Raw genomic sequence first — 124,007 nt, forward strand, 5'->3', positions numbered from 1 at the left:
CTAACAAATGTACAATTCATCAAATTACCAAGTCGAACTGACATGCAGTGAGGGTGGGCCACTCGAGGTCAGCGTCCCTGCAGCAACTTGCCCACTTTGCCGGGCTGGCGAGCCAACCTTGCTCCCATCCCTCTGCAGCACGATATGTATGACACACAACAGCTTTGTGAGAGAAAGAAAAACTAAACAAACCACGGACAACGCTTTATAAATGTAACAACTAGGAAACGTTTCGAATACAACTTATTTAAGATCAATACGTTGCTTTTTTTTTCAAATGCGCTGAGACGCTGCAGCCCATTGAAAATAAGTTGGATGTGGTGTTTATGGTAATAAAGTAGAGATAACGAGGTGGCGTGTCAGTGCGACCCAGGACAGCGTGTGCTGACTCCCGCAGCATCTCCCACTGTGTGGGACCAGCATGTCACTGCGCTCGGCGGAGGGATACAATAACCAATGTCATCGTGGTGCTGAGGCTCTCGCAAAGCAAAAATGTCTGCCTAAGGGAAACTCGTAACTGATATATATAGAGGATATTTTCCCAGGTGTTACCGTTTAAACCCGCGCGTCGCTATTCTGAGGCGTATTGCAAGAAGAGCGAGCCGTCACCAGATCACCCTAGTCGGGATTTTAATCGGGAACAAAAGGTAAAATATCAGTGGGAGTTTGCCAAAAGCTTTCGGACCTGTGAAAGAAGTTGGGAGTTGAGAAAGACCATCATTGCGTTTTGTGTCCTGGAGCTGGGGATTGAGATTGTCATCTGCAGTATTTGTTTGGCTGTGTTACTTACCTTGAACCCGTGTGTGATTTATGTTTCTGTCGCTAGAACGGCACGGTCTTCTCTGTGGCTACTAATGTCTACATGGACGGAGACCGCTGCAGCTGGCTGCAGCCTGCTAGCTATTTACAGTCCGTATGAATCGGTAACTACAGCTAGCGTTAGCCAGCTTGCTAAGAGACGTTCGGCGCCTCCGCTCACACTAACCATCGTTATGTTCGGAGAAACCTGCCGCACAAATCACTGACATTCACAGGGCCAGCGATTCCTTATCCAGTGAGTTGTGTCAATGTCTCACCGGTAGCATGCGGTGTTATTACAGAGGAACATTGTTACTTCGATAACGCGATGCTGCAGGTTCGGGCTTTGACGAGCGGTGCCATCCACTCGGAGCTCCCCACCAACGATGTTATCTCCTTTTAATCAACGCAGTGTAGGGAAAAAGGAAAAAAGAAAAAAAAAAACAACAACACACAAATGTGCGCGAACGGGATCTTTCCACGATTTGATCAATTAGTATGTGGCGGCATTGACAGTGTCTCTATAGGATGCAACGCTAGAGCCAACTTAACTTCACAGCGATGGTCTTTATTCCCCCTCTGTAACGAATGCCTCTCCTGGCAGTCGTCTCCCGTGGCACTAGTCCCCGCCGTTAAATGCACCAGCCAAGATGTGACCTGATGCACTGTGTGTGTGTGTGTGTGTTTTTTTTCTCCTTTTCTCCAGGTTTCTAGATCGCCAGGATGAATCCTCAGCAGCGGATTGCCGCTCTCGGAACAGACAAGGAATTAAGTGACCTGCTGGATTTTAGTGCGGTAGGATTGCTTTTCAGTCTTTTTCTCCCACCTCTGAGGGCTTGGAGGTGTGAGGACCCCATAGGCTTAAAGCATGACTAATTAATCAGTGTTGACTAATATGATTTTACAAAGTGTACTTGATTTTTTTTTTTTTTTAATCATGAGCTGCTTTCAGGATAATTGTAATTGCTAGTATTGTTTTACACAGTTAAGTCTTTAATCTAATCGTAGGCTTTTGTCCATATTCCTCCTTTCAGATGTTCTCTCCACCTGTAAGCGGAGGGAAAAACAGGCCCACCACACTTGGAAGCAGTCAGTTCAGTGCGTCAGGTAGGATCCGTTCACTCAAACCTTTTTCAGTAAACCCTCTAATATGTAGTCTCTCTCTATTCTTGCGTGCATGACTCATAGATCTGCAGACCAAAATCAGTTGTTTACTGACTTCTACCTTTGTTTAAATGGTGTTTGGGTTTATTTATACATGGAGGCTGAAGGAAAATGGTCTTGGTTTCCAATCTTGCGTGTGATTCTTTCCCCATCTCTGTGTGACGCTTGTGTGCGCTGTTCACATCTGGTGTTTGAAACATGAGCTTTCCACCTGGAATTGTAGCGGAGCGCAGTAGGGTAGATGTGGAGGGAAGCACGATGTAGGCCGTAGACATGTAATTGTTTTATTGAGCTAATCACCATCGTGGTGTAACACAGCGAGTGTCACTCACGTTCACCTTAAAGTCAGATGCATAAATCAGGCACGTTTTGGCTGCTTTGTTCAAGACGTGTTGTTGTCAGTGCAGCAAGTGTTCACAGAATGTTTTTATCAGGATTTGCTGTGAGGTGTGCTGGAGGCAAATTTGGAATAAGATGAATTAATATGTATGAGTGAGATTCTTGTGAACACAATCAGAATTTGAACTGCTTTTGACTTGTTGTGTAGATTAGTGGGATTCATCCTCTCATTGAGTTTATCCATAGTGGGGGGGGGGTTTTCTTTGAAAAGTAGCAGTTTGATAATTTCTCAGTCCTGTTGACAGCCCTCATATACACATGCTGGATTGTCTTTTCCACAGCTCACTGGTCTTTTCTTTTTTTTTTTTTTTTCGATTATCTATGAGCACCTTTGTTGTTAAACAAGTTTGTAGATGGTTTGGTTGTGATAACAAGAGTTCAGATTCCTTGCTTCTGGATCGCTTCTTAGCTCTAAATGCGACAGGAGATTAATCCGAAGCACATCTATTGTCTGATGTGCTACTAGAGAAAGTCAACAATCAAGCATTATGTTTTCTGAAAGCATGTTTTGTGTGCATCTACAAAGCCTCGTTGTAGTCACTTATCTGTGAAATGAAAGACACACATTTAGTGGAAACTGAACAAAAAGACAAAGAAACAAGAACAGAGCTGTCACACATGAACTATGGAGTTGTGAGGATTAATTTTAAATACCTAATCACTGAGGAGGATGTTGTGTGTCTGCTCTCCTCAGTAAGACAAGTGACAAGAAACCTGAAGTCAAACTGAGGTGTTCAGTTTATGTATTAATCACACAAAGGTTTCAGACCATCATTGTTGTCATTTTTTTAGAATTATATTAGAGGTGTCTTGAATAACCTGCGGACAAAATATTGTGCACACATTTTTAATATAATGAAAGCCAGCACAACAACACCACTAACTGAAACATCTAAAATTGCTTTAGAGTTGAATCAGCTCCTTTCTGAGCCACTGTCAAAATTAAAGTGTCAAAGATAGGATGCGTTGCAGGGCTTTTCTACTGGATTGCATGAGATTTTATAGTTGTATCTAAGAAACTGGTTACTCAGTGTTTGTTTTCTCATTGTGGATAATGAAATGTTTTCAGAAGCCAGGTTGTTGTGTCATATCTAAAACACACCGATGATACATTGTGAAAATTTCTGATTGTTGAAGGTTCGCTAGTCTGCGAAAGAGAACGCATGATTTTTCAAAACCAGATTGCATCGACTATAAACAGACTGTATACTAGAACAACCGCCACGGGTGCGATCTCAAACACTGATGGCAGCCACGTGTTGTATAGAGAAGGCATTGCTATATGCTTTATGATTTAATGAAGTAAGATGTGACTTCATGTGGACATCCACCTTTAGGCTGGGCCTTGCACTCTGTGACTTCCAAAATAGACCAGCATCAGCATGGTGCTTTTTGTTTGGAACAGAAAAGAATTGGAGACTGTCATGAGAAATGTGTGTCACAGCCAAAGCTCATTGTCACTGCTGTTTGTTGTCTGGTGATGAGCTTTGTCCTTTAGAAACGTAACAAAGTCTAAATGTGGGCTGCTGTTTTTTACCACTTCCAGCAAAAATGATAAACAAATTTGGACACGACTGCAAACAAGATACTTAGCCTAATTTAAGTTAAGGGTTTTATTTATAAATTTTAATCATACTTTTAATATTATAATTTTTGTTAGAAACTTCCTATTGTCTTATGCTAAATGTTTCTTTGATTTTAAAAAAAACAAACTATCAACTATAAAATATTCTTGCATATATATTTGTCACAACTGTGTAATAACTACATCTTCCTTAAAAATCAATCATCAACCCATATATTATTTGTTATTTTTTCCAAATATAAACTCTCTCTAATGGTAAAAAAACAAACAAACAAAACAAAAAACATTAGACATTTCCTGCGTCCATATATGATGGTTTACATGATGTTGGATACATCTTGAACAAGATCTGAATGGCTGTTAATTCTTAGATATGATCAGTGTCCTTTTTGCTTCTTTTGTATTGACCAGAAAACAAAATGAAATGCTGTACTGTTATTCAACTCAAACACAATGACAGTTGAATGCTTTGCATTGTGGTTTTCAGAGCGTTTCAGCCTCAAATATCTGAATATACAGATTGTGGCAAATCAGATCCTAAGTATTACCCCTACTTAACGAAGACCATATTGAAACCCTGTTGTGGAAAAATTAATTGTCTCTAGTTTGGTGGTTATAAAATAAAAATGCACTGGTCATCAAAGTAATGTAGTTTTTAAAGCTTGAGTGTTTTTGTGGATGATCTTGATCTAGAGTGCCAATAACCTATAGAAACTGTACACCTACATAGCTTTGACTCTGACTCCTGGGGTGGATTATAATTTCAGGAAGCAAAATTTAGTCTGCTTCAATACATTTTAATGTAAATGTGCTGCTACTTAATCATGCTCACATTGACACCTCAGGTAATTGGCGACTGTTGATCCTTTATTTCCTGACAAATATTGCAAAACTCATCATACAAGAGATAAAGATGTCAAAATGAACCGATGTACCTTAAAATGTATCAGGCCTACAGCGAGTAAATCCCTCCTCCTTTCAGTCTGCAGTGTGTGCTCCTGTGTCTCTGATCCTCAGGGTAGAGGAGGATGCACCTACATAAGTGATTGTGAACATAAGGCAAGTGAGTGTGCAGGCACAAGTGTGGAAATTGCAGGGAATGAGTGTTTGGATTATTGTATCTCAGTTGGGTATTGCTGGATAATTGAGGCAGAGTGAGACCAGCAAGACCCTTCTAAAATGTGCTAGAGAGAGATGGATTTGAAAAAAAAGCAGAGTGGCTCTAACAGAGAATCATCATTTCTCCCATCCAGCTGTGTTGATGATGCATATTTGATGAGGCCATTGACTCTTCAGTGTAGTAGGGCAGTGGATGGCTGCTGTTAAATGGGTAATTTTCATTTAGTGGTATGTAGTGGTACATCTGTTAGCGGTGACCAGTAGCTAGAGCCGGTTGGTTTGTCAATCAGTTGGATCGCAAAAAAAAACAACAAAAAAAAGGGTTTAATTGCTGGGCGCAGCTACAAAGAGACTCACCGCTGCCTCACTTTGAGTTCAGTTTGGTCGGTGAAACCAAAGGCCTGTCACAACAGAACCTGAGCTGCAGTCCTATGTGATGTGAGTCAATGTTCACGCTGGTTAAAAATGATCCAATTATTCGTTAACAGATTTTTATCATTAAAATATTATGTATGATGATCTTTTGTATCAGATTCACCTTTTCTCTGTAAAATAAAGATAGGTATAATTGAATAAGTTAGTTAAATCAATTACAAGGAAGATAAATACAGTATGAAAACATGAGCTAGTTAGCATTGTTTTCCAGCACATTAAAAAAACAACATCTAATGGAGATTTCAGACACAATGTGACAACGGCACCACTGTGCTCTGAAACCCATTATTTCCATTGGCTTGCGCCACGCCGCAGCGGTTTGTTGCTGCCGCACTCTGCAAACGGTGCGCCGGACCCAGCGGCGACTGCAGCGCAAATTGCATTGTGTCTGAAAGCCCCATATGACTATCTCTTTGTAAAAATAGAAAAAACAGTTTAAAAAAATTGTGTTGACAACCCTTATTGTAAATTTGTTAAAATTTGGCATTTGAAAGCAAACAGACTTGGTGCAACTTAGCAGTTGATCAGTGTAACCCTCTGAGAGTGGCAGTTTCTTTGAACTGCTGAAGCTACCTTTACTAAAACACTCTTTGAACATCTGGATTGCATTTGTGTAGGGACCGTTTCAGGCTGTATGGACATGTACTGTACATTACAGTGGCTACAGAAACTAGAGATGGTGTATCTTGGCATGCATGGACATTTATGTTCTATCTTGGCAACTCCTTTTTGCTTCTTTGTATGTTTTTTTTGGTGTCGTTTCCTCATGTTTGTTATATAGTTGTTTAAAAAGTTCTAAATTAAAAAAAAAAAAAAAAAAAGTGTTGACTGTATGTGTGTTTATATTGGCCCATTGCTCATTCACCCTTGCCCATTTCCATAGTCAACAGTCTTCAACCAAATTAATGGGCTCTCTTTCTCTCTGAGCCTCTGTGAGTAGGAGTGTTACCTCTTTGTCCAGGAATTTAGGACCTGCATAAAAAGTCCGGCATAAACCTGATTTAGGTGCAATACATTATATTCTTTTCGGTGGATGATCTTAAACTAATTACGCTGCAGTAGAGATTGTTCAAAGACTAGTTACACATATATGTTCATATTATCATCAAACATATATAATAATCCACAATATTTTTTTGGGGGGGGTGTTGCAATCGTAGGGATAATTAATTTATTTTCGGTCATAATAAGAAATAATCTGTGCTGGGAATCAGGTTAACTAGTTTTTAAATGACTGACATTTCTCATTTCTCATTTCATTCAAGATGCCGCCCGGACCAGAAGGTTTTTTTTTTGTTTTTTTTTTTGCGTGACAGGAAGTATTCGAATCCGGGACGAATTGGATTTTATAGATTCCTCAATCAGATTCAGCTGTTGGTAGATGAAGCTGATCCTTGTGTCCGAAGGTATTCAATAATGTTTAAGAATTAATGTTGGAAGCACATTAAATCACTAGTTGGGCTTTTCTGTCTATTTGAAAGTTTTTGTTCATCTTCACTGTATGTCCTGGGTAAAATTGTTTGGCCAGTTTAAATTTTGATTTTATTGCAGTTGTTGTAAACATTTAATGCTTTGTATTGCCTGATTTTCATCTTGGATATTGTGAGCATGTTGTCTTTTTTGTTTTTTTGTTTTTTTTTAAGAATGCAAGTATCCAGCATTGTTGAGGCTTTTGATTATATTTTAGCCTCTGTTTTATAATAACTTTCAGTGTTATCCAGAGCTAATTTGGATTTATCTGTAATTTCTCTCTCTCTCTGTCCATACAATTCAACTTTTGAATAAATAAAACCAAACATCTTCTCAGGTATTTTGTGGCAAATCATAAACAGATCCTGTTTTCACTAATCAAAAAGCAAACAACAAAAAATCATCATTCTGCTTTCTATGTATATATTACTTGATATCAACAACAGTAAAAACACTGGTGGATAGATCATATAAAACATAGTGTGTGCTATGGTGATGTATTTAAGGGTGCTTTCATACCTGCAGTTTGGCTCATTTGTTCCACTTTGTTTCATCTACATTATTGGTTAGCATTATTGGTATTATTATTGATATTATTAGACTGCGTATCGACTGCATGTTATAAAGAAGTAGGTGTCTTGTACAGCAGTAAAACAGGGAGGATTACTTCACCAGAATTTGATTGACAACTTTCACACCAGCCCAAATGAGCCGTACTACAGTAAATGGGAAAACCCACCAGAGTTCGCTTTGACCAAACCGTTTAGGTTATGTGTGAAAGCGCCCTAAATGGAGAAAATAGACTGGCTCCTCAGTGTGAGACTACCTGTCCTTTTTTTAGTCATTGGATGCCGAGATGAGGCAGCTTTATGGGTTGCGAAATTGTAAATAAGCAAGCTGATATTTGGCCATTTTTTTCCTCCTGCTGTTTGCTAAGCTGACACTTTGCAACGCTTCAGCCTTGTTGCATGATCTTACACCAGGAGTGTTTCATTCAAGTCTCTGAAATCTCCCCATTTTCACAAAAAAGGCCTTAGTCTTTCTGTTGCAGGAGTTTTTGCTGAAGAGGGGCTTGGGATGGGTGTAGCTGTTTATGAATGACCCAGCAGAGACCGTAAGAAGGGAGCAGTCCGTTATGATAGCCAACATCTGTGCTTACATTGTCAACCCTCCAGATTCTCACCACAGGTTTACAGGAAATTTAAACCGTATAGATATTGATCATATCATTAAGACAGTTCAATTCATCTTGATTTTTTTTTTTTAATTAATCACATTATTTCCCAGACATATTTCTATTCATTGTCATATGCAGAGTGTATTTGGAGAATGCTGCATAGCAGAGGTCTTCTGAATTATGCCTGTGCACATAACATTAAAAATTAGTTATAGGAGACGCGCTTCACTCAGCAGACAAGTTTTATGTTGTGCCGAAGAGAAGCAAATTGATGTCAGGGCAGATTCTTTTACAGATCATTTGATCAGACTTAAAGCTCTTGTATGTGCCGAATCCTGACATATTATCTGCACAAATGACAGTTCAGCTCTGAAAATATTTGAGGGTCACCATACTTACAGGACATTCAAGGATACAAAGGGTATCCACAATATGGCCTGCAATAAAATTGCTGAATGTACTTTTTCTAGTTAATATTTTTTAATAGGCCTGCACTCTGCAAGTCCAGTAGTAAGTTCCATCACAAGTAAATGCATAATATTGAATCCTCGAGCAGCGTTGTGAGTAGCGACCGGGACTGAGCTTGACAGGACGAAAATTCTCAAGTGCCATCTTTTGTCTAAGGCTTTGTTATGTTCAGTAGTCCACTCTTTTCCTTTGGAACGGACCCAAAATGTAACCAGTTGTGCAAATATCACACCCAGTCTTCCAACAGTAAAATTCTGTGTTTAGATTCTACAAATCCATATTAGTTCACGATTATTTGTTTTATAAAAAATGAAAAAAACCCATCAGATGTTAACAATATTAACAATATTATATTTTTGTTTTTCTTGTAAATCTCTTATTAAATGTTACAGATTAACCACGACTGAGTGGTGTTTATGATCTTTAGTCTACCCTCATGGACTTAATTGGTAAGGAAACACCTCTCAGTGTAACAGTGTACACTTAAACAGCACCACAAACTACATCCTCCAAAATGACCCTAAAGTCAGCCTCTCTGAAACGGTTGCAACAAAAACTGAACATTATACCCCTCACCAAAGTGGGATTTATTACTGGACTGTTGTATTAAGCTGCTCTAGTTTTAGCTGAGTGTACCTAATAAACTGACAACTGAGTGTATATTCACCAGCTAGTCTCGAACTTTGTCTGCACACAGTTTGCTTGAGTTGTCAAAGCTTTTTTTTTTTTTTTTTGTGCTGAAAACAGCTGCCTGCTGCTGTTGGAAACACGGTCATTTGTGATTAAACCATACATTAAACGTGCGGCTCTAGCAAACAGTGAGCTTAAAGAGGCTTTTAAAAGCTGCAGAGTTGGTTTATAATTCATGGGTTCCTCACTGCAAGCCCCATGAGATTAATTTGATTCATTGTGAGAATAAAACAATGTTGATTATTGCAGCTTTAAACATACTGTGTGAGAAGGGCATGGCTCTCTTTACTGTTTTAGGATTTTGTATATCTTTGACAGAGAGTTCTCGACAGTAGAGCAGCGTTGGTTCTCCTAATTCATTATCTTTACATTAGAGCCAGTACATTTGTGTTTTTCCCTTTAGCCTCTTGTGTCAGTGAGTAATCTTAATGTGCATGCCGTCTGTGCAAGGAGAAGAGAGGGGACCCTTGAGCCCTAATAAGAGATGGTAATCAGACGAGATGTCAGCCAGTGGCCCGGAGAGCAAACACTGACTATTGTTGTGCTATAATATGTCACACTAGTTGTGTCACACTAAGATAATTTGGACCCATGTGCTACTAGTAACACATTTAGTAGTCACCAGTAGTAGTTCAGTTAGTAAGACAAGTATCACCGATGCTGTGAATGATAACACAGCCAAACGATGAAAATTAGCTATAGATTTTTTTTTCATAACGACACCATAGAAGAGGAAGTGAATCTACTGTTTGGTAGGAGCAAAACTTCATGTTTGTCAGGATGAAACTCGTCTAAAACTCTGCTCACTGGAGCATGATTTCTGGTCAGAGAGATGTCAGTGACTTTCTGCTTAAGTTTATAATTAGATTTACAAGAGTTTCTGACTGAGTATTTATGGGCAGCATGGCATTTGAAAATAACTGGAACTTCAAAATAAGCGCCTACAATTTCTACAGAAAGTGAAATTTAGAGTTTCTCAAATTGGCCATTGTCTTACTTTCAGGTACCTCAAAATATCATATCATACCACCTTTCCACCATGTCTCTGTAACACTGAAGGGCTCGGTTTGAAATTAACACCTTCAGTGATGCATAAAAAGTACCAGTTAAGCTAAGTTTAATTCATAGCTATACTCTTTATGTGTAACTTCCTACTGAGCTATACTTCAACTTTTTGATTCAGAGGACTAGTCCACATGTTTGGATCTTTGATTACAGGCTTGTTTTGTGCTGCGCAGATCCTGCTTCTGCTTTTATTGGAGTTGTTTATTTCAATCATTTAAATTCTGCTTCTTGAATTAATTGCCGAAACTTACTGCGTGGAAGCACCTTGGCGCATATCATTTGCTAAATTTTAAGGTTAAATGTATGTTTAATATAGAAAAGTTTTGTTTGTTACTTGCTATATTATTTTCCTGAGCATATACAGTTTCCTTCAATCTGATATTTTTTATTTGAAGTTGAAAATGAACAAATCGTATTGCATTTTACAGAGACAGATGAAATTACAACAGGGACAATCAATAACTTGGAGAATGTTGATGCTTTACCCGCTCTGCAATTATGTTTTGTTTGTGGGGACTTTGGCTGTTACTGCAACACAATATTGTCTCAAACAGCAGGAACAATTTAGGCATCAAATATTTTTTACTGACTGTATCACATAAATTAGATTGTAAAGATCAGATATTGTATTTTTCAACATATGCCAGATGGTCTAGCTTTGCAGTTTGGTTGGCGTTATTGATTTTATTTGTTCATCTGTTTGACTTTTTAAACACAGATGTTTTCTTTAACTTAAAAAATGTGAGTTATTAAGTTTCAGTGCTCAGCTGTTTGGAAGTAGCCTGGCATACATCAATGCCAAGTCATGAAGTTGTAATTTCCTGGGGTTTTTTTGTTTTTTTATGCTGAGGTATAGAAGGAAATGCTTATTTTTAGCAATGATTCATGTAAAGCAAAAATAAACCACCATTAAAAATACTTTTTTGTCATGAAGTGTAACCTTTGAAGATATGAATAAGTCACTTTTCATTTTCATTTCCAAATGGGGAAAAACATATTTAAGTATCATAAGTAGCATATTTAAAATCACACCCGACTATTACAGTATGTACTTGAGTGAGATGTTAATCGGACCTTAGACATAACATAGGCTTGCCCTTTTAATTATCTGTAGCATTGCCAACATTTATGAAGAATGCAAGTGAATTTCAGGATTTTGACTGTGGTTGTGAGGCCCACCCAGATTAATAATTAGCTTTAAGTAGTTTCCCAATAAAAGTTTTGTTTTAACTGAATTTTGAGAAATGTAATGTGCTAAGCTGCTGGGCAGACCTATTGTTTTGGCTGCCAATTAGGGCTGCAACTAACTATTATATTAAATCATTATTTTCAGCACTTAAATTTTTTTCTCTGATTAATCCTTTCTTCTGTAAAATGTCAGAAAATTAGAAAAAATGCCAATGTCCAATATTCACATAATTACATCTTGTTTTGTCCACCAAATACTCAAAAACCCAAACATATTTAGTTTACAATGACATACACTACTACTCCAAAGTGATAGAACCCCCTATTTTTGAAGCTTTGACTGACACTTAAGCAGTTCAAGTCCAGTGAATAACCTAAAATGTTACAAAGGGAAGTGGTAAACTGCCCAAGGTAAAAAAAAAAAAAAGCATCACCAAAAACTGAAAAACCATGTCAAGTTCATAGAAAACAGGCCCTTCTCAGGGATTAAGAAACTACTTAATTTTACAGCTTTCCTGTAGCAATGGAAACTGTCTGTCTGTAAAAAGGCAGTGTTGGGACAAACTGTTTTACTACACCCTCTGATGCATAATTAGGACAATACTGTACCGCAGGAAGTAGAACTGTATGTTGCTGTCAGAATGGTGAGAACAAGGCAAGTAACAAAGGAAGACAGACTGGTTGGTCAGGGTTTCGTCCTACAGCAAGATAATGACCCAAAACATTAGAGGAACAGAACTAGATGGTGGCTTCACATGATGGAAGAGCAGCACAGTCTCCAGACCTAAACCCCATGGAGCTGGTTTGGGATGAACTGGACAGAAGGTGAAAGCAAAGCAACCTGCAAGTGTAACACATTCGTGGGAACTTCTGCAACAGTGTTGGGACGAACTTTCTAAACAATGTAGAAAGAACGTCACAAGTGTGTTCGGCTGCTGAATGAGTCAGAAATTTAGATTAAATTTAATTCAACAAGAAGATTCCGTGATTCCTTGTTTTTTTTTTTAATCTCTAATTGTTTACTTTTTCTATGCTCTAATGTCAGGAACACATGTACATTCAACTATATGAGTAATCTCGACTTGGTGACTGAGTTGTGCATCTCTGTCTCTGACAGCTATGGATGAGCGGACCAACCAAGCATCTTGGGCCCCAGGTGGCGAGTCCAGTCCTTCCTATGAGTCCTCCCGGGTAAGACGGCCCACACCTTATCCCCTCTGAATGGCCTTTCTGCTCCACAGCACATCATTTAACAAACATTACATCAAAGTGGTGCATTCCCAATGCCATGTTGTATCACCTGTGATAGACACATTTCTCTGTGACAGAATGGACTGGTTAATATACTAATGGCTGGTGGAATTTTTTTATCCGTCTGAATTTGTCGTGCAGTTGGCAGGGAAAACCAGTTATTGGAATCTGATATAATTCTTGGATTGAGCTTCTGTTTGGTAATAGAGCTCTGTTAAAATATTTCAGTTCAAATTGTATGTTAATGCTGCACACCATGAATTTTCATGATGAAAGTATATACCCAAAGGCACATCACTGATAAGGGGGAAACTGTTCATTATCCCTGGATATTTTTTTTTTTTTCAAAGCAGTTAGTATGTGATCGGTTGTTGTGCCATTGAGGGCATAATCATAATGATCAATCACTTCTTGATCATTATGATGAAAAAAGGGGATCAGCATTATAATAAGGATCAATAATGGACAACACCCCATGTTTCACAGTGTTGATGTTTTGAAACCACATCAGCTGTGTTCAGTGTCAAAACACTGAGCGGGTAGGAAATATCATTGGGTGATAATTGGAATAGGGCTAAAACTAATGATTGTTTTCATTGTTGATTAATCTGCTAATTATTTTCTCAATTAATTGACTAATAGTTTAGTCTACGAAATGTCAAAAAATGGTGAAAAAATGCCCATCACAATTTCTCAGAGCACAAGGCAACATCTTGAATTGTCTTGTTTTGTACAACTTACAATCCAAAATCTAAAGATATTTAATTTACAGTGATATAAAATAGAGAAAAATATAAAATCCTCACATTTGACAAGCTGGAACCAGAGAATGCTCGATGTTGATGATCAAAATAGCTGGCAGGTAATTTTCTGTGGATCAACTGACTGATTAATCGACTTATCGTTTCAGCTCTAATCAGGAGTGTTTCTGTTGAGTGGTCAGCAACAGGATGTTGAGCCTTAGAATGAGTTGGTGCTTCTGGTTGTACACTTAAAAACTAACAGTGATGAAACAAGCCGATGTAGTGACGGTGCAGGTGATTCATGGTTTTAAACAGGGTTTGACTAGGATTCACCGACCTCGGTTTGCCAAACCTCCAAGCCTTTGGTTTGTTTTTCTACCTGCCTCACATTCTGTGAATGCTAGTGAAAGTAACCTGTCCCAAACTACAGTAAAAGACATGGCGGCTGAAAGCTCTGTGTTCAAATTGCATTCCTGTTCTTAGAAAGAGATTACACATGCTCAGGGTTTTTTGCGGACATTTCACTAGTGTATTATAGTCAATTTCAATTGTTACTGAAAGTGGCATCCAGCTACTATGTGATACTATGTCCTACCCCTTGCCGCTTCAGGGCAGGGGTAGGAGTCATGTTTCCCAGCATTCGACCAAAATTAAACAACCTATATTCCCTGTGCTGGAATTACACAATTTGAAACTTTTTTCTGTAGTACATCCTAGCACTCTATGACTGATATAAAGCTCGTTTGAAGAAAAAAACAGAACTTTTTGACTTGCAAGGAATGTCAGTCTTCTGTGCAGCTGAGCAGTTGGTTCAATACTTCAGACTGTATCATGACATTTTGTTTATGATCACAGATCTACACAGAAGTCAGAAAATGAGAATTTCATTTAAAAAATATCTTTAGTCCCTTTGAAGCAGTGGAAATTATTGCCATCATATTGGATATTCGGGTTAGATATTCACTATATTCACTACAGCCTGATATCAGTTTATTGCTTTTTTTTTTTTAAAGGGGAAGTCATCCTCAAAATATTTTCAAGTGTGATGCATTTGCATAATAATAACATATACTTGTAAAACTGTTACCTCTGTAAACCTCTGTTGCTTAGTGTAAGTGAGAACATATCACTGTGTGTGTGAGCAAGTGTGAACAGCTCTCTCCCTGTTTGTTTGTCCCTCACACATTGGTTTTTCTAGATGCCCTGTATGAATTTCATTTAATGTCAATCTCCTGTCACTTTCTATTAGAATTCAGTTAAATGTCAGAGCAACTCGGGCTGAGTTACCTTGTTTATTTCTCTGTGCCCTTCCCGAATGAACATCTACAGGCTATGGTAACATAGGCAGCTTGATTTGAATTATAAGACAGAGACGCTTGAGATATCTTTGCTCCAGGTGCATATAAATGAGTGTTTCTGACATTGCGAGGCGCAGCATCATCCAGCAGACAGCTGTTTGCACCTCTATAAGGCGTGGACACAAACACTCACATGCCACACTCTCCAGACTCACACACCGCTGCATACACACCTTATATTGATACAGACATGATTTATATAGTCTAAAGAATATTATATCCTATCTATTCGGCTTCAAGAAGTGAGTGAAATTCCTTAGGAACCTCAGTAATCTACAAACATCTGTTAAATTATTTTTGTTTTTTAAATGAAAAATTTCACAATTTACAACCGTATTATAATTCACGTCATAGTTATGACCGAGCTTTAGAGAAACAGTATACTTAACCATGTGAATGGTGGCAAAATTAGATTCAGAAAAAAAAGTAGCGAATTCCAGTTATGGATGTGAACCATTAATTGATGATCATTGAATCACACACAAAGCTGTGACAATTTATTAAAGTGAATCGTCTAATCAGAGAGAAATACAAAAACACTTGACTAGAGCAGTGTGCTGTTTAGGCAGTTTATGTCTGTTTTTGTAAACCATAAATTTGCCAGTACTTAAGGCCTGAAATTAACGCTATATAAGGAAAGACACCTGCACTTACTGACAAAAGGTAATTGCACCATAGACATGGTAACGTAAATGGGCTAACTGGCTGAATATTACCATTTGATTTGTTTTTCCCAAGTATTATCATGTGTTTTACCACCATATAAGAATACTCTCTAGGTTGTGAAATTAACATGTCTTGTGTTGCCAGTAATGCTTTTCCAAACAATGTTGTGCCTCTTTTTATAAAAAATGCAGATCGCCAATATTAACACACTATTGGACATTAATACTAACATTAAAGCTTAAGTCCAGTTTATTTAAACTTGCCGTATTTCCCATAAATGTGGGTATTGTGGTTCTGGGGGTCATTCTAACTTTGCACTTGCCACCTCCATTGTTGAGGTTTGGGGGAAACTCGTCCCAATATGTCACATTGTTTTTCTTTTTTCATATTTTTTTATAGTGGGTCCAGGAATATAACCAGATGCTAGTATTTGCTGTAATCGGTAGCAAAGCATTTTACTTGTTGGTTTTTGCTACTTTTCTGTTTACTCTTGTTTGGATACAGTTGACCACCACAGTGAAATGACTAGTCCTCAGAATATTGAACAGCATAATTTGCCATTGCATTTAGCTTTTTCAGTTTCCTCAGAAGACAGTATAACAGCAGTAAAAGTCACCCTCACACATGTAAACAAACATGCGTGTGCAGATGAATATGTAGGGTGATTAGGTCAGCCGGCAAGTTGCCCCTGATGTGGATTCCTATAAGTTAGCCACAATGGCTGTTCCTAGCAGCTCTATTCTGTGTTTAGATTCTGGGTCAAACTCAGAGACACACATCTGAAACATTGATTTGGAAAGCTTTAGGATGCTTGTGCTGTTTTCCCCAATATATGCTGTTTTGCGCGGGTCCTTGTTTCCCCGAATCATAACAATGGAGGTGGCGAGTGCAAAGTTAGAATGACCCCCAGAACCACAATACCCGCATTTATGGGAAATATACCTAGTTGAAATAAACTGAAATTATCCTTTAACACAAAATCAAGTTGTGCCATTAAAAGGCATTTTTGTGACTCCTAACTTTGTAATAACAAGCTATCTGGTAAAACGTATTGTGCACAGCCTTGGATTTTCCTATTGATATTTCAAATCCATCCATACATCGATTTTCTGAACCACCTATTTTGCTAAGGGTCACGGGGCCATACTGGGCATACATCTCCACCAACTGGCAATTTTGAGATGCTTTTTCACCAAGATAAGTTTTAAAGAAACAATTAAAGCGCCATTTCTATGTTTCTGCATGTCTGGGAAGATTCTCAGTCATCCAGTTCATGGTTATCCAAGAAGGGCTGAATCGAGGGCAACTAGACTTGGTTGTAGATACTTGAAGACATTTCACATCTCATCCAAGAGGCTTCTTCAGTTCTGACTGTGTTTCAACAGCCAGGAGCACTAATGAACCAAGAGATATCAATCGCCTTGATCACAACCCCACAGAGGTTAAATACCTGGGACCCCCCACCAGTAAGTCAGAACTAAAGAAACCTCTTGGTTGAGAGGTGAAATGTCTTCAAGTATCTACAACCAAGTCTAGTTGCCCTTGATTCAACCCTTGTTGGATATTTTTCTGCATGTTTGTGGAGATAATTGTGTTCCTGAGATTTTAAGATATCTGCTATGCTCCTTCTCTCCGCTTTTCCTTTGATTTTGATTTTGGTACTCTAGAACAGACTCAGGTGTCATTCATTTCTGAGGGAAAAATTTGTCCATTGAGATAGAATTTTTTTAGGAGCGGCTAGCTTCATTCCATTACTTTGTTAAACAAGAATTTGACAACTGATTGAAAAAACGAGAACTGTTTTCTGAAATTTCCCAGTTTATGCTGTATTCACAGTATCCGTCCAAAGTTCTTGGAAGATATCCCCAGTGCTTCATCTTTCAGTCTGTTACAAAGGGAATTCAGTCTTGTCCCTGAGCTTGTTTAAGCTGGTGCGCTACGAGTGTGTGATCAGTCGACTGTGAACAGTCCCGAGCCCTGCCGTGCTGACCTTGGCTCCCAGCCAGTCGCTGTATCCCGGGCAGCTGTAGCTGTAGGCTGGCGGTCTAACAGTCAAGGCTGTGCCCACCGCCACCACACAACAACCCCCCGCTTCCCCAGTGCCCTGCCCCAACTTGATACTCGACCCCACGCACATCCATCACGACTATATCATCACTCCCCAAGCTGCCACATACAGCCACATGTTCACCTGGGATGCCGCACAGAATGTGGATGAGATGACTTTATGAACGCTGTGGTGAGTGATTGGGGGACAAGGCGTGAGCTCAGGCCTGCATGCTGCCACGTTGATCTGACAGTTATCTAGCCAGTAGTGCTAACGTAGCCCTGTGGCAGCGATGACAGCGTGCGTTAGTGTCTTGGATAGATGTAGGCCACCAGTGTTTGGGAACGATGAGGGATCTGTGATTGACGATCTAACAGTCCCAGAGGATCAAACACAGTGTGGTTGCATTGACACACAAACACAAACAGTGAGCCTAGATTGACCATTATCCCCCTACCTCTTTTTCCTGCTCTGCTAACCTACCCGGCTAGCCTTTTCCTGCTTCACAGTGGTAGTTGTAATAATCAAAGAACACTTGAGGCATTCATTACCACCAATTGCTTTATAAGACTTGTTTTAAAGAAAATTGTTTGACATTGTGGGAAATACGTTTATTGACTTTCTGGCAATGACTTAGATGAAAAGATCAACACCACACTCATATCTGTCTGTTAAATATAATGCTACAGTCAGTGTTAAGGCTGAAAACTGGGAAACAGCGAGCTCTAAAGCTCTCTAACACGTTAATATTTGTTTTTTTAGCCATACACAAACTGAAGTTTAAAAACGACAAACACTACTATTTTACACAGGATTTTGTGTCAGACTATTTCTTATTATTTCTTTTTAGCTACGTAAACTAATCTAACATATTCATACATAATGGAAAATATGAGAGGGTATCAACCCTCTCATCTAACCGCTGCCAGAAGGTGAATAACTGTATTTCCCAAAATGTCGAGCTATTGTTCTAAGTGTTCAGTTTGAAGCATTTTCCTTGTTTTGCTGCAGAAGAGAGCAGAAATGTTTTTAACTTGCTTAGGTAAGCTGTGTATGCGAGAGTCTGTGGGTTTGTGTGTGTGTGTTAGTTTGCTACAGCTTCTCACGGGGCCGTTGTTGTTACTGAGTCTGTTCATGGTGTGATTAACAGTGTGTGCGGCCTGGCAGGAGCACAATAGGGAATCTCTGAGGATTCCCTCGACACAGCACAGCACTTCACTGCCTTTGAAATAACTCCATCACCATCCACTCACAAAAAAAAAAAGATGGATAATAAGATTTACTTTTTTTTATTGTATGTTGAATGCAAAGGGTATGAGTTGGTGAAAAGAGCTCTATAGAAATGCAAGCCCACTGCTGCTCGGTCCCTCTGGTGGGAGTTAATGTAGTTTGGGGAGATGTTTTTGACTGGAGCACAGGAGGATTTTCACAGGGCTTGGGATTAGCACTGTAACGGAATATCTTTTATTACATGGGACCCCGAGTTTTCAAAAACCATACTGTGACCGATATTTAGACCTAAGCCCTGGAAGCTGATAACTGTCATGAAAAGGCACTGGTAAGCTGCAGGAGAAAAAGGCAATTTTTTTAAGCTGCAGGTACCTGGGAATGACGTAGGATTGCATCTCTGTGTTTCTTCCCCTTCTAATAAAAGACATCTTCTTATGAACTACACGCAGGAAATGGCATATGAAGGAAAAAAAAGAGAAAACTTAAAAATAAATATATAGGGTTTAGATTTTTTTCTATAGATACATTGAGACAAAGATAAGGCAAGGGTTCCTACAGGTCCAGCTGTTTCCTATGAGCTAAGGAATAGACACAAACTTGCAAATGTTTAAAGCACTTGCACTACTTGTTGGTGATGATACGTTGGCAAAAAAAAAAGTTCATATGCTGAGGAATTTAGTGGCGTGTTAGTTTAATTTACAAACCTACCTAATGAAAATTGGAAGCCTGGTTTTGGAAAGGATGACCATAATGTAAACTTTGCATGAATTCACATCCTGTAAGAAAGCACTTAATAATGTATACAGAAGTGTTTTCATTCCAAGATCTGTCCCAAAAACGGTCTCACAATGGTAGAAAAATTATTGTAATGAGTAACATATAAAAAAATTATTTTACGGAATTAATACGGTTTAGGCACACTTAAGTCTGTTTGAGAGAATGATGTATGAAAGAAGGTCAAATAAATACTAAACTTTATTTATAATGCAGCACAAAGTGTTTGACAAGAAAAAAAGGGGGGGGGGGGGCAGAAAGTGTAAAGAGCAGTTAATATACAAATTCAAAAAGAGGAGGGAAGTATAATAAACAGTGAAACAATAATCAAATAAAAAACCACAAAATGTAAAATAAAATGATACAAAAATATAACAGTAATGAAAGCAGTTAGCATTATCATAAACACTTCCATCTCAATTGTAATCTTTAAAGACTGAGAAGAAGTGCACATAATCAATCATCAATCATTGATACAGTTATCCTCAGATTCAGGTAAAACCTATAGAGGGGCATTTAAGGCTCATAGTTTTTGCATCCACAAGGCGTGGCTGATATTTGATATGGTAAAAAAAAAACCTGTAAAACATACCATTGTTGTTTCCAACGCAAGTCCGCACTAGTAAATCCACTGTTAAAGTGCACCATCATTTAAAATGCCAGTTACAGACATAGGGATCTGTTTTTCTTTTGTTTCTCGTTAATTTTTTGGGGCAATTATGCAAAGAGAGAGTGGACAGTTCATTGGCATAACCGACCAGTTGTGCTCTCCTCTTACTAATTAGTGGTATGCCATAGCACTCAATTAGTGAAGTTTCCCAATAATGTGCTTAATATTCTGATCTGTTCCCCCAGGGTTTCGCAGACAGCCCTCATTACGGCGATCATTTGAGTGACAGTCGATTAGTGTCCCATGAAGGATTGTCTCCAACACCTTTTATGAACTCGAACATAATGGGTAAGTAAATGATTCTCTTCAACTCACCCGTCACATGCCCTTTGGTGGTGGAAAGACATCCTGTTAAAAAAATGGCCTGATTGAGATTAAGGCACATCATGCATCTGGAGGTAGCACTTCTGAAAGGCTTGGCAGGCTATAGGGCTATTTTTTTTCCGTCTCCTGCTGTCTTTATTTCCTCCCTTAATCCCCCTCCCCTTTCTGTATCTCCCTCTTCCGTCTCCTCCTGTGATGACCCTCCCCCAGGCTAGAAGTCACGCCATCAGTATAGCTTTCCGTCATAAGAAGCTGTCTCCTAGACATCAAAACTGCCCTCAGCAACTTCCGTTGGCAGCAGGGCTTTGTGTTTTTTGGGTGTGAGGTTAAACAGACAGTTGTATCAATGACCTTCTCACTGAAAAATCAAAAAGTTTGAAATTAATTTAGATTATTGAATGTTCATTCATTTATTTGGCAGTCTTTGTCTTTGGGTTTGTCAAATCATGCCAGTCCTAGTCATTTGATAGGTTTGCTGATATAAATAGGTCAATTTCTGTCTCTGCATGTTATATTTAATGTTCGGAACAGTAGTGATTCCCTTTTATTATACTGTTTTTATAGATCAGAGGTTCTTAGACTTTCTGGTTTGATGTACCCCCACATCCCTGGCAGATTAGCTCAAGTACCCCATTATCAACCCCACCTGTCATGTTCCAAATATGTTTTACTTTAAACTGGATGTTATTCAACAGCATCAATTATATCAAAGTGAATATTGTTACTATATTTTTTTCATAGGTGGTTTCTTTATTCAGTACTGTAGGTTTGGTCAAGTTTGCATTCATACCTGCAGCAGATGAGGTACTAAAGATTGGCCTCACGTGGGTTTGTATTTACTTATTTTTATTAATACATTTTATTTTCCACCTAAACCCAAATATGTGGATGTGTTTTTGGTTCCAAATCCTAATTTGTATTTTGATAATGATCACAAAAAAATACACCCTTTTGCAACTACATACTCTATTACTGGCTTGCAATATGTTCTCCCATTATAACAATTAAAAGCTGTGTGTTATACAGCTCTTTGGCCTGGCATTGTGATGTGTAACCACGCGACAGTTTTATGGCTAACTACATCTCAGCTCATTATGTAATGGCCCTGGAGACTGGTTTTCAAGCAAAGTGATTAGTTTACAAATGGGTGCTGCTGAAATGAAACAAAATGTTATCGTTCTTGTAATTGATCACATGACCGTTTCACATACACTGCGTATCTCTCCCCACTTCAGCTGCGTCTGTAATTATGCTTATGAGTTGCCGAATATGGGTGTGATCTTATGCAATGATATGTCAGATTTAGACAGTATGATTGTAAACTGGAATTAACTTCGCTTATCTCAGGCCTGGAATTCAAGATGAGTATGGTTTTATTGAATTGTCTTTCCATAGTAATATCTTGGCCTTATGTGGATTTATGGAGTTCTCAGCACCCTCATTAAATCATGTCTGGAGGGTTATTCCTCATCAATTAACAGGGTAGAACAACCACGCAACCATGAAATAGACATTTACGCTTGTAGTAGAAGTAGTGGTGGTTGAATCCAGTCAGTCTCTACAGTGACTGAACTGCTGAATGGGTAGTTTCAAGTCATGTAGCATCTCAACACCTCTGGTTGTTGTTACACAGCATACGGAGTGGTTTCTGAACTTCTAAGCTGGCCAACAGTCAAGTGTTTGAAATTCTTGAGCAGATGGTTAGCCCGAGAAAGTATTCAGACCATCAACACACTATGCTGGGCAATAAAATATGGCCAAGTACACATGTAAATGACTTTGTAATGTGAATGCCATTTATTGTACTGTTAATTCACAACCATAACTGTTTGCTTGCTGAAAGGAAAAATCAAGGCAGAGATTTGCTAAGCTGAAGAGACAGAGAGCTATGTCTCACTGATGTCCACCACCTTTAATTCTACCTGCTGAGTTGGCCAAACTGCTACTGTGAGGTCCGCCTAGAGTGAGGAAGCAAACTATGCTACACAAACTGTGTCAAAGAAGCAATGGACGATGAATGGCTGAAAACATTCAGAAACGACCCAGAGGTGGCCGGCAGTCAGCTTGGTATGTCAGGGCCCTCAGGACCTCTTTATGTTTCCTGCCTGTTATTTAATGTATTGTCCCTGATGGGAAGTGCCCAATTAATAACCCTAATGTCATACTTTCCATATTTACATGGATATGCTTAGGCTAGTTTATCAGCACAGTAGATCTAAACCATGCTTTTTATAAGAAAATGCAACGCTGATTACAAATTTTCCTCTGGAAAAATAAACGTTTTCTTTTGCTATAGCAAACAATATCAGACCTCATCATATTCAAGTCATTTCTCTCCTGTTGCCCAATAACTGAGTAGTCATACTGCAGTCGTACTACTTGGCCAAATAACTTCAAGATTTGATTTGATTTTCATTTAAAGATCTCTAGAGTTTGAACACAATGGAGAAAATCAATCTGGAGGAAAAGAACACTCCTCTGATTTGAAAAACAGACCAAGTCTGATCCTCTGCGACCTCAGTGGAATGCTGCTGCTGCCTCATGTGCCCGCCAAATGTCAACATAACAGTAATCATGTAGATCAAAGGCAAACAATAGCTAACTATGTATTACATTTTGTTCTGATCCTGCATATTATGATTTGCATGTGGCTGGAAATGGGTCTGCACGGGGTAGAGAGAGTGCTGGCATATACAGTATGTGGATTATGGTACATGCACAGTATCGCCTATGGTTGACGTGGACTGGATTTAGACATTAATATCAATCGGGAGGAAATCATATCACTCTTGCTTTACAACCGCCTACAGAGATGTAAACTTCTTCACTGGTGTATATCTGCCTTTATTACTGCGTCTTCTCTAACCAAACGGGAACAGATCTCTGTACTGGTAAAACATGAGCCACAAAAAATACTGTAACTATACCTGATTACAAAAACACTGGACACCATTGATACACTATTTAGCTTGGTGCTAATGCACAATGAATTATCGGCTAATGTGCTATATGGAATATAAGGCGCAGTGTATCATTGTGTATGCTCAATACTTCAAACGCTGTCAATATTTTTAGATGTACTCAGAGTAGCATGACAGGCAATGACCAGTAATTCCTTTTATGCAGCGAGATAACCGAAAAAAAAAAAATTCATGTCAGTTTGTATGTAGGTACCAAATAACCATTGTCTGTTAAGATACATTTTGATTAAAAAATGCCAGCTGTGGTTCTGTGCATCTGAAGGAGTCAGAGAGAGGTGAAGTTATAGTGACAGTGGGTATTAGATAGCTGTAGGGGGTGGCTTATTCTCATGTATTTGGTAAATGAATACATGTGAACTGAATATTGCAGCTTTGTTTTATATGTGAACTTGCAACAACTAAAAAATAAGCTGATTTACAGTTTTTTTGATATGTAAACAAAAGTCACCTTGTCTTTTTCCAGTAACAGAAAACATGCCTATAACAAGTGATTTTAAAACAGAAATAGAATAGACCTCTGAAATGGCATGGTCTTATCCCAGTATCACAAGAAAAGTGTGAGGGGGTTTGAAGCTGAAGAATGGGGGTTTTGGTTGAATGCTGGGAAGCGACTGACTGCCTAACAACGACTCTGCTCTCCCCGGGGGCCGGCTCCCATGTTGGGGCAGACTATGGATCAGCTGGTCTGGGCCTCACATGCATCTTAGCCCCGCCCTCTTGTGCCACAATCCTCTTACTAACGCGCACGTCATCCACTGCATGCTGCCTGACAGGTGGCAGCCACATTGTTCATGCTAGTGCGCTATAGACAAACATTTTCAGTTTCAACCATGTGAGTCCCTTTGACTCAACCACTCGTCACATGGGTTGAAAGAGACAACACTCGGACAGACCGCTGACATATCATTTTTAGAGATTTGGAGCCATGCATTGTGTGATTCCTGTGGCCTGACAGACAGTACTGATAGTATTGACCGGCACAAAGATATACTGCACATCTACTTAATAATTAATTACAATGTTTAGAAAAATGACATTGTATGATGGTTGGTTCGCTTACCATGGCACACGCAAGTATGTTTGCTTCAATTTGGTTACAAAAACACTGCGCTACTGGTAGGCCTGTTCCCGAATCAAAAATTTTCAAGTCACAAGTTTAGGCTGAATATTCGACTTTTGGGAAGCGGGGGTGTTCCTCGACCTCTGTATTTTCATTTGTCATGTGCTTGTGGTTCCTGCTTTTTCTTACCTGTAGATATATTTTGTTTTTATAAATACCCAGCATTGTTATTGGTGGTTTTTTCTTTTTCTTGAACATGTGAAGTATGATTATGAGGAATATATTGTTCACTCTTTCTCCCGTTTAAAGTAAAGTCCAGCTACAGCACAGCCACCTCACATTGAACTCCTGCGTGACTCCTGACAGCTACATTGGATGACACTTGCAGAGCTTGTACCATTGTCTAGTTTATAAAAGTTTCCATCCTGCCATGCTGTCATCCTGCATTGCTCCGTGTACAATGACGCAACTAAAAGAAAAAAAAAAATTCAACTCGGAGCTTCTTGACTGATGATTTGGGGGCAGTCATATGTGCTATAGAAGTTACACTCATCCAGTCATATACACTGTCTTACCTAGTCTTTCATCTGACCCCTGATAAAGTACTAGTGCCTTCCATTTATTTTGGGTTACTTGTAGAGTAAATGGGCATAGATAGTTTTGAGGTTTTTATGAATAATTCGGTATGTTCTGATGGCAATTCCTGTACACTGGTGCTTCACTGAGTAATGGTAGGACTTTGATTAGTTGGCAATTTGAATTCTCATTTTATTGTTCCTAAGGAAGCGATCCCTTATGACTTGAAACTATGATTTGGTTAGGCTCTAACACAAAAACATTTTATCCCCTAACCATTCTAGGATTACACATTTCTCTTTTAAATTTACACAGCTGTTATTCCCGATTGTCTCATGTACCTGTGCAGCTGATGAGTTCAATGGATGCAATTCACTGAACCTCACTTCCTCCTCCAGTCTTCTGCAGGTCTTGTAGTGGAGGGTTGGCTCTCATTCAGTTGTTCTGATTGTTTAGCCACAGTGATAGCCAACGGTTCACAGCCCTGTAAAGGGATGGTTAGATTTTTTCTCGTGGTGTCAGCTCGATGTGGGAAAGTCAGTGAGGGGGGTTGATTTCAAGCAATCTGGGGAATTACCACAGGCAATGAGCTACAACTGAAAGAGCAGCACTCTGCTCCTTTATTTCACGCTGTATCGTGATTCTGGACATGTGTGTGTGTGTATGTTGCTTTTTTGTCATTATTTACTTATTGTACTGCTATTGTTTTAAACTAAGTGTAGAAAGTCTTTTGATTCTCAGATAATGCTTTAAAGTTACTGTGCTAATTAGCAAGACAGGGTTTATGTAGCTATTCAGAGGGGTCAATGGTCACAGTTTGTCTGCCTTTATTGGAATAAAGAAAAATAGGGGACATGTCTTAAAGGGACATCAAACAACCTATGGAATCATTCTTAATATTATCTATCTCGCCAACATTTTCATTTTCTATTACAGTCACACACAGTAGACACTCAAACATACATGTTCTATGTCCTCAAAAAGTCCAGGACCAAGAGCTAAAGCCTTGTTCTTCTGTCTGTATCATGCAGTGTTATGCTCCTGTTTATTGTGGTGAATTATGACTAATTAAATATTACTCAATTCTTTCTAAACCTTTCAAAAGAGGGTTCTATTTTTTTTAACAGACAGAAGCACGTAACTTTTTCCTTTGGATATTTTTAAAACAAAGTTGGGTTTCATGCTGGCTGTAATTGCATAACTATAGTGATGACTGCCTCAGTTCTTTCCAGTCATGTGCCTGAGGACGTGATATCACAACTGCTGAATTGTAATTTTGCGCTCACGTTTCTCTGGTGTGGTTCATACATATTACTCATACAGCTTTAGCCCTGCATAAAAAGTAATCAGCTTAATGCTGTCATCAACAAACGCATACAGCCTCATGCATCCTGCTTCCAACCTGTTGACAGACACGTTACTTTAATGTGACTACCTGAGTGTGATCGAGCAATTGTGTAGCAGTCCTGTTTTGTCCCTATTACCAACTTTAAAGATTTCACATGCTACTTAGACAGAACATTAAAAGTAATTATGAGCTACTTTCTCTTATTTTTATATAAATTCTGCATTGCCTTGGTCTCCTTTTCTGTTAGTAGGGTGTATTTTTTTGTTACTATTGGAGTTAATTGTTCAAGAGCAATAAGAAAATGTCTGGAAAGCGCAGTACTGATGTTTAACACATACAACAGGTTTGTGCTTCCTAGAGACAAAGTTTTCCCAGAGCTGGTGAGACTGTAGTACTTAGCAGATTTCCTTTTGACAGCCACTTATTAAAAGGTTTTGTTGTTCTGTTAATTTGCTTGTTGTCAGGAACAAACAACTTGACAACAACAAAGAACAAATTAGAATGGCACTCAGTAAAGCACATACCTCCGCCAAGGCCAAAACGAAAAATACCCTGTCTTGCAATAAGGAAAGTGATAAAAACAATTCCTGTATCAGCCCACATAAACCGAATCCGCACCAACATTTAATGGGCTCCTCTCTGGCCCATGCCCCCTCCCTTTACCAAATTTTGTGCAAATTGGTTCAGCACTTTGTGCGTAATGCTGCAATAATAATGCTGCTTACAAATAAGCAAACCAATAGACCTCCTTGGTGCTGTAACAAACAATCAGCTGAGGCTACTGAATGTTTTGGGGGCTGTAACACAAGTGAAGACTCCCTCTTTCAACTTGCTCTCCTCTTATTTGAGAGAGAAATTACCAAGAATTTCATTGATAAATCACTGATTAATTTGCAGTTATGACATTCTGACAGGGTCACACAGAGTTAATGACTCATTAGGCTTCTGAGATGCAAAAGTAATATGTCACTTGAAGTGTCCAGCAGTACATTACCTCAGAGACTAAAGGTCATAGATAGAGAGAATAAATGAAAGACTGTAATTTCTCTCTGTTACAATTATAATTCATGACAGACTTGTCACCCTAACCTACGACACCTCAGAGCTTGATATCATGGGGGCCTCAGTGAGAATTTAAAACTAATTTGATTGCTTTGTCAAATAATAAATAAATCTATTATTTGACAAAGCAAACAAATAATCTTCGGGCATATTTGTCTAAAATAATTTGTTTGCTCAGATCCCAAGTGACCACATAATAGAATAGAGTAACAACCACGACCAGCTGTTAACAGTGTATCATGTTAATATGACTTGCATGCGTCATTTTTCATTTTATGTCTGATAACTTAATAATTATTTAATATTTTCTGAGATACTACAAAACTGAAACAACTACTGCTTTTATCTGATCTTTTTGTGTTATAATTTTTGCCAGCAACACATCTGGGGGAAAAAAAAACCCTATAGTTAAAAGCCATAATGCAGGATGGCAGCGGGAAATTAATGAGTGCTGGTACATAATATTTGCATCATGTTAGCATTCAGTGAGGGTTAGATTGTGCAATTAATTTTCCTTTGTCAGTCCATATTTTAAGATACTAAAAACGACATTATATAACCATTCTGCATTGTGTATTGCATTGGGGGATTTCATCTCTTCCAGTCTTTTCCTTTTCCATTTCTAATTGTCCCTGAAGGCTTTTTGTGAGATGTCAAATCCCACATCACACTGGCATCCCCAGTGTGGTTTTACTGGGGCAGGTGTCATGTGCTAATGCTCTGTCCCATGGGAGACCCTCCTCAGAACCAGGCTGTGATTGTGGCCAGGTGCTGTTCAGGTGTGCACTCGGTTTCCACTGCAGTGTGGGTCACAGGTGCTGCCATTGCTCCTCCCTCTCCCCACTCTGTCACTCACACCCACACAAACACACACATGCACACACGCACACACACACACACACACACACACACACACACACACACACACACACACACACACACACACACACACACACACACACACACACACACACACACATTTACATACACAAATACAATATACTGCTCGCTGAATACAGTATTAACTCCAACAGTTGTTTTGCAGGAGTCAATTTATCAAAAGTGATACCTGCAAAATGTATATATCCACTGCATATGTGACAAGAGCAGAAAGCAGAGAAGGGAAGACGAGGATATGTGCTGCAGTACAGTTTAGTGGATGTAGCCAGTCATTATGCAGAGCTGCAGGGTGTGCTTATCTATTACTGCGGTCAGTGGAGCATGAAGAGCTGAAGACGAGCTGAAAGGGCACAAATCCCTTTTCTCCTTCCCAATGCTGCCCATATCTCCCCACTCATCCCAGCCCTCCCCACCCTCATGCTTCTCTCAGCCCATCTTGGCCCTGCCCGGCCCCTGCCTTGTCTTCCTTAGGACCTGGCCCCCAGCATGTGACTGGTGAGGCTGTCCAGCTGCAGAGGATCAGCTGTAGTCTCAGTAGGCCTGGAGGGCTGTCTCTCTACAGAGGAAAGAGGAGCTTGGGTATGGCCAAGGTACGATGACATGAGTCTCTTTGAAGCAGCTGCAGGGGTCAGAGCTCTATTACTGTATTTAGAGTCAGTGTAATGTAGTTTCAGTCACGTCACTGCATTTTATGCAAGAGAATGCTTGGTTTTTGCTTGTTGAATTGGCAAAGCCAAGGACAGGCAGCTTTGATGGTTTTAAGGCCTCAAGAAACTTGTGCATAATTGTATATACTACTTCGCAGATGTTTGCAAAACAAAAAGAATCAAAGTCTTATTTCAAAAAAACGTTTCTGCTGAATAGTAGTTCAAATAAGTTTCGATAAATCCAAATTGTGTTGCTAAGACCCGTTGTGCTTATTTGCCTTCTTGTACATCCCACATCTCTCTCTTTTTCCACTCTCTTGCTTTCTGTCACTTTCCCTCCCCCTCCGTTCGCTTGTTTCTCTCTCCCCTCATGCTGTCTTCAGATGATGCCAACAAGACTGTTAGAGATGATCTAATACAAGAGCAAAGCTAAAAAGGAAATGATTCATTCAGAAGAATCACTGTTAGTGGAACAATTAACCACTGCTGACTTTAGTACTTGACGTTGCTTTGCTGACAACACTTTGTAAAGAAAGCTGAACTTACTGTATAATTTTTCACATGATCTTTAGACATTTGCTATGTCTAGGGACATTAACTTTCATGCATTATGCAGTGTTCGCATTGACTTTCGTACTTCCGGAATTTAGATGTTGTTTTGAACTTAAACTTTAAATCTAAGAGAGAAGTAACCTAAGGGATATAAAAAAATATCCTCCCTGTGTGCGTCTGAGGCAAATGAGTATGAAAAAAAAAAGACTTGCTTGATATATACAGAGTGGTATGCAAGTTCACATTTATGGAGATAAGAGATGGCCATGTCATCTACAGAGGTCTGCTTGTATTAATCACAAAGGGGATTAACTTCAGGGCTGATTCTGGTAAAATACCCCCAGTGGAATCATTGTATGAACCCAGGTTGTGCACAGATGGATGACAAATTCCTTCCTTCCTTTCTTTTTCTTGAAACCAAGCAACTCTACCATGTGAGATTGAATTAAATTGCCTCCTGGTTACTGGACATGAGTTTCTTGAACGTTGTCAAGTCAGGTTGTAGGTGAACATTGTAAAGTTTCCCCCAACTAAAGCCACTCATTTGAAAATACATCAAAGGTTGAGTCCTTGTTGAGATGAGCCACAGAAAGCCTAGCTCACAGTTGCTGGTTAATTCTCATGCCCACCGCTCCTCCTCAAGCAGTTGTGACTACTTGCCCAGGCGCCCTGTGTCCATGCTGGGTGTGCTGGCAAACAAAACACCACATAATGTTGAACTCCTTCCTTGTTGGAGTCTAGTGAATTGTGATTGGTTGGTAAAATGCAAACATTTGTTTCGCCTTTACTCCCACTTGACAGTGCCTGACATTTTCTCCTGCACTGGCACAGCCCTGAGAGTGGGAAGTGTAGAGAGAAGTGCAGTTCTGTGAGACTTTGTCTTTACTGTGACAGATATGGGGGTGGGAAGATACTTTTTTTGTCAACTTAAAATCAAAAACTCTTTTAAATGGCTGCTACAGTTTTTGCCCACATACAATGCCATCAACCCAGAGATCACTCATTAAAAGATCTATCCCCTTCAGGCTGTTTTGGTGTTTTATTATGTGCAGGCTTGTGTTCTTACACTGAAGACTGCTTGGGGTTTGCAGGGGTTTTCTGTGTAAGGAAATAGGCCCCCAGTCCTTCGAGCTGGATCAGCATTCTTAGCCCATGTGTGTATCCTTCCTTGTCCTCCACGCCGGCTCTATGTTGTTTTACTGTTCAACAGTTGTTTGGCATCTAATATCAAACATCGACACATACTTTGATGTTACACACTGCCTTAATTCTGACTTCCAACTGGGGGACAATTCTTAAGCTTGTTAAATGTGCTCTTGTTCCACTGGCCAGTGCTCTCGTAATCTGACAGGGACGATGGCCGTGAGCTCACATGTGAGTGTGTGATGCAGGGGAACATGTTAGTGTTTCTACCGAAGCAGCATCCATTACAGTGTTGGTGTTCACATGGTGGGAGACGTTATTAGGGAGCTCATCGCCTCTCTCCTCTGAGAGAATTGATGTGTGATTATGAAGTCATCAGCCATGAACCAGTGAGGCTGCGTAGAAGCACCCCTCCTCATGGGTCCTCAGGGTGCCATTGATTGGTGACCATGTGTTTGTGCCTGATAGACTGTGAAATGGTGTGTTGCTGCACGGCTGTGTCACACCTGCGTCCCACCAAGGTGATTGATTGGTTTGGTCATGTGGAATGTTCCCATCTGGTCCACAGTAATGCATTTTTTTCCTCATTTGTGAATAAAAAGCACTGGCAAGAGAATAGTTGGGCTCGGAAAAAGGCAAAGGCCAAGCGAAAACATTTTCCTTTTTTCCTTTTTACCAAGTCAGAAAAAATTCAAATAGACCAAGCTATGGCACCTGATTATCCCGGGAGGGGATAAATACAATCAGGACATCCACATCTCCTTTCTCAGATGGAGGTGGATTTTAGGAGAAAATAAACTGTCTAGCTAGTGCGATGGGCAGCAGCCCCTGATTTTTAAAGTCATACTTCGGGGCTAAAAAATGTGCAGTAAAACGAGGGATATCGTCGACTTTGCTGAAAAGTTAGGCACCTTTACTTGATTAGAAGCCCCATTCAGGATTTTTAGCCTAGTCTAAAAGCAATCGAGGTAGCCTTTTTTCCCCCAATCCAAATGCGTTATTTTGTTTCTCATTCCTGCATTCTTCCTGGTTTGATTTCTCTTAATCCTGGTCCCTCGCCTTTAATTGATCTATTCATTCCACCTAATGGCTAATTACACATCAGGCTGCATGAGTAGATGCATTTATCATCATAGTATGTAATAATCAGTGACATTTTAACAAAGAAAAAAAATAAATATGCAAATAAGAACTCATTAACATTTGCTCTTGCTGTTTTGAATAATGTCACTGCTGACAAGGCTGCACGAAGAAATTGATGTTGAGCTCAGGGCGAGGGAGGCATGTTTCCTTAGTGTTCGGTGGCTAAATCATGTTTCTCCGTCCTACTGTTGTTCCTAAAGCTTGGCTGTATACATTCCCCCCCCAGCCATGGAGGAAACTGGTTTGGTACACTACCTCCCGTCCCTGTTTCCTCATCCACATTGACCTAACCTCTAACCCATCCAGCTTTTATTTACTGTCAAACAGAACCCGGTGGAGGCATCAGACGGCTTTGACAGGATGTATATACACAAACCCTCGAGAGAAGGGAACAAAAGGATGCATTTTAAAACGAATGGTGGTAATAGTGAGTGAGTGCACAGCTGATCCGTCCTTGTGCATTCTCTTGTTGCCAAAGAAGTGTTTTAGTAACTATGGAGCCTGTCTAATTTTACTTCCAAGGCGTCCACACAGCCCAAACTTGACTTTATATAGGGTAGAGCATCATGTTGGGAGTTTTATTATTTAATAGTCACAGAGTCTGGTCCTTGTATTCCACTCCTTTTCATAGATTTCAAAAGAAAAACAACACAAAGCTGTATAACTATTTAAATCCTGGAGCTTTCAATACAGATTGTAAAAAAGTTATTAAAAATGTTTCTTTTTGCCAACATTATGAAATTGTTTATTAACTTGATAGGAATAATGTTTGTGGTTAGGTTTCATGGTAGTCATCACAGGGGAACATGAGCAATGATACACAGACACGAACATCAAACACTTGTGCGGTCAGAGGAAAAAAAAAACACCAAGAGAGCTGGCGTGTGATAAGTTCATTTGGTCTCTACATGAACAACATTTCCTCATCCTGTATTATGTGTTTGTTTTCATGGTCTTGGCTTTCCTTTGAGCAAGGAAAATTTACTTGTTTTCTGGATGGAAAAAAATGCATCTTGGAATGCATCGGAGAAGCAGTGAAGCACGCTCACTAATTGGCTGCTTTTGTGGCAAGGGTTTTGAATTGATCCCTGGAGATGAATAGGTCGCTACTTCTCAAATTATTAAAATAAGGGGCACAGCATAAGGCCATGCTGTGCTGTACTGCAGCCCTGAGATCAATAAGGACGTTCACTATGAATGACAGGCCAACTCGGCTTTTCCCTCAACAGGATTTCAGCACCTAATGTTGTTTATTTATTTCACTAGCTCAGCATGTAGGTGTCTGAGGTTGAACTGGATTCAAACTTAAATTCCAATTTTCAATCAATAATACATCAGCTAGATTTTCGAATTATACAAAGTCAAAATTTGATTGAGGCTCTCTCTTTCTCTGCTTTTCTAAAAAAAAAAAAGTTATCTAGTTAATCCAATTAAATATTTTTATTTTCATTAACATAACTTTGCTACATACAGTGGCCAAGACTAAAGGTTTTTTTTTTTTTCCTTTACTGGTAAGAAATAGGGAAATCCTCTTTCCTGATGAAGCTTGCATTCTCTTTCACATTTTAACTGATAGCTAGCCAAACACGAACTCTGAGTTAAATGATTATGCGATAGTCAAATTATTGACTATTGCAGGACATCTTACATCTCAGAAGAGCTTCCTGTCCCATAAAGGATCTGATATTGCCTGTTTGCATTCATCTTGTAATTTTCTGTCCTCTTGTGGCCACAGTAGGCTGTTGTCTCTGGAAGCTAGGTAGACTACCAGCCATTACATCGATCATTCATTTAAGTTTCATGGGCGTGGCCGTTTCCTCCTGACAAAGGTTGGGGCTTGTCAAGCAGAGGGGGGAGCAGCATATTTTGGACGCTTGTGCATGATGGATAATATTGTGATCTTTGACGGGTAACTAGTTAGCTAGTAGCTACCTACAGACAAGTGTGCTTGTCAAGCTGCTCTTGACTCAGCTTCCACCGTTCTGAGATCAGTTGTGATTTTGCACGCATAATTATACACGTGCAGATGCGTGTGGAAACTGTCCTTGCGCATTAGAAAATTATTTCAATAGTTTTTTTTACCTAAGTGTTAGGAGGTGGCAAGTAGCAAGTAAAAAAAATTTACACTTTGATTTATCATCTCAAATCAGTATAAGTTGTCTAACTAATCACCCTGGTCAACATGTGTGACGACGAGGAGTTAAGGTGTATTATTTACAGTATTAATTACAGTTAACCATGTAACATAATGCCCAAAACTTTTAATTCTGCTCTGCTTTTTATCATATTAATAAATTTTCCTTTCTGTTAATCAAGGTTTAGGGTTCTCTGTGAAGGACCTGCAGTAAATTTTAGAAGTTTGAGACGGCATATTGAGGCAGGAAAATACAGGATTCTGCCCTGTCACTGGAGTGTTTTTATATATTTTTTCTCTATACTGCACATTGGTTATGTTTCCTCAGTTCAAAATAACTTAAATACTTCTTCAGCCAGGAAGGAGTGCAGAAAGGGGAAGATGTCCAGGCAGAGTGCAGCAAGACGCAGGAGAGAGACTTTCAGCACAGGAAAGACAGACAGCACAAAATTGTGAGACAGGACAGGCCCTGAATTTAAGAGCAATTTGCTACTGCTTCGGTCATGAAAAGGTATGTTTTAGTCTGATCCATTTTTTTGTGGTGGGTGATTGGGGGCGGGCTATCTGTAAAAGTAACTGCTTGCCACTGCCAATAACCTAAAGGATAACTGACAAAATGGTGCACTTCCTTGTCGGCAATGAGAGACCTCGCCAGAAAAATAGGCTATCACTGTAACGCTTGTCAAATTTGGGCTGCATGGCAGAATGTGCCGAAACATGACACTCCTGGTAAAAGGCACATGACAGCAGTGTGGTATATGGAAAAAAAAAACAGCCAAAGACTTAAATCATGTGAAAAAAAAAACTCTTGGATCTGACTAAACAACAGTTGAACTCTAGTTGTAATACAAAGTCCTATATTTAGCAGAAACTTGGCACAGATGACACCATCCCTACTGCAAAGCATGATGGTAGTACTTGGTTACATGGCTGCAAGATTTTAGGTTGTGAGTCTTATAAACTGTGGATGAGTAGAGTTAGCCCAAGTGGTAAAATTAGTGTAAAACATGGTTTGAGACATCTTGCTGTAAATTACTTATTTTTGCCAGAACATTGTTTGCCTCTGAAATATCTCAAACTTTTTGCTTTTAATTTTTTCTTTGGTCTCCTCGGACACATTCCATTGGGTACAGATTTTCCTCTGCAGCAAAATGCTTCACCAACATAGTTGCACCTTCACGCCTCAGAATGATATGCTAATAAGCAGCTTCACAGAATATTTTAATCAGAGTTGATGGAATTTTTTTCCTCATGAGATTGACTTTTCATCTCATTGGGGATATGCTGTTTGATGGCAGTCTGCATATTTAAGTTTATATTATTGATGATGATTGCAGTAATTAAGCTGCTTGACTCATGTTGCTCTTTACATTTTGTATCTCTTGCATCTGTGATGTTTTAAGGCAGATAATGAATTTTGCTTCGTATCAATCATTGCACTTTAGACTCATTAGTAGGCCTGCGTACTCAAGACATAATAATAACAATATTAGTGTTGATCTTGTTGTGAGGTAGTGATCACATAGGCCTGCTCAGCGGAGGGAGAACAAAGCATTGCTAATAACAGGCCTGTAATTCATGAAATTGATAAATTGTGCTTGTGTTGGTTCGTCCTCTTGCCTCTCAGTAGGAATGGGTTTTGATTTATAAGTTACTGTTTCAAACTTAAACATTCCATTAATGGGACTTTATTAAAATTAACAGCTTGTTTTGAGTTCTGTTTTCTTTATTGGGAAATAGATTATTACAGTGACCTGTTTTCCTCATGATGAGCTACAGTATTTTTGCGTCAGACAGGAGATTCTGCCAAGTAATTGCAAACTGTAAATTTTACAGAGTTGCTCATAACCAGGAGTTGTTCTCGGGTAGTTGTGAAGTTTAAGAGGCTACAGAGGAATTTAAATTGTTTCTCTGTTGCCCAAAACAGAAGGGTTTGGCTTCAAGAGTGATGATCGGCCTTTGTCAGAATGTTTCTTTCACATCAATTTTTTCTGCTCAAGAAGAAAAAATATTACTGGTTGTTTCCAGGTGGACCTTTAGAGGTAGATGGATGAGAGCAGAAAGGCAGATGAGTCAGCGACTTACCACTTCTGTAGTACCTCTAAGGGCACGGATGATCAGATAAAGTGGTTAGAGCTGCTGCGTCTTCAGCAGGACAGTCTAAATGAACTAAGAAACCTGTTCATCCATGACCTCTATACATGGTACTGAAGTTAATCCCCAGTGCTGCCACGTGGCCGGTCCCCTGAGCACTGCCGCTTCCTTCTCTTGCTGGCTGACTCAGCTCATAGGAGGTGGCGTAGGGTCTGAATGGGGGGGGGGGGCATCTCCAGTGGCGACACAAGTGCTTTAGCTGGCTGCTGTTTCTTCTTTTTCTCTTTTGGTGCTGTTTGCAGTGACATTTGATGACGTTTTTCGACTCTGCCCTGTGATTGTATTCTTGTGATCTTGTACACTCATCTTGTTATGAACTTGGTTGTTGTTTCGTCTGCTTTTAATCTGCAGAGAATCAGGATCATAAGTAAAACTGCATTTTATCCAACTCCATTTCAGAGTAAATACACTGTCAATAAAGCAACTAATTATCTTCGAGAAACATTGTACATAAAATTGATGCATCAAATAGACCAACAACACCATTCTTTCCATTCTTGAGGATGGGGAGCCTTTCAATGTGAACAGATAGGCACATTGATGAAAACTCCCTAAACGGAGGAAAAGGGGGACTGCTGTCATGTGTAATATTTTCAAATTTATTTTTGGCTAGTATGGTGTTAAGAACATGAAGTTTTAGCTCTGTTTATTTTTTTTTATTTTAAAGTTTCACAAAAACAGCAGAAATAATGGTTGCAACTTTAGATATGAGGTGAAATTAATGTGAGACTGGTGGCAACTATAATTTCTCACAACATCTACAATCTTCACATACAGTCACATTGAGACAGTTTTCATTCCTGTTACCAAGAAAATGACAGTTGTTGCTTACAACTGCAGCAGATTTTTATGCGTGGGAGTTCGCTCAGCGATTCCTTGGTTATACTGTATATTCCTGTGTGTTCTAAGTTTAAGCTACACTGTTGATTGAGGAATGGACGGAGAGCGACTTAGTACGCTTTGTTTTGCCAGGATCCACAGTTTTTGGGGAGCTATTAGGCTTCTTCTCTGTGTCCTAGTGCGGACTAAGACATTATTTTCACAAACACATCTGTCTGCCCTGGTGGGCCCTGAAACTCTAACAGTGAGCATCAATTATTCACATCAGACACAGTGTGTGTGACAAAACACATGCTGCCGATGAATATTTAACTCTCGTACTTGACCAGACCTTTCCCTCAGAAGACCTTTAAGGAATGAAAATGAATTTCACTAAACCACCTTTAGATGTTAGACAGAAAATAAAGAAATTAAAATTCCCTGTCAAAAGATGTTTCATCATCCTGCCATGATTAGGATAACATTGGTGGTAGTTGACAACTTAATCCTATTTCCTTTTGCAAGAGCGATGGCTCAGAACTGTATCACATTATTGTTACAAGAGAAGCAGCTTTGCCAGTTAAACCATCTTGCCTGATTTCCTCAGCCTCCTTGGTCTCTAGAGACAGTCTGCACAGATGCAGAACAACTGTCTCCGGCAGGACTGCTCAGATAAGCACAAGTGAATTCTCTTAGATGTGCCTCTGTTCACCTGCACTTGTGAAAGCAATGTTCAGATCAGTTATTGTGTGTAACAAAAGATCCAGGCTATGCAAGTTTAACTCACAAAAAAATATTTACCTTTTCCCCAGAGTAAATAAAATTTAGGTCCAACCCTTGTGTCTGTGCTTGTAATATTTGGAAGTCTGACAAAAATAATGTACGATGCTGTTATGTAAGTTATTCATCATTCTCCCAGAGGAGCTCTCATTTGTTTGTTTGTTTGTATTTCCAGCGGAGTAGAACTGCTGAGTTTGGATATTGTGATGTGTATGATTCATGTGGGTTGTGTGCTTAAAGTTTTATTTTTCCCCTGATGGGTGCTTGGGAGCTTTCCTTTGAGGTGTGCGCGCTGGATGTGACACTGATAAAAGGACACTGACAATTATCACTATGTCAGCAAGTAATTCACTGAAAACATACTTTGCATACTGAAAACTCTGTGACACATAACATCGTTTTACAGAATTGCAGGTTTTGTTATGGCTTTAAAAAAAAACATTTGTCAAAGTAAGGAACCATTCTGCTACAACTCAAAGAACTACCAGCCAAATGGTCCAACTTGTCTAAAACAGCTGTATGTCTGTCAAATACCTCATTTAGTACATACTACGTTGTAACAAGACCTCAGGGAGTCCCATTTCTATGAAATACACAGATGGAAACCGGAGTTCATTTGGTATGACTGTTTTAAAAGCTCACGGAGGCTGGACAGTTTACTGCAAGACAGTGAAATATATCAAATAAGTGTCAGTCAGTCAGTCACTTCATTCCTCTATCTACTGATCTTTCCCTCCTTCCTTCTTTCTCGTTGTTTCCAGCCAGCGTCAGATAATATCAAAGATGGTGGATAAAAGTAAAAGTAAACAAAGATTTGCCAATGGTATTTTATTATGGTAGTTTAAAAAACAAACAAAAAAAAAACACTTCAGCCCTTCTCCCTGAGTAGAAATCACTATTTTCCAGAAGCCTGTGAAACTCACCCTGCTTGCGCTTCTTTATATAAAATTCCATCCTAAAAATATTTGTGCATTTCCGTGTGTGTTGGTATTTATTTTTTGGTATTACACGTTATGTAAGTATACTACAGCATATAGTATTGTACATTGTTTACACTGAAGCCCTTGACCTTCAAGCATGCTTGTTGATCTCTGCTTTTAAAGCTTTCAGTTTTTCTTCATATCCCACAGTGAAGACGTCATACTGACAGCAGTAGACTTGGTGTTAGAGATTTGGATTTGTGACAGTAAAGATATTGGTTTAAATTGCCAGATTGGCAGGGACAGCTTTCAGTGACTGCTTGGTATTACAAGGACTAGGAGCTTTAACTGCTCCAATGTAGCTGTTTAATAACCAGCATTACAAGACTGTCTGTGTACTAGAAAGCCCCCAGTGTGAATTTGCTTACCCTGGATAATGTTAAAAATTGTTTAGTCATAATTTTGCAGTGTGTTGGTTCTGATAAAGAACCAAATCAACACAATCAGGATACTGTATGTGGTCTACCATTAGGTAAGAATCCATTGTGTGTGCCTACATTTCATAAAGATAACGGTAATTATAACGTCCTGTGTTTTTACAGGTAAATCGGAGAGGGCTTCATTTCTTGGCTATGGGAGGGATCCTGGAGCATCTGGCAGCCAGGTGAGTTTCTAAACAGCTGTTAAATTCATGATGCTCCCAAAGTTTCTGTCAATGTAGAGCTATATACAATTTTGATGTTCCCCAATACCAATAAAAATGATTTTCTTGAAAACAAGTCAAACAATATTTACTAGATTTTTTAGGTAGTCTCACCCAGGCAGAAGTGTGTCAAAAAGAGTGGCAAAAACATCTGTACATTTTGAGTGAGCAGTAAAAGCTCAACAGACCAGAGAGATAGAGGTATTATGTAGCTAGTTTTTTTCCCCCAAGTACTTTCCATATTAACCCTCTGGTACAGATAGATAGATAGATGGGAAAAAACATTGATTTATCTCTGAAATTTGACTCTTGGGTAAGAAATTTTGTTTAGTCATGCTTTTTCCAACTTAAAAATGTTGCAAAACTTACATCTTGCCCCTCGTCCACTGGTTTCAAAAAGGGAATCGTGCCTTTATTTAATCAACGTTGGATTAATGTAAATCCCTCTATTCCTGTCTATGTAAGAGCTCCCTTCACTATAATTACTACAAACATAGCAGTCAGGCTTTAGCCACGACTGGGAGATGAGACCCTTAACTTAAATCTACTTGACTGTAACTTATTTTCTTTGCCCTACTGCTAATTTTAGATTTGATTTTACGATTACTGTTTGCTTTTAAAGCTTGGCAAAATCATCTTAAAATTGAAATCCCTTGGGAAACTGAATGTATCATGGGACCCTCACTTGCCCCATGCATAAATCCAATATCAAACTAAAGGTAACTTCAGAACGCTCTGCCCAAAGCTAGCAGTTTTAAATTTCTGATTGTTCTTGTTATGAAAACGGCTCTTTGCAATGCAATTCAGTGTGAAAGAATCTTGGCCTTCTCTAACATGATGCTGCATAATTTTGATAGTTAGACATTTTTGATCAGACAGAGAAAATTTAAGAAAGGCACTTTCTTAAATTTTATTGGTGCAGAATGTGTGTAGACCTGCAGCTGCAGAGATCTGAGATTATGGATATTATCTGGTTTAAGAACAGAAACAGGAAGACTTATAAATCAGTTTCATTCCACACACAATCTGCTAAGAATGGATGGTGGCAACAGCCATAAAAGCATTATAAATAATTAACAGTAACCATTGGGAGAGTTGCACAGCGCAACATTTTAAATATTTTTAAGTATTTTTAATTTTGTTGTTGGCCAATAGTGCCATTGAGCCGGCTTTTCAGCCCTATATGTAGCCTTTCAGTGTGTGTTTTGTCAGCTGGTTAAGCCTGATAATTTAATAAAAATAAGACAATTGATCTCATGATCTATTTGCCACGTGGCAGGTAGCCATGTGGCAACTACTGTACATCATAACCCACAAATTGCCTCACGTGGCATGTGAGTCCTGAGGCTCAGAAGAGAGCCTCGCTATGGTTTTGAGTCAGACTTTCTCATTCGCTCACTTCTGCCATTCAGTGTTCAGGTGCACTTCACATGAGCTGCAAATGATTTTGTTAACATTTCAGATCTGAATTTCTGGATCTTTGTGTCACAAAGTCTCCTTAAATTCTGCATTTAATATTGAAATTTTTACAATCTTGAGATGTAAAGGTTTTACCCCATTATTAAAAATGACAAAGTATTTAATCTGCAAGAATTAGATTTTCTGATTCTTGCATGATAGACATTCTTCCCCAGAATGAGGTGCAGCAACCCTCACCAATTCATTACTGGGTAATTAAAGTAATTCAGAGGTCTTCACAGTCCAGGTCAGAAACAGTCAAATTTGCATGACTCCTTATTGGTTCCTGACTGAGTAGCTAGTGTACAAGAGACCAGAGCCAGTGTTGCTGTAGGGTTCAGTATCATTGAACTAAGGCAACAGCAGAAGTGGGTATGTTGCTATGTCCTTGCTGTGGCGTCAGTGACAGGTTGTCACTTTACAAAACCAGTTTTTTCCCTGTAGATCACATTTGTGTTATGTTGTCTCTGACAGTTTTTGATGACCAACATTTTAAAATCATCTGCATTTCTTTAATAGTACCTTTCACAGAGCATTTTTTTAGGAACATCATACTAATTGTTCTCAAACCAGCATGAATTCCTCAAGATGTTAGAAACATTCCTTTGAGATTCTGGTCCATGTAGACATGAATGCATCACATCATTTCTGCAGGACTGTCAGCACCACATTCATGCTGCCAATCTCCCTTTCTACCACATCCCAAAGGTGTTCAGTTCCACTGAAGTCCACTGAACTCATTGACATATTCATGAAACCAGTTTGAAACACCTTTTGCTTTGTGACATGGTGCATTATCATGCTGGAAGTAGCCATTAGAAGTTCTGTAAATAAAGGAATGCACATGGTTAGCAACAATAGTCAGATAGGCTGTGGCATTCAGAACCTTGATTGACTGGTATTTAGGGGCCCAAAGTGTTAGAAAACATGCCCCACACCATTACACCACCACCACCAGCCTGGAGTGTTACAAGGCAGGTTGGGTCCATGGATTCATGCTGGTGATGCCAAATTCTGACCCGACCATCTGCATGCCTCAGCAGAAATCCAGATTCATCAGACCAGGCTATGTTTTTTCCAGTCTTCAACTGTCCAGTTTTGGTGAGCCTGTGCCCACTGCAGCCTCAGATTTCTCTTCTTGGCTGACAGGAGTGGAACCTGACGTGGTCATCTGCTGTTGTAGCTCAACCGCCTCAAGTTTCAACGTGTTGTGCATTCAGAGATTCTCTGCTCACCCCAGTTTTAAAGAGTGGTTATTTGAGTTACTGTAGCCTTTTTGTCAGCTCCAACCAGTCTGGATATTCTCCTCTGACCTCTCTCATCAACAAGGTGTTTCTATCTGCAGAACTGCTGCTCACTGGATGTTTTTTGTTTTCAGAAATACTCAAACCAGCCCGTCTGGCACCAACAATCATGCCATGGTCAAAGTCACTGAGATCACATTTTTTCCACATCCTGATGTTTGATGTGAACATTAATTGAAGAACATCTGCTGGAAAGGTCTCTGTTGTTACTGTGTCAATCCTCAGCCTGCAAAGGAGATTTTAAGAGGGCACACGAGGCGAGTTTTTGAGCCAACTTCTACACATCGCTCACTTGATCCCTGCTCTGCGGGTCTGCAACTGATTACTCTAATTACACCAAGCTCTTCATTGCCCTCTTAACCCACTTTGCTGGGGTTGTAGAGGTCAAATAGATATTGGTGATAGGAGGACATGGTGAGCTTTCAAAGGCTGGCACTTTCTGACCTGTGGTGCAGAACAAACAGGAGTTATATGTAACATATCCCCTAATATGCAATATGTTACTCTAAAAACCATTTTTACATTCTTTACAAAAAATTTTGGTTGCATTTCGTGTTTTATAATGTTTTCATTTTTATAATATAATGTTTTTGTAAAGATATTATGATATTTGCTTTTTACAGTAAACACATTGTAAATGCTTGCATGCTTCCCATGCTTTTGTATTATTTAGGACAAAACTGTTCTAAAGTTACATTAAATTGCATGATATAAATAAACCACTTAAAAAACTGTAGTTGATTGGGCTTGCTAGCTGACTATAACATTGTTATTGTTATTACAATCAAGGGAATTATACACACACATTCCTGACAGGGAAACCTGTTTTTTTTTCTTTTCCTTTAGTTTTAAGCATCTGTGTGTTTGTTTCCTCTTTCAGTCTTCTCTCAGGTCGGACGTTGGTTTGACGAGTCCTAGTTCAGTGACTACAACAGGGAAATCAGCTGCTCCGTTCTACTCCTTCAATGCGGCCAATCCCAGAAGACGTTCTCTACAAGATCCTCCACCCATTGGTCAGTTCCAACTCAGTCAAAGTGTTGACACAAAATGTTCTAAACGATCATCTGGTTTTCTTCTAACCTTTTTCTGTACTTTCTCTTCAGGAGAGTGTAGATCCTAAAGTATTTAGATAAATGAATCATGTGTCATGAAATATTCGCTGTGCTCCTTTGTAATTGAACTCATTGTTTCAGACGACATTTTAACCAATGCAAAATTACAGGATGGGGTCTGTAATACATTCAGCAGACCAAACTAAACGACAATACCAGCACCTACCTATAGCCAACTTTAAAACAGCCCATTTGATGCACCTTTATACGGTCTTGCTCTCCTGATGGCTTTAATTTTTTCCACATGATTGTATTGGATCCAAAATAGGCCTACAGGATGGTGTTGTGATGTTTCCATCTATCAGACTAGCAGAAACATTTTTCACTTCCTCCATTTTCACACAGAATTCAAATTTCAAAAAAAAAGGAAAAAAGGTAGAAGGACCAGCAGTTCTTCCTGTGGAAATTTAGAACTTTAAAAATACAAGGATGTCGCTCTGAACGGGATTTAGATTACAGGTGACCAGAAAATTCACTGAATATCAGATAATTGTGCCTGTAATTATTACTGGGATTGGCAGGAAAAATTATCCACATGTGCTTGCCGGACAGGATTAAAATCACTGACCAGAGCAAAAATCACCCCACCTGCCCTACAGAAATAAATCCTGTCCAAATGGGGCTAAAGACTCCAAAAAAACAAATGGAAAGTGTTATTTGAAATATTAAAGAAAAAATACAACAGTAAAGTATTTTCCTGCTAACTCATGTAACATCCTCTTTCATCGTCTTTGATGCAATGCGCTTGAAATTGAAAACGAATATAAATGATGTAGAACGAAGTAAGACCGGCTGAAATAAAACATTCTTGTAAAAGCATTCATTTCAGGTACAATTGAGGGTTTTCATGCGGCAGTCACTATGTATTCCCAAGCAGGACTTTGAATGAGTCTTGCTGGTGAACCTGTGTTGTGGAAAAACAGAGTTATGGCTTGTTTACAGCACATTCACAGTTGCTTCCTTTTTGCTCTAAATGAATGGATGTGCTTTCATCTCTCCACAGATCCTCTACAAGCAAAAAAGGTTCGCAAGGTCCCTCCTGGCCTGCCTTCATCTGTGAGTGGAAGATCATCTCACCTCTCATATAAATAGATTTCACAGTGAGCTTACTTAAGCAGACACACACAAACACACACACGCACACACACACACACACACACACACACACACACACACACACACACACACACACACACAAACCTTTCCTACTCACATCTTCCCTCTCACACAAAGAGCACTCTTGACATCACTACCACAATTCTTGGATGGGAATTCAGTTTTTTGTGTGGGTCTTTGAAAAAGTGATGCCAGTGATGCCAGTTAATCTAGAAAGCAAAGTTCTGACCTTTCATGTTTGTTGTTCACATGCTTGTTGTTTAATAGTAGTATGTAAAATTCTCTATAGGGTAGATCTTAGTGTACATTTTTTTGTGATTGTATGTGTGTGTGAGTACATGCACGAACACACATTCGTGCATGTACTCACATACACATGTGTACCTCGAGGTGATTGATTTTCAGTGCTGCCCTGTCATAGTCTAGCCTCCTCACAGCCTCTCCTGGGAGAAAGAGAGGCTGTCAGAGCCGATCCCCAGCTCTCCTCTTTTGATGTTTAATTAGTCATTACGTAGCCGAACAGGAGGACAGACAGAGATTAATAGCACAGAATATCTGAAATTTCTATTGGTAATGATCCCGGTGGAGCAGAAACCATTAGGATGCAGAGCAGTGTGGAGCTCAGCTTGCATTCGCTTAGACAGGGGGTGTTGGAGTTCATTAATATGCATAAATCAGTAAGTCAGATGTTCATTGTTAAAACCCTGGTGGATTGGCAAAGGTTTTATTAAGCCTTGCCTTAAATTCCTAGAACTGGTACAAGACAATGATTTTTTTTTTTTACTTTTTAATAAGAAGCAACTGGTTTTCCACAATCCCACCTTTTCCTTTCCTTAAACAATGAAAAGGTTTTTCTTTTTCTTTTATTTATTTATTTTTTTGTTGAGTGAGTCTGAGACAGGATTTGCCTTTCAGAGCTTTGATAATCGTCACCTCTGCTGCTGTTCCTCTGAAATCAAATATGGAACAGGCCGGGGAACATAAAAGGCTGGCATGTGTTTTGTTTCTGGATTTGTATTTGAAAAGAAGTTTGTCAGAGCATGAGGGAGAGAAGCAGTCTCTGGCAGCAGCAGGAACGTGCGCTGCCTTCCTCTTAAGTAAGTGATATATTTGAGGTCTTGTCAGACGGAGGGAGGGAGGCAAAGAATGGCTGCCTCGCGGGTTACATCTCTTTGTTGTGTAAATGGACGCTGGGCTTTTATTTGTGAGTACTTAACACATGGGCGCAGGTGCGGTTCTGTGACTCATAAGAGTACAATCAAGCAGTACAATGCTAGATGGGGAAAAACAGTGACAGAGCATGGGATAAAAAACAGCTTCTTCTTGTCACTCAGTACTGCTCAGAAGATAAAGCCTGGAGCCTGGAGGAATTATCCCAGTTAGTCTTTGATCCCATTTTTAAAGAATAAAGATGGCAGTGTTGAATAAAGGGCTATAGGTCTCTTATAACCTGCTGACAGAGAAAGGAAAACATAAAGCCAGTTTTTTGATAGGTGGTATATGTGGAAAAATGTATGAGTGGGAGGTTGTCTGGCAGGTTTTAGGAAGTGTTAGGTTTAGTGGTATTGGACTAATGGGAAGCATAAGTGAGGTGCTGGTGGCAGGAACTATTGAGTGGTGTAAAGGGCTACTATTGGCCCTTCAAAAATGTGTGTAGTGACTGTTGCAGAGCGTGATTACTGTATGTCTAAGGATGGTTATCAGCCAAGACCGATGTTTGTGTTGCTGGCACTGGAAGTAGTTATGGTGGCGTTGAGATGTGTTTGGGGGGGAAGGTGCACCTGGAGTCAGAGCTACTTCGCCAGAGGCAGCTGTGTGAAGAGCCTGCAGCGTACCTGTAAAGCATGAATGCAGCTGCAGATGCCACTGAAAGCTTTTGCTTGTGTAAGCAATGCGCGAGAGTCTCACCAGAGACCTGAATAGCTGCTTGATTTGGAAAAAAAAAGAAAAAATCAACACAGTGCTTCCTATCATTATGTCTACTGCTGGGAATTTTCTTATTTATTTATTTCATTCTCAAATCCCCTTTTTCCTCCAGCTTGTATTCGCCGTCCTCAGTCTAAAAATAAAAGTAGGAGTTTTAAATCAGATGGGCAATGTAGGTTGCAAGTCCGAGCATCATGTGTGTGTACACTACATGATGGAGCTCAATCAAAATATTTACGGGAGCACATCCTCTGTGCATTTAGGTTTTGACACTGCAGTGCACCCGGATGTGAAGACTATCTAGACAGCCCAGCTGGTGATTGCAAACATTTAAATGTTTATATGTCTTTTTCATCTCATATACAGTCAACCTCCTCCCTAAGCCGTACACATACTTTCCTCTGTGGTCCGCTGGATGTGTGCTTGCAGACATGTGATACTGCAGATGTGGTTGTAACTGTGCAATGCATATACCTAATAAATCCTTATTGTCTGCCATTATTTCAGGGATTATATAACGCAGTTTTTCAGGCTTGTCGATTGCAGAAGCTGAACGTAAAAAAAAAAAAAAAAAATCTAACATCTTGTGTGACAGATAAACATCTTGAAAGCGATCATGCATGAATGCTTTCCCATTTTATTTTGTTACAGTAGACACCTTGGTTATAATTGGCTCCCTGCATTATTTGACTGTATAAACTGAGCACTGGGAGCAAAGGACGGAGCATGTTGTCATTGGACAGACAGGCTGCTACACTGAGGGATGCTGATGGGCAGCTGTGTGGGCACCTGCCTGACAGGAGGACTGAAGATGGAGAGGGGGGGTGGGTTGGTAGCTTGTGGGGGAGAGTTGCATCTTGTAGGATATTTATGGGAGGCTGCAAGGGCATGGTGTGTATGTGTGTGCATGTCAGGTTGTTTGTGTAAACAGTGCCCCCCCACCCACCCACACACACACACACACACCCCCGTCCAAACCCTTGTCATAGGCACAGCGGCTTGATGTGACACTTCCTCCCTGGCTTTGGCGACGGTGGCTGCAGGATGAGAGAAAGAAAGTGGTGGGCTGAGATTCAGCTCCCCTCGGGGACTTTTGCAAGCGAGAACCCTGAGTGTGGATGACAAAAAAGATTGACATTTGCTTTTGACAGATCACTCAGACACCCTTGTTTCTGAGAGATTTTTACTGTGTGAGCTGTAAGAAAGGAAGTCTGCTCTAGGCTCTGAATCTTAAGACCCAGATATGTTCCTCGCAGTGCTGTCTGGTGCATGACATTCAAAAGATATATCTTCTCTCTCTATCTGTCTCTCTCTCTCTATCCATCTGTCTTTAACAGCTCAAAGATGAGATCATAATATTGTACTACAACAGTAACTTAGTGTTCCTGTTGTCGAGAGAGTAGCTCCTTTTTGTGTCTGCTTTTGAAACATTGCAGGGTGGAACATAGTAAATAGGGCTTGGTGAGCAGACTGTGGATGAAATGCATCAGTAAAAGCCCTGTGTAAACAGCCAGGACCACCTCAGGCCTTTTGTAAGTCTGCATGTTTTACATCTTATATCTTAGTTATTTGATGTAGGAAAAACACAAACACATGCATTAAACATTGACACTGTTTGGGTTAAAGAATATAAATATATGTACATGTACATATATTTTCCATTACATCCTGGACTGTTCACTGATTTTTCAAATTGTTAACGAGTCCCTAGACAGAGCATTGTCCCCAGTCCACTGTCATTATTTCTTGGTGCAGCCAGTTCAAATTCAAGCATGATGAACCAAGGCCATGAGAGGAAAACATTAGGTGAATAATAAGGCCAATACAGTTTGTGTGCCAGGAAGGAGGCCGAATTTTCCAAGCTGTTTTGAAACAGCAGTGTGCGCTCAGATCTGCATGTCATTAGTCGAGCCAGCAGAATGATTTTTGTACTGCAGTTCATGTAATGTATCATTTTAAGTGCTTGGAAATAAGAGTTTGTATCAGTGTTTTGTTTGATAATATAAGAAGTGACACTGTGTATCAGTGCATATGAATGTCCAAAAATTACTACAACAGTTGCATCACAATGGAACAAAAAGTTAGTAGCTAGAGTAAATGGCTGTAACCATCTAAAGGACATAAAAATCAAACTTTTTTTGTGCATCAATTTGAGAATTCAATTTAGATTAATTTCATTCTGAAAATAATTAAACGTAGTCTGGAAATTTTTAGGTCAAACGCTTTATTCCAATTTTCAGCAAAGAGATGTTTTCCACAAATTTAAACTTGTTTTCTAGCAAGTTCATTGTAATTGTTTTAGTTTCAGGCTTTCTCCAAAATAAGTTTTCTTGATGTGCCCAATTTTTATTACCAATAAAAATACAGAGGACTTGTTATTATAAATTGACTGGCTAATCTGCTAGTCATGACATTATTTACTAGTGCTTAATTTAATTTAAACATGCAGAAAAAACTCAAAATTAGTTAAATAAGATTTGAAAATTGAGAATGAGAAGAAAGGTCTTAAGAAAGAAAGGTATAAATGACATTCAGACATTTTTGTTTGCCAACCAATGTTGTGCCAGAGTAACTTGATTTTAACACTGAAACAAATAACTCCATGTGATATGTAAGGGTCTCTCATGCTTACAAACCCACAGAAAATTAACAGCCATCTCTGCAGACCTAAGCAGCTTTTACCTGCTTTTAGATCATTGTTTTGCTTCTTCTGTTCCCTTTTAAACTGTGTGATTGAGTCTCAGCCCATCCATATAAAACCAGAGCAGCCGTATAGAGCAAGCAAGCTCAGACAAGTCAAGTACATGCTGCTCAGTTCAAACTGGTACTAAAAGTAAGGGGAATGTTGTGCTTGCTGTCATCAAGTGGCGACTTCGATGGGATAGCCATGTTGAGTTTATTTTAGATGCACGTGGAAGATGAGAGATGTTGAGAGTGATTTACATCTATATAAATGGGGTATTTATCCAAAATGTACTTGTCTGTGTGGGTTAGTTTTTCAATAGAAACACGACAGAAATGGGACTTCAATGTGTGTTACAAAATGTATAATGTGTATTCTACATGTCAGTACTCGAAAATTATTGTTAGGTCTGGCTGTGTATGTTATTTGCTGGTGATAAAATTGTTCAGCCCTTTCAACTGGCAGGGGACAACATTTTAGGCTTTGACCTGACCCCGGTTAGTCAGCTCCTCAGAGATGGCCTCATCAGATGGCTGATTAGATAGACACCCTTGGTTTGACGGGGATGATGCTGAACAGTCGCAGCAACCACTGGGTCCCTGGGCTTTGTGTTTATCTTTGTTTAGGTTGCTGAAATTTACCACTGACATTAGAGGCTGCAGATAATGGAACAGGCAAACAAGCCAGAGGCCTGACCTCTTTCATCTGTGAGGAGAACGCAGAGTTAAAAGGACAAAGAGTATGAAAATAATGCACAGATTAAAGTCATTACTCACATTCTGGCCTGTTGTAAATTATTCACGAAGGGCTTGCGTGAGTGTGCAACATTAATGCAAACCTTGATTTCAGATCGCTGGCAGGCTCAAGAACACACAGCCTGTCAGCAATCACTAAGGTAGACTGTTTGTTATTTAGAGACCATGTAAGCCCGGCTGCTGTGACCTGGAAAACACATCACTGAACCACATGAAGCCCATGTCCTAGCTGATTTTCTTGACTCCAAGTCTCAGCTGTCGGTCAGAGGTTATGTGTGTGTGTGTGTGTGTGTGTGTGTGTGTGTGTGTGTGTGTGTGTGTGTGTGTGTGTGTGTGTGTGTGTGAGTGAGGGAGAGAGAGAGAGGGATAAATCACACCACTCCGATGTGATGGTGATAGTGGGTGACCGTCCTGTTCAGTGAAAGATGTCAGTATGTTTGTCTCCCTTGTTTTGCTATTGTCGAGTGCCTCATTTCAAATATAATAAATAGTTGATCGGCTCAGGAGTGACCAGTGAATCAATAGAGCATTATTATGTAGTTCATGACACACAAAAATTAAATGGACTTCACAAAACCACTATTAGTGGCTCTGGTATGTTGAAGAATGGAACTATTTATTATTTTCAGGAATAAATTGTGCAGACATTTTTGAAATATGCCTAAGTGTAGATTTACATTTTTGTTCCACTGTGGTTGCACAGTACACACCACACACAAGCATAACATGAGAGCAGATTTTATAAGGATGAATGAGCTTTGTCCTCAAGCTTTTGTCTAACTGACACACAACAGAGGTTGTTACAGTTTGGTGAAAAGACCATAAAAGTGATGTTTCTGCTGTATAAAAAGTTGTAATTGTTGCAGTGACAAAGAAGATGAGAGAGTTTGCTCAAATAGTAGGTGGTAGGAAAATTCAAACAGTATAACTAATTATTTTTTTATTGTCACATTTAATCTAAAATGGGGAGCGATACAAATCTGTCTGTGTGAACCTGAGAATGTAAACAAAGTGAGCTGTTTGTCAGGAAAATAAAATATTTTTAGGTTTCAGGGTTCTTAGTCTTTCCAGCAGATGGTTTAGGACAGATGCCCAACAAATGAGGTATGTCGGGTTTTTTTGTTTTATTTCTGCTAGCTTGGAGAATGGATATAGTTAGAAGCTTTGCTACATACGTTTACAGCTGTCAGACTTTTAGTGCAAATTTTTAACTGCTGTTGTTTGAAGTCCACTGTGCCCAAGTATTAATCTGTGTAAAACATGATTTGAAACATAAATGCATGCAACATAAAAACAAAAGAAAAATTATAATGGGCAGGAATTTTTATAACTTTGCTGATTTAATGATTACTACCATAAATATCTAAAATATCCAATTTGTATGATGTTATTGTCCATAACATGTAAGTTTTTGTATAAATGCTTTAAAACCTGCTACAAGTATTTTTGTCACAAAAAATAAATAAAAAAATACCAGTTTCCGCAGCTCAAACTCTAGGTTATTTTTAAAAATCAAACACATGCACATAACAAAACCTGTTTCTTGTTTAAATCACATTTAAAAGATACATGTTAAATGGTTACAATAGAACCAGTTTAAACTAATAAAGTGCATGGAAAAAGTGAATGGAATTTGGTTAGATTAATTGGTGAAGTAAATCTGTTTGAAACATTCAGTTTTATTTTCCTCCTTTTAAAAATAATTTTAAGCCTTTTATGACACTTATCATGTCATTCAAACACGGGCACTACATCCCAGAATAATTTTTTTTTTTTTTTTTTTTTCTGCTTAATGTCTTTATTCTGTGGCTGGACAAATTAATGGGCCGGGTCTGGCTGATGAGAGCTGAGGAATTTTAACGGAAAGCAAAGACAGTGTTGTGTCTAATGGCTGTGGCAGCCAGTCAAGTTCATTTAAATTTCAGATTTATTAAAGTTCACGATGTCTCTTCACTTTCTGTTTCTGTGTGGATCCAAACAAGCTCAACACACTCTCTTTTCGTGGCTTCTTATATGGGGAAGTCTCTCCTATCAAGACCTTTGTGACAGCTGTAGGTAAGAGCACACCATGTCGTCACACAGTACGTCTGCGAGCTGCAGGTGAAGCAGCATTGTTGGACTCCTGTTGATCATCGTAGAGAGAAAGAGAAATCTTTAAGACAGATTAGTACATATTACATATATAGTGTTTACTTTGAGAGACAAATGCATGCAGTTGTAAAGCACTGACCGATGAGCAGATTAGTAGATGAGTAGCTGATCACCGTGCCACCCTAAATTACTTGTTTTGACATCCATAAGTAAAGGAGGAGGAAAAACTGTCAACATTATTTTGCAAAAGGAAAACCATTTAATTTAAAGTGTAGTTCATAGCAGTGAAATAACAAGAGGCCTAATAAGCCGAAGTAACCAAAACCTGAACAATTACAAGAGCTCTTTAAAAGTCTTAAAAAACATCGAAAACCTTAGAAATTATTTAAAAGTCTTACAAAAGTCTAAAATATTTTCTATAGCCTGCCATAATTTTAGTCATAAAATATTTTTGTATCCGATTTTGGGCTGTCAGGAGATGTTTCACAGTTATAAACTTATAAAGTAGGATGCTTTATTTGTGGAGTACTGCTAGTTACAGTAGGTAGGAAGCTCATCTTATAACGGGTTTGTCCATTTTCACAAAGACCTAATTTACCTGAAATGAAACATTTTTAATTTTTTAATCCATTTATCAATTTTCGGCCACTTATCTGGGTCCAGGTTAACTTAATTAATTATATAATTAGAAATTATTTTTATAATCTGCTGGAAAGTACAAATTAATGTGATTTTATTGTAATACTTCTAGGCCATATTGTCCCCACTGATTTTCCATCATACTTTTATGCTTTGGCAGTATGACTATTAAAAAAATATTAAATTGTATTATATGTGGTGTAAATTTAACCCAGTAAACCCTGCAATGTGAGGGTCTGAATCCCCCCCCCCAATCCGAGTCAGCCCTCGCTAATTAGAACCAGAGCTTCTTACAGGAAACAATCTTCCTATCTGATGACATCATCTCTAAATCCACGTGTGAGATGGGGGTGACCTCAGTCCGTGGATTTGCTCTGTGTTTTTTAACACCCAAACAAATCCCAAGGAAAGCACCTAGTGATGCCTCGAGTGTCTTTAGAGAGGGTGGTGTGAACAGGTGAATGGAGCTGAGCTCTCAGCCCGACACCGATGCTGACTGGTTTCCACAATATCGAGGCTGTGACCTCTGTGTCGTGATTATTGATTCATGAGGTTTAGTTACACGAAACTTAAAATGCATAGGCATAGTCACTGTGTCTCCTGCAGAACCGGTATTAAAGAGTCAGCCAGCACTGGCATGATACAGTATGTGTGCATGATTTCCCAAATTAATGCCCATTTCTCCCTGCTTTAATTTGTTTTCCTCAAAACACTGTGCTGTGTGTCTGGACTTGTTTTAGACCCCTTCAAACACTTCTATCACGATCATTTTCCTTAAAGCATCAACTTGAAACAGCGCCAGTTATAAAGCGGTAACAGCATGTAGACCCAGTGTTTTTGGATGAGTTTAAAAGAGTCCCAGAGAAGAAAGGGGGATAAATAATAACAGTACTAAAAGGAAAAGCATAATAAAGGCCTTGTTTTCTTAAGGAAGTGGAAGCTTTCATCTTTCTATAACAATTATGTTCTCAATGATTCTACAGGCCTGTGTTTAGTGCAGGAAGCTAGGAGTGGTAGACATGAAAGGCTCCGGTCAGACCGGACTCTGATGGAATATGGTATCTGTCCTCTCCTCCTCTCCTTTCTTCTCCTCTCCTTTTGCTCTCCCCTCCTCCCCCTCCTCCAACACGATAAAGGTAATGGGGAGCTGTGTGGCGGGCAGTGACAGTAAACCATGGTAAAATGGCTGTCGATGTTTTGCGCCCTCCCCTCCAGCGGTCCCCCCTGTCTGAGGCCCTCGGGGTTTAGGAAATGGAGCATTATTTTCCTGCTCCGACGTCACGAGCCAGCCCATTTGCAGCTGTTGCATGCTTTACAACTCTGTGTTTACAGGCACTTCTCAGCTAAGGGTCTCACTATGCCAGCACCAAAACTATTTCATAAATACATTTTTAGTCCATCTTCTTTCTCTCTCTGTATCTCTCTCTCTCTCTCCCCCCGCTCTCTCTCTCTCTCTCTCTCTGTCATTTCCTGGATTTGGATTCTGTTTTGTTTTTTTCTTTACATGTTGAGCCTTCTCACACTAATGTCTCCTAATTGGTGTTTGAGCCGTGTGTGGGAACAGGTAAAATGTGTTACCAGATGGTTTTGTTCTTACAAAAGCCATATTTCACCTCACTGCCCGCAGACTCGTTAAATCATCACAAAAACAAAAAGATTAGACACTCGGGATTAAAACATGTGGAAGAGAACAGGCTCACCCCGGTTACTTATGGACTCATTTGGTTGATTTTGAATTACACAGATTTATGAAATCCTGCTTAGAATGAAATTATTTTAGTTCCAGTTTGTTAGGGTTCCCTTGCAGAAAATCAGCATTTTTTATGCCTGGAATTAAACATTTTTTTTTCTCTCTTTCTAAATCCGCTCATACATTTGTTTTCTGTCCCACCCACTTCCCTTTATCTTTTTTATACCCACCTCCCCACCACCTCCCTTCCCCCTCGTCCTTTTCCTCTCTGCCTCAGCACTTAGAGGCTTAAGAGAGGGATGCACCACATGAGCCACTCCCTTCTGACAGCCACCCCTTCCCACAGTGCGGAATGGTACAATCCTGCTTTGCATAAGTTTCCTCTGAGTGGGTCGTGTGTGGAGGCCAGTACAGAAAGAAATATTAGTCCCTTTTGAACCGTTTGGATGTATGTCTAGAGAGAAAGCTAGTGTGCTGCTGTAGTATACCTTTCTCACTTAAATTGTTAAAGCTATAATGTATTGCGCCTACCCTGTCCCTGGAATGGGCAGTAACTCTTTAATGTATTACTACAACGGGAAATCGGTGAGTAGTCTCTTTGGGAATGTGTGTGTTTTGGACAGAGAAGAGATGGAAGAAATGTGTGTGTGTGTGAGAGAGAGAGAGTGAGTGTCGGTCTTAGTCTGCTTGTCCATCTGATTGTCCTTGGGTCCATCATTTTTGTATTTTATTTCTTTTAAGATAGAGGCACTGTGTGTCTGTGTGTCTGTGCGTGTGTGTCTGTGTGGGTGTGTGTGTGTGTGTGTGTGTGTGTGTGTGTGAATGCATGTGCCCGAGGCTCCTCTTACTGATTTTCCATTACATCAGTTAAAGCTATGTGACAGTAGAATTAAAATAATGCAGTTCAAGTCTCTTAGCGGCGTTAGAAAGTTATTTTAGTGCACTTTTTACTCTACTCAGTACCCCAGCTGTGCAGAAACAAGTAAATATTCTAGGCTACACATACAAAAAGTTATGCTATTTTAAAAACTTTTTCTTATATGCACAATGAAACGGTGCAGCAGAACAAGTTTTTTGCAGCTTTGAATTTATTTTTACTGGCTCGTTGCTTCAGCTCCAAGACTGGGTTGAAATAATAATAAGTGGGAGTCTGGGAATGATTAAGGGAAAGAGGCTGCCTGTTGAGGTTAAACTTTCCTGTTTGCAGATTGAGCTCCAAGCACCAGTGTTGCTGTTATTCCATCTGTTTTTAATCACTTTGGCATTCTTGACGCCACAGGGAGCCTAATGTAATTTCTGAACTTCTCTGTAATCACCTCTTTGATTTTTGGTACTCTGAAAAGATTTTCTGTGTGAGTACTTTAAAAAAAAAAACATTCATCTTTTCTGTGAATGTGTGTGTGCATGTGCGCGTTTTTGCTACACTTGGACTCGAAGGCACTGAGTTTTCCACTGTTGTTTTCAATGGTACCTGTTGTATTTGTGTTACAAGCCTGTAGAAGGTGTTTCGACTGTTTTTATGGTAAAAGGTTATCGTAAAAAACAATCCAGTGGGTTTAGGAATCTGTTCAAGGACATAGTATAACAATGGTTGAATGAGCTTTATAGTACATTTCATTAATCCTTAAGAAGATCCTGTTATAAGCAAATTATACAGGCAGATTTCCACCTGTCATTGCCCGTGCTATTTTTGCTATTATATAGAAAGGGCACACGCATTTTAAGGGAAAAATGAAGAGGTTAGCGTTTTTGATATTTAAAAGGTCATCGTATTCAAGCTTGTGTTTTAACTTTCCTTATAACCCATTTCGGCATTTCCTCTTCGTTTCCACTGCACAAAAGATGACTTTGATCTTTTTCATATTAAGTATTAACAGGCTTGTGTTACAGTTGGTGATGGGGAGAAAATTGATTGCATGTGGACAGAACAGGCAAACTTTATGATCAAAAGCACTTGTTAAATAACCAGGACCAACTTTTTTTTTTTTTTTTTTTTTCTGTTTTCATTGCAAGGGAAAAGAAAGATGGTGCTCATTCTTTGCATCAACTTGATCCACATCAATTTGTTATAATGCAGAGTTGCATAGCAGGCTCACCATCTGGAGTACTGGGAGAATTCACAGTGGGCCATTGGCTTGTGAGCTGGTGGCACGGAACCAATACAGATGGAGCAACTCACTGATCTTTCTTCCGTTGCCTATTAGTGACACAGAAAAAATGGAAGAGAAAGCCCTGCAGTGATTGTTAGACCCTTTTTCCTTTTTTTGCTTCACAGAAAGCTTCCCCTCCACAGGTGGAATGTCATAATATTTTATCCAAAATAGTAAAAACCCAAAAGAAACAACATACATTCTTTTAGATGGGACATGCCTGTTGTTGTTGTTGTTGTTGTTTGTGTAGTGCAACAGGTTATATCATGCTTTCTAGAGGTTAGCACTCATCAACAGAAGCTAATCCTTACAACCCCCTAATGTGCACATGTGTTGCACATGCAGTCAAGCATGAGTGCTTGACTGCATGTCAATGTGAGGGTGGTGGTGGTGTGTTTGCAATTGTAGTGTGGACCTTATCATATATACACTATGTATACGACACACATGTTTTTAGTATATAGTAATGAGGTTACATTGATGCCAAAACCAAATTTTTGTGGCATTTACAACTGGAAGATATTATTCTGCAGTGTGGCTCTATTTTTAGAGAACCTGACTCCCAGTAGGCTGCTCCGCTGTCAGAATGTGCGCTGGGATAAAAGATTTTACTGCTTTTCTAGGGAGAAGAAAAGCAAATATCTTCAATTACTTGTTTCTGCTGTATGACAACTGAAGTCATGTATCCAAAGGCATATTTATGTGCTTTGACTTTGGTTTGTAAAATGTTTTAAAGTGGCTGCTGGGATTGATGGCAGATTACAGATGACATAACAGAATATATTATTCTATTCTACTCTGTTCTGTCTAAGCTGTTTTCCACCCAATGGTCGAATGTTACTTGTTGTATAGCTACATGTCTAAAGTATTCATTTGTTTATCTGTGAGAGCATTTACTTGTTCCATGAGAGTAAATTGAACAGGCTTTCAAAAATATCAATATTTGGAATTTCAAGCTCTCTACATGGTCATGTAAGCTCTTGCCTTATCTTCCTAATATCATTTTAGTACAAAAAAAGGTACTTTTTCAAACATAACCAAATAAGTGTGAAATGTTTCTATAAAGGTTATAGCCTTGGAAATGTCTGCATCTCACATGAAACATTCCTCACGTCAAACTAACTTCATCTATCAAAACGTCATGGCAGTGAAAGTGGGTCTTCGAGAGACGGTAGGTTTAATGTCACAGTTTTCTGCATGAAAATACTGAGCCCTGTATTTTCTAGAAAGCATTGGCAGGTATCACACACAAATGTTGAACAGTAGTTTGAAGAGGCATTGTGTCTGTTGTGCATACTAAACCTCATAAGTGTGTCAGATTTGGACTTGAAACAAAATGCCCCAGAGATATGGTTCGAGTCCAAGTAACGACATACAGCACAAAAAACAGGACAGGCCGTGAAGAGTGCTTTTGAACTCTTCTCTTTCAGCTTCTTGGCCGTTTGCCTGATTTTTTTTTTTTTCCCCCCCCTAGTTTTTTATCTATATATTTCCTCTCCGTTCCTGTTATTATTCTCAGTGTTTGTTGACAGATTGTGTTTTAACATTTGATATTTTGATCTGCGTGGCATTAACTTCAAAGGCAGGGGTACCACATGTTTGAGACATGGTGGAAGGTGTGCAGGATATATTCACTCAGGTGAGGCAGAGTGCTGTTGAAAGGCAAAGTCAAGTTACAGAATTGAGCCAGTAACTCAATACAGTATCTTTTATCTGAAGCAGGGTATTATCACCTATATCAAAATGTTTCTAGCATCACTACCGTAAATCGTAAGTCTTCATAGCTTATCATCCACTTATTAGGGGTTAAAAATTCACCCCATTGTTTGCCTTACTGTCGGCTCATTGCTGAGGGGAAAAGAAATAAATTATCATTGTCATTAAGGTTTTTCCCTACTTAGATTTGGGGCAAAGGAGTAAAAAGACGCTAACTGAGTGCAACTTTTGTGTCGACTGTTACAGTTGATTCTATTGTTGTTGTATATTTGGTATTGTGTAAACGTGCAATCCAAAACCGAACACTTATACAAGGATGCTTTTTGTGCTAGTAAACCTCAGTTTAAGATGTGTGAACATCCATGAAAGACATGGTACAGAAGGGAATTTTATTATTTTTTTAATAAAACATACCCGCTGATGCTCAAACAGCCGATGTAGGTCTGTGTTTGTGTGCTGATCCGTGTGAGTGACGGCTTTTAATTAATGGCCTTGTAAAGGGAAACCCAGGCGGACCCTCTCTTCCATAGGCCGGCGGAATGAGGCACCCAGTGTTTGGGATGGTTTATTAATGCCTTGACTGGTTAGCCCAGGGTAAAAAGAACAATTAACATTATCCGCTGCCATATGCTGCCCATTGAGCGTCTGACAGAGGCAAAAAGACAAAAGCCTGTGCTCTCGTGTGAGGCTAACCTGAGATCTCCATGGAACTACTATCAACCCTGGTCACATGTGTAAGCCAGAAGACCCATGAGAGCTCCACCCCTCCCAGAGCACTTTAATTACACACCCAGACAAATACATGCTGGAGTCCTGCTCGCTCAGCAAAGCCCAACAGCCCTGAGTCCCCCTTAAGCTGCGTTCTGCATAGATATAATGAGCGAGTGATTGGACTGAATTCATATACTTTGGTGGTGGTACATATTTTCCATCAGAGCTGTGTCATAAAAGAACTTAAACAACTAAACAACCTTTGTTGCTGTCATCACATCTGCAGGTGTTAGAAAACTATCTTTGAGCAGCGAGCTGTCCTAATACCAACAGCTGAGTGTGATGTGAGGCCATTAAAAGAGGGATTTATCTTGCAAAGTATGAGGACACAAGCTGAAAATGTGCAGGTGGAATCGAGCTGGCAGGTCTGGCTCTGATTAGTGTTACACGACAGTAGGGTCATCCAGTCTTGTCTGTGGGAGGGAGAATTTGTTCAAACCTTCTCTCCCCCTTTCCCTCCCCTGCAATCTGTCTCTCTCCCTCACCCTCTCTCCCTACATCTGGAGTGGATGAAGTCAGAGACCACATCACTGGTGTTTGGCCTCCAGTTTCTTTGATCCTCCCACCTAGCTTGGCACACACACAGCTGTACAACAGCATGCCCATTGTGCCTCTCCTTTCACTCTACCACCAGCTTGCCGGTATAAATGTAAAGAAAGTAAAGCAGGCTGTTTTTATACCACTTATTTGATTTCTGCCTCTCTGGGAATGCTGCAATTTGCCAGGCATTTAGTCTATGCATGTAAGTGGGTATCATTATACTTCCATTAGAGGGTGACTTGATCTGAAATGCAAATACCCCTGATAATCCACTCCTCCCTTCATGAGCTTGACTGCTTGCTAGTCATTAAAGTGTGTGTGTGTGTGTGTGTGTGTGTGTGTGTGTGTGTGTGTGTGTGTGTGTGTGTGTGTGTGTGTGTGTGTGTGTGTGTGTGTGTGTGTTTGTGGTTTTAGGGCCATATCCTCGGTACATGTGTTTTTACTTGTGCTTGTGTATATGCGCTTGAGATCACATCATGTACCCAAATTCTTAATTGTGGTTGTGCTTTGCAGTTGTGTTGAAAGTGTACACTTCACAGGAAAGCTCACCGTTTTTATAGGTTTCAGGATCATCATACTTGACTATGTACTATGTATGTCTCTGTACTCTACATTTCTTGATCCCACAATGCTTTACAGCGTGGTGGGCTTTGCTAATAACATTAACCTTCTTCTGGCAGGTGTATGCACCGTCTCCAAATTCAGAAGACTTCAACAGAGATTCACCTTCTTACTCTTCTCCTAAACCCTCCAGCAGTATGTTTGCAAGCACTTTCTTTGGTAAGTTCAAAAGCAAGTTCCCATGTTTACTCTGCTGTAAATGCAAATTTCTGTCACTGACTGACTGACTGAGTGATGAAGTTTACACCATTGGTCGGGAAGCTGGGTGTTGGAGTTTCCCCAACATTTTGCTCTTTCAAAATGAACTGGCGTAGACAGTTTCTTTTGTAATGGGGGGGGGGCTTTAAAGGCAATGTTAGCAACTTAGTGCCTTTGTCGCTAGATTTACTGACTTTTCACATCCATTTAGCAACTTTGTTTCAAAAAAGCACCTAGCGACAAATCTAGCGGCTTTCTGGTGAGACCTTAGCTACTTTCTGTAGAAGAGAGTCGCCAGTATTGGCCCTGCGAGCGCGAGGTCAAGTTTTCCCTCTGCAGGGGCACTTCTCTATGGGTCTCATTCAATTGACCTCACGGCAGCTGACACAGACGTGAATGAGCTTCTAACTTTCTCTCTGAGTGAACTTTTTACAAGCAAATATAGTTGAAATCACAGCAAAGCCGTTGTCTTTAACTTATGTTTATGGTGATGTAGTCAGACGACGTTACGGTTATAAAATCAGGATTTTAGCAGTGCTGGGCAGCAGTTTGGAAACGGCTTGGAAGTGATTGCTGGATAACATTTAGTCTTAATGGACCGCTTTTCAGTCACTATTTCATACAACATGTAAATGAGAACAGCTTTATCGGGAATTTGGCTGTAGTAAAACTGTATATGTGAGCACAGAGAGTAGGAGGGAATCAAACAGACAACGGGCTGAAACCAGCTGACACTAAGCAGAATCCAAATATGATGTGATGAAATCATGAATATGCTAATCAGCTTTTTATGTCATCTAGCGACATTGGTGACTTTTCCAGCAGACTTTTGCTACTTTTCGCTGAAAGTAGTTGTTTACAGTGGCTCTACAAAAGTTTTCAACTATGGCCTCAATTTCGCACACTGATCATACACGGTCCAGAAATATACTAGGTTTTGACTGAGTCTCGTGAATGTACTAAAAGACCTACCAGGTACTGCAGTTAAATAGAGTTTAACATCTTTTTTTTTCATTTTAATGCCCTCTTCTACCATAAACGTTTCAAAATGGTATTCTCTTTGTTTTTGTGTGGAGTCGGTAAGGTCACTGTATTATTGACAAAATAAAATTCTGTGTTTTTTTTTTTCTGTAGGCTTTTTCTTGCTTTAAAGAACATAATTTTTTTTATCCATCACCATTTAGTTATTTGTGGCATTTCCACAGTGACGTACAAAAGGCTAAAATATTGTACCAAACTACTTTCAATATACATACTTTGATGTTGCCAGACAGACTCAGTTGTTTAAGCAATATTTTGTAATATTTAGTCTGTGCTCAGTCGTCTCCTTATTTCAGTGTGGCTGACTCCCAGATCTAGACAGAAAAGCAGACTTCTTTGTTGGTTTTAGCTTGGTGTTATCTCAGCTGTGCTCAGGACATGGATCATGTTTCAGTCCGAAGAGCAAAAGAAAAAAAAAAAAGAAGTACTCCTTGGATGACCCCACTCCTTAGAAGTTATGAGGGTAGGGTGGGAGGTTAGCCGCTGTCTGGCACTGAGTCAAAACTAAAATAGGTATTGTTACCCTAAATTGTAATCAAGTATATACTAAAATGATTTATTTTATTGTTATTATTGTCATTATTAGACGGTACCCACAGTTCGACTGACCCATGGAACTCATCCAATGGGATCAGCCAGCCCGGCTATGGGGGAATGCTCGCAGGATCTTCATCTCACATGCCGCAGTCAGGAAACTACAGCAGCCTGCACTCACACGACCGTTTGGTAAGCAGCACCACTCACCTGGTGATACCTAAGCCTCTAACTTTGTTTTTGGTGTCACACTTGCACAAGAGATCCAATGTGTACTGTTCAGCACACACAGCACGTAAATTCTTTTTCAGCCCTGCACCCCCACACTACAGCTCCTACATTTGGAGTGGGTGTGTGCGTCTTAAGTTGTTGTCTGGTTATTATCAGTGAAGGCACTGCTGACCCTTTTTGTGTCGGTGTTTGATCTGGTGTCGTCTGCCTGCCTGCTTCAGCTGGCTGGGCATCACAGGGAGCCTGCAGATGCTGCCTGCCCTCTCTTTATCTCTGTCCCTCCCCCTAGTAACTTTTGTTTCATCACAGCCTGAGAGATGTCAAAGGAGAATATAAAATTGAGAGAATAAATAAGGTCTTTCTTTCTCACACACACACACACACACACACACACACACACACACACACACACACACACACACACACACACACACACACACACACACACAGACACACACGCACACATATTTGTGACTGAAAACAGAGCATTTCTGTTTTTTATCTTCTAGAATTACCCCGCACACTCAGTCTCTCCAGACATCAATGCCAGTCTTCCTCCCATGTCCAGCTTCCACCGAAGCAACACCAGCACTTCACCATTCGTCACCGCAGCGCACACCCCGTCCGTCAACACAGCCGATGGTGTCATGGGTACGTTCTTGTGTTAACAGTTCAGCTACCTGCCCAGAATGACTAATTCAATGGCCCCGATATGATTACAGCTGAACACCCATTCTGTAAGCGGTAAGGTAGCGGGTCAGGCGTTTGGACAGCTACTTTGTGTATCATGACCACTCTTCATTTGTCTGAGTGTGCTATTACAAAGCCTCCCTCTGTGTTTTCGTAGCTGCTGCAAATCGCGGGAACGCCACTGGAAGCTCACAGACTGGAGATGCACTGGGCAAGGCTTTAGCCTCGGTGAGTTACAACCCTGCTTTTAACTTGGAGTCCAGTTCATTGTACCAAGCATCCCCAACTCAAGTGAATTAAACAACATTTGGATTTAAAAAAGAGTTGGAATTGCTGTCCTCTCAGGTTGTGAAATTCACATCTAACATTTATTCACCCAAATGCTCGAAAAATTTATATTTTTCTGCAAATCAGAAAAGAATAATGATGTGTTTCTGTCTCTAAAGAAGGTGACCTCAGATATCATGCAAGGAATTAAGTGCTATACTGAATGCTGATTAAAAAAGCCCAGAGGAGATGTTTATAGTTGTTTTTGGGCCTAAGCCTGGATAATTGTGGGCTTAAACTAAGAGTGAACTAGAAGTACTTGTCCCTCTGTAGCTCACAGAGGTTCATTAGAGAAAGAAATATGTCTTCCCTGTGGATGGACCCACATCGACTGATGGATAGATTATAGGTTATGGTTAGATTTTGTCTTCTGTGTTGAGGGTTCATAAAGCTCTGTTGTAGCTCTATCATAGTTATAGTATAAGAGAAACATTTTCTAACTTGGATACAGAAATCTGTCCCTCACAGAAGACTGAAGCAAGACAGTATGACAGCGAAGAGAAGAGGTGATTTTGTCAGTTAAATGACAATAGCGATTTAAATGTATCCACCATCCACTGGTTTAACATTTAACCTTGGACATAGACCATTAAGTTATTTATTCTGTATTTTAATTAAATTGTGAAACAATGGAGAAGGCGTACCGTATGGAGAACAAAAGCTGAGACACAGGTGGACAGGGTCTGAATTGGAACAAAACTGAACCAAATGACAATGTTTTGAGTTGTATAGAACTGTAGAAAGTGCACTTACGTGGAAGTTAGCCTAACATAATGAGCATTTCTTATCTTCCCTCAGTAGTTCCCTTCGCTGTTTCCCATACTGTCCAACTGGAATAACATCCTGTCTCAGGAAGTGTATTTGCTCTCTGCCTTTGTCTTAAATTCTGCTTTTGAAGTCTAAACTTTATAATTCTACATAGTGTCCTTCAGTAGAGTTTAACATGTTGTATAGAAATGATATGTGCATTAACATACTGGTATTATATAAACAGTTCAATTTCACACATCCTAGCACAAGCTGTACGATTAGGAAGAATATTTCTTACTGGTGTGAATCCAAAATATGAGAGTTTAGGGATGGTAATAACAAATTAAGTCCTTTATATTTGCAGACTCAGTTCTATTAGCATGACAAAGCTGGAGTGAAATGGACACGGTTGGACTGGGGTGGGGGAGGGTGTTTGGAGCAGGGGGCACAGGGGAGTTTATAACTGCTGTGGCTCAACTCCACGGGCCGCACATTGTGGAGCTTTTGTTCTCCGCCCTTTTAAATTGGCCGTGCTTATTGGCCCCATGCCGCCTGCGGGAGCGTAACTGATGACGAGGCGGAGCTTCATTTATTCCAGTAAAATGAGCCATGTTTCATTTTGAATGCAGCATTAGTAGTCAGTGAGTGAAAAGAATAGAAAGTCATATATTGTCGGGTCAGAAGTCACAGTTATAAAGGCCTTGCTCTTGAGAAAGTAAGAAATATTTGCCGATTTGTTTGGAGTCTTACTGGTTTCTGACACAGTGGTGACCACACTCTTAATTCTCCTTAGTTTTTGACTGAATTGCGTGTCTGAGAGTAAAGATGCTGAGCAGAGAGAAACACAGAGTGTAGAAAAGCATAAATAGTCGTTCCTCCCTTTAGACAAGGGCCAATCCCTTCTCCTCCACACTCAGTGACACACTTCAATGAAACCTCTATCCCGATAGTCCAAGTTGATTGAAAACTAAAGCTCAGAGATCAAGATTGAATAAGGAGATTATTAATAATGAGTGCATTCTATCATCCCTACAGAAGTCAAATGGTTTCCTGCAAGCTCAATTTGATCTTAACTTGGAGGAGAAATCTCTGAGGATCTGCTGTTTTTTTCTCTGCTAATTAGTCAGGATCCACCCGTAATACCCTGAGTTCTCTGAGACATGTTCCATTATGGCACAATATCCTCTTATTAAAGGGAAAAAAAAATCAGGGACGTGTTTGTGCTTTAATCCAGCATTTGTTTAAACAAATAAAATCCCAGCGGAAGTTCTGAAGACGTAATGTCCTTGTTCCCTTGTGATTGACATGTCATCCTAAAACTCAGTGACCCTCAATGTAACCTAGCAGAGGATGCACTGATACAATGAAGTTAGTGTGATTAACATAGCAATAAAGCTGAAGTAACTTCTGCTCAGTTTGTGGCATCATACAGAAAACCAAGGCCCTAGTTATGGTCCCCTCTAAACTAGAAACTTTCCAAACTAGAAAGTTTAGAAAAATTCCAAAATAAACAAAATTCGAACAATCGATAGATTTTGATATATAACAGTTTACGATCCAATCTGGTTCAGGCTGTCAAGCGGCCCTTGAGATTTGCTGTTGTTGGCTTAACCGGGTTTCCAGGTTGGGCGTCTGCATTTTCTCAAAGCCACAGTGGAATAACAACTGGAGAGGCTTGCACAGGGACCGTCTTTATACATGTGAAAAACAAACTTTGCTCCTGTAAAACTGCAAGTTTCTACAAGTTTCTGTATAACAAGTGCAACACTGACCTGTCAGCTGTAGATCATATTCAGAGTACTGACCTTAATTCAACTTGTCATGCCCATTTAATCACTGAAATTATTTGTAATATATCAGTGTAGTTCTATCTGGCGTAAAATTTTTGAAAACTGATCTGGCATTTACTTCTTTGATTTCACTTATTTCTACACTCAGTTGGTGTGGGAAAAAGTTGACATACAGTTCCAACGGAAGTTTAGGACTGATCTGGGTTACATGTGCAATAATAATTTTTAAACATTTTTCAAATTTAAACTGAGTGTTGACCTGAATAAAGATGAGTATTACATTTAAAACAAGTAAATAAAAGTTCCGTTTTTAAAAGTTAAGATTCAAATGCCCTGATTAGGTAACATTAATTCAAACACAGCTGGGCTGTGTCTCTTGGTGTTAATCTTCACTCACTGACTTCCAGAAGTGGATACAGCTCAAGACACAAGCACAAGACATCAAAGTGAATATTGTTTGTGATTCATTTTGTTAAGGCTGTGCTCTGAGCACAGATGACTGACAACGTCTCATAAGTATGCACTGAGTGTTTTTATGGCTTCCCTGGCAGTAAATTTCCCGTAATTGATGATGCAGTTTTGGCTTGAAGAAAAAAAAAAAAGAATATGAATAAACAGCAACCAGTGATATATATTTTATCTTTATTTAGGGCTGCTGATGGTGCATTAATGATGACTCTTACTTCTCTCTCTCTCTCTCTCTCTTCCTCTCTGCCTCCACAGATTTACTCACCTGACCACACTAGCAGTAGTTTTCCATCCAACCCGTCGACACCAGTGGGTTCGCCTTCACCTCTGACAGCCACAGCGGGCGCTGCCTCAGCAGGAACCGTGGTGACTGCTGCCGGCACCCCGTCTGGAAGGCCAGGTAGAGCACCGGTCTTTGGATTTTAATCTCATGCACTCCTCCTGTACACTTAGATACCGGCTGTGGAATAAAAAATATACTTCTCTGAAACTGCTTTATAAAGAAGTTTTCACAGGCTAAAAGCCAGTGACAGACACAAATCAGACTGTGCTAGAATTAGGCCTTGACCTGGAAGAGCCAAGCTAATTAGGAGGCTTTCATGAATATGACTTTAAGTTATTTAATTACTTTAACTATATGCTGCATTAGTTCAGTTAATTAAAGCCTAAGCGTGGGAAAGTGTGAAAAGTTTCCCTAAAACTTAATTTAATACCCCTTTTATCTTTAAAGTACTTCTAAGCATTCGGTACTCATCCCCATGTTTAATCTATGCCAGGGCAGTTAATGCTATTTTACATTAATCCATTCTAAAAGAAAGCTTAGTTTATTCTGGGATAAGGCAGCCAATCCATGGAAACAACAGCTATGACTGTATTTGAAATCATACAAAAAAATCTTTTTTTATTAAATGTGTTTTTCTGTGACCACAAACAACAAATATTAATCTCAAGCAAAGAGAAGAGATTCTGTGTACCAGATTTAGCTGCTAGCTGCTTCCTATCTGCAGTTCCTGAGCGAACAAAGTGATGTGAATTGTACTAAAGGCATGAAATCAGTTTTGCAATTTAACTCTGATTTTAACAATACACCTGCACCTTAAGCCAGTAGCGAACTTGCTGGTCCAGTGTCCAGAACATGGGCTTTATTTTAATAGCTGAGAGAGCTGCTCCATCTTGACTCGTGGTGACATCTCTTACTGGATTTGGCTCTCCACTTTTTAGGAAGCTCATTGTTCATGTTCATAAATTTAGATCTAGCCGACCAGTACCAAGACAAGTTTTGGCTTAGACTTTTATTTGAAGTGTTGCAAATGAAGATTTATTGACAAGCCCTGGAATGACAGTGTAAATGAAAAAAGACTGGGGATGTGGCTTTGAGGATTTGAAAATCTTGTAATGAAAGTGTTTGAAGTGGGTCTTGAATTAATCTATTGTAAAAAGCTTTTCATATTTTCCTCCTTTGCAAAACTGTTATCCAAGTTTTTGTGATTTATAACAGTGTCTTATGGCACACTACTTTGTAATAAGACACAATTTTGGGGTGTAGATTTTATGTTAACCCTGTTCGTCCAGACGCGCTTGGCAGTTTGTGTTTTTTTGCCAGGTTGGTTTTTGAAAATGGATAGACAATCCTCTCTCTGAATCTCTTCCGTCTTCAAACCCATACAGCCGAGAGAACACCTGAAGGAGATTCCTGCTTTCAATATACTGGGTGTTTAAGTAGAGTAAAAAGAGATGTGTATTAGAAGAATATGTGTTGTCAGACGTGTTGACAGAGGCAAGAGAGTAATGGAAAGTGAATGAGGGGAGACAGTAAGGGAAAGCCCAGTGTGTTGTTTTAGTGGGCAGTTGTGTCATGTGTGGTAATGGAGTGGCGACAGCTGTCTCTATGTATGCCCCCCTCATCCTCAGCTGTTGCCCTGCCCCATGGACAGCTGTTCCCTCCAACACACACACACAGGCCAGGCTGCAAAAGGCCTTGTGTATCTGCCAGTTGGTGAAGGAGGGTGGCTGTGACTCAGCTGATGAGGAGTAGTATGACGGCCTCACATAGGGAGATCCCCCTCTTGACCTATTTACAGTACAGCATGACACACCTTGCAGCATGGCATTTATAGACTTTTCTATAATGTAACATGTTCAGAAATTGAAAACACACGCTATTAAATTTGACTGGAAAAAGAAACATTTAAATATAAAAGTTCAGTGTTTAGTTTTTTTAATGGAATTCATATTATATAGAATAAATAAACTACAATACCACAAAATAAATATGTCTGGAATTGTAGGAAGTTGATATTGTTTAAATAATTATTCGCCTTTATTATGCTTATAGAGTTAGACAAAGAACTATACTTTGAAATTGGCACAAAATTTGGCTCGCTGTTGATGTTAGACACAAAATCCATTCATCATTAGGATTACACCAATATACAGCACATTACTCAAGACTGGTTTGTTCAATTAGCCCTCTCTGGTGCACGCTGGGACCAGAGCCCCAGGCTAATTTTTCATAGCCACCAGCCAGCAGAGACTCGTGTGGAGTATCTGTCTCACTCACCTGGGAGAAAGCTGAGGCAGAACAGAGACTTTTTCATTTCCTCTTTCAAAGTCTCTTTTAATAGTCTGTTAATTAAAGTCTGCTTCTTCCAAGGCTGTGTGTGTGTGTGTGTGTGTGTGTGTGTGTGTGTGTGTGTGTGTGTGTGTGTGTGTGTGTGTGTGTGTGTGTGTGTGTGTGTGTGTGTGTAAAGAAACTTGATAACTCAGTTATTGAAGACCACAGAGGTTTAGTGAGACAATTCATTGGAGTGAATCGATTGAAAAAGTTATTTTACAGTTTCCTGAGCTTGGGGGAGCTTTGATTTGCGTGTTTGTCAAAAATATGCATCAGTTGTCTTGATCTCTCTCGCTTTCTCTCTGTCACTGTAGTTTGCTTTTTTAAAAACATGCTGTTGCAATCGGTGGTTCAGTGTGTATTTGATCTGACCACATAGGCCTTGATTCGTAAAAACAAACACTGAAAAATTAGTGGTAAAAATATTGCATGAGTCTCCTCACAGATGAGAGTCTGAATGCCATTCTGCACTTCGTAGCTTTTAAATAACCTATTAAATTAAGAATGAATAAAATCCGATCCCAGTCAGCATTGCCCAGGCCCCTCTGCTATAAATGATTCTCCTCATCCTTGCCTGCATTTTTCATTGCCTTGCTATTATAAGAAGTAGAGAACGGTACCCAAAATGAGATTTTAGAATCACACTAAATGATAGATAACCAAAACAAAGTCTCCATTGGTAGATTGTGCTACAGTGGACTCTATTTACGAGGATGTAGGCTTCGTTTGGCATCCTTCCACCATGATGGACACCAGAAGAGCACCGAGAGCTCTGAGCTGGAAAAGCCCACAGACATCCTTTCCCGTTATAACCTGGAAAGGTTCATTATTGTCAAAGCCCATTAAGGTTATTTGATTGTATAATGCATTGCCTCCTGTTGCACATGGCAGGCAGGTTACTTGGATGAGTGTGCTTCAGAAAGAGGAAAGAAAGAAAATGTTGTACTAGAGCTGGATATATGATGAGCAGATGTGGATTCCTTTTCCTTTGCTCTAACTTACACCAGATCTAATCAGCTTGATTTGCTTTCCTCTACTGGCCTGTAGATTAACTTTTTTTGGCTCAAATAAAAGTATAAAATCCACTGGGAACTTCTTCCAGCCAAAGGTAAATTGCAATCTATAGTACAGAGTATCTTAAATTTCTCTTTATATAGATTATGTGTTTAAATTGCATGATTTTTAATTTAGAATAAAAATAGGTAAATTGCCGAAGTAGCTTTGGTTTTATGGGACGTATGAGTTTAAATAAAGCACTGGTACTCAAATGTTTCCAGATGTGAATCCTGTAAAATACTGTACTGGCTGTACTGCCACCACATCACCAGTCAAATTGGAGTTTGACTGACAAAAATACTAATGAGGAAGATAACTCAGCAATGCTAGTGAATGTAGTGGAAGAGTAAGAACTTAATTGAACCCAGGTGCTTGGCGTATTGCCTTCATCAAAAACCCTGATTAAAGCCAAATAACACTTCATTTTTGATCACTCTGACGCATTTCTGGAGACTCAAAGTTTCCAGGAAAAAGCAAGTTTGAAGGAAAACTAGTGTTAAAAATCAGATTTGTTAGTGTTCATATTGTTCTCCAACCTCTCATATCTATGCTTATTAACGTGCAGATGCAGCGTACATTTCAGAATGGAAGTGGGCTTTAGATGAACTCTCCGCTGGCTCATGTGTCAGGATGCAGTCCAGCCATCAGGAAGTGATGCAGTTGAGCCCTAAAAGATAAAAATATCTCATACAGAGCAACAAGAGACCAGAAAATCAGGATGTCAGTGTGCGATGACTGCATGTTATTGTGTGTGTCAGTTAGCTTTCGTGTTGGTGTACCCAGTCAGGCAGGATACAGCTATTAGCCATGCTGATATGTAACTGAATCAGAGGACTTCTAATGTTGACTTCCACTACATCCCTTTTGTCTCTTGTCAGGTACCAACCAGTGGCCCCGTGCTAGTGGACAGACCCCCTCCTCTCCAAATTATGAGAACTCCCTTCACTCGCTGGTAAGTTCCCTGTCCGCCTCTGTCTTCAAGTTAGCGCGGGATATGATGGATGCTCACTTTAGATACTTTATCCATGAAGGGCTGAGCTAGCATTACAGGGAGATTCTTGTCTGACAAATGTTTTGCCGAAGAAAGTGGGGGTAGACGGATAACCAAACTGAACAATACCTGTCCCTTGGGGCTTGCCATCTGTCCTCTACTCCGTGGGCCAGGATGGGGGATGACAGTTGGGGGATGGGTTTAGTTAAGGGGGCTGGTGTGGGGGTGGCAGCTGTTTGCTGAACCACTTCTTCAGGATTCCTTTGCTGTCATGCGACTAGAGCTACAGATCAACTTTCATCTAGCCTGCTACCTGATGCATGTATTTACAACCTCTGCCGGGAGGTTGTTGTTTTTTTTTTTTAATAAGTAAGAATGTTTAATCATAGAGCAGTTATAACAGATGTACAAACAGCTTTTCACGATGAATAATAATGTAGCAGTAAAGATAGATTATGTAAAACAGTACAGAATTGTCAAAAAACTTTAAACATGTTTGTTTAAAGTTTTTTACCACCAAGATCTAAGGCTCGGAAAGTATAAGGCTTGGAAAATACATTTTTTGTAATGTTTTTTAAAAGTATTTTCTTATTGACATTATCGTACATTTGAGTTATTTACCCACATATTTGTTTGCCACTGTCAAAAGCTACTTGCTGTGTGGTCTGCCGCTGGTTTGCAGAACGGCCTTGAAGCCATGCTGTAGGCTTCTTGTGATTTTTAAAAAAAATTAATTAAGAGAGCGTGCAGAGACATGCTGCTGCAAAATCCACATTTATTGTTTAAAATTGCTCAAAGTCTGGATCCTGACTTTATAAGACCACGTTCAGTCCAGCTGCATGTGAAAATGTTTCCTCCCACTCCGCCACCAGATTTGTTTTGTCTCTTCGTGGCCATCAAAATTAAATGACGGCACAACTGCAGGTAACAATCAAAGTGAATAGTGTCAAATGACATGAAAATTAGCTGCTGATAAGAGCAATGTGAAAACAACCGCAGTGAATATGCTTTTTAACATGATGTATAAGGTTAATGCAGCACTAGAGTATGTCAATTTTATATTATTATATGTTAAATATTATATGGGTTACTTTTGAAAACTGGAGACTTCTGTGTTGTGGGAGGGAAGGCAGACCTGCAGTACGGATAGTAGCTTCTGAAAGTGTCAGATACATTGGTAGGTTTAGACTTTTCAGTGGTTAAATTACAAAACGTAAAGGGGTGACCACTTTGTCCAGCCTGATATCATCTCGCAAGCTGTTTGACAAACTATGGGCCGTGCCCCTGATTTTGGATCTGGACAGCATGACTAATGGTTTTCATTTTCAAATATTTATTCAAATAAAAAAGGAAGTTTATGAGTGTTTCTTTTGAATATTAAAAATATGTGAAAATTGGATTTAAAAAAATCATTAATAAAAAACCGTGCACAATGATGTAAAAACTGAACCAGACAAAAACACTGACCCTTAATAATACTCAAACTCAGTGCCAAAGAATTCCAGAGCCATTTCGGTTAATAAGTGGTTCAAAATTACTTCTACTACTGATTTCATATTCCCAGGATTTGTTCGAGAGTGCATTGAAATAAAAGCATTGATCACATTTCCTTGGGAGTTGAATCAAAACCATTTGGGAGGTTGGAAAAGCCCTGTTAAGTCTAGCAAAGTGATGAACAACAGTGTTAACAAGCTAGTTGAGGATTAGACTGAAGACAAAATGACTGAACTTGTTAGTGGATTGTGCCACTGAAAGTAATTCATATTAGAGTAAGACTTCTGTGATATGAAAATTAGCCGATCATAATACTCCACAAATCTTTCTTGTAAAGTGGCCAGTTTCTTCAAATTGCTCAGATTTACTGAAAAAGCACAGCTTAATTTAATGAATATAACCATGCAAAGTAATAATATGCAGTATATTTATATCAATCCACGGTGAAATTGGATATTGGAGAACGCAGGTTTACCGACGCTGACATTTATTCCAACAGAGAAATAACAAAACACAAAGCTTGGAAGCAAGTGGTGTAAATAAACGTTTGAGCACTGTAGTAAATGTAAAATTGAAGATGGGACCACTAATGTAGTAGGGGTTGTTAAATGTGCAAAGAACAAAACACTTTTATCCATAAAAAAGTGAATGGTCAGAAGCTGTGTGCCTCCTTCCAAATCCCACCCTTCTTGTCTGTGTGTCTTTACAAAAACAATCTCTATCCACAGAGTGTTTCTAGTATTTATAGATACTGATCTTTTTTCATAATCCTGTCTTATTCTTATTTGACTTTGCCAGAAAAACAGAGTTCATCAGCAGTTACATGAGCATCTCCAGGATGCCATGTCTTTCTTAAAGGATGTCTGCGAGGTACTCTTCAGATAGAGCCTTTACTCATTACGTGTTCCATACATCTTTGCATTCCTCATTTTGATTTCTCTCACAAGCTCGACTTGCAGTCCACATTCCTCACAGTGAAATGCAGTTTCATTTTTATTGCCTTTGTTGCCATATTGTCCTGTTGTGTTGTCTTTTTAGCTATTCCAGCTTGCAGTAATCAGCTTAGGTGCAGTTAGATTCTAAATTAATTGCTGAAGCACTCCAAGTGACTATTGTGCATCTGTCTATTATTCAGTTGAAATAAATGATGTTGACTTTTACAACTCAAGCTGAAATGGCTCAATTGATCTTGCATTTGAATTGCCTTCTTTATCTTATGTTTCAGATGTTTTTCTTTTCAAGTCCACACCATACAATCAGTGTTTTCAATTTTGGTCTCTAATGTGCTTATACTAAGCTGCTCTGTCCTTCTTTTCCTCTCTTCTCCCTCTCCCTAACCCTTCGCTCCTCAATCCCTCTGGTCCTCCCAGTCTCGAATGGAGGATCGTCTGGACAGATTGGATGATGCAATCCTTGTTCTGAGGAACCATGCAGTGGGCTCCACCGCCAGTCTGCCCAGCGACATACAAAGTCTGCTGGGACAGGCACAAAATGGGCCAATAGCAGCCATTGGAGCAAACTTCCCTGCCTCTGCACTGGTTCCAAGTCGGACAGCAGCGATGGTATGAGAACTTCACATAAGTATTTAGATCTTAAGTCCTCTGTGTGTTTAGGATGCTGCATAAAGTTTGGGATTCTGTATGTTATTTTTCAAACTTCACAACAGATGAAGCCTCGCCCATCTGTTTGGATCGGGTCCGCTGCCGTGTGTAAAAACTAGACATTTTCCACACATGAACAGTTGAATTTATCCTGACATATTTTTCGTAAGTGTAATGGCTGGCCGAAGGCTCACCCTCCTCCTGAGAGCTGCTGTATACACAAGGGTGAAAGAGAAATGAGAAAAACAGGCGTAACGGAGCAAAGTTGTGCTTTGGTGTAGGAAGTGTTTGTGTGTTGCTATCCTTTTAGAGTTTAAGTCAAAGCCTCTTGAGATACTGGGGAATGCAGGTCTCAGTATAAATCATGATGTGTTCACCCATCCTCCATCTGAGGTATTTCATTTTAAAGAGCCAAGAGATTTGAACACATCTGCAGTGGAAATTAAAATGGGGCGGCTTGTCCAACTGTAATCCGGAGGTGTTTGGAAATGATTTGGGTCACATACAATAAAAAAACAGTAAAAACCAAAAAAAAAAAACAATGCTGATTCAGTATCATTATTGGGTAGAAGCTCAGATTTATACCAGAATGATACTGGAATCAATATGTAATATGTTTTATGATTTTAATTTTTTTGTTGTTGTTGTTTTTTTCATCGTCTGATGAAAATGATCTTCTCCCATGATTAACATTAAATTAGATATTAACTACAGACCTGAGATCCATCTGGTTTTCTACAACTTCAGCTGTAATATTTTATGTTTTTTACCAGATAAAAACACTGCCAAATTTATTTTAAATGATTTTTAATCTAACAAAAATGATGAAATGATGAAGTTTTTTTATTTAAATGAATATCAATGACAAACAGTACAAAAAACATTTTATTTGTACTGTTTAGGGCTACAACTAATATTTATTTTCATTATCAATTAATTGCTTAAAAAATCTAAAATTTCAGAAAATTTGTGAAAATGCTTGTTACAATTACCTAAAGCCTATGATGATGTCTTCATATTGCTTGATTTGTCCAGCCAAGAAAACCCAAAAATATTCAGTTCGCTGCAAATCATCACCATCAACAAGCTGGAACTAGAGAATGTTTGGCATTTTTGCTTGTAAAGTGACTTAAACGATTAATCAGCTGTCAAAGTAGCTGCCGATCATTATTCTGATGACTGTTCTGTCAACTAATTGATTAATCGAGTAGTACTGTAACATCTGTACTGTTAACCCAATCGCAGACATCCAGCTGACGTAAAACACACACATGCATGCAACTTATACCCACAGGCAGATGCACATTAAATAAAGATATTTTTTTCTGATGCCAAGTTGATTTTTTAGTGCAATAAAAAGTAAGAATTACAAAAAAGATTTATGTCATGTTTTGATTTAGACCGACATTTTAGTGTTTTTTCTTCAGCAAAAAGATTTCACAGTGTCTTGTTGGCACGCTCGTCAAAGCTGCGCTGTACTTTGATCCTACTTCTTGTCAGGATTTTTTTATGTCCGTCTCTGGTCTGCGATCTCAGATCTCCTTTGCCCGCATTAATTTATTATAAAAGCAGATAAAGGTTTCAGTTTGTTTTAAGGCAGTGTGTTTTCTGTCTCTGGTTGTTTTCACTTCGATGCTGGTGCTGTTGGATCTTTCAGAGTAGCTTGTTTTGTCCCCTAACAAGAGTTTTTCTGTGGTTGTCAGAAGAGCTCAGTTTGATGTATTTGTTACAGAGAGCTGGGTTGTGGCAGTGATGTTGACCGACTGCGACTGTGAGATAGAACATACTGTGTCTGCACTAACACAGTACTTCCTGTGTGAGACGAGGTCTCCTCAGACAGGGCTCACCAGCCTTGGCATGGCACAGCCACAGGCTTTTTACTCCGGCTGACACCCCACCCTCTACCCCCTTCCTCCCCTTTTCATCACTTCTTTTTAACAACCCAGGAAATCTGAATCGTTGGAAACGTGTGTCTGAACCCGTGGCCTCCACCCAAATAGAGGTCCTCAGCTGTATGGTAATCAGGCCCAGCCATGAAAATGGCAGCGTTCTTTTCTTGCCAGAGCCCCGGCTTCCCTCCTCCTCCTTCAGACAAAGAGTTGTTTGGACACCTGTTGAGAGCACAGCAAAGATTAGCGTAGCGCTGAAGAAGGGGAGGGTCACGGGGTGGCAGGGTTAACAGAGGCCAACAGTGACCAAGGATCACATTCCATAAGAAAAGGGGGAGATACCCTCCACCCTCAGTGACGATTTCCCTGCCTTTTCCCTGGTTCTGAGAAGGGAAATCAAATAGCTTGAGAACATGTGGTAAACCTCAGGAAGGAGGGACTTTGTGGCAAAACATGGTGGGAGTCAACCATTTTTATGTTATGAATGTGGTCAGACTGTGGAATAGGTTTAGCTTGACATATTTTAAAACAGAACACAGAAGGATTTGTCTCATTTTAGATGTAATCAACCGACGTGTTCTCAGTTGTGGTTACAGAGAGCTAAGACTGAGAATGTCACAGCAGTGAGCAGTGAAATATAATCTAACATGAACAGGGACAAATAAAGAGTTTTTTTCATAATGTGTCGTACTATAGTTCTTTTTTTTTTTTTATTCTTACACAGGTGTCTTTTATTTGCTTTTATTTTGCGTTTTCCACCCTTTGTTTTTCATCCTACAAAATACTGTACTGCTGTAAGCAAATCGCTGAATCACCCCCCAGTGCTGAGAATGATAGATCTGAATGACTTATTAGACCCTGAACTGTCACTCGAATAGTTAAATCTTTCATTATATACAAACTGGAAATAGCATCCAATCTGAATTTGGTAAAATTTCTAAAGCTATTAGTTGGCATTCAATATTGATTGTACAATTGTTTAGTTTTTTTTAATCATCACCTGTGTGGATGGACTGCAGCACACTGATGGCTACCTGCCATGGTTTTGTTTTTTTTTCTGTTTAGAACAATCAGATCTAGCATTTTAGGCTGTAAACAAGCGCTCTTCTCTTGTTCAAAAGAACTGTTTTATGTACTGTCTCCAGAGAGTGTCTGCTTCCTTTCTTCAGATGTCCTTCCTGTCTGTGTTGTAGCAGGGTGGTGCCCACGCTGACGACGCTGCCAGCCATGGAGGCCTGCCCAGTGCCGGCTCCACATCCAGCACAGAACTCAACAACCAAGTGGAAACATTCAGAGGTCTGGTGCACCCCGCAGCCTTATTGTATGGCTGACACAACGTGAATTGGGCACGGATCAGTTTATATATTATGTCTTACCTCTGGGTTTACGTTGTCTTCAACAGGTCTTACTTCAGCCCTGGCTGGCCAGGTGGCTACCACCCTGGAGCTGAAGGTAGAGAAACAGGACAAGGACGAGATGCATGATAGCCTTTCTGCGGATGACAAGTCCGATGACGAGAGCGATAGAAGGGATATGAAGACACCAAGACCAGGCACACGCACGAGGTACGAAGATGTCGCTACACGAACACGTATAATATTTTCCAAAAGTGAAATAATTTAGAGGTTAACTGATGTTTGGTTGAGTGAGCTTGGTTGAGCTTGAGTGAGAAACAAAATGATTTTAATTGAAAATTGTTTAAACCAGAACAAACCATGAAAGTTGATCCTGTGATTCTTGTTTAGCAATTTACTCTGATGTTTTCTAAAGATGTAACACTGCAGAAAGTGAGGATACGGCCTGAGCAGTAGCCTGTCAATGACCTTAATCTGTGCAGATAGCACATTACATCATTTTGAGCAATTTTTCACTGTAAGTTTTTCACTATTATTTTTCTTATACATATTTTACTTTCAGTCAGAGAGAGAAGTGAAGACTTCTATGCTCCTTAGTTTCAACTTACATTTGGTTTTCGTCGTGTGCATTTAATTGTGAAACAGATCTGACTGCAGGTGGATTTCTTCTCTCTCCCACAGTATCACAGAAGACGAGGAGCTGAATCCAGAGCAGAAGGCTGAACGTGAGCGCGAAAGGAGGATGGCTAACAACGCCCGTGAACGCCTGAGGGTGCGAGACATCAACGAAGCTTTCAAGGAGCTGGGTCGCATGTGCCAGCTGCACTTGAAAAGCGAGAAGCCTCAGACTAAACTGCTCATCCTCCATCAGGCTGTGGCCGTCATACTTAGCTTGGAGCAGCAAGTCAGAGGTCAGTGTCCAGCTAATGAAAGCTTTATCCCAGTGTTGAAATGTCAACATTACGTCACATCAAATCGATATTCATCCTTCAAAAACGCCTAAAGGTTTCACATAATATTCCTGCAGTTGGTAATTTCATTTTAGAGTTGCATCCTCCCCCTAAAAAAAATTAAAACAGGACAAGGCTCCCACTATTTTTGTTCCAAGAAATGCGAGTAGAAGTGGTACAAAAGTTTGACTCCTGTCTCTCTGAACCTACAGAGCGGAATTTGAACCCTAAAGCGGCCTGTCTTAAGAGAAGGGAGGAGGAAAAAGTGTCTGGGGGTTCTGGTGAAGCCCAACAAGGCCACACAGGAGTCCATCCAGGCCTGACTGACACATCCAACCCCATGGGCCACCTCTGAGTAAGCAGACAGGTACTGTCACCTCCTGCATCTAACCATTATTTCCAATATTGATTAATCTAAGGATTTAATGTCTCAAACAGTTAATTAATCAGTCATCTTAGGATCTCAGGCAGGCAAAGTTAGTATCTTCTGTTGTCTTTTCTTAAAACTCATTTTTATCTTTTGGCTTTCCCTTAATCGATGGAATTTGTTGTAATTGTTTTAAGTTTTTTTAGCTCATTATGTTTTGGATTTTATTTACTTCTTTAGTCCTTGTTTTACTGTAAACCATTGTTCTATCATTCTTCTCCATCTCCTTCTTCTTCTTATTATTATTATTTTTATTATCATTATTACTATCCATCACAATTCCTAAATTCTTCACATCTTCACATTTTAGAAGCTAGAACTACGTAATGTTTGGCATTGTTGCACGATAAATGACTTTAGTGAATAATCAATTAGTTTCTGATTAATTGTTATGTTGATCGACCAATGCAATGAAGAGAATTTTCGATAAATATGTGAAACAATAGCAGTAGCAATTTTTAATTATTAATTTGTTATAATTCTGAGCCTAAAATATAGATGTAATTTATTTTGTACCTTGTGTGATTATTGATGTTCACCTCTGATCGGTGTATTTCTCACCACCCCCTCTCTCCAGATCAAAGTGATCCAGATCATCTCTGTCCCGTTTTGAGTCGGTGACCTTGCTTCCCAGTGACAGACAGGACTTACAGTTTGTGACACCAATTGGAGGAGACAGACCACTTGAAGTAAAACTACGAGACTAACACAATCCAATCCTAAGATTGAAGAAGAGCCAAGCACCCAGCTCCCTGTGACCAGTTTCCATCTGCAAATTTCTCCCCACAAAGAAAAATCTTCAGCACATATCAATGTCTGCAAGAAGTGTGTTGCTTCTGAACAATCAGAGACTTCGCAATCTCCTCAAACCGTATGTGGAAATTGCCTCGTGCCTAAACTGAATTGACGAATGCATTGTAACAGCAATTGTTTTTGTTTGTCTGTTTCTTTTTTTTTTTCCTATTTATTATGTTATTGAGCTATAAAGTGTATGTCTAAAGGGAAAGTTAAGCAAATTCAAAAAAAGTATGCGGCTTTTCAGTTGATCTATAGTTTGCCAGTGTCACCATTAAAACTGAGCACTCCACCCTTCTACATCTTTGGCGAGTCTGAGATGAGGGGAAAATATTTGGGCACTGAGAAGATTGAGATTAATTTATTGGCCAGTCTAGAGTGATATTTATACCCAACTGAAAATGATCATTAGCTGTTAGAACTGAAAGACTAAAGCGCCCCTTTAAAAAAAAAGAAAAAAAAAAAAAAAAAAAGAGCATATATTATTTATATTTATATTTTATTCATTATGCCACTGGCCACATCTGTAACCAAAACTGCCTGTGTTTGTTTCTGCGTAGTTTAGATCAGTTTCTGTGCTACTGAACAGTGGAATAATAGGCCCGACTAAAATAGCATCAACAATATTGTCTACATAGGTGACAAACGAGAGGCAAACTCTAGTTTTACTGAAAGCTCAGATTTAGTTGTATTCTTTTTTCCTCGGTAGTAAGCAGTGAAAATACAGAGAGCAATCTATTTGCAAACCTTAGCATTCCCTGCATATTTTTAGTGTCTTAACTAAAGGAAATGTAGACTTCACTGCCCTTCGGTTCCTTTGCCATATAGTGTTAAATGTAAGCAGTGACATATTTTTGCAGATTCTTTTCTTTGTTTAGCCTCCTGACAGTTACACACTCCTGGCTTCAGCACAGAAGTGGCTTGTTTTTTTTTGTCATTTTTCCGCCACCAGCTAATTAGAGATTGCTCAATGCAGAAGTAGTTAAAAATATAAAAAAACGACGACCACACTTTCTCCTGGCCTGATGAAGATACTACTTTTTCCGTTTTCTTTCTATTAGTAACTCAAGACATTAAATTTCAAAAACAGTTACTCTGAGTAAAATTTAGTTATGCTTATTTGTGTTGTAACGGGTCCTCTCTTTAAGCTTCCAGCATTATAATGTCCAGTTCCAGCAGAGAGAACTTCTAAGTTATTTTTCAATAATGTTTTAATCCAAGCCGTGATATACTCAATACAGTAAACCAGACTAGATATTTCATGGATTTTGTTGAATAGTGTAGCACAATAATTAACAAAAAGTTAAGAGGATTTTTTTTTTTTTTTCAATTTTTCAAGACATTGGTCATGGCTTTATTTTGTTTTTCCCTATCAGTGTGCATGCTTTAGGTTTCTCCTTTTATTAAGTCTTTGGTCTTAAGATTTGCTTTATATTCCATTTATTTCTTTGTATATTGTCTTCTATCATTATCTACATCCTTAAACAAGGCTGCCACATTCAGAATGAGTATTCTGTTCAAAAAGGGACTTAAATTAGAATAACGGATGCCACGCCAAGAGTTTACATTAAACGTTTATGATTTAACAACTTTGTTTTAGTGAAAAAAACTAAACAGTTTTTGTGTATTCTCTGACTGAATGTTGCCTTGTTCTTCATTTCAGTATTCACAAGCTTGTATTCATGTTGGCAGACTTTGATTGAGGGTCTAATGTATGTCACTTCCTGTTCTCTTTCCTTCATTTTTTTAAAATTTCCTGTTCTTCCTATATTTCGTTGCTCCTCTGTTTGCCAAGTTAGACTTTGCTGTATTCCCAGATGCTTTCCCTTGTATAATATATGAAAAAAAAAGAAAATCAAAAGGAAAAAAAAAAACATTTGGCTTATTTTTCACTGTAGTTAGTCTTTTATACAATAATACTGTAAGAATATTTCTTGAATTCTAAATATTACTCTTTCTAGATTTTTGAAAGCTAAAGTTTTGAGTAAAAAGTTTCTTACTTTATTTTACTATATTAGATAGTAAAATGTACGGTTATTTACCATAACCTGTCCATTATTACAAGAAATTTAAAATGACATCTCAAGAACATAGCTGAATTGTTGCTCGTAGTCTAGTACTTAAAAAGGCTTCGTATGAGCTCCAGATTCCTACAAGTGCGACCTCCATCTTCTCCTTCAGTTTCCATTGTTGATTGATAAAAGATTTGTTCTTGTGTCAAATGAAAAGGTAATGTCGATGCACATCAAAAAAACAGCAGCAACGAGAATTTGAATTTTCTGTCTTTTTCAACAGAAAAACACAATGTATATAACATTTATGTTGCAATAAATGTGCCATCTTTTTTTAAACTTGTGGTATGTGCATTTATTTCTCTCACTGAGCAAACATGTTTGTTTTTTTCTCTGTTTCTTCTCCATATTTACATTTTCTCCTCTCCATAAAGTTTTATTTTATGAAAAGGTACAGGAAGGATGAAATAGGGTGAGCTCGGAAACACGGGAGTTAATATGGATTTATTCTTTGTTTTTGTTTTTGTTTTTTAAAAGACAATTCTACAGTGGATTTAGGCCAAATGAGTGTTTTATAGAATGTAACTCATTTTTCAAAATATTGCCAGTGGACCATTGTAGTCTGTATGAAAGTACAATGAATATATGTTTCTATTTTTAATAAAGTGTGATAGCAGCGTACTCTACAAGTGCTGTGGTCCTACTTTTTTTTTACATTTAGAATCATGCATGATGAAGAAAAAGAACTAGAGACAGGTCCTGTATGAAAGCTATTTCAGCAAAAAGGAAATGCATCAATATTTAACAACAGGAGAAATGAAAATTGATATTTAAGAACACGTATTTTTGTATATATTAGTTCAATGTTGATTTATATCTTAATAATAACATGTAATTGTTTAAGTTTTTTTTTTTTACTAAGTGTCAATTTCAGGATATTTACAGTATTTTTTACAATTTGTTTTAACATGCATTGTATCAATGCAGAAGCAAAAAACATAAAAGAAATGAAGTTGATGCAGCCATTATGAAAAGTACAAACCGAGACTGTAGTTTCTAATAAATGTTTTGGCTGGTAGCAGCTTTCTGTAGACTGCCACACTCAAGCTGCTAATGAATCCCAAAAGTGTTGTGAAAATGCTGCTCCAAACCTGGAGGACTGTAAATCTCAGACCTTGTACATCTGCACAAAATTATCCTCTTGCAGATGCGAGCATCAGAGTACTCATCACATCCTGAGAGGTCTGATCCCGGTTCAGTTTTCTGACAGAGGTGACACTCAGAGGAAAACTGCTGACTGCTGCTCTGTCTGTGGTGAGCTCAGTCATTCAGCGTAAATCGTGACTGTCATCTTTCAATATCCCCTGCAGGGAGAAACAGACGAGATGTGATGGTGGTGGTGGGTGTGCATGTTTTCTGTAGGATCGGGTCCACCAACTCTGAAGGCTAACTTCCTGTCATGGCTCCTAGGCCAAATGACAGAAAGTCCTTGGCTCGCATCCTTGAAGCGAGAGCAAAGAGCCTTCTGCTCCCTCTGCTCCGAACAGTAAGATCCGCCGCCTCTCTGCTACTCTCAGGATGCATGCTACACTAAACTTTGCTTCATGTCTGCTCTCTGCTTTTTGTCTCAGTTTCTAATCTCACATCTTCAAGATGCAATACTTTACTGTTATTTTATTATAGTTGATGGGAGCGTGGTTTGGTGGGCTCACATAAAACAAAAACCTCAGCAGATCATATACAGTAACCAAACTGTGAAAACACACAGTAAAATCACCATAGTCATCAATAAAACCTTCATACATAAAAGAAGCCTTCCCATGGCGGATGCTATTAGCAGCACTGAGTAACTATAATTGCACTGTAACCATTGTATACATACTATTAAATTGACGAAAGCAATAACAGCACATTGATCATTTATGAGTTAAATGACAGGTTCAAATTTTTTCAAGTGTGTTTTAAATCAATACTTACATGCTCATATGTGCACTGAGATCACCATTGGTCATTTCTAAGTGACGGGAGTCAGAATCCAGAGACGCTGTTCTGTGCACAATTCTTTCTTGTGTTCTGCTGGAGCTAATATGATGCTTCAGCAGTCCACCTTAGACAACACAAGTTAGGGATCTTCCCAAGTTACAGTCTTGTTAGAACCAAATCCCTTCTTTGCTGAGCTGTGGCAGAGGCTTGGTATCACAAAGAAGGAATTTTCAACAATTTCATTCTTTAAAAAAAAAAAAAAGAACTCATTTTGGGAAATACCCACTTGATTTCTCAAATTTGTCAGACTGAGGAAGCCTCATATTGGCTTCAGCTGAACTTTTTTCCCCCCCACTATCATCAATATTCAGTAAAGCAACAGACACATCACTTATAATGAAATTGCTTCAAGAAGGGAATCTTTTTGCGGCCAGTATGGAAAGGAGGAACAGTTAAAGCAACCAACATGCTCTCAGTACCAGACCGATGAAAACTGTGTCATTCCTTCCCATGATATGGAAAACATTTTTAGCTGTCTTAAAAGGAAAAGTCTTTGCTGAGCTTTTTTTGGTACTATTTTAGTGTTGACCTTCCACTTAAAAGAAGAGGAAATTGTTACACCCACAAATTAGTAATTCTCCACCTGTTGAATTACTCTTGATGTTTATGACCAGAGTCAGATGGCCACTACGACTCTTAATGTCCACTACTACGTCCTTTATTTTGGAAGCTCCCGAGTTGTTGACGGCACAACAGTCCACTACTGTAAGCAATCAGACCTTCTATTGTGGTATCAGCAGCAAACTTATACAACTTAACAGCCATTTGCTCACCACATTATTTTCAGTCGTAGCTTTTACCCGCCTCACTGGTACAGAGATTTTTTTTTCAGCATGTTTCTTCTAGAAAAAAAACAACAAAAAAAAAACAGGAAAGATTGAACCAAGCAAGCTAAATACGAGCATCTGTGACATCTCTGGTACATGTCAGTTTCCTTGTAATCTTTCTCGCTGTATAATGAGGATGAGACTGAGCTGTGTACTGAGCATGCCCAGAGGTCCCAGCTGTGGCACGTCGGCGGAGAACAGAGCTCTCATTGTGTGCTGCTGTAACCCAACACAGTAGCACAGAGCTCAGATTAAAGGCTGTGGTGCTGCACGGTCTCTCTGCGGACACAAATATAAACAGTGGGCCACTACAAAGGCAAAGGGGCAGCTGGGCCTCCAGTTTAATGCAGTTTATGCTGTAGAGTCATAAAAGGAATTTTGAATTGATCATTTTTCGAGAATCTCAGTGTAAGTCAGTTTGAGCATTACAAAGCTGTTTTTGCAGGAACTAGAAAAATCTATAGGAAAGTGATATCGTTTAAAATATTCTTTGTGAAGGTGGAGGTACTTATGTTGAAAATAATATACAGTATAAAGTATGATAAAGTGAATGATCAGAAAAACAGAAAACTTTGTAGCCTGTAATGCCTGGAAAGGTAAACTGCATTTTGTGTGATTTTTTTCATGTTGTATGTTTCTAACATTTTGTCTACCTCTTTTTCATGTATCAAGGAACAAAATGATTAGAAACACATTAAAATTGGAGTGGAAATTATCAATAGAAAATTAATTGGCATCAATTATGATTGATTAGTTGTTTAAGTCAATTTTCAAGCCAAAAAGCCAAACAATTCACAGTTCCCTGCCTTATATTATAGTAAAATTAGTTTTTTTCGTTTTTGTTGGTCAGACAAAAAAAAAAGAAAGAAAAAAAACGGAAACATCAGTTTAAAAGGTTTGTGTGGTTTATTATGTAGAATCATACAGCTGTTTCTGTTTTTTGTGCTCCCTCAATGCATAGCATGAGTTAGAAACATACACAGCCTGTGTGTGAATATTTGTACACTACCAAATATAGACATGTAAGTGCACTCAGTTTCGCTTACATGGCTGTAATCCTACATCTGCTACCACCTGCTTCAGCCATCCGAGAGTTTGTGTCACTGCTCTGCCTCGTTTGCTTGGTCCTGCAGCTCCTCATAAAATACATGCAAACCACAGACGCTTTGCAGAAATAATATTTACTCTCCAGAGCGATGCGTCTACTGCACTGTTTGTAAACATGCATGCACCAGTACGAGCATCCTGCGAGGGTCGCATTGGGGGGGGGGGGGCAATCCCAGCTGACATTGGGACCAACAGCGCAGGTTCTCATTAACTACCCGCACTCAGGTCAGCTCGCTATCCACTAGATGACGCTCTAGGTTTTTAAAGAGGTGCAGCTGCAAATCGCATTTATGTAGAGCGCAATTAATTAACCTGAGATCGAGTTTGAGGCGAGGAAATGCGTGTCAAAGTCTCCCAGGACATTAAATAATTCATAAAACCATTAGTTTGTACAAGCAATTTATATCCATTTATGGACCTACAGTGTGTAACTTGTTATTTTAATCTTCCAGTATTGTTGAAATATTTCAGGAGGGTGTTCTGGACTTTTTTACATAGTATTTCTCCACAGTATTTGGATTACTATCTAGTGGATCCACCCATCTACATTTTTCACGTTGCAAAATTGTGACTCATACTTCAAAATGTATTAACTCGGCCATTCTTCATTTGTGATAAGGTTTTTCTGTTTTTTTTTCTTAACTTATTATGTTGGCCCAGATTCTACCTAACACCAACAATGGAGCATTACTTTGTCGGTCGGCCTATAATTTTACATTTAGTTTATTCGGTTTAGAAAACAAACGAAAAAAAAAAAAAAAAGATGTTTGTTTTTTTATAACGAGCTGAGATGAAGGACTAATTAACAGAGTGAGTGTCCGGTCCCACCCACAGCTTGTGCCCCGCTGGTTCCAGCACCCTCTCGACACCCTGCTGGGGTGAACCGAGCGCAGCCTGACCGGTCCAAACTGAGCCGAGCCATGGAGGAGTCCCGCCGAGGCTAACGTGAGGATTTATTTGATTTGTGATGTGGAATCTGTTCCTGAACCGGCGGACTGGATTTAGGTGGGTGGGCGGGTTTGTGCGCTGGATTCAGGAGGCGGAGCGGCCTGGAGGGTCGGACGTCCTTCTGCAAGTGTCCTGCTCTCTCCGTCTCTCTCTCTCTCTCTCCCTCAGAGAAAACAACACAGGACTAAACAAGTTGGCCAACTGTGGTGTGGGCACTTTACTCAACAGTTCGTCTCATTTCAAAATCCTTTAAACAAACGCTTGAAGTCTGCGATAAGTGAACAAGAGAGGAAAAACGACGCTGGTGAGTAACTAGCTAACAGTATTCGTGGTAGATGTTGAGTCTGCTGTGGGAGCGTTAACAGCCGTTAAACTCCACAAGAGAAAAAAACAAACTCAACATTTAACGTCAGAACTGTACAAGTTAGCTACGCTTTAAACTTGACTTAATGAAGTGACTCGTGGAGTTGAGCAAGTTGCGAAGCAAACCCAACATTTTTACAGTAAATCTCAGGCTGCCACCTGTTGCACTGAGCAGCGATGTAAAATGTCCAGAAACTGCGTCAACTCAAACTGCCGCTGCTTCTTCATTTCAGTTAACCTGTAACTGTTTAAGTAAGCCCTTTTTTTTCTGAGGCTCTGTGTGTAATTTTTAACCCACACACGAGTGGTGAGACTTTAGCTGTGTTTACAGTTGCTCCTGTCAGCTCACCTTACATTTACCTGACGCACCAGATCACTGAACTCCCATTCATGTTATGTAACTTTGTCATATTTTCCCACAAGGTAAATCCTCGCAGTCTTGACGGACTTTATTCACCTTTTACCTTCATTTTCTCAAGGTTCGTCCTCTGATTTGCTCTCCACTGATCTGTTGTTTTTTGTTTTTTGTTTTTTCATGTGGTCATGTGAGCCACTGCAGCTATAGACACAGTGTCAGGACTCCCTGTGACACAGAAAACTAATGAGAAGATAAACATCTGCTTTGTTAAATCTTTGCACAGTCTCCCCTGCGCTCAGATCAAAGTCAGGACATCCTGACCTGTGCTCAGCGCTGACCGCTCTGCTCCTTAACACAGGCAGCACGGCCACTGTGGACTGTGGGGCAGCTCGGCGAGGGTTTCCTCCATTTGTAGAGAAAAATACAATGAAAGGGGAGAAAGTTTCACACTTTTTTGAGCCTTTATGTGTCAGATGCGTGTGAAACTAAGGATAAAAGGTTCTATTGTCATCTTAGGCTTTAACCTGTCATCGACAGCCCACTTCCTCCTTGACAGGATGCTTTACCTTGGGTTTCCTCTTTCTTTCCTCCAGTGCAGACTACAGAGTGTGAAGCTGACTACTTCTGACTAATTGAAGCTCCAGGACCAACCAGTCAGGATAGTTGACTTGTCAAACCCAAGAGGAGATTAATTATTCTCATGTTGTGCTAGGAGTGGCTGACAAAGACAGCCTCTGTCTATAAAGTTAATACACTTTAATGAAATAAAATGTTAACCCTGGCAGAAAAACAACAGAGGTGCTACTTCATGCAGTAAATGCCATATATTTAACAAGGGTATCTGTTGTTTAGGCCATCATTTACTAACTAAATTGATCGTTAGACAAAATGCGTCAGAACGGCTTTTTTTGGAGGTTTTCTTGCAACGTCTAATATGGCTTTTCTGTTCTTGAGTGTTACCAATGGTTTACATTTATGAAGGTGTCTTTTGATTGTAGACTTCGACAATGATACGCCTACGTCCTCCAAAGTGTTCTTGACCCAGCTAGATGTTGTGAAGGGTTTTTTCTCCACCAAGGAAAGAATTCAATGCTCATCCTTTTTAGTTGTCTTCTGTAGTCTTCTAGGCCTTTTAGTGTTGCTGAGCTCATCATTTCCTTCCTTCTTTTTAATAATGTACCAAATTTTTGATTTAGCCACTCCTAAAGTTGCTGCCATCTGTCTGACAGGTTTTGTTTTGTTTTTTCAGCCTAATGATGGCCTCCGTCATATGCATTGACACCTCTTTGGACCGCATATTGAGAGTTCCCATGGATAGCTACCAAATGCAAATTCAACACTTGGAATCAACTGCAGACCTTTTATCTGCTCAATATGTCATGAAATAATGAGGGAACAGGTCACACCTGGCCATGAAACTGATTTTCAGTAAATTGTCCAATTACTTTTGAGCCTCTGAAAATGAGGGACTCTGTGTAAAAAAGGCTGTAGTTCGTAAAGGGTTAATACAATATTTTTGTTAAAATCCTTGAATTAAAGCTGAGAGTTTACACTTCAATCAGAGCTTGATGGCTTTGTCTCAAATCTATTGTGGTGGTGTACAGACAAAAAATTCCAAACGTGTCACTGTCCAAATACCTATGGTACTAACTGTATTTCATCCTAACATGATATATCCTGATTTTGCCTTTGTCCTCAGTCTTATGAGTGTCCTTCTTCCAGGCCCATCGCAGCCTGTCTTTGTATTGTAATATCAGGTAGAATGGGACACTATCAGTAAGGCAAACAGGAACCTGTTAAAAGTTCATGGTCCAGTGAAACACATGATGGCTGCGGATGGCTTTGTCTTCTCTGGCTTGGGATGAACATTTAACTGATGAACATTTAGGAGCTTACTGTAATATTTGTACACAGTTTGATATTTATTGCTTCAAATCTATCAACTTTGACAACCCAGCAATTATTATAAATATGACAAAACTGAGCCAAACAAGATTTTGTTGCTTTCTTTTCATGGCATTTCCCATGTGTGTGGGCTGCAAATTAAAATGTCATGTACAAGGGTCAACTATACCCTGTACGCACACACACACCCCGCAACTACATATCCACTCTAAACCTGATGCCCACCAAAGCTGTGTAAAGATGACAGAGCTTTCGCATTTTTTTTCAGGCCTGACTGAGTATTATCTTTCTCTCAATACCTTTCTCTTAACCTGTTTAACTTATATTCTTTGTCATGCACAGTAAACAGTCACTTTGTTATAGCACCCCTGTTAGTCACTCACCTGTAGCCTTTCTAAACAGTACGTTGTTATATTTGGTGTTAAATAGAATGCTATTAATGAATCATGTTTTTCAGCGATATTATGGGTCTGATATGTCATAGGCAACACAGGGAGCTTATTATCTCATATGGCCAGAGCATTTTAGCTAAACAGTTTGATAAAAAACAATTTTGTCAAATTTTGATCTTACTAAATAATGTAGTGTCTCATCTCTGAATGTCTAAATCTTTGCTTGCAGAGGTGGGCCACCTGATCCAGGGAGAGGGATTTATTTTCCTTCTGTATTCCTGATGGAGTCATACAGAGTGACCGACATTCCTAACAGTGGACCACAGCGGGTCTACACTCAGCCGTCCCGCCCCTCCAGGCCCCACAGTAATGGAGCTGGTACATATGGTCTCAGCATCCGCGTCCAGGGTATAGATGGACACCCCTACGTAGTTCTGAACAATCAAGACAGGGGTCCTCAGTCCTATATCGACCCTAACAGTAATGGGTACATTGACACAGAGGGCTCTTTTATTGAGAACTACCAGGAGTATGATTTCAGAGGGGGCAAGGAGGCTGGATCCAACAGCCCCTTCATGGAGTACAGGTCTCAGAAGATGATGCATTACTCTGGTCCTCAAAATGGTGTCACAGATTCACAAGGAAAGAAACCATCCACCCTTCTGAACTTTCAGAAGCACCCTGAGTTACTGCAGCCGTATGATCCAGAGACAAACTCCCTCAATCTTGAAGGTTTCCACAGCCTGCCTTCAAGGCCTCTGCCTGTCGCTGAGACTGAGAACCAACACCAGAGTCCCTCCTCCAATTCTGCTGCACCTGCATCGTCCCATCCCAGATCATCAAGCCTGGATCAGAATAAAACTCCTGCGCATCAAGAGAAGAGGCAACTTCCATCCCAGAGCCTTAGCGAGACAGCCCTTCCTAAGCTGAAGTCACAGCCTCAGTCCGTGACTCCTCAGTCAATGTCACAGCCTCAGTCCATGCCTCCAGCCAAGCTCACTCAGCCTCCGACCAGGCCACAATCCCAAATAGCTCAGCCACAGTCCAGACCTCGCCTCACCAACCTGAATCCACCTCAGTCCAAGCCATCCTCCAAAACTCAGCACCAGTCAGTGCCTCCAGCCCAGCCTCAGCCCTCTGCTGTGTCAAGTCCCACGAGTGAGCAGACCAAGACCTTCTTTAGATCCCCCAGCTCTATGAGCAGTGCCAACTCCAGCCTTGAGCGCACCCGCCGTGAGCCTGATGTCCTTCCTCTACGCAGGACTGACTCAAGTGGGCCAGTTCTTCAGTCTTCTTCCCGCTCCCGCCACTCCTCGTCATCCTCTACCTCTAAGGCTCTGGTGGATGAACAGATGGAGGCCCTGTACGCAGACTCCATCAACCGCCACGAGAACCGCCGCTACATCCCTTTCCTCCCTGGTTCAGGCAGAGACATTGACACAGGTTCCATTCCTGGCGTTGATGAGCTCATTGAGAAGTTTGACGGCAAAGATGGCAGCCACCAGCGCAGGGGCAGGGCAGGGCGCAGGAACAGGATCAATCCAGAGGACCGAAAACGCTCACGCAGCGTGGATAGTGCCCTTGGCATGCGAGATGGTTCTAGCTATGTGGATGAGTTTAGCCGCCATCGAGGCACATCAATGGAGCATGTCCTGCGGCCCTCACAGCTACGGATGCAGAAAACAGCTGGATGTCAAGACTCCTGGCTCATGACTCTAGATGGTAGGGTTGACTCCAGCGCTTCATCTCACGTCGCCAGTGCACCCGGCTCCCCCCAGAGCACCATCTCTAAAGGTGTCGGCTCCATCCAGGGGTACAAAAAGCCACAGACTTGCTCCTCTGCGTTGCCATTCAAGAGTAAAGAGAGTGAGGACAGTGGCTCTTCAGCTGTTAAAATTTCGACAGCGTCGGTGTCAACATTGCTATCGAAGCCTTCTTCCACTACAGAAAAAAAGCACAGTACAGACGCCGATGTTCAGGTAAAAAGCCAGAGATCTGTGTTGCAGCATTATGATTTGATCTTACATTTGAGATCTGAAATATCTTTGTTTTAACCTTTGTCTTATTTTACTTCAGATATTTATCAAATAGTCCAACACATAATTTTCTATTCTGTCTTATCAAAATGAGCATGTGTGAGATAAGAACACCCTTTTTTTGCTTTGTCAAGATCTCTCATTCATTTCCTGTCATATCCAGGCGACACCTGATCTCCTGAAAGGTCAGCAGGAGCTTTCACAACAAACACATGAGGAGACAGCAAAACAAATTTTGTTCAATTACCTTAAAGACGGGTAGGTTATCTTGACTTTCTTTGTTCTGATCAATGCAGTTTTTAGCTTTATTTCTTCATATTAGTAAAAACTGTAGTGAAAATGTGATAGTTTTAATCATTGGCTGCTGAATCATGAACTAAGCATATTGTTCCCCTTGAAGCCTAAAATCAACATGTTGCACCATATGGCAATGCATCGAAAGGGCAAGAGACTGTTGTGTGGGAGCACATAAGTGGTTTTTATCAGAGCTGGACTGTTTGTGATAAAAGTGAAGGAATGTGCTCGTCCAACCCCCCCCACAACACACACACACACACACACACACACACACACACACACACACACACACACACACACACACACCCCTCCAGACTGTGAGTGATCCAGCTGTCTGAGTATGTTTTCTTGCAGAATCCCACTTTCTCTTTCTTCATTCTTTTTAGCTTCAGTGTGAACATTCTGTTTGTTTTGTAATCAGACACTAACTGCCTGTCAAGGAAAGCCGTGATGGGTTAAAAGGTTAAATTCAGTTTAGGTTTTAAAGAAGCCATATAGGAAGGTTTATGCACACTGTTTAAGCTAGCAAGTCAGTAATTGTTTTTGGAGAATGTTTATGCAAATACAAATGCCACTTAAACTTTTGTTCTGTAGCAGTTGCATTAGCTGTCCATGATTTCACAGTGAGAGACAGTTTGCAGGTTTCTAAAGTTCTTGCATTTGCTACAGGCTTGGGGTAGAAAGAGAACAGGAAACTCCTTGGGTGTGTCTGGCCACAGGTCAGGAGTCACAGGACAAAGGAAAGGAAACACAGATGGAAGTGCAGGGGCTGAAACTGAGCTACATTCCCAAGGACCAGAAGACAAACATCCACCAACAGGGGTTTTAAAGATTTAATGAAAATCATCTGTATGAGGAGAGGGGAGGTTTTGGGGTTTGGCTTACTTTGTCAGCCTTGTAATTTATTGAAATAATATGTCAGTGTTGGCATGTGAAAGTGGTGAAATTCCATTTTTGTTGATGCTGATGTTTTCACTTTAACTAAAGGATGAAACGTTCTTCTGTGGGTTGAGAAAATCCTTCAATCTTTGGGCTTTCAAACATCTGTCGATAAATGCCTGCTGTTCAACGGGACAGACAAACTGACTGTTTTTTTTTTTTTTTTTTTTTTAGCTCCAGAGAAGCTGATGTTTAGGAACTGTAAAGTTTTTACTGACCAGAACAATAGTGGTGTCGGTTGCCACTTTGTAATTTTTTAAATATAACACAAACGATGTTACCACCAGAGAGAATAGAGGTGTGGGTGAGGCTGGTTTCGCGACCAAATGCTGTGAATCCAGGCTTTTTTAAAAGTCACAAAAGGAAGTAATAAAAATTGTGTTTTTGTTTCAGTAATTAATGATATGAGCAGCAAGCTATGAAATTTTAAAAACAAAACTCCTACAATCTATTGCAATTTGCTTAATGTGCAAATTGCAAGTTGTTTACATTTGAAAATATCAGGAATTGTTATGTTTCTTAAGCCCTGGATTGTCGCTTCATCATTTTTAGCTGTGGTTCCTACTAATTTACCAGGTGATGAAATGAGACTCTGCAGCAGTCCCATTATACTGCCCATACATTTAATTCTTCCACTCATAAGCCTCATAGTTTATTGGACAGGTGTAATGAAGCTGTTTGTGCTGTGAGGTGACACATCAAAGCAGCATGATCCTTCATGACCCTTTCTAAGTTGGGAATGAGTTTCTCTGTTCTCAGAACAGCCTAGGATTTATTTGTGATCCCCCAAACACTGAGAGAGGATTTTTTAACCTTTTAATAAATAGCGTGTGTTAACATACCTCTGTGTGTGTGTGTGTGTGTGTGTGTGTGTGTGTGTGTGTGTGTGTGTGTGTGTGTGTGTGTGTGTGTGTGTGTGTGTGTCTGCAGAAGCAACGATAATGATGAAACAACAAAGAGAAAGGTCAACCTTGTCTTTGAGAAAATACAAACGTTGAAGTCCCGGGCTACGGCGAGTACACAAGGCGACAACAAAGTGAGAAGTTGTACCACTAACAGTTTAAGAAACCATGGAAAAAAAAAATGTCTTCTCCGTTGTGATTGCCAACTACACATCAAAAGGGCATCTTTACATATTTTATGTTGAAATCATAGATTTTGGGTTGTAAAAGTGCACCTCCATGATTTAGCTGTCTAGCAGTAAATGGGTCAGAGATGTGTGTTTTGGTTTTGGCATCCCCAAATGAAGCCCAGCTGGCTCAAATGTTTTGATTTTTTTAGGGATTGATAAATGCAACATACTAATTGGTGCTCATTTGAATTTTCAAAGTGAACATTAAATCTTGCCTTAACATCCTGTTTGACTCAAAGCACTGAAGAAAATTGGGATCTCTGATACATTTTAGGGGACCTGTAAAAGTGAGTGCATGTTATCCCCAGCTCTGAGGCTTTTGGCAATCAGGCTACTTTGAATATCAGACACTGGAAGCTATCAAATATTTACCCTTTACTAAATAACTGATTGCTAATGCCAGACTCCATATAATCAGGTTGTATTTTTATTCGTAATGTCAAGAAATAACCAATTCTAAAACGTCTGTTCGTATGTTCTCCTCTCAGTCCCTAGACCTCACAGCACAGACCAAAGCTCTGCAGGAGCAAAATGCTGAACTGGAGAAAGAAACGGCCAAACTGAAGAGACAACTTGAGGAACAAACCACGGTATCAACAGTCTAACTGCAACTGTGCCTCTGACATAAGCCTGTTTATGTTGGCATACCAGTTTATTGCTGAACTTGTTTTTTGACAATATCCTTTAATCAAGGGTTTGGTTGGAAAGGAGGTTTAAGGGATTACTTTTCAACTTGTTGAATCTGAAGAGTTATTTTGGGACTATTGGTTGGATGTAGAATTGGCTAAGCTTAACACAAAGACACATCATCAACTGAATAATAGAATAAACAGGCCACCCTAGTGAAAACCTGTAATTCTGTAGTATGCAGGTGTTTAAATAAAGTAAACAGGAATTAAAAACACTGTTGTTTGCTTTGAATTAAAAGTGAAATTTAAAAAAAACAAACAAACAGAAAATTACCGTATCTTGAGTGAGTTGGCACAATCAATTCAATCCAACAGCCAAAAGCTTGGTGCAGGAGATGTAAATGACTAGATCTCTGTATCCGCATTGAAATATCAACATTAATATTTTTGTGTTTCTCTTTCAGAATAATCAGGCTGACAAAAGGACAGCAGCAGGTGTGAAGGAGCTGCAGCAGGAGCTGGAGCGGAGTGCAGAGGAGTGCAAGCGTCTGAAGGAAAAACTGGCCAAAACAGAGGCCGAGCTCCAGACCACAGTCGAAGAGTAAGTGCAGAGTGACAGTCAATCAAGAGCAGCGCGGATTCATCAACTAGCTTAGCTTTATTTAGCATTTCCAGAATGTTGTGTTGACTATTTTAATTGTCAATACCAGATTTTTTTACTTATGTTAATATATGTTTAACAGTTCCCTCTACTGGTATCGATCTTGGTTGTGTTGATTGTATGCCCAGATGAACACATCTGGGAGCGTTTGTGGTGGGAAGCTGGTGAGGGATCATGTTCTTGTCCTGTCACAGTTAATCTCTATTGATCTGTTGGGGATCCTGCACAGAGAGAGGTGGGAACAGGGAGGGATAACAGGAACTTCTTGCACTTTACGCCCTCCTGGTGAAACTCCTTGTTAGCAGGTGAAATGAAGAAGCAGTTTATCAGAAGAACCTTGTTACTGTTAATACCCTCACCAAGTCATATAATAATAGATAAAAATAATAATATGCTTGAGGTGAAAGTTGCTTTAAACTCAACTTTTCCATGTACTTTCACACAGCAGTGTAGGATATCTGTTGATGAAACCACTCAGACTGTTGATAGTTACTGATGTGGTTACCATGTCAGTTCCTCCGTCTGATTACAGCCCTTTGTGTCTTCTCTGTTTTGTTAGGTTTATCTTTCACCCTTCATATTAGTGTTTGCGTGTTGACTGATTTACTATTCAATACTATACTGCTCAATTTCTGCCCCTTTACATATTATATAACTGTTTGAGATAGACTCTTTAAATGCTCCCCCCTAATGTGTTAGGCCTTTATTGTTGATTATTTTTTTGTTCTTTGAATCCAGGATTTTTCACCTACCAACGTTTACAGTGACGTTTTATTTCTCAGTTGATTATCATATGTCATTTCATCTTTATTGTGTTCCTTTCTCTGGATTAAAGGCCCGGTACCAAACATCACTGAGTCTACGCATTTTTTCACCATTAATTTTTGGAATTTTTGCCTTTATTGTACAGTTGATAATGAAGAGGCAGACAGGAAACAAAGGTCTGTGACTTGAATTGAACCAAGGAGCATTTAATAGCATGCACTGTAACCTTTCAACTACCGGTCGTGTAGAGGCAATTTACACATTATTGGTTTGTCAATCGCTCAGGTATTCGTTTGAACCTCTGCGCTATGTAGGCCTCACATTCAGACTGAGCACAGGTGTAACCTTTTGTATGTGTGAATAAGGTGCAGGTGTGTGGGTGTGTATGTCTATATATACAGTATGTAGAGTTCCTGTGCTGTAATGTGACATGTTGTGTGGTTTGTCAGGCTGTTCCAGGTGAAGATGGAGAGGGAGCAGTACCAGACGGAGATCAGAGACCTGCAGGACCAGCTGTCAGAGATGCATGACGAGCTTGATTCGGCCAAGAAGTTAGCTGCTGATGGGGAGAAAGACATTATTATAGCGGTAATGCACAGTGTTCATTGTTCTAGAGAAGAAGAAAATGACTTTTTTGGCTCGAAGCTTGAAGAACACGTGACTGATGGCAATTGCTCACCAAAACCATCATGAAAGATGAAACCTTTTTTGCCGTGCCTCTTGAATACTAAAACCTTGTACATAAAGCTTTATTGTAAAATTTAGCTTTGGAGTGAGGTAACATTGAGTTTATGTTTCACTCTATATTTAAAGGTTTAAACATTAATGCAGCCACTGTAGAGACTAGCCTGTCTGCAACAGGCTCAATGATTTGTCACATTCTATACTGCAGTACAACATTGATAATCTTTGTTAGAAGGAAATAACACAGAAAGCAATTTAGTTTTCTGAAAACCTTCGCAATAAGCCTTATCAACTCCATATGGTGAAGGCTTTATGTGAAAGATTAATCTCGGGAGACACTAAAGAATATACTGTCTCAATGAACAAACAGCAAGGGATCGCAATATTGCAACGGTATATCTAAAACTATTACACTTACTATTGATTATTTCCAAAGGTGCACATTTTGTCTTGTCTTTAGTTGTAACACTACAAATTTTTGATCTTTAAACAGTTTAATAAATATGTCTGCAGTGAGAAAAAAACTAGGCAGGTCAACTCCAGTCTGATTCTGCATATTCTGAAGTGATAAAAAGTTATTGAACTGTCCTAATTTTCCACAGGACATGTTGCAATTGAAGGTGGAGATGCAGGAAATTCTCCTGGCCAAGGAGGACCAGGAGGAGATGCTGAGGAGGCGAGAGAGGGAGCTGACAGCTCTGAAAGGAGCTCTGAAGGAGGAAGTGGCCGCTCATGATCAGGAAGTGGACAAGATGAGGGAGCAGTATGAGAAGGAATTAAGCAGGCTGCAAACGTCTTTGGAGGAGGCCAAGCAGGTAATCAGTCTCCCGTTTGTTTCCCCTTCCTCCCTCCTCTCTCCTACAGTTTAACTCCCTGCATTCCCTCCTCCTCATTTCCTTTGCTCTCACCCTCCCCCAATTCCAGAAACACACCCTGTCACAGAGGAGTGTGGAGATAAGCATCTCATCAGGGGAGCTGTAGCTGTTTGTTTTTTTGTGTGTGTGTGTGCGCGTGTGTGTGTGTGTGTGTGTGTGTGTGTGTGTGTGTGTGTGTGTGTGTGTGTGTGTGTTTTGCATAGCAAGTTGTGCAATATGTGACGTTATTTACATATTTTCACAAGTTTCAAAGCTGTGGCACTGAGTATCAAAATACTGAGACACGGGTTTTAAAACAGGCAAGACCCAATGTAACCTGAAAAAGCTTGGCATTTACATCAGTATCACTGTTGTTCTGGGGAAAGGATTTTCAGAGAGAGCAGGAAAAGGAGACAAACAGAGACCTTGTTTCATTTGCTGTTTCCATTGCATTGGAAAAGATGTTGAATTCAAGATGTCAATGTAAGATATACTGTACCAGGCAAAGATCAGAGTGCAAAGAAAAGTCCTGAAAACAAGAATTTTTAATATTATAAAACAAGAAATTTAAAATATTATCTTCCAACATCATTTTCCAGATCTGTACTTAGCTTACTACTCTTCAGTCTCCTTCAGTGAATAATAGTGTCTCAAAACATTTGATACCTCAGTAGTACCACTGTAGCCTGATGTACATGCTTAAAGATAAGTCAGCAGTTGACTTTTCAATATTTACAGAGTTCTTCCCACATTTCTGTTGTTCGTTTGAATTCTAATTATACTTTTATTATATGACAAGCAGATGTTTTTTGTTTTTGTTTTTGTTTTTTTTCGCATATCTGCTGTGTTAGTCATAAATCAGTTATTCCATGACTTGGTCTTGCAGGCTTGCAGAGAGACTTTGATGATAAAGAGCTTAAACATCCCGGTTTTTCATGCTGATATAATTGCACTGCCCAAACAAAGTAGTTAAAACACAATGATCTTCACAGGATAGGCTATTCAGCTAAAGCAGTCAGAAGTTTTTTCAAATGACAGAAGTGGAAGTTTAGCTCTGCTTGAGTTTACACACTTGTGCTGCGTCAACAGAACAAACTGATAAAATGAAACGAAACACTATGTCACAGTTAAATGTAGCTTGTCATCATTTTTGATGGGAAGTCTTTCAAGCCAGTCAAGTTTAGAGGTGTTTTCTTATCTTAGCTTGTTTCTCTATGGAGGAAAATTTTACAGGAAGAATGATGTTTGTTTGATAATAAAATTTAGAGACTTTTACCTATAAATGAAATTTCTAAGACTTGCCTTACTAGCAAGGTCACTTTTGTAGCTTAGTAGCTAGTCCCAATTAAAAATCTTGATATACTTGGAAACAGACAGCTCTGTTTTTACTAGATTAGCAAAAAATAAACTTCTGAAAAGCTGCACAACAGAATTTAGCTATTATTAGGAGAATAATACCAGTGATGAACCAGCCATGATTCAAAAGTAAATGATTAGAAGGGTGTTTTTTTTGTTTTTTATATAGAAAAAGCAGAGATGGTCTATCAACTTTCTTGAAAATGGGAGAGGTGGGCTAAGATGAGATGAGCAGTGATGCAAGGCAGGAGACAGCACACTGAAAGGAGTGAAAACACATTGTTTTCAATAGGTCTCTGTGTGACTCACGTGTGTCCTGTTTGTCTCAAAGAGTGGAAGTTGTCCTTGTTCTTGACTTCCTGCAGGCCTGTTGGGGGTCCACAGCAGTGCTCTGCGGCAAAAGTCTATGAGAACATTTCCTTTTGTCGAACAGAGGCACAGCTCCGCCAAGGGAGCATGTCATCAGGGGTTTACCCTCAGTGCTTTGTAAACACTTGGCAAAATGAAGTCATTGTTTGTGTCTCTTTTAAGATATAAAAGAGTTTTCACTCATTGGAGCCTTCCGTGCATGTCCATGAATGAATGTTCTGTCCTCAGGTTAGACTTTGTGAGACATTTGTAGATTAGAAGATTTTGCCTACTAATTATACAGAAATATTAACTCAAATTCATCTATACATGCACCATTTATGCTTTATCTGATTATATATGCAGTTTAAGTTGGGGCAATGTTCAAATGAATGATAATAAATCAGCCCATAAGAGACGCATAAGTTAATTAATTTTGTAGTCATAGCCACTAAAATAAGCACTGTGCAACAACCACTGTGCAATTCTCAATATTATATCGTATAATTCTCTGTAATATGAAAATATTATGTGTGACAGACATATGCATAAACAAATCTTGCAAAATAGTAAGATGAATATCACCATGAAACCCAAAGCCCTTTTGAAATCCAGAATGTTTACAGCAGGTTATGAGAGAGTCTCATATACATTTCTACTTTGTGCAAGGCTGTCAGATGGAGAGAAAAAAAAGATCGCCAGAGTGAATTGGGCGTCTTTTCATTCTTGTGCGCCATCTCCAACCAAAGTGCTGCCTCCTTCTTTGTATGGCCCTGACATTTGCGTTGACCAGAATGGCCCATGTGGAGAAGAATGCTGGAAACTGGAGCACTAAATTGCTCTGCATACTAGTTAATTGCAGTGGCAAGCCATCACTAATCTAATGAGCTGCTGGTCCTGAGTTGCAACGTGTCCCTTCTTCTTTCTGTGCCCTGAAAGAGTGGGGGTAATTGTGGACCTCAGTCAACGATGAATAATGAGTTTGTTTCACACAATAATAGCAGCGGGGGTTACTGAATAAGTGGGTCAGTATGTTGTAGAAAAGGGGATGCGTGGCCAACCCAGTTGAAAGGAGTGGGGGGCCTGTTTTGTGTCTTAAATTGAAAGCTGAATTGTGTTTTCACTGAGCTGAAATCTTTGGAATTTTATCGAGGTTTGAAAAATCGTCGTCATACTTTCCTGCTAAGATATGACTTTACTTATTTTAACAAGTATTACTAACCTCTGCTAAGACCTGCACATTTGGAAGTGGATTTCATCTTTCCTGTCAGCATGTGCTGGTATGCTAAAAATGTGGAAAGATGAGGTGCAGTGAGTAGAGAGAGGGGTTTGTTTCCCGGAATGTCGGGGTCAAATTGGAGAATGTGTACCTTGCAGACCTCCTCCGTCCCTCAGCTCCAGCTCTGTTACACTGTACCTGCTCCGACCTGCAGGAGAGGCTCGGATCTTTTCATTTATGCCTCTTTGTGGTGCTGCAGTTGCATCTCCATGTCTGCAGCATTCCACATTCTTAGTGTTAGAGGCTTTAATAGGTCTCAGCCTTACTCTCCCTTTCCAACTGTAAAGACAGAGCCTTGTGCTTATCACACCATTTCCAGCTCTCGTTATGTTTCACCTACATCCCTGAGCCACAGTGTGTAACATGGCCACATTGTTATCATGCTCTCATCTGTAACCTCAATCCCAAATGCTGTATTTTTTCATTTTCTAACTCCACAGTTTCCACACAAGACTCCACAGTGATCTCCCGCTCACCAGTTCATTTTCTGGCCTGTGCCATTCTCGCCCATATCTCAGCTTGCCTCTCGAGTAATCTCTGCCGGTGTGTGAACTGAAGTCTCACTGTCTGATCATCAAACTTACGTAGCCCAGAGAAGAGTTCCCCCTCAGGCTTATTTTGAAAGTAAGGACCCCCGCATGAGTCTGTGTGTTTGATGATAGCGCTATATTTCCCAGCGTAGCTTTAGGAGCTGATTTAGAAAGCGACTGGAAAGGGGAGGAAGGAGACGCAGGGCAGCAAGCGTTGAAGGAAATGATGGGCAGAGTTTCTGGATCTCGATAGAGACGGCAAGGACTTAGTCATTTATCCTTGCTGAAATATTACTTTTAGGTCTTCAAATGGCTTTAATGATAACTTTAATGATAATTTCATAGATTGATGACATTAGACCCTCTAAAAATCAGGAATTAAATACCCAGCAGTTCAGTCAGAAAGTGTTCAGTTCAGAAAACGGCCGTACGGTCATATCAGGGTCATTACTGTGTGAAACCAGGCAGCGGCCTGGATTTTCCTGTTTATTGTTCCTTTACTTAGCTACGTGTGAACGCTGATGTGTTGGGTGCCTAATCTGCCAAAACAACTTTCAGGAGTCAAGTTAAACACACACCACGTATAGAGATGGCAAAGAGCATTTGAGGCTATCTTGCAGTGCTTTTGAAGGTGGTCAGTGTGTTTATATGCCTCTGCACTAGCGACAGCTGTAGCCAGAGGCATTATGTTTTCGGGTTGTCCATCCGTTAGAAACGCCTTGAAGGAATTTTTTCAAATTTGGCACAAACGTTTATTTGGACTCTCAGATGAACTGATTGGAATTTGGTGGTCAAAGGACAAAGGTCAAGGTCACAGTGACTTCACAAAACACGTTTTTGGCTAAAACTCATACACTAATTATGAAAAAATACACTTCATGCTTTTTATTAAATTCCTTCAAAGTCTTCACTACATTCTGTATATTATAACTGTATATTATATGAGTCTGGACAACTTGACTGGTTTGTGGAGGCATACAACCACAAGATGGTAATTCTAGTCTTGTGAAGTTGTAGGTAATTGTTCATTTTTCACATGGGTGACATTGTTTTGTTTTTACGATGTTTTGATGTTCTGCCTTATATTCTGTCTGGCCATGAAGACATGAATCTGAATCTGGCAATCTGTTGTGCATTTTGATCTTATATTTGAATTTAGACCAGCTGACTATCTAAGTACATAATTTTTATACTTAATTGTAAATGTGTCAAGTGTGGGAGATCTCCATGTTTGAGCTGTTAGTCTTCAGACTCGAACAGTTGTGATGGATTTGGATTTTGGTTGTCCTTCTCTTGCTCACAAGTTTATTCAAACCTTGTCCTCTTTTGCCTTTGCCCTGGAAAAGTTGAACATGGAGTTTTCTCCATTCTTTGTTTTTCTGCTGAGACTATGCTAAGCCTTTGAGTGAGTTTTTGTCAGCATGGTGGTGCATTTTTATTTTATTATTTGTAAGGGACCATGTGCAATATTAAGTATAAATTTTACCATTTGATGCATTGTACCAGAGTTTTTCATCTGCAGTCCCATGCCAGGTCACAATTAAAATTTGACGTAACAGCACTAAGCAAACTAAACAAACAAGACAAAACACATTATATAAATTACACACAGTAATACATCCAACACACACATATAATAAACAAACAATAATACAGAGTCAAGCAAAACGTATAAAATATAGTCAGTGGTTACAGAGTTCAGTAGTTTCTAGCAGATTTAATTGGCCGTGAGGCCTGTAAGTAAAAGTCTGAGACACTCCCAAATAACATTCTTAATTTTGATAAATGCTTTGTATTTAATGTAATTATTTATAAGAAGTAGTACGTCTGGTACAGTGTTTCCTGTCATACTTTCTGCCTTCACATTTCATGATCCAGTTTTATAATGTATAAATGAATGGATTTACAGATCTTTGCTGAATATTTTACAAAAAGAAAAGGATGTATATTAAATCATTTTAAAGTTTTTAATATCCAGAAACCCCAAAATGGTGAACATGGGATTGCAGATCCCAGTTTGGTTAAATGTTTGTGGTGTCAACAGCTAAATCCTAAAGAGTCAAATTTGGTTCTTTGGGAAGGGTTTAGGAATTTAAAGCAAAGAAGTTATTTTTGGAAATGATGTTCTTAAATGCACTTTTTATTATTATTTATTTTATCACAAACATCAATGTCTCTTAGAGCATTTGTATGCTCACAGTCTCACTGGTCTCTGTAATTCCCTGTTATACTTAAACACCCCAGCAAACTTGCAGCTTAGCTTTACACAGAGAGTTTTTTAAAAGCCGGTTTCTTTTTCCATTTCTCTGAGAACAAGACAAGATTTGATTACTGTCCTCCTTTGACCAAAGAAATGCCAATGCTTCTCAGCGGTCACTTTTTAATTTCTTCTTCAGTATTCCCCTTCAGTCAATGACAGGCCTTCTGTTCCAGTTACCCTCAGGTCTGGGTACCTTTTTTAATGAGGGAAGCTGTTGTATTTGTAACACATACTTTGTGCTGGCAATGCAAATCAAGGCATCTACACTGCCAAAATAGTTGTTCCCCTCATATGAGGGTTAGTTTCAGATAATGCGATACCATACGGGAAATGACCTGTACTCTGAGCAACTTTCGTCAATTTTATTTCATTAAAACATGTTTGGATATGTAGCGTCTCTCCATCAAAGGTAACAAAAGCATTTTTTCTTGGACACAACAAGGCTTCAGCACTTGTCAAAAAGCTCAAACTTTCCCGATAAGGCAAAACAGGATTGGTTACTTCATTTTATCTCCTGCCACGCAAACACTAAGTAACTGACTGACATGTAAAAAATAAATTCCATGACTACAACACTCAACATCCTGTTGCTTTGTGTACAGACAGAGAATAGAAGAGTTAAAAGGCTTATTATAGCCTGCCATGCATATTTCAGTATCTTTGCAAGGCTCTAATCTCTTTGTTTAGGCTGAAGTTGTGAAGGCAGGAGGTAATAACATATTTAAATGAAAAGTCACATAGAAATGGGGAACAGAAAAGGGTTTGGTGATTACTCCAGTCCACTCCATTAAAACATTAATGCCGAATGTCTTTGAGGCCAATGAATGTAAGACTTAGGATTCTTACTGGACTCTGTAGTTACTGGTGGTGGTGCAAAGACAGCAGCTGGATGTTGAAACTTCCTTTTATGAAACAGTAGCACTATCTGCAGGTAATGGGACTATTGTTGAGATGGAAGCTGATATTGTTTATATATTAAATTTTTGAATGAGACAACCTTTGACGGCACAGGAAAGAGGAAACAACTGAGAGGCAGGAAAAATACGAGTGAATATGGACAACAGGAAGAGCAGGAAAGAGAGAGGGAACTCGCCAGTAGTAGAGAAGAGGGAGGAAATGTGACAGAAAACATTTTCCTTTTGGGACTCCTGTATAAGCTTCATTTGGTGTTCTCCAATCAAATTTTCAGTGTTGCTGTGGGCAGATTTTTGAAAGTGACATCACAGTTAGCATGTTTTTGCAGCTGCTGTAGCAGGAAATCATGTCTTTCAATATGTCCTTATCTGGAGCACTTGCCGTTCAATGCAGCAGTGAAATTAGACAACATGAAACAGCTCATCATCTGTTTTGTTAAAATGATTTAACAAAGACAAATGCATTTTCATATATCCAGTAGTGCTGTGTAATGCTTTTGGACTTTTGGACGATTTCTGTTTTATTTGTATGTGATATGAATGAAGAGAGAGGTGTGTAGAGGCCTTGTGATTGTTGCATCCAACATACTCTAGTTCAAGAAGGACTCCCAGCTATTTTTACTTTAATATAAGCTTTTCAACATCAATTAATTATTATTGTATTTATTTTTGACTTAGCAGTGTAATAGGGATAAACCAGGAATACTGACAGCCCATATGTTGCGTGTTACTGTATAGTGTACACAATTTTATCGGGTCTTGTGGAACAAACATTTTCAGAGTTTGCCAGATGGTGGACTGGGGGAAAACATATGGAAACACTACCTCCAGCATGTTTGTCTTCAAAAAAGAAAGCAAAGCATACAGAGCAACATAAGGAATAGGGAGAACAGAGAATGGCAACATGTTAACTGGTTTTGTGGAAAATGTCTGAATTCTGAGAGACTTAGTCTGTTTAACAGTAATTCTGAATGGTATTTAACAATGTCACATAGCACCTGCAATGCCTCGTGGACCGTTTAAGTCAAAATCAGTTGTTCAGTACTCCTTACATGCTCACTGTGGGTTTCTCAGAGTTGCATTCTAACTTGGCTGCTTGTAGCTCAAATGTTTATATGAAATATGATAATGAGTTCAATTATCATGTTTTATGGTGTTTCTGAACTTGAATCTATTATACCTGATAAAAGCATCAATCCTGTTAAATATCATTCAGAATAACCCACATTTTATGGAAGTTACTGTTCTGAGAAATACAGTACATGAAAATTAAGGACACTGTGCTTGGTTGTGTATTTCTGTTTCAAGGTCTTTTCTGCTGTATTTATTTTTAGACCATCAGCTCTTTTGTTATGCTTGAAGCTGATTTGGTGTGAATAACTGAGGGAGCCAAGATTTCACCACAGCACAGGACCTGGGACACACACTCCACTTCAGCATTTGTGCCATGCTTCAAAGACTACACAAAGTTAGTTAATGTGCAACTTTAGACAAACAGTTTGAATACACAAAAGGACCCAAGTCAAACTTTGAGTGAGGGTAGAGGATATAGAAACAAACTAGCGTTATGATATTACCACATATTCTTCGATGATATTGTACTATTACCCTGACGTCAGCTTGTGTTGTCAGTGTGTTTGTTAAATTTGTTTATTTAAAGAAGTGATAAAGAATTGTATTAAATAGACAAATTAAACAAATCATTGTCTAATTGCTGATAAAGTGATTTGTTTTGTTATTGCTAATCCTTCAGTGATTGTTAGGTAATCTTTAATAACGCTTTAACACTTTTAATGAATTATTAACTTTTTGTAGTAGTTAACAAGAAAAGAATCAAGTTAGTGAAGCCCTAGACACTGAAAAAACGAGCGTATAAGAAATTAGGCTAATAAGTAATATTAATGGTCCTCGTGCACATGGTTGTAAATGACATTTTTATCTTTGTCTTACAATTTAAGAAAAGTTTTCACAACCAGTTTCAGTTCAGTTCATAGACATTGCTGAAACAATTGGCATTGATGTTCTGATGCTCTTTCATAAATATATCAGTTCATGATGCAGGTCTGTTAAAGTCACTCCAAAAAAAATGACCATTGCTGAAGTTAAAATCTTATGAAAAAGAGGCTAAAGTCAGTGCATTCCCTGCCACTTCCTCTCTCAGACAGCAGCAGGGTCTCCCTCTCTCTGGCCGGGTTTTTAACTTGTATGACCCAGTGTGGGAAGTGGGACAGGCAGAGAAATGTGAAGGCTGAACTTGTCGTGTATGTTGTTAAAATGGAGCACTGACACAATGCTGACACATACTATCAATGCTTTATTATTGTAGTGACAGCTGTGTTTAGCTCCACATCCCACCCAACCCACATTTTCCATTCCTGAACTTCCACCCTCGACACAATAACACTATAACCAGTGCAACCAAATTTACGACTGAATGTTTTACGTGAGTAGAAATATCAATGTAAACCTTCTAGAAAATGACTTGTTTTCACCAGTAACTTGATCATAACAACATTTAGGGCATTTTAGGTTGAAGACCTGTTAGCAGCATTTGTCAGCTCTAAAAGAGATTTGGCACCCAACACTTTAACGTGTGAGTTTTCAAAGCAGCATGTAGCTGCTGTAACACAACACAACGCAAAAGACCAGATCGTCTTTGCCCAAACTGTAGATGCATCAGTCCAGAAAACCGCAAATTTATTTACTCAGTCAGTTGCCAGTTTATAAGAGTATACCATACTAAAACTATAATGGAGTTTGATATTAATACAGTGGTCCTGCAATAAATCCCACCTTTGTGGAAATTATAATGTTCAGTTTTTGTTGTTTTAGAGAGATGTCGATTCAACTTGGTTATTTTGTAGTTTGAGTTTCTGAGGAATTGTACTGTATTATACTGAGAGGTGTTTCTGATATTTAGTTCACCCTCTTTTATGTAAGGTCTGCATGTTTGCAGCTTTGATTTAGTTACCGTGAAGGCTTATTTTATTTGTCCACTATTTGTTGGCTAACATTCATTCTCATTTGTTAATCTTGAGAGATGAAACAATGTTGTTTCTGCTTTTGTCAGTATTGAGTCTGTACTGGGCTCCACGCTCCTTTGATCAAACTTTATCACCCAGGGAGGCAGAGATGAGGGCGGCTCAGTGGTGACAGGGGAAACAGGTCTGACTGGCCCGCCAGCACTGAAACAGGGAGGCACCCGACACTTTTCTGGCACAGGAGGTGCCTTTTTTCATGCAGGATGACGACAGTTCGAGCTGACCAACGAGTGCCTTAGTCACCTTAGTCACAAAAGATATTAAGAGGTGAAGAGTCACAGACTTTGGATTCCAGCAGAAACAAAATTTTGCATTTGTATAAATAAGTAACCACCTTCAAAACCATCTATAGTCTGACAACTCACAAATGTGCACGTTTCCCTGCTGCAGTTAAAATCTCATGACAGCTTAAATCAGCTATGATACCTTGTTTCCTGTTTAAAATGACCATGTAGGTTTGTCCTGGTACTTTAATGTCAAAGGCACCCATATTTGGTGATTTGATCTCCCTGCTTATTGTAATTTAGTGAGAAGGTGTCTGCTGTAGGGATTTTTGTGGTACTTCAGATAGTTACTGCTTGAGAATTTAAAAAGAAAACTGTTTTTATTTTAGTTTGTATTATTTGTTTGTATTGATGCATTTTTCTGTGCCACCTTTTATCAGTGTGTCACCAGCTGTGTTACAACTCAGTCAGCTGGTTCCTCAAGGCAGAAGGATGTGTGTGTGTGTGTGTGTGTGTGTGTGTGTGTGTGTGTGTGTGTGTGTGTGCATAAAACATGAAAGCGCACACACACACACACACACACACACACACGGACGCACACAGACGCACACACATGCACATGTGGTGACATACTTGGATGTCTACAATGTGTGTGATGAGTAACAGAGAACCTACCTGTGCGCTGAACTTTATTAAACCTTGGACAGATTTTTAAATAAACCTTGAGTGTTTCTTTGATATATTTTTTGGCCAGCCATGCCATTTTCCTTCCTGACATAAACATATAATTGCCAAACTAGTTTCTTAACATTCCACCTCTGTGCCACAAAATCTTGTTTCCAAACAAACCTTTGCAATATGGCTGTCTACCAACACTGCCATTCACTGGACGGGTGTCATTGCAACTGAAACCTGTTATCTGTCGTGAAAATTGAGTCACAAGGTTGGTTTCAGTTTTCTTTGTCTTTGTCTCCTTCTCTCGGAGAGACATGTATTTCCATCTCTGTCTGTCTCACTTTTTTTTTCTCCTGCACAGCACTCCATCCTGAAATGTCAGAGCCAAAGTAGACTCTTCATTCATAAATTTGGGCATAGAGAGAGCTCCGTGGACTCTCCATTAACTCTGTCCTTGTAACAAGTGCAGACTAACCCTTTAAAACTCTTGCTTTATAATGGAATCACTAAATATGTCAGGATAGGCGGTTGTCACATGACGCATCTAAAAAGCTATCTCACAACTGTATATCAGGTGGAAAAACTTTGAATCTTGTGACACAGGAGACTAGCAGATCTGTCTTGCATGTCTACTGACTTTATGTGGGCCTCAGTCAGCAGAGGTTAATGAAAGCTCACATTTAGTTTCCTTCATTTATGATTTATTTTGAAGTGTGAGAGAAATACAGTAGGAAATTGTTATTCTGTGTCTCCTCAAAAAGAAAAGTTAAGTGAGAAACTGAGCACTACAAATAGCTTTTTGTTGCATGAGGCATTTATAGAGTCTCAAATGTACCCTTATGCATCGTTGTTCCACTTCCAGCTTCCTTTGTACTGAAGTGTCGTGTCTTGTTCTGATCTGCAGAGCAGCGCAGCAGTAGTCCGTGAGAAGGATGAAGTGGAGGCAGCCAAGGGTGCAGTGGAGGGCCAAGCAGGACGGCTGACTCAAGAGGCTGAGCGGCTGCGCAGGCGGGCACAGGAGCTGGAAAATGAGGTGGCCAAACTCAACCGTATCATCGATGAGGCCAAACTACAGGAGAGCAGGCTGGGGGACCGAGCTGGCCGACTGGAGGTGAGGGGTCAAGATGAATGAAGAGGGAGTCAGTCGCAGTACTGCAACTGATGCTAGCTTTATTACATTGCTTCCACTGTAGCATATTAAACTATATGAAAGTCTTATATGCCAAATTCCCTGCTTAACAGAGAGAGAAAAAGCAATTGGAAGAGTCTTTGGCGGAAATTAAGGAGCAAGAAGAGGAGATGTCACGTGCCAACCGAGCGTTGACCATGAGGCTGGAGGATGTTCAGGTAAGATGAGCAACACTGCACTACACTGCCTGTAGAGGAATGTGGGTTTCTATCACAAGCATGGTTTGACACCCTTAATACTGTGTTCTAATATAGAGGAACTTGACAAAACTGAGCAGTGAGCACAAGGAGTTGGAGGGGCGGTTACAAGAAGAGAGGACTCAGAAGGAGCAGTTCAAGAACATGAAGAACAACATAGAGGATGAGAGGAGGCTACTGGACCGTACAGTGGAGAAACTTCAGAGGGAGGTGAGCATTCTTGAGTTTGTAGTACAGTAACACCCCATCCAAGCAGTAACCTCAGATTGTCGGTCTGATTTTGATTTTCATTCTAATGAATCTCTTATTAAATTTCTTTTTTTTTGTCTTTTTTTTTTTTGAAAAGATTTGAGTTGTAGTCAAAGGGCAAGTGTTCATTCAGTTTCACATACAGTAATTGGAAACAACCCTAAGGTGCTGTTGAAGATGAAAAAACTGGTCAAAAAAGAAAACATTCTTCAGGTAGTCCTAGGAAGAGCCAGGTGAAAAGGTATATTTAGTCGGCATATTGCTTTCAAACAGCAACCGATTTTTGAACTCATAAAGTCTTCATCAAGGCGGAAATGAATTAAGTGATTTAACTTTTGTTATTAAAGATTAAGGGATGAAAAAGGATTCCAGTCCAGCCGGTTCATTGGGATATTGAGTTTTGATAGAATGATATGAAATCCCAAACATACTCTGGAGCCACTTCAGCCTCATTTCTCTACATTTCTCACATCTCTCTCTTTCTTTGGCCTCCTCTCTCTCTCACTGTGCCTGTAGATGAATGACATTGTGGAGGCGTCCCAGTCGTCCACTCGGGAGCTGCAGGAGCAGATTGATATTTATAAAGAGAAGAACCGCAGGGAGCTGACGGAGCTGCAGAGGCTTCTGAAGGAGCGAGGACAGGAGCTGGACAAGTACCTGCTGGCTACCAAAACCCTGCAGGACGAGGTACAGTGGGCTACGTCGGCCTCATCTAACCTAAAGGCCACTCGTAGAGGAAACTGAGTTTGAATAATGACACTGCTTTTTTTGGTGAGACTGGTTAAATAAAGGCCATCATTAGTCAGGCCAACTGAGCCCTCCCATGCAGAACAGTACATGATGAGCCATTGTTCTTACTCAACCAGTTTGGCCCCTCCCACCAGTATCATCCTTTCTTTTTAGAGAGCATTGTCATCACTTAGGTATTTCTGCTCCCTGCTGTCTTCTCAAACCCAGTACAAAGAATTAAAGTGAAGTCGCTGAGCCGAGTCAAGTCATTGAAAATCTCTGTTCTTTATGTAAATCAGTGTTTGCTCTCAGTGGTATAATTAAAAGGGAAATGTGGTGAATCCCTTAGTGATCCTTTAATGTGTGGCCATAACGCCATAATGGTGAAACTTAACAACCAGTGACCACTCAGCATTGTTTGCATTCAATCAGTTTATCCTTGTCAGCACTTTGGAATGTGAAGAATGTTTTTGTTGAATGTAGGAACAGATGAATGTGAATAATTTATGTTAGAAAGGGGGTGGCTTAGGCTGTTTTTATTTATTAATCATACATTTAAATTAAGGATGTAGGAAAGTTGAGATTGTATTTACGGTGACCACGCAGAAACTGTTTTATAGTTAAGTGAGAGCAGAAGTGCTTCAGGACAGTGTGAGATATAATTTAATATAGGCAGAAATGGGGCATAATGGTACATAAAAGATCACTGCTTCCGAACTCCTGCAATTTCTGAGACCATTTGAACTACACAGTTTGTGAAACGTTACAAAGATACCCTTGATTATCATGCTTCCATGGCTGTTTTTATATATTACTGTTTTCCAGAGGTGCACAGGAAATATGAATCTGACACCTTCTGTTTAAGTGAGTTTAAATGTCTTGTTTTGAGGTTTGATTTGGTTATGTAAAAAAGACCAGGTATAAAAACAAAAAGAAAGAATATTTAATACTTACTGATACCCTGTGGATTTCTGAACTCTTTAGATAAGCAAGTTGCGATATTGTTTTTGTCTTGTGTTCTACTAACACGTACACAAGGTCACGATGAGCACAAGGTTGATGTGATACACGTTTCTGATGACTGCACAGGGAAGTAACAGTTTGTTAGAGGTAATGTGCCCTAAAAGTCAGGAATGTGCCAATAAATTAAGATAATTAGAGGACTGTAAACAGGTCAATGTTAACAACGCCGATTTCAGAACATTTATGAAAAAAAGGGGGGGGGGGTTTGCAAGTGTTTATGACATAGAATATTCATTAAATGTATTTGGTAGGCCTTAAGGAAACACACAATGTACCCTATTTCTAACCCTGTAAACAAAAATGTGTGTTTATAATGAAAGCTCCACTGGGTACCTTTTTAATATGTCTTGACTTTAAGCTCAAGAGGCTTCCTCGCAAGAGATATTTCCTTGTCTCTAACTTCTGGAACCCGTAGTCATTAGTTACACGCTTAGTTTTATCATGCATAACTGGCTACCATTCAATGTTACAGATTTTGCAGCTGTACATGTCATGTGGTAGAAAGTAAAGTGTACATGTAAGGTCAGCATCCAGGTTCTTCATTTTTTTTCTGTCTATATCCATGCTAATGTATCTTTGTCCAGCTGCTGCACAGGAAGAGGAGGATGTCATTGTTGTGATATCATTGTTGTGAAAGCTGTGCTGGCTGGATTCACATCCTCCTCCTCTGCCTCTCCTGAGAAACTGATTGCTCTTGACTGAGCCTAGTGAGTCGACTTTTCCAGCTGCAATTAAATGCCCCATAGGTCTCCACCCATGTGAACTTGGCAGACCATAACTAAAATAACAAGTGTAGGCTGAATACATCCTTCTTCTTTTTCTTTATTTAACAAGGTAAAAGTCTCATATTGGTTTAAATCTCTTTTTCAAGAGAGATCTGGCCAATAAGGCAGCATCAAAACAGTGATGAATCATTTTCACACCTAGATCTATTTTATTAAATCATTAACACATTAATTAATTCATTTCCAAACTTGCTTATAGCTCTCCAGTGCCTGAGGGAGGATGTGCGATTATCCCACTACGCTTATTACTGAGTCTTTGTACGCTCAGCTTTAGATCCATGGCTTAAATTAGATCTTACTTACGTGTTTACGAGATGAATTATGTAATAATTCTGTGCTAATGGCCAAATATTTGTTCTGGGTGAGAAATAAGGGCAGATGATGAATTTCCATTGTCTTAGCATTAAGCAATGGGGGCAGTTTTCCAGCAGTGGAGGGCTCTGCTTCTGAGGTAAACACTAGGTGTGCTGTATTCATTAGTCACTCAAGGGCACCACATAATATTTTCCCTTAGCAGCAACTAAATTGTTGGTCATCGCTACAGTGGCAATACTTGATGAGAAGCAAGGTAACATATTGAACAATGGGAAGGACTTTGCTGAACAGGAGGGCATGTTTTAATCCACCCTTACTGCAGAAGTATTTATAAAATGTTGAGGGTCCTTTTAATGAGACACTGAGCCCCTATTAGACAAGTTTTACTGATCTTCAGGGATCAAACGGTGTCATAAAATATTTTCTCTAAAAAGATGTGGTTTCAGTATTTATACGGGACAATAAAATGTGTTAGCAATAAGCAATGATGTTTCAGTAATTTTTGCAGGTGCTGGAGTGTATTGATGCATTTTGTTTCAGTTGTCACACCGGGAAGAGGACCTGCGGCAGTGTCAGAGGGAACGAGACGAGGCTGAGCTCCGGGAGAAGACACTGGAGAAAAAGGTTCATGATCTGGAGGTGGAGGCTGAGAAAAACATCCACACAAAAGATGACAAGTCCCGACACATCAAACTCTTGGAGGTACATGATACTGTCAAGTAAAGCCACTGATAAAGGCATTGTCATTAGCAGATGTTATAATTAATCATTGTAAATGACCTTATGGCAATCATTTAGGAAACTTGAAGATCTCGGTAGATCTTAACAGTCAACAGTTAAGCTAAATATTTATATTTAGAGTATTTAGGAAACATATATCGATGGCAACACCTACTGACCGTACAGATGTAACTGCTTCATTTTGCAGGACAGGATTGCTCAGCTAGAGTTGAACCTGGATGAAGAGCGTCAGAGTGGAGACCAGCTGATGGACAGGATAGACCGAGGAAGAGAGCAGGTAAAAAATACACACACACTCACACACGTACTCAACACATTCTCATTATCAGTGCTCACCTGTGTCACTGACCTGCTGTCCATGTTCTCTTTAGTTCACACAGACGTGTCTCTGTACCATGTCATTCTGCAAACGATATCCATATCTCCTGTTGCTTTGTCTTCCACCTCTAACACCATAACTGCAACCACTAATCTCTAAATAAAAGGAGCATTTGACCTCTACAAAACAATTTCAGGTCTCAAATATAGTCCTGAAAGATCCAATGAGGTGTGTGTGTGTTCCTTTAATATCCACACTCCCAGTTTACTTCTGGTCTGGATAAAGTGGACAGATTATTGCTTTGTAAGATGATCTTGCATAATCATTCAGATTGGCAGCCTGCCAGTGCGGTCTAAGCGTCGTCTATCCAATTTTCATGCATCAGTCATAAAAGACCCTTCTTACTGCACCGCCCGAGCCAAAATATGCGAGCTGCCAAATGTCTCGAGTTTTCAGGTTGTGGAGTTCACTTGGAAATTACACTCAGTAACTTCATCTTGAGAACAAATCCAGTTCTTGTGCTTGACGTTTTCCTTCCTCTGTGATAAAGCTGCTGACGGAGGCACTGTGAAGTAAGATTTAGATAAAGTACATGTTCTTTTAGGATTGTTGTTTGTTTGTGGGAGAGTGCTGACTAATCAGAGGGAGGATGTTGTTTCTGGAGTTTTTGAAATAACAGTTGTATTGCAACGCTGCTGATTTTATGCAAATGTGTATGTCTTGTTTAGCACATATAGTCAAGTGGTCAGAGTTTCATGGCACCTTTACAACTCATTTATATAAAATGTAAAACTATGAGACTCAAAGGCAGGCCTGTAATATCTGGCTTGGTAACAGGTTCCCCTCGGTCTGGAACTAACACAGATTCAAAGGTTCTGTCCAAAATTTAGTAACATCAAGTTAGTAGAGTTTTTAAATCTGCTTAAATGGTTTCCCTTTTAAAAAATTTCTGGCAGAGAGAGAAGAGTGGCACTGTGACAAAGTGGCATTGGTTCAGTATGAGGCTGAGGTCAGTTGTCAAGGCAACACTCGAGCTTTGTGCAGTCAGAGTGGAGTAGGTTGAGTGCCAGTGGTGTGTGTGTGTGTGTGTGTGTGTGTGTGTGTGTGTGTGTGTGTGTGTGTGTGTGTGTGTGTGTGTGTGTGTGTGTGTGTGTGTGTGTGTGTGCACATGTTTTATGCACGCACGTGCATATGTGCTGGTGTGTGTGCTCTAATGTCTATGGGGAGGTGAGGTGGGGGATGTGAATGGCTATGGGGTGGAGGGTTGGTGGGGTTGCAGCAGAGGCAGCAGGAAGAACACCTGCGTCTCTCCTGGCACCAGGTGCTCCTCTCCTGTCTAAATGAGAGTAATCTCCCCTCTCCTCTCCTACCGTCTCTCACAAAGCAGATTAGTTTCGCTCCATGTTCCAGTCTGCTGATTCAGCTCCCTCAAGCACTGTGCCGGGTGCACCAGTTATAGGGGCCATCGCTCATCAGAGCAGCCCACTGTCACCCACTAATTGGCATAAAATATCACCAATTCTAAGCTCCTCTCACAAAGAAAGAACCATCACCACTGTATCGATTAGTTTTCATCCTCCCTTCTTTTGAACTGGGCTGTCACTGAACAGGCATGTTCATGCAGTCAGGCCTCTCTAGGTTGATTTAATGTGCAGGGAGATCTATACCACTTTCATATCTTATACCATATAAGGCTAGCAGACGCTTAACTTAATTTAACTGTACAGACATGGGAGTGGTATTGATCTTAACTCTTGGCAAGAAAGCAAATAAGCATATTAACCAAAACGTTGAACTATTCCTTTAATAGTGTATAATCACGCACACTTTACACGAGTGCTGCAGCAACTATCTGTATACAATTTGAACGCCCACAGCCATATATTCTTTACAGAAACTAAAGGCAGTGATTTGATTTTTATATTAAGACCATGTGTAACTGAGAGTTGACGTGAGGATCTCAACTAAAGGTGGAATGCAGCCAAACAGGAAAATTTAGCTCACCAATTAAATAGGGCCCTTTCAGCATTAACTCTTCTTTTGTTTAGCATTTTGACTCACTGAGCGCTATATGGGTTCCTGTTGTGAGGGGGTCTCAGACCGTGTCTGATAATAATTGTCATCAGAGTGTGTGGGAGTATAGCAATGACAATGTCTGGACTCGGCTTGACAGGTGGAGCAGATGAGGAATGAACTCCTGCAGGAGAGGGCTAGCAGACAGGACCTGGAGTGTGACAAGATGGCTCTGGAGAGACAGGTACACACTCACCTGTCTGCCGGAAAACAACTACACACAGTGTTACTCTACAAACTCAGTTCAAAGCACCAAATCATTCAATTCATTCATGTCTTTTCACCATTTTCATTTGATTGTATCCATCCTCACGTCAATTTTTGTTTTTTGTACAGATACAATTACAGTTTAAACACACATTTGTCCAGTGAAGCACCTCAACACTTCCGTCTCTGTGATCTCTCTAGAATAAAGACCTGAAGAGCAGAGTGGCTCATATAGAAGGCTCCCAGAAGTCCAACAAAGAGGGCCTGGTAGCCCAGCTGGAGGATCGCATACAGGAGCTGGAGGAGAGGCTGGAGGGGGAGGAAAGGTGAGATGAAGACTTCAGCTGGGAATAGAGATGAGTAGAGATGAAGTGATGGAGGAGAGAAACTCCAGGGAGCGGTCTGACAAGAAAGTAAAGAGGTTGATTAGTTTGGGGATGCCAGCCAGGTTGTGACTTGTAGGTTTCAGATGAAAGTTAGACTTTATACCTAAACACTGATTGATTTTGTAAAGATCACAACTAGATTATGGATTTAAGTTATTCAAATCTGTAGGTAATGGAGCTATACAGGGTTTTTAAAATGATTTTCTCATTCAGAGGGATCATCTGACTAATTAATCAACCAGCTCTTAGTTATTTGTGTTTTAAGATTCATGTCAGTCAGTATGATGATGCATCACACTGCATGTGTTTCAGGGAGCGTGCCAACCTGCAGCTGGTGAACCGCCGACTAGAAAGGAAAGTTAAAGAGATGATGATGCAAGTTGAAGAAGAACATCACTCAATGCAAGATCAAAAGGACCAAGTATATGATACACACTCACTCAGCAAAGACCTTAAATTAAATATCCAATATCTGTCTTTCAGCCACACAGTGTAAGTAATTGTTGATCTTTAAGCCTTTTAACACACTCCATTTTGTTTCTTTCTTGAAGTTAAATCTGCGTCTAAAAGCCCTGAAGAGGCAGATGGATGAGGCTGAAGAGGAGATCGACCGACTGGAGCACAGCAAGAAGAAGCTGCAGAGAGACCTGGATGAGCAACAGGAGGCCAACGAGCAGCTCCAGAGCCAGCTCAAAGCTCTGCGAAGTGAGATCAGGTAAACACAAACCGCACTATCCATAATTAATCATCTATAATCTAAATTCATATCAATCACCTTAAAATACGAAAGGCTTAAGAATAACGCACAGACATGCTCAGTGTCCTAGTTATAATATTGTTGTCTCATCCAGGCGTAAGAGCTCCTCTGCCCCGCTGCTCAACAGTCTGGACGACGATGATGAGGACGACGACATCAGCACCGATGGGGAGATGTACTTCAGCTCATCATCAGGGTACAAGCGCTCCTCGAGTCAGGACAACATCTTGTCTAACTTCGCTTTGTAAACAAGCTCTGAGGTTGAACATAAAGCTTCTTTATATGCATCACTGTTGAACAAAACGGCTGGAGAAAAACTGCAGGTATTACAGTAAAACATCTGCGTGATTATTCCGAGACTTTTCCAGCTAGGTGAGATCATGTGAAATATTGCTCTTGTGAAAGTCCACACTTCAACAGAGTTCACTTAATTCTCCTGGATATTCAATCTGGGTACACTCTCGATGTCCATAAATCCACTCAGTATTATTTGAGCAGCTCTGAGATTAATGGATGAAATCATAAAAGCTTTGTCCTGTAGAAATTAAATGTACATACTCTTTAATTTGGTAATTTGACATTCCCACACGAAGTCTTACCTGTCCAAGATTGTCATTCTATTCTGAGTGGATTTTCATTTGATAACAAATGGATTACACATGCTTGTCAATGATTATTCTAGCATTAGTAAACTTGAAAACGCTATCTTTAATGCACTGTAAAACTACACAATCAGTACTGCCTTTGGGAACACTATGAAGTTATTAACACATACTTTTTTTATGCCTATCAAATGTTAAATTGACATACAGTATCGAATATAAATTTTTGTAATAAAATATATTTACCTTATTTTTTTTTTTTTTTAAATGAATGAAGATCAAACCCAAAAAATTTAAAGTGAGGAATGCCAGGATGTTTTTTTATTTATTCACGGTTGAATATACAAAATCCTGGCTCAGTGAGGTTTTTAGGGAAAAATAAATGAGGGACTTTGTACACATCCATTTTTATACAGTTTTACTGATGACCAATAATACTGTAAATCCATTGAGTCGTTATCAACAGACATTTTCTGTAATGTACCATAAGGGTTAGTCCTAATATTAGTGATATCAAAGTATTTCTTACACATTTACTGCAAAAGGCTGCTTCGTGCAATCATGTGGCAACGTCTAAATTAACTTTTTGTGATCACTGATTCTGAATCGGATTTTAATAGTTACAGCACTGAACAAAGCTGCAAACATCAAAACCATTTCATCTCTGAAGACATTATTATACTGGAAACACTGTGATGTAACTTCTGTCTGTGGTGATTTCTGTCCTGAATGGGGGCAGTGTTAATACCGAACATGGTGTAAGTCTTTTTGTTTAACCTCAAATGTGTATTTTCATTGTGCCACTGTGCACATAAGGGCTTAAAGGTCCTGCAAAAGAACAGATGTGGACCTCCTCAAATTTTCCTTTAACTGAATGAGGGAATTTCTTCTCTCTTCAACTAAACTGACAATCGATGTTTTGCTGAACTGTGATTATTTGCACTCTCTGTTGGCTCTGTGCTGAATATGCCGAAGTCTGACACTTGTGGAGGGGGAGAGTGGATTGAGACAAATTCCTGCCACTACCTCTCTGTACACATTTGTATGTTCATGAATCCTGCTGATACTAAAATAAAGTTACTTCTGGTTATTCTCACATGCTTTTTCCTTGGTAAATAATTCCTGGCAACTGATATTTAACATTTCAGGATCCTCTCCAAACATAGAGTACTCATAAAAAGCACAGAGGAGCTTTCCCCCCTTTGCAAAGAATGTTAAAACAAATTTCTTGTATCAAACTCTGCACATCCACTGTCTGCACAGTGAATTCAAAAAATCCAGGTGAGTTAACTGAACAAAACACATTTCTGAGTGGAGGGGAATGTTAATAATTAAGACTAAGAATTTTACATAGTTAGTTTTAAAATAGTTTAGTTAGTTTTGACCAGTGTTGGAGGAAGTACTCACATCCTTTACTTAAGAAATAGTATCAGGGTCACAGTGTGAAAATACTCAAGAAGAAGAAGTCGTGCATTATAAGTTTCACTTAAATATAGGCTTTATCAAGTATCAAAAGTAAAAGCTCATTATGCAGAACAGAGTGTTTTAATATATATAACATTGAAATTTTTATAACCTGCATTAATATATATGTAGGATTTTAATCTTAGCTGATCAAGTTCAAGAGCTGATTTTCTCCGTTTCTATGATGATCGTGATGATGATTGTTTCCTTCTTAAAATGGGGGGGGGGGAATAAACTGTCTAAGTTATATTATTTCAACCTATTTCAGAGAAAAATCAACTTGTTTTAAGAACTTTTTAGGAATGAGCGACAGAATAAAGGATCGCTGCTATAGAATCAAGAAAAATGTCTCCTTTTTCTAGAAAATTCATGAAACTATCAAAAAAGTTGGAACAGGTTGATGCTCTCTCACAACAACAGCAGATTTTTTTTCACGTTTTAAGAAAAGAAAATGGACGGAATAATAGACACAAATTACCTTGTAAGATGAATATTTTGTAGTGTTTGGATTTCGCAAAAGGTTAATCTACAAAGTACCTCAAGCAATCAGATAACTGTGGAATAAAAAGTATAATATTTAAATGGAAAAACTCAACTAAAGTACAATTATCTCAAAATTGTACAGTAGCTGAGTAAATGTACTTAGTTCCACTTGGCCACTGGTTTTGGATGAGAAGATTTGATCAGTATAATGTCTAATGATCACCACACACTGACTTCATTCGTCCTCACATAAAATCTCTGAAGGGTCAAAGAAGCTGTGTCAATAGCAGCTCTTTACCTTTAATTTCATGCTCAGCGGGTGAGTGTTTTTCCTGCTGGAGCATATGAAGCATATGCATCCTGTGTTTGGGTCTGTCCCCTCTCAACCCAGAGCTTTGACCTCCTTCAGTGTCTGGCATGGAGCGGGAGCACACAGTTAAAAGTGTCTGCATTTGTCGCTAATTTAGCAGAGAACTTTGTAGAGAACTAATTTTACTTTGATATTAAAGAGTCTTTCTGTGTAGATCAGTGTCCCAAAAAATCTGAAAAACTTTCTTTGTTTTCAAATCTACCGCTGACTACAGCAGTAAGAGGAGGTGAATAGCTGAGGCTTTCTTACTCTCACCGGCCGACCGGCTGTTGTGGCAGGGCATGACCTTCATTTGTTGCTATTCTGTGTGGGACAGACAAATCAACCTTCCAAGTGCCTCAATATTATATCTCTCCCTCTCTCTCCTCTGTGTCAAGCCAAGCAGTAAACTAATAGGTGCTGCAGGCTGGAGAGCTTAAGAGGGAAAAGTTTTGTATACTTAACAAGGTGATCATTCTTGGGATTCCTTTATGTGCTTGAGTGACTTCAACCAGACTGACCGCTGGGAAATAAAGAGGTAGACAGCTGAGAGAGAGAGAGAGAGAGAGAGAGAGATGTCGTGGAGGGAGTGATGATGTGAAGGGGTAGGGTTTTGAACAGCTACTCTTTTTTTCACATGGTGCTCTATGCTCCACAGTTGCACATAGAAAACATACAAGTTTTACAATTCTGGCAGGGATCTAGAAACAACTCTGGCGGTTCAGTGTAGGTGGACAGAAAAAATAAAAACAGCTTGTTATCTTTTTTTTGTGTGTGTGAAAATGTCACAGAACCATGCTGCCCTCTAGCTGCAATAACGATAACTATACCAGGTTGCATAGTTTTGTTTCTCTGGTAAAGATTTTTTTAAACTAAGAGGAGATATATGACCAGAAATGAAGAAAAAATAGAAATAAATAAATTTGATATCTGAATATTCACTGAGACAAATGATGATGATTTGTGGTGCTTGAGTAAATGGGAGTAGGACAAAGCGGTCACTATCAGTGGAAAGGCGTCCCTATTTCTGTGGTCCATTTCTTTTCTATATGTCTGAGGAGTAATTATTCAAATAATTAATATGTGAACAGCTAATAGCTTGTATGTGGGAGTGGTGGCTGGTTTTTATCACCCAGCTGTCAGACCTCTGCGTACCCAGAGGGACGTAAAGGGGGACATCTCCCACACCAGCAGCCCTTTTAACTCCCACATACTTCAGACTTGAAGACTGATATAATACTTATGTGAGTTATTATGATATATTGCTGGTTTAATGAACTGCATAGATAAGGTAGATGAAAGTAAGCCACCTTCATATACAATGGTCTTAACTGTCCTCTGAATATATCATATTGGTCACATTGTTATGTTTCTATTTACACCAACACCGAGAGTTGTTTTATTGTGTTTTTTGTTTTTAAGCAACGCTAATGACGTTACTCAGGTTCTGCACAGAAACACCAAGCTAAACATCCGATGTATGCCCCAGACAATGGAGGCCTCAGTACAGCAGGACAAACCTGATTTCAGGTTTTGTGCGTTTGGAGTCACCGTCGATGATGGAAGAAGTATTCAGATCTTTCACGTATGTAAACGAAGAAAAGCCAGAATAAAAAAAAAACTCCACTCCAAGTTACAGTCCTGCCTTCAAAATCTTACTTAAGTAAAAGTATAGAAATAATATTTATAAAATGTACTTAAAACATCAAAATTAAAAGTACTCTCTATGCCGAAACACTAACTTCTGAGTTTTATATAATTATTTATTGTATATTATCTAATTACTCAACTGAATTATTAGATACTACTCATTGATGTTGTATTTTGTCAGTGTGTAGCCTATTTTAGGTACTTTATAAATGACTGTGAAGTTTAATAGTAAAGAGATGTGTCATATTTTCAGATCAAATACGGGATGATCAGATTATTGTTTATTGCATCGTAAAAATCACAACATCACCATAATGACAATCTTCACGGGCCTTAGCTATAAAAGAGATAAGAGAGAGGGGGAATAAGATTATTGATCCCTTGCATGGTAGAGCTCTTAAAAAGGACACTATCTGTCAAATAGTACTGTGTACAGCCACATCCACTTGTTATATGAATTACACAGAAACATCAGGAAACCCCTTTTGCAGTGTGCCCCTCCCCTTTTGGATTAAGTCACTTACATCACTCAACAAGAAATTTATAGGAGACTGTTGTTTTGGCCCTGAGCCTTTCCATTGGAAAAACTCTAAAAATGTAGGAGGTTTTTCATTGATCCAGGTAAAGCGTTCACATTGCTAAGAAAATAAGTATGTCCAGCAGCATTTATCCGCGTGAGTCCAAGGGTCCTTCGTCGCACATCAGCCCCAGTAAAAGTATTTCAGTTCAAAATTGTACTAATCTGTTTGCCTAAACGTGTCCAGAGACAGCATGTTTGTCTGTCAACAGTTGTAATGGCTCCTTTCTATCAAGCCATCACTAGAACACAGGTCAACCTAAATTCCACAGCTGCAGGGCTGCTGAGCAGACAACAGCTATTGTTGGTTTCAACAGCAAAATCCCTCTTAAGCAACTGCTGCCGGAAGAGAAGATCAAATACCTGTACTGTAGCCTGCATGCAGCAACAAACAATATTGTTACTGGGACAGCATGAACTCCTATCACTGTCGTCCAGTGCTGGAGAAAGTACTCAGATACTCTACTTGAGTAAAAGAAGCAATACCACACAGTACTTCGCAATTTCCCACAGCCTGGAGAGTTATTCCCAACCAGTTACTCTGTTTATTCTGATGTAAGAGGTGGGAAGGCATCAAATTCTCACATTTAAGAAGCTGGAACCACGAAATGTATTTCATTTTTGCAAGAAAAATGACTTAAACAACTGAAAATCAGTTATCAAAGTTGCACTCAGATACATAGTATCTGTGTAGCTCACCCTATACTTACCTGAGCAGGTGGTAGGTTCCAGTCGAGTGAGGAGGAGAAGGTAAACTGGCATTCGGCGGTCAACAGGGGAAAGATTAGGTGGCAGCGTGCTCTGAGGCTGCAGATTTATTTTTATGTGTTTTGTTGAATTTCCCGGGGGCTCTTTTTTCCTCTCTGTTTCATTAATATCTTTGTCATTAAATGTCACTATTTGAGTACTCACTCCCGCCCGCTGACCTGCTTTTTGCACCATCCCTTTAAAGGTTTCCAGAGCCCAAATACCATCGTCTGCCCTATTTACAGGGTGGCTGCACTACAGCATGCATGAAGTTAACATAAAGGAACTAGGTTAGGGAGCAAAGCGAGCGAGTGTAATATTCAGTTCTCCTTCGGTCAGATGTGCTCCATGCAAATCTGGTTCTTCTTGTAAGACCAGCAGCGTGGAATTAATCTAATGCTGAATCAAGATCTGAACACAAAGACAGTGAGAATGCCAGCACAGGAAGTGAATAGGTACATAGGTGTATGGGAGTGGATTTCCGCATGAACTTCTCCATGACACTGGATTGAAAAAGAGGCTTGGCTTCATCACTGACTGATTGATTGCAGAAGCGACTAAACACCATTTGTTTGATGTACAGTTACTAATTAACTACTCAGTCCTGCAGACATAACCTCGTATATTGTTCTGAGAATATGTCTTTTCATATTTACTGATGTATTTGGACATTAGCTAACACCAGATCTTTGTTGAAAAAATTATGCACAGCTGAACGAGCTCTTGCCAGGCAGCTTGAGTCTTTAAACTTGATTCTCTCATTCATTCCTCTGTTGACTCTGAGTCTCTAGTTTCTATGAGTGGGGAGTGACTGTAGGTCCTTCATAGGAGGAATGTGATCTGGCTGTCTGATTATTGTCTGTCGGCTTCTTAAAGATATTCGACAGGATGAGTAGGTTTAAACTGATGAACATAAATCCATCCTGAAAGACCAAGTGATAGTGTAGTTGCGAGGCAGAAGGTAGCAATAGCATTAAAAAATAATGTTTGCCGTGCTGTCTTTCTTTTCCTCATTATCCACTATCAATGGTATCAATAATTCATTGGCTAAAGCAACTCCTGTAGTATGTGACACGCCTCCTGTAACTTCAGTCTAGACCTGTTTCAGACTTTATTTAACTGCTCTCACAGCAGCCATAGTGGAAGGATGGAGGATTCAAATGATTTACTTCAGTAATAGTAGCAATTTAAATTTAAAAGAACTAAAAAAAAGGGTTTATTGCTTGTAAATAGCGACATACACCAAGCAGTGGAAATGTATTTTGCAGTT

The 124,007-nt window shown here is 39.6% G+C and overlaps 2 protein-coding genes across 8 annotated transcripts; both read left to right on the forward strand.

Annotated features, from left to right (window-relative positions):
- The first annotated feature begins 421 nt into the window (after positions 1-421).
- On the forward strand, positions 422-81,957 carry tcf12 (transcription factor 12). Of its 6 annotated transcripts, XM_040126175.1 has the most exons (21): positions 422-647; positions 1,505-1,593; positions 1,833-1,905; positions 12,676-12,749; positions 20,483-20,585; positions 39,443-39,504; positions 43,186-43,318; positions 44,421-44,473; positions 60,175-60,274; positions 61,941-62,080; positions 62,629-62,770; positions 62,967-63,037; positions 66,400-66,544; positions 70,693-70,766; positions 73,098-73,169; positions 73,670-73,861; positions 76,986-77,085; positions 77,192-77,354; positions 77,826-78,055; positions 78,307-78,461; positions 79,099-81,957. In XM_040126175.1, exons 2-20 carry the CDS (start codon positions 1,522-1,524, stop codon positions 78,447-78,449), a joined length of 2,142 nt encoding a protein of 713 aa, XP_039982109.1. In that variant the 5' UTR covers positions 422-647; positions 1,505-1,521; the 3' UTR covers positions 78,450-78,461; positions 79,099-81,957. The 6 variants fall into 6 exon arrangements, 5 of the variants coding, with proteins under 5 accessions (XP_039982109.1, XP_039982072.1, XP_039982080.1 ...); XM_040126138.1 differs by lacking the exon at positions 73,098-73,169 and having other exon boundaries at positions 76,983-77,085; XM_040126146.1 differs by lacking the exon at positions 73,098-73,169.
- Positions 81,958-86,191: 4,234 nt separating this feature from the next.
- On the forward strand, positions 86,192-118,549 carry cgnl1 (cingulin-like 1). Of its 2 annotated transcripts, XM_040121152.1 has the most exons (20): positions 86,192-86,557; positions 87,040-87,095; positions 89,501-91,250; positions 91,471-91,565; positions 93,474-93,579; positions 94,164-94,265; positions 94,769-94,905; positions 96,180-96,318; positions 97,017-97,229; positions 108,800-109,006; positions 109,138-109,242; positions 109,339-109,491; positions 110,047-110,217; positions 112,923-113,084; positions 113,311-113,400; positions 115,616-115,699; positions 115,924-116,048; positions 116,421-116,529; positions 116,660-116,823; positions 116,960-118,549. In XM_040121152.1, the coding sequence occupies exons 3-20, from the start codon at positions 89,553-89,555 to the stop codon at positions 117,111-117,113; spliced, it is 4,014 nt and encodes a 1,337-aa protein (XP_039977086.1). In that variant the 5' UTR covers positions 86,192-86,557; positions 87,040-87,095; positions 89,501-89,552; the 3' UTR covers positions 117,114-118,549. The 2 variants fall into 2 exon arrangements, with proteins under 2 accessions (XP_039977086.1, XP_039977008.1); XM_040121074.1 differs by lacking the exon at positions 87,040-87,095.
- Positions 118,550-124,007: the final 5,458 nt, after the last annotated feature.

Source organism: Xiphias gladius, chromosome 1, assembly GCF_016859285.1.
Source record: "Xiphias gladius isolate SHS-SW01 ecotype Sanya breed wild chromosome 1, ASM1685928v1, whole genome shotgun sequence".
Lineage (NCBI taxonomy): Eukaryota > Metazoa > Chordata > Actinopteri > Istiophoriformes > Xiphiidae > Xiphias > Xiphias gladius.

What these genes read in the sequence shown, in the direction of transcription:
- cgnl1 (XM_040121152.1), top strand. Translation starts at nt 89,553, where the DNA reads ATGGAGTCATACAGAGTGACCGACATTCCTAACAGTGGACCACAGCGG. An exon ending in TTCAATTACCTTAAAGACGG is followed by an intron (nt 91,566 to 93,473) that starts GTAGGTTATCTT and finishes GTGTGTCTGCAG; the next exon opens with AAGCAACGATAATGATGAAA. An exon ending in GACACATCAAACTCTTGGAG is followed by an intron (nt 113,085 to 113,310) that starts GTACATGATACT and finishes TTCATTTTGCAG; the next exon opens with GACAGGATTGCTCAGCTAGA.
- tcf12 (XM_040126175.1), top strand. Translation starts at nt 1,522, where the DNA reads ATGAATCCTCAGCAGCGGATTGCCGCTCTCGGAACAGACAAGGAATTA. An exon ending in ACCTGCTGGATTTTAGTGCG is followed by an intron (nt 1,594 to 1,832) that starts GTAGGATTGCTT and finishes TCCTCCTTTCAG; the next exon opens with ATGTTCTCTCCACCTGTAAG. An exon ending in TGGGCAAGGCTTTAGCCTCG is followed by an intron (nt 63,038 to 66,399) that starts GTGAGTTACAAC and finishes CTGCCTCCACAG; the next exon opens with ATTTACTCACCTGACCACAC.